This window comes from Gymnoscopelus braueri, assembly GCF_963280865.1.
Source record: "Gymnoscopelus braueri genome assembly, chromosome: 16".
NCBI lineage: Eukaryota > Metazoa > Chordata > Actinopteri > Myctophiformes > Myctophidae > Gymnoscopelus > Gymnoscopelus braueri.
Window position 1 is genome coordinate 38446993 of NC_137616.1, and position 144179 is coordinate 38591171.

Consider the following 144179-nt stretch of genomic DNA (forward strand, 5'->3'; position numbering starts at 1 on the left):
ATTAAATAAGCCTGGATTTAAGTGAAAGGAGAATTAAATAAGCCTGGATTTAAGTCAAATCCAGGTTTGACAAAGTCTGGTGCGTACAGCCTGGTTTATTCCGTTCCATGAACGCCAAGCCAGGCTGAAAAGGAGCGACTTTGTCGAGCTAGACCTTGTCAAGCCAGGCTGTGTCGAGCCAGGATGGTAAAGCCAGGCTTCACGTATTCCTATAAAAGACCATGAAAGTCGATCCTTGAACTTGACCAATCATGGAGCCCAAAACCAGAGCGGCGTTCTTCTGTGGCTGAACAGCAGCACTGCAGCAGCTCATGGAACAGTGGCGTTCCCAGGAACTACAAGCTCATAGCGTGGCACCGAGTGCCGCGCTATGAGCTTGTAGATCTGCTATTTTTGAAAAATCTTGAAAATGTGTGCATATCTTTGAAATATATATACATTTTTAAAGTGAACATTTTTAACTCAAATCTTTGCTTCTGGGGGTCCCTGGCACAAAACATTTTCAGATGGGGGTCCGCGGCCAAATGTATATCAATTTAGGGGTCCTTGGCATAAAAAGGTTGAAAACCACTGTTCTAAATGGCAGTGGTTCACAAACTTTTTTGCTCAAGAGTCTTGAGGCTTGGGTCCCGGCTCCCGGGGAGACATCAAATTTCTCTTTTGGGTCTTGAGTCCCAAGAATCAAGACGGCAGAAATTTGATGTCTCCCCGGGAGCCGGGGTCTTGACTCAAGACCCAAAAGATGGTTTGATGTCTCCCCGGAATCATACGAGGAAGTAAAATGTATAATAAGCAAGAAAGGAAACACGGCCGCAATAAATGGATCCAGGGAGAAAGTGTGGCAAAGTATTGCCGACAAATTAAATGCACAAGTCGTCCAAAAATATATACAATTTATATACAAGTCCATAAATATTTAATTCAGTTAGGCTTAAACATGAGGAGTGTATAGTGAATATTGGAATTATCGCCTACTAATCTACAATACAATAGCCTATTATATGCGCCATGCATCCAACCAATATGTCTGAGTCTGTGCTCAGGAATGTGTCAAAAACAAAAAAATCTCCATAAATTCAAGGCTTCATGGAGTGTGTAATTGATAGAAAATAAGTATTTTTCAAGTGAGCTATTCTTTGAGTGTCTTATTTGTCTTGTTTTGAGGACACTTTGAAACAATGCTGAGGCCTGGGATCGAACTTGGATAGTCTGGCTTGCAAGGCAGGCTCTTTAACCATTCAGCTATGGCCACATCATTAGCAGAGATTCTAAGGTAGTTGTATTCTGTAACAGTAAAGGGGTTTCAGGGGAAACCAGCAAAATGAGGAATAATATAATAAAAGACTGTCTTGCTAATAAAGAGTCATGTCTCTCATTTTTTACAATGTATTTGTTATTACCTTTATATTATTTAATAAATTATGCATTTCATCCTCTATATATTGTCCAGCAACCTTTATGATAAAGGCGAAAAAAGATAGTAGACCTGTGGAAGCCAGATTGCTCAGATGCCAAGGTTCCTGTGCTGGGATTCGATCCCATGATCTTGCAGTTTGAAGTCAAGAGCTCTTCCAACTGAGCTATGGATAGAGCAGCCACCTATCAAGCAGAAGTCACACTTTCAACTCCCAAAATGATTATGTCAACCATAGAGTTAAAAACATAAGGATGTCAACCAGGCATTAGCTGGTATTATTATTATTATTTTTTATATATAAATACATTTGACTACAAAAGGCAAAAAGTCACGTGACTATCAAGTATTTTGGTTTCATGTTGTTGCCGCGACACCTGCTGGCTGAAAAAAGTCAATGCAGGGCTTGGCACTGACAACATAATTATTCATAGCATATTTGTATTGTGTATATACATATATATGTAGATAAATTACTGATAGCATTCTTTCTGTGTTGGTGGGGAAATGTAAGGTTTGTGCGTGATGAATCTAAAACTTGCCTTACATTTATGGGAAGGGGGAAACAATAATTGACAATTATGAATTCCACTTAATAAACTTACAATATCACTGGTGTTCACCGTTCACTTAGGCTACGGGGTTGGGAAAAGCTATCTAAAACTTAAAATGCAATCAAAAAAACATAATTGAAGTTGCACAAAGACGTGTGTCTTTTCAACAAACGTCTCTACCCACTGGGCACACATACAACAACGCCCAAACGCCGTGCATACGCCGTCCATAAGCCGTCCGAGTCGACGTCGTTTCAAGGTATTTTTTGCAAAACAGCTGCTGACTGAGGTCTGACTCGGACGTCGTATGGACGGCGTATGCACGGCGTATGGGCGTTGTATTGTGTGTGCCCAGTGGGGTAAAGAGATATCTGTTGAAAAGACACGTCTTTTACAACGTCGATACGACGTCGTCGCAAAACGCTAATAGGATGGGTTACTGACCATGAATTACGAAATGGTAGAATCCCCCCCACCCCCTCTAAATTCAATAAATCTAAGATATGATTGCTATTAACTACCTGTGACATCATCAGCAGAGATTCTAAGGCAGTTCTACTCTGTAACAGTAAAGGGGTTTCAGGGGAAACCAGCAAAATGAGGAATAATATAATAAAAGACTGTCTTGCTAATAAAGCGTCATGTCTCTCATATTTTGTATATATGTGTATTTGATATCACCTTTATACTATTTAATAAATGATGCATTTCATCCTCTATATATTGTCCAGCAACCTTTCAGCAGGTGTCTTCTAGTGCTTTTGAGTTGTTCATTTGTATTTTAGCATGGAAAATGTCAAAGTAATCCAGCAATGAACTGTAGGAGGACTGGGATTCGAACATGGAACCTCTGCTATGAAAGTCTGATCTTCAGACCACTACAGTATCTCAATGTAGGTAACTCCTGGTGCTTTTACTTTGTTTTGTATTTTAACTTTGAAAAAGTACCACCCCAGATAGCAAAAGTTGTTAAATCAACGTCGATTTTTGGTTAAGGTTGAAGATTGATGGTGGATCAACCTTAAATGTTGAAAAGATGTCATTAAATCATTTCTACTTTGGTACTTGGTACTTTTCTTTGAAAAAAAACAAGACTCGCGCAACATAATTTGGCAAGACACACCATCTCTGGTTTACTTCCCGTATCTGCATAGTCGAACTCTCTCTCCTCCGTTCTGATACTCCTGGACCTGTCTGCAGCGTTCGACACGGTGAACCATCAGATCCTCCTCTCCACCCTCGAGGGGATGGGTGTCTCAGGCTCTGCACTCTCCCTGTTTGCATCCTACCTGACGGGTCGCTCATACCAGGTGATGCTGAGAGGGTCTGTGTCAGAACCACACAGGCTCACAACTGGGGTTCCCCAAGGCTCGGTTCTGGGTCCTCTTCTTTTCTCTCTCTACACTACATCTCTGGGTGCTGTCATCCACTCCCATGGCTTTTCCTACCACTGCTATGCCGATGACACCCAACTAATCCTCTCATTCCCCCCCTCTGATACCCAGGTGGAGACACGCATTGCTGCTTGTCTGGCTGACATCTCGGAGTGGATGTCGACAAACCACCTGAAGCTCAACCTGGACAAGACCGAGCTGATGTTCCTCCCGGGGAAGGGCTGTCCGCATCGAGACATGGCCATCACCATTGATAATGCTGTGGTGACCTCAACTCGGACTGCAAAGAATCTGGGTGTGACCCTGGACGATCAACTGACGTTCTCGGCAAACATCGCATCAGTGACGAGGTCCTGCAGATTCCTGCTCTACAACATCAGGAGGATTCGCCCCTTCCTCACGGAGAAGGCAGCCCAGGTGCTCATCCAGGCTCTCGTCATCTCCCGCCTGGACTACTGCAACTCCCTCCTTGCTGGTGCTCCGGCATCCGCCATCAAACCCCTGGAGCTTGTTCAGAAAGCTGCGGCTCGTCTGGTGTTCAACCGCCCCAAGTTCTCCCACACAACCATCCTTCTCCGCTCTCTACACTGGCTCCCCGTAGCGGCTCGCATCCAGTTCAAAACCCTGGTGCTAGCCTATAGGGCAGTGAAAGGAACAGCTCCTTCCTACCTCCGGGCTATGGTCGATGCCTACACCCCTGCCCGACCACTTCGGTCTGCCACCTCGGGGCGACTGATTGCCTCGTCACTCAAGGGTCCTTCTGGCCGATCCACACGGTCACGACTCTTTTCTGTTCTGGCCCCACAGTGGTGGAATGAACTTCCCACTGATGTTAGGACAGCAGAGTCACTGCCCATATTTCGCCGCAGACTGAAAACCCACCTCTTCAGGAAACACTACCCTTCCTCTCTGCCTGACCTACTTGTTGTTAACTAGTTGTACGAACGCTTGTTTTCTATTGCTGTATTGTTTATTGGATTATTGGATTGTTTATTGGATCTTGTTTAGTCGATACACTTATTTGTTTTAGCTCATGCTCATTTGATTTAGCTATTTTGTCTCATCTGTTTAAGGAAATAGGTAGCTGATATATTGCACTTTTACCTTAGCGCTAGGTATACTCTTGGTTGCTTGTTTTTGCAGAAAATGCACTAAAGACTTCTGGTGATTAGTAGTTTTCGTTCCCTACCTATGTTGAATACACTTATTGTAAGTCGCTTTGGATAAAAGCGTCTGCTAAATGACTGTAATGTAATGTAATGTCTTGCGTCTTCAATCTGTCGTCATACTGACATGATACTGTAATGATACTTACCATGATACTACTGACATAATACTTACTTGCATGTTATTGCATGGGGGAAATTCTGAAGGCTCTCTCTCGCTCTCCCCATCCCTCTCTCTCTTGCTGAATTATCTCTTGTCTGAGGTTGTGTTAACACCTGGCTAAGCAAGATGAACCACAAAGGCTTAGCACACTTTGTCTTCACGGTGGTAGGCAGGAACTTTACCCCTGTTCCAGCTGAATAAGTGAATAAGTTCTTATGACATTCATGGCTGTGGGTCACTCACTAACAAAGTTCCAGTCACTGAGTGTTCTATAAATGTGAAAAGAGACAGTATAATCCAGTTTCAAATTATCCATTTGTTACTCGGAGAGTGTGCAAATGCAACTCATGTTAAATTAACACTCAGGATTTTACAGTGTAGGATTAGGGGGGACCTATGAACTCGGGATCAGTCCCTTGGAGAACTCGTCAGGACTCCCATGAACATTTCAATAAAATGGAGAACTGTTACGAATATGAGCTCAGCATCTGTGTGGTTATGTATTTCTCTAACCCATTTGCCATGTTTTCAGAAAACTTTATTACAAATTTCACAAATTTCACACCCACAAAGGTTCAAATGTTCTTCATCTATCCACATATGCCACTAGAAAAAACTTAGGGCTAACGTTTTATCTACAAGTAAGGATACACTTTTGTAAAGAGGGACAAACTATTGACAAGTCTACATGAATTCAAGGGGCGAAAAACGCAGGCTATCTTATTTCATTTGTAAGGCAGGAGTTATTTTCCAAGACAGCCCTTGAATTAAAAAATGGTCAAGAAACCAGTCCAAACTTAAAATGCCGCTTTCCCTTCTGGCATGGATAAATACACATATTGGCCAACTGGAATCATATCAAGTGCAACGAAAACAGCCAATTAATAAAGATAACCTCAACAGACTCGACTCTTGTCATGATACCAGTGTGAAACATTAACTTGTGGAAGAATGTTTGCTCAATATTCCACGAACAGCTTTACTGTTGAAAGATTTGTGGAAAATAAATCTTTCAGTCAAATTCACTTTAAATGTATCACTTGCAGGTCGTTAACAAAGGCAAATAATTGCAGATGAGAAATATTTGAAACATACAATGTATTCTTTCCTAATGCCAACCTTCAGTGATGACATGGCAAAAGTCTTTTAGAAATACCCTGTTTAAGCCCCCCTGAGTGCTGGAATGTACAGATGATAAGAAAAGGCTCATCAAGTGTCCAAGGTTCTCAAAGCAGTTTTCCTTCATTCAGAGCACATTTAGAATCCTTTATACAGATTTTCATACAGTACTAGGAAAGACAATCCACAAGTGTAGTCTCTTGATAAGAGTTAAGTCAAATTTTTTCTTGGTCGGCTCAGTAGCATAGGTCCAACAACTGTAGTTGTAGTCATCTTCAAGTTCATATATCCATGTATCAACCTAGGGCAAAGGGTTCCCAAAAGAATCACAGTAAAATGATCTTTCTTCCGTTGTAAGACAAAGGGAGAAATATATGCTTGAATTATCTAAATCATTTTTGGACAAAGCCAAGTGCCTTTGTTTCAGTAAAGCTTGGGGGACGTTTTAAGGCGTCAAGACACGGGCAGTTCCATCGGTTTGGCTCGCTGTATATTAAGCCTCATGCTCTGCTAACCTTTGAACAAATTATAACATTCCCGGCAATGTTTCATCTCATAGCTCCTTATCTTGAAAAGATCTGTCAGGACGAGATAACTGTAAACAAATTTGCTGCAATTTTAGTTTGATCTACTTTTGTATATTACTTTGTATAGTAGAGTCAGTATGCGTTCACTTGAACCCATTTCCCTCTAGCTTATTATGGGGACATTCACATTCCTTAGCTCAGTCGTAAAACAGAGAAAAGGCTGTCGTTTCCACTAACTTATATTCATCCACCCAATCTCATTAGATTTACGTGGATGTGCCAAAGGGATGTCTCATTCCATCCCTGACATCACCTGTTCATTCTGTTCTTTGCTGACTGAGGCTTTTCTAGTTCTTCTCCACTTCAGGCCGTGGCACCATCTTCTTCAAGAACCCTGTGGATTCCGTTTCCAGGAACACTCTGAATGGTGTGGGCAGTGTTGCTAAGGTCTCTGATGCTGCTGTGACGCGATTGACTCTCCAGTCGCTGGGTGGAGCCGTGTCGTGATAGGCTGTCCAGGCGGTTGGTGCTGCAGTTTTTGGACAGTGATTGGTCGTTGAGGCGAGGCATGCTTCCATAGGGTAGCCGGTCTTCTGCAGCCCGGAAACTGCAGGCGGTGTATCTGTGAGGAAGAGGAGTACATGTTAGGGCATTCACAGAATAGTCGAATATTCGAATATTCGAATATCAAACCGACTATTCGACTATCAAACCACTATTCGAAAAAAAAAAAAAGAAAAAAAAAGTGGCTTTTCTAGAGCAGACACGCAGCTGTGAGCTCTGGTGTGACGTCAACTCGCATTCCTTGAGTCGAGTCATCAATGTAATTGAAAAAAAAAAAAAAAAAAAACTTTTTTTTATTTTTTTTATTTTTTTATTTTTTATAATCAAACCGAATAATCGACTATTCGAATACTTTTGGGTCGAATAATTCGAATACCATAAATCACTATTCGTTAATGCCCTAGTACATGTTACCCTTGATTTAACAACTAAGTATAAATCACCATTTAGAGTCCAATAGACGCAGATAGAGCCATCACAGATGTCACATTCTCAGCCATTTGACCTTTATTAGACACCTACCTCCACCCTCATAGCCAAATCCATGCAAACACATTGAGTATCCCCACCTGTCATCACATCCACCCCATGCATACACATTGTGTATCCCCACCTGTCATCAAATTGTCCTGAACTGTTGTCACATCCACCCCCGTGCACACACATAGGATTTTCCCACCTGTCATCACATCCACCTCCATGCAGACACATTGTGTATCCCCACCTGTCATTACTTCCACAATGCCATTCTACACTATGTCGTCCAATGTAAAAGCCGTAAAACAATGCCATTCTACACTATGTCGTCCAATGTTAAAACCATAACAAAAATGCCATGCTACACTATGTCCACCAATGTGAAAAAATATATTTTTTAAATGCTATGCTACACTATAGCCTCCTTTCCATATGCATGGACTTACCTAGGCCCACCCCACACCGACCACCACAGCAACGGTTTCCACTACAATGAAGTGGGTAGAGTGGTGTGTAAGTGGTACTAAACTGGTGCCCAATGTAAAAAAAACACCTCCAATGTAAAAAAAAAATGCCATGCTACACTATGCCGTCCAATGTAAAAAACATTAAAAAAAAATGCCATGCTACACTATGCCGTCCAATGTAAAAAACATTAAAAAAAAATGCCATGCTACACTATGCCGTCCAATGTAAAAAACATTAAAAAAAAATGCCATGCTACACTATGCCGTCCAATGTAAAAAACATTAAAAAAATATGCCATGCTACACTATGTCGTCCAATGTAAAAAACATTAAAAGAAATGCCATGCTACACGCTACAGTACACATCGTGTATCCCCACCCGTCATGACATCCACCCCCATGCATTCACGCTGCTCCCTACCTGCCGTCTCGGGAGCGGTGGAGGCTGCCGTGGTAGCTGCTCATCTTGGAGCGGGCGCTGCGGACAGAGCCGGCGCGGCTGGTGCTGCCGCTGGGCGGCTCGTCCAGCATGGCCAGGTGGGTGGAGGAGGCGAGGGTGGACGTCCCCTGGGTGGAGGTGCCCCGCGACTTCCTCACGATGGGCGCGTTGGGGTCCCGCAGCAGCAGCTGGGCGAAGTCGGGCTCCCGCAGCACCTGGCGGCTCTCGTTCACCATCCGGCTAACGGAGGGAGGGGCAGGAGGCGGAAAGGGGGAGGAGGTGCAGACGCATGAATCGGAGGAGGAGGAGGAGGAGAAGGGGAGCGGAGGGAGGGAGGGCAGGGAGAGACGCAGGAGGGTGGTGAGAGACAGGGGGAAGGTGGTGGGGCGCGGGGCGGCGTGGAAGAACAGGAAGGAGGAGCGGGTGGAGCAAGGGGCGGGAGAGGGAGTTAATGCTCTGAATACACGGAGGGTGGAGGTGGGAGTGAGTGCAGAGAGGGGTCTGCGGTCACTAGGACTACACAGAACCTGGAGCCATGTCAACCAGCCTCACAGCAGACGTCCCACAACGTTCACACCACCTTTTCATTTCAACACAGGAAGCAGTCACAACAGTATTTGTAAACCAGCATTTTAACCCATCAAGACCTGAGGCAGATTCTACAAATGCGTTCTAAATCAGTAGTTCTCACACTCAAAAATGTTCAAAAATAGCAGATATTCAAGCTCGCAGCGCGGCACGAAGTGACGTGCTGTAAGCTTGTATATCTGCTATTTTTGAATAGCCCACGCAAAAATCTAAAATGACACAGATGCTTACACGGATTTAATGGTTTAACCATTTTAATCAAAAACGAGCTTGTAGATCCGCTATTTTCGCTATTCGTCATACGACAAAGTATATAGGGCTTAGGTTAATCTGCTTGGAATACCAGACAGGCGGTAAAAATAAATTGCAATATCACAATGATAACTGAAATCTGCTACATGTTACGTTGCCGTGTGACATTTCTGACAACAATGTACAATAATAATAACCACAACGTCCATGCAGGATGGTTTTTAATACGTACTCTTTGCGGCGGCGCTTGCCATGGAAGAAGCTGGCCCATTCGAAGCAGGTCTTCTTGCTGCCGACCCAGAAGACAGAGGGGATGCCGGCGGTCAGCATCATGAGGTACTTGACCAGGAATAAGACCAGGTCGGGACGTTTGGTCCTCTCCACCTACAGGAACAACACACAGCATGAGACAGTGTTTCCCTAACTTAGGAAGCCATTTTGGGTCGCAGACTTATTTGTATGTCACAAATAAATGTCATTTTCTTTTTAAGGGGGGGGGGGGCTTGGGTCCCGGGGAGACATGTCTTTTGGGTCTCGTGCTGAAAAAGATTGGGAACCCCTGGGATAAGGGATTAAAAGACAGAACAATACCACTTTATTAATCCATCAGGGCAATTAGATTAAAGACCAGTCCACACCAATGCAACCACTTGCAATCATTATCAATTAGGAGTTGCATTGGTGTGGACTGGCCTTAAAACTGTTTTGCTGCAAGGAGTTGCGATATTGGTGCATTCTGGCCTTTAGGGCACCATAAAAACAGACAAGAAACAGGCATACAATATAGAGTCACAAACAAAGGAGCTACCTGAGACCATATTTACCAGTACAATTGATTGATAAAACTATGACAAATGTAGGTCAAATTAATTAGTAAGAAAATAGTCCACTAGTGCATGTGGCAAGCACTAACGCCATAATGTTTACTTGCAACATTTCGTAAAAATGTAATTTCCATCACAAAACAAATCAAGTGTCCCATGTCAAAGACATTATGTGCTTTCATTCAAAGGTGCGTCATTTGTTTCAGAAAAGTAGTCTTTCATGTTGGTTTCCAGAGCGTCAACTGTGCCTGAAAAGACTTGCTTGAGAGTTCCAGTGAGGGTGTGACTACCCTGTAAAATCCTGAGTTCTCATTTAACTCAGAGAGTGTACAAATGCAACCAAATGGACATTAAGGCTTTTTTGAGGCTTTTACTGTGGATGTGCGTACACAGTAAAACCCCTACGGGTCCATTTTCACACTCTCAGCGTTAAATTAATCCAGATTTTGCTGCGTATGCAGGGATGAATAGATTTAGTGTGTGTGTGTGTGTGTGTGTGTGTGTGTGTGTGTGTGTGTGTGTGTGTGTGTGTGTGTGTGTGTGTGTGTGTGTGTGTGTATATGTGTGTGTGTGTGTGTGTGTGTGTGTGTGTGTGTGTGTGTGTGTGTGTGTGTGTGTGTGTGTGTGTGTGTGTTGAATCTAAGCCCCAAATGCGCCTTACTAATGTTAAGCAATGACAGTGAAATAAAATGCAAGTAAAGATGTAACCCCTCCCTTCCTCCATTAATGCCTTAAGGAATTGGGTTAACGTTATAGAGCGGTTGTTTGGAGTCATGTGGAAGGGAGTAGAAGAGTAGACCGTATCGTGTGAGCTTGTCTGCAGGCAACTATGATAGCCGTGCACTTTACTGTTATTGAGTCATGCATGCACACTACAGTATGTACATGTCTGACGTAAGTTCACGCTTGTGGACATTATCACATCAGTGTGTGTGTGTGTGTGTGTGTGTGTGTGTGTGTGTGTGTGTGTGTGTGTGTGTGTGTGTGTGTGTGTGTGTGTGTGTGTGTGTGTGTGTGTGTGTGTGTGTGTGTGTGTTCACCCTCATCAGTGCAACTACCGAGCAAGCTTTACGCTGGAGGCATAAACACAGAGGCAGCTGACACAGTGCCATCCCTCTATCCCTCTCCAGTGGTGTACAGTAACTAAGTACATTTACTCATCACGACAATGCGTGGCGATGTGAGCTTGTAGATCTGCTATTTTCAAAAGATTTTTCATACATTTGAAAACTTGTGAAATGGGACATTCTGTATAATGAGTACTTTCTACTTTTGGCACTTTAAAAGTACATTTTGGTGCCAATACTTTTGTGCTTTTTACTCAAGTACATTTTTTATTTAACTTTAACAGAGTATTTCTACATTGCCGTATTGATACTTTTACTCAAGTAAGAAATGTGAGTACTCTTTCCACCACTGCTTCTCTACAATCCCAGCGTTCCTTGCAAAGGGAGCACCTGTGCCGTGCTCCTGTACAGATATCGTTGCTGTCGGGTGGAAACCTTGTATGTCCCAAAACCGTTCCCATTTTATTTCACTACTTTTGTGTGACACTCTTGCAGGATGAAGTAAGGGCATTCATTTACGGAAAAAAACATAAAAAGTTGAACATGGAGATTTTCTGAGGTTTTCTGCCCGACAGCGACGATATGCAAGCTCCGTGGCACAGTTTCCACTGTGCTCTTCTCAGCTGCTTAACCCATTAAGACCTGAGGCGATTCTTAAAAAAAATCTAAATCCTAACAGTTTTTTGAAAAAAATAAAAAATATATTTTTTCACGATTTTTCAAAAATAGCAGATCTACAAGCTCATAGCGCGGCACTCGGTGCCGCGCTATGAGCTTGTATATCTGCTATTTTTGAATAGCCTAAAGAAATCTAAAGTGACACAGATGCGTTCCCGGTCTTAATGGGTTAATGAAATGACAGACGTCAGGATCAGGTTATGGATGGGATATAACTGTGAGTAATCCCACCCATACGTCTATCTGACATAGTTAGCTGCTAGCTCCAGAAGCACTCTGCTCATTCTCTCGTATTGTCTCCATCAATCCTTCCCTCTATCGCTATCCTTTCAGTCTGTCTCTCTGTCTCTCTCTCATTATGGGTGGACCAGACAAACGCAGAGAGCCTAGCCCTAGTGGTCTACCACTGATGAGGCTCATTACTCAGGCTCAGATGGAGATAAGAAAAACAGATTCACTGTAGGGGTGCATCAGTAAATCAAACTAATCGATTAAATGGATTATAAAAAATATTAGTGAAGATACAGCAGCTGATCTACAAGCTCAAAAAGTGTAGGGCTCGAGAGACTCCTCAATCAGACTAATCAATTTAGTAGATTATAAAAAATCTATTCGTTTTTTTTTTCATTGATTCGTTGATCAATAGAAGAAAAAAAGACATGCTTCTCGATTATTCAACTAGTCAAAAAAAGTAGTAGCGTAATCGCTAAGAAAATAATTGATAGTTGCAGCACTAAATCACTGCAAAAAGAAAGTTCTTCTCAGATCTGTCATAGCGTCCCTTAAGGCATTCAACTCAATGAGTAATTTGACATACCCATTTAAACATCCAGAGTAGTAGCACAGTGAGCTGCAGTACTGGGTGCAACTCACCGTACATAAAGTGTGTTCCCATTACTGAGCCTGAACTCAGTCAGAAAATAGCTACATGAAACTGGGAACTCAGCCTAAGCCTCCGTTCTTTTGTCAAATCCCATCTGTTTCTAGCCAACCGCAGCTACAACAGTGTTGTACGGGAATGTGTGTGTAGGTCGGGGTAGCGAACTGTAGCAGTGAGTTGTGTGGTAAAGTGAGTAAAGGACACAGCCTGCAGGAGAAGCTTTTAAGATAAATATAGACAGGAACTGTAAGCCTTTGCAGCCTCCTGATGGACCTTTGCTTTGTGTGGGCATTTGCTTTTGTATGTGTGTGTGTGTATAGTGCGAGAGTGTGTGAGCATTAAAGTGTGTGTGTGTATTGATATAATGTATTATGCATCAAACTAACCTCTACACCTACACAGTAGCCAACATAGCACATTTCATCCACCACACTGACACACCCTGACAAACACACACAATCGCTACAAGGCTTTATCAGGATCATTTTCTAATACTCCATTTTGACATTGCACTTTCTCATCATTCACAATTTCCTTTCCAGCTGAGATGTTATTACATGTTGTACATATTGCATTTGATTGTTTTCTACTTTCTGCCCTTTGTTTTTCGTTTTTTTTGGTGAGATATTTAATAGGCCCCTTGTTGTTTTTATTTATTAATCTCACCAGTTTCTGCATTATTATAAATGCACAAGCAAATACAACTACAGAATATGGGGTGGGGGATTGAGAAGGCTGAGAATCCCTGCACTAAATAGTATACAGTATATTTAAATAATGTAGCTGACATCTCTGTGTTGTATGTCAGATGTAGTGTGGTTCAGCTTGACCCCAGTGCACCCATTCTATTCCAATAGAAACACACAAAGGATTACTACTGAATGCAACTGCATTGCTCTTATTACGCAGGATTTGCGTGACAGATTAACTGCAGGATTGAATGCATGTGAATGCATCTCCTCCTCCCAGCGTAAGACTCAACTGTTTGTTGAGAGCTGCATGTATGCACAGACAGATGCTCAGATACCCAACATGCAAATGTGAGTAAATGTACACACAAACACGAGATGACGCGCCCGAATATTCATGCACATGAGAACACACTTACAAATGTACACACAAACGCCCATCCCGTGTAAGCAATCTAATGCGTTGTTGTGTGACATGACATCATAAGCCATATTATCCCTGTTGGGGGGACAAACACACACACACACACACACACACACACACACACACACACACACACACACACACACACACACAGATGTTGTGGTGGGTCATCTATGGCCATGTCTCTGTTGGGGGTGGTGCTGCCAGATTTTGTGAGAGAAATAAGCAACCAGGTCTAAGAAAACAAGCCCAAACGAAGCTTCTAGGCCACATGAGCACTTTAAACATAATACTTTATAGACAAATCCACAGAAGCGCTGCCTGTAGGCTGCGGTGTCGCGGTGCGGACACCTATGCAGCTATGTCTGCCTACAGGCAGCGCGTCTGTGGATTCGTGTATACATCGGCTATTTGAAAATAGCCAACCTACAAGCCCACAACGCGTCGCATTGTGATCTTGTAGATCTGATATTTAAAAAAAATGAAAATGAAAATATTTGAGAACCACTGGTTCTGGTAAAGCCCAAATAAGCTACTATACTTTAGAAACAAGCCCCAAAAAACGCAACCACCAATATTTACAAACAACTTTATAGAAAAAGAAGCCCAAAGTCGCTTATAATAAGTGGACATGGCAACACTGGCTGGGGGTGGTACAGACAGATAAGGCACTGTGCCAAGCCTTCTAAACCTGAACCACAGGGGCCAGTAGGAAGCAACAGAGACCATTCTCATGATAATCTACAAGGTCACAACAATGGCCTAGTCTCTACGATGTCGCAACGTGTTGTTTAAGATGAAGGTTGTAGAGCTTCTATTTTCACTACTTTTACGCAACACTGTCATACGATGAAATATAAAATAAGACATTAATTCATGAAAAAACATATAAATAAAGATATGGAGATACAAGGTTTCTGCCAGACAGTGACCATATGCAAAGTATTGTATTTGCGTAACTTGATGTTGTGATGTATTATATTGTATTGCTTTTACTTTTCTTCGAGCATAGGGGGTAAGATTGTCTTTCACCTTGTACAAACTACATTGCTGGTTTCATTACATTTTGTCACATTACAATTCACCAAGACGAAACAATGTCTCTTTCTAGAAATAGGTATCGTGATTGGTTGCGTAAATTAAAAACTATGACTAAATTACTGATTCTAATGAATTATACTTTCATTAACAACAAACAAAAAACTGAAATAAAGGTCAAAGATACCCTTACGGGTCAGTTTGGTTTAATTTGTGCACTCTCAGAGTTAAATTAACACTGAGGATTTTACCGTGTAGATTGGGGTCCCATAGATCATATCAAATGGGGTCCGTGGCCTAATGATTATCAAACTGGGGGCCCTTGAAATAAAAAAGGTTGAGAATCAGTGCCCTACTCTCTCTCTACGTCGTCCTCAGACAAGCCCTCCATCCGCGTCTCCTGTCATCTGGCCTGCTAGTTTGTGCTTTCCGCACCAGCATTTTTCTTTCGCACATTCACGTACGGCATCAATCCCTTTCCCTGAAGACGAAGAACTTACAAGCTCACTCAACATTTGATGTTTGAACAGAAGGCAACGTGGTGGGCTGGTCCCATGAGTGGACATGAGACCTGCGTCCCACAATGCTAATTGACTTCACATGACAGAGTCATTCTTTCTTACTGCACTGTGCCCTGTCTTTAATGACTCAATAGACATTGTTTGGTCTCAGTGAGTGGTATTTTGATAATCACCACAAACAGAGGCAGGATGTGGCGGCAAAACGCCACACAGTAAAATGCAATGTTTTCATTTAACCACTTGAACCCTAGCGTCACTATTCTGGGCATGTCATAATAGACAAACAATTGATCTGATCTACAAGCTCACAGCACGTTGTGTAGTTGCGATGTGTTGTGCGCCTGTAGATCGTCTATTTTCGGTGAAGAGATTTGGTGTGACAGGAAGAAAAGTATATATGGTTTAAGTGGTTAACTCTGAAAGCGTAGCGTTCTGCTTATAACAGAATATCCACAACAGAATGAACGACCTGTGCCTTTATTTAGCAGCGCTGTGCGTACACAGCCTTCATCCTCGTCAAAAGACTTTTAACATCGTTATCAGTTTAGGAACTGGCTTGTTTCCTACTGGCCATACCCTTGTTTTTACTCAGAATAAAATTACCTACTGCATGACTGCGCATCAACAGACTCAATGGTCACATTAAAAAAACATGAAACTTGGCAACAACACAGTATATAAAAAAACAACAACAGAGAGCGAGAGACTGTGAGCAACATCTGGTGATACACCTGCACTCTCCTCTCCCCTACCGCCAAAAATAACAAAACAGAAAACGAAAGAACGAAGAAAGCGTACGCAGTGATGGCTCTTGTGCGGAGCGGTCGCTGGCAGAGTGAGACGTACAAAGAGGAAAGGAAAGCCGTTTGAATTATTCACAGCTCCTTCACGTGAGAGGTAGTGAGTGTGGTACAGCCAGAGGCCAACCGCAGCTCTCTGAATTGTTTCATCTATTTCAGACAAGCAACCTGAGAATTACCACACTGGGTTCTCTCTCTCCTTGCTGTGTGTGTATGTTTACATGTTTGTTTGCATGTTGGTGCATGTGTGTTTGCACTCATGCGTGTGAGAGAAACGTGAGAGAGACCTGAAGACAGTTACTGGGTGAGAAGGAGTAATGGTGTGTGTGTGTATATGTGTATATGTGTATATGTGTATATGTGTGTGTGTGTGTGTGTGCGCGCGTGCGTGTGTGTGTGTGCGTGCGTGATTATGTGTGTGTGCGTGCAAACACCTGTGTGCACACAGGTGTTTGTGAAAAGGCATCTGTTCTTGTACTGTATGTAAGCTGTTCCACTCTAGGTGGGTTGGGAATAGAAACAGGAAGAGCTTAGGGGCAGATAGACATGCCAAGTTATATTTTCTCCTTTTATTTCATGCTTGATGCCGTTCTGAAGTGCTGCACTCAACCTGAATATAGCACTTTGACCTGCTACACCTTGTGTGTGTTCTCTTACACAGTGCATCTGGAGATTATATGAATTGGAAAGTATATGCAATGGACTGATATTAGCTACTCACGCACAATCAAACATAGCACCCCTCACACACCTACTATACTATATATTTGACCCATTAAGACCTAAGGATTCTACAAATGCCCTCTAAATCAGTACTTCTCACACTTTCACGATTTTTCAATAATCTTCCAAAATAGCAGATGTACAAGCTCGCAGCGCGGCACGAAGTGACACGCTGTGAGTCCACAGATGCTTTCCCGGTTTTAATGGGTTAAACATACCTCACACGTACAGGCACCTGACAATTTTACGTACACAAATATATGTATGTAAATAGATGTTGTTTATTTTTGAGTGGTGCTAGCCACTCCAAGGAGTGACTTTGTCTGTGTGTGTGTGTGTCTGTCTGTCTGTCTGTGTGTATGAGCACGGCCTCTCTGTATGTTTGAGCACAGCCTCAACAGCTGCGGATGATTGCAACACAAAGATGCAACCAGTTACACTAATTATATACACACACACACACACACACACACACACACACTTTTGAGTAAAAATACTTAAAATGAGTAAAAATACTTAAATATTAGTAAAGATACTTTAAAGTTCCTAAACTGAGTAAAAATACTTAAAATGAGTAAAAATACTTAAAATGAGTAATAATACTTAAAAGATGTTAAAATGAGTAAAAACACGTAAAAATCAGTAAAAACATTTTAAAGTACTTAAAATGAGTAAAAATACTTTGAAGTCATCAAAGTCTGTAAAAAGTAACTAACGAAATGAACTCATGAAAGGCACCACTCTCTTCACACTGGGTGTGATTTTTTATTTTCTTTAAGATATTTGAAAAATTAAGAAATATATCTCTCTGTCGGACCAGGATTCCCCCCAAAAAATAGCAAGATAGCAGACCGACAAGCTCAAAACGTGTCGCGTGTCGCATTTCGAGCTTATTGATCTGCTTGTAGATCTGCTACTTTTGATGCTTTTGTGTGATGCTGTGGTGTGATCAAGTAGGGCATTCATTTATGAAAAAACACAAAAAGTTAGAGTACAGAGATAGGAGCTTTCTGCCCAACAGCAACTATATATATGATCGCCACAATACAAATATTGAGGTATTAGGTCAATAAGAGATGTCCCAGTCCTACGGAGACATAACAAATGTGTTGTGTGTGCCGAGTAGAGACGCGCTCACCTGGAAGGGACAGGGGATGTGGTATTCGCGGCACTTCTCCTGCACCCACGTGGTCTCCCAGACGCTGCGGTGGCCGTTCTCGTACAGGTGGCAGGCCAGCACGGTGAGCAGGGGCACCAGGTACAGCGCCGAGAAGACGCCGATGCGGATCATGAACTTGACCAGTTTCTCCTGGTTCTCCTTCTCCAGGGGGATCTCCATGCGCACGCGGTTCAGCGCCGCGATGCCGGCCAGCAACAGGGCCACGCCCACCTGAGAGGGAGGGAGGGAGGGAAGGGCCGGATTACAGCGCCCGTTGGGATTGCGGAGATGACTAGTGAGAAATGTTTTGATCATACAATTAATCTATGCGATTTATTGAGACCACAAAATGCAGGTAAAAATAAAAAGGAAATAAAGTACAAAATAATGGTAAATGCTGCTCAGAAGGTATCCGAACCTTAACGGACATCTAGAAACGGTTTAGCGTCCAAAACATTATATTTATGGAACAAAGACAAGCATTCACATTCTGGCAAAGTTGTAAATAGCACATTTGATTTGATTTGACTTTACTATCCCTTGGGGAAATTTGTCCTCTTCATTTAACCCACCCTAAAGAGGAGTAAGCAGACACCATGCCACCTTCTTGCTGTGAGCCAACGTTGCTAACCACTGCACCACTCATATTAGACATTTATTTATATAATATGTCACTAAAACAATTATTCCAAAAATGTCATTAGATTATTTTTCTGACAATGAACTGTACAGAATGCGTGGGTTGTACAGTTCTCATTTATTGTCCATATTTTTAAGAATTTCACCATTAAATAACCATCTTAATAAAGGCATGTTACATAAAGGCTTGTTTCGGTGTTAATTCATCCATTTGGAGTGTGCAAATGTAACCAAATGGACCTTTACGGGTCCCTTACGGGTCCATTTGCACACTCTCTGAGTTAAAGTAACACTGAGGACTTTAATCATGTCTCTTACCACCACGTTCAGGCCAAGCGGCGCCAGGAGGAACCAACGCAGCGCTGTCACGTCGTAGAGCCCCACGAAGCACACGCCGCTCACGCTGTCCCCCTCGATCTTGTTGAGGGCCAGCAGGGTGACGGTGAGGGCCCCCGGGAGCCCCCAGGCACACGCGTGGAAAAGCAGGGCCTTCTTCTCGATGGCCTCGCTGCCCCACTTGGGCACTGCGGCCAGGAACCAGGTGATGGTGAGGATGACCCACCACACGCTGCCCGCCATGGTGAAGAAGTAGAGAACCATGAAGAGGAGGGTACAAACCTGTTGGGTGAGGGGGAAGAGAGGGAGAGATGAGATGAGATGGAAGAGTAATAGAGGTTAGGTAAAAGCAGCCAAGAGGCCCCTCAGTAAGCAAATTCCACGATTGGGAACTATAATTTTCTGGAATATTGTGCAACTATTAAGTGAAAATAGTCCACTTTATTACTTTTCTGTGTGATTTTGTGGCATCTCAAATTTTCTGAGGAACAAAAGATTCTGCAATCACAAAATGATGTCTTTCTGGGGAAAATAATTAACATGGCCACAGTATGTTTAACCACTTAGTTGATCGGGGTCCTCCAGGGGTCTGTACTTAGTTGGCCTTTTTCCCCTCTACAACAAAACTCTTTGCCCTCTTTGTATTTTTGCAAAATGTTCTCCTATTTTCACAGAAAGTTCGCCTATTTTCACCGAATGTTCGCTTATGACATGGCCAGAATAGGGATGCTAGAGTTGAAGTGGTTAAAGAAGGCATCAAACTTCTCTTTGCCTTGAATTACAGAAAAAAACTAATTAATCAAGCAGCCAAACCGGTCTCTTTACCTTGTTATGGGAGCCCTGAGTCACAGTGGAGGCTCTGAACCGGCCTGGGCTTGCAGCATTGCAGGAAACCTTGTCCTCCAACAGGAAACCCAGGAAGAACACCAGGGACACCATCATGTAACACACGGCATAGAATATAATCGGCCGTTCTGGGTATCGGAACCGCGACACGTCGATGAGGAAGGTGAGGAAGGTGAAAAGGGTGGCAGAGAGGCAGACGATGGAAACCACGCCGATGAAGTAGCGAGCGAAGACCAGCTCCTCACGCTTGAAGTACATGTTGGGGCAAGGAGGGGAGCAGTCGCGGACGCCCATGAAGCTGTAGCCCAGGTCGGGGTCAATTTTGAGCTCACGAGGGCACCAGAAGCCGTAGTCCCGCTGGACGGAAATAGGAGATTCTGTGGTCTCGGCGATGGAGAGAAGGTCTACTGGGCGGGGGTAGGTCTCATCACAGTCTGGGAACCTGGAAAAGGCGGGAGACATTTCAAGATTGATAATCATGGATTCTTCTTTTAACCGCTTAAACCCTATACTTAGTTGAACTGGGTCCCCCAAGACTCCATATTGGTCCGCACTTTTATCCCTCAACACCAAATCTTTTTAACGAAAATACCTATATCTACATTCTAAAAGCTCTATTTTCGCAGAATGTTTGACCCAGAATAGGGACACTTGGGTTCATGTGGTTAATTTGCTGGCGAATGGCGTCAAGAAACTACTTGAACCAAGAGGCCTGTCATTGTCATTACTGTAAGAGCCAAAAACGAAATCAATCAATCTAAATTTTACAACAGGAAGCTCTTTATGCTACTGGAACTGTATCCAGGTGCATAAAATGTCCTAAAGTTAGCAGCACAAAGTAAACATCTTTATTCGAAACCTTCGGCCAGAGACGCGGCGTAAACAAGATTATATAACAAGATTAGATAGATTAAAATTATCTTCTTCGCCTCTCCATCATCCATCCAAATTAGTTGTGTGATGTCCATCTCCTCAGAGCCAAGTGATACCAAATGTGAGCCTTTAAAACCTTTGTGCTATAAAGGGATGGTTGATTACCGCTGTAGTTAATCCATGAGTGTACATATAAAATACAGACCTGTGACAGTCCATCTCATCAGGCCAGTTGACTCCAAACATTTCCATGAGTTTGTAGCAGTCGCTCTTGGCTTTCAGGCAGAGGCGACGGCAGGGTAGGGTCATGCGGCCGTACTCTGTGCATACAGGGGCGTACAGCGCGCACAGGAACCCCCTGAGCTCTGGAGAACACTGCAGGTTTACCATTGGATGGAATGGCTGCAGGGGAGAGAGACAGAGAGGGGAGAGACAGAGGAAGAGGAGAGAGAGAGACAAAGTTTACTGCTGTGCTTTATTGATGGGTTTGTGTGTTGTAGAGCATCAGTCGGGGAACCCATTCGGTGAAACAAATGGGAAAAGAAAAATAATAAATTGAGGGGTGCCCCGGTAGCCAAGTGGTTACCATATGCTCACAGACTACCCTGATCAGAGAGTCCCTGGTTAGATTCCCGGCCGGCTGGACCATTTGCTGTCTATCACTCCCCTGCTCGCTGTCCAAATATAACATGACCATTTTTTGATTGTTATTGAGAACAGATTGAAAAGCCAATGACAAACAGAGGACTTGAATACATAATATGACATATCATGGGCATTATAGTATGATATTACTTTGTTTTGATGACATATTGTGTTTTTGGACAAGCATACTATTGTGCCGAGGCTGAGGAAAGTATGACTTTCACAGCTAACATTGACCTTTTGGTGGCCGAAAAGTATGGGGTATTTTTGATGACATAGTACAGTGTGATTTGTTTTATGTTGTAAAGACATAGATAATATAAAATTTAACAAATCCATATAAAGTCTTTATTTAGATCATTGTGGGACAAATACTATGAATTATTTTTATTGGAACCAGTGATGGGGTGGGGATAATATTAACTGTACTCTTATTAGCGACTTAACTTTACCTAAGCATGAACTGGCTGCACTCAGCAGACAGTTCATGTTCAGTTCAGTAGCAGCAGGTTAAAGGAGGGATCCTCCAGAATAGAAAATGCTGCACTCTTTCTTTTGTTTGCATCATCTTGCGGTGCTTGCATTTTCAACACTCTCAGCCTTCATCCCTAGAGAACCTACAGTAGCTGCACATATTGCATTTTGCCATTAGTTTTGTTCATTTTAGTCATGTGCGCCCCCACACTTTTGAATGGGCAATTTTCCATGTTGACTAAACAAAGTGGGCACTCGTGTTTTAATACATCATCCTATTTTATAAATTGTTATTACATCACAACTTGCACACGGTTGTAGAACGGAGGGCAAGGACAGAAGAGAAAAGAGATGAGCCTCTGTGACTCATCCGTGTCATTCACCTCTAAGGAGTCCTTGAAGGGGAAAACGATTCGAGAAGGCGATTCATTAGACTCAGCTTAACGAATTTGTGTATTTTGTGAACTTGGAACCTGTTCAAACACAGAGCTGGCTGGCAGAACCCAACCCTTTCCCCCACCCCCTTCTCCTCTCCTCCACACTCTCTCCCCTCCTCTCTTCCCCTTGCTTCCTTTTCCTTCTCTAGCACTACAGAGATAGAGGAGGTGTAGAACATCATGCCAAGTGAAGTAACCCCCCACCCTAACACCACACACACACACACACACACACACACACACACACACACACACACACACACACACACACACACACACACACACACACACACACACACACACACACACACACACACACACACACACACACACACACACACACACACAGTGTGGGCGGGGCTTCCAGTCAGAGGGTCTTTGTGTCAGAGGGAGGACCACGCTGTGTGACTGACTGGTTGACACACGGATGTAGCGTCACACAAACACCCACACACACAAACACACACAAGAGGCTTTTATAGACATGTACTGGTGTATATTATTTACTCACATACACAATCACATCCAAGTATGAATGAACACACAAACACAGCCAACAGGCATCCTGAGCGTAGGGGGGCATGTCTTTAATATGTAAATCCTCAAGGGATGGGGACGTGTGTGTGTGTGTGTGTGTGTGTGTGTGTGTGTGTGTGTGTGTGTGTGTGTGTGTGTGTGTGTGTGTGTGTGTGTGTGTGTGTGTGTGTGTGTGTGTGTGTGTGTGTGTGTGTGTGTGTGTGTGAGTGCGTGCGTGTGTGAGAGAGCGAGAGAGGGGGAAATGTCTTGTATGTATTCCCCCACATACAACCGTATGCCTGCTACATTGCATGGCTGTGTGTTTTATGTGTGTAAAAACGAAAGGCTCAGCCACACCCAAGCAGGGCCGATTTCCAGCCAGACACATGTCCTTCTCCTGCTGGGGACAGAGACAGAGGCAGTGTGGGGGAGGGGTGGAGGTGGTTATTTGAGTGGGGGTACTGAAGGGGATTGCACTGCTGTGTTAAAATACAAATTAACAAATGTGTCCACTCCGCCATCTGTTAAGCAGAGATGTATGAGACCGTGACTGAATTTGCAGCAGCTTTTCTATAAACAAATAAATGAAGAAATAAATAAATAAAACTCATGAGCCAGATCTGATCTTTTCTTTGTTGGCTAAAAGTGAGAATAAAGAAAAAAGCTGCACACTCGTAGCCACGATGCAGGATTTATTTGGAAACCAACGTTTCGACCACGCAAGGTCTTCTTCAGGGAATGTTGGCTTTGTTGGCTAAAAGAAAATAAACGAACAAACAAAAACACACCTAATGTGACAATGTAATGAAATTGGAGACTGCTGTAAAAATAACATATATATAACATATATTTAGTAAGTAGTCAAACCAATAAAATAGCAATTTAATGAAACTATGACAATGACGTTGTATAATGCAGGATTTCACATCGGTCTCTCTTCTTTATGTTCGGCAGCATAATTGGAGCTGAATCCAAATAAAGCCTCACAATGTATCCCCACCCTAATGCCTGATTTATACTTGGCTGCACATATAAATCAGCTTTAAGTCATCATTACATGACACCTCTGCACTAGTCTCAACAGTGTGTTTGAGCTCAGCATGCCACCCACATGTCACCTCTGTATGCAAAAGGGATTAGAATGGCTGTTAGGCTTGGCCCCGCCAAGCACAAAACACGCACGAAACGCAGCCTTTGTTACATAGCTCCCACATTACTGACAGCAGGATTTTCAACCGTCTTGGGAAAGAGACAAGCAAGCATTGGAGAAAAGCATCAAGGTATTTAAGCGAGATAATTCACCTTGCGTATGAGGGGATCAGTCGTTTTCCTTGAGCGATGACAGGGAATGTGATGAATGGGATCTATGTTCAGAGTCCACAAATGGAGGGCTATCTGAATGCACACTATTCATGTTTAGTCTCTGGCACAAGGGAGGCCATTTAACCACTTAAAATCTATATACTTTGCTGACAGGGGTGTCCCAGGGGTCCGTCCTTGGCCCACTACTTTGTTCCTTCTACGCCAAACCTCTTAGCCGAAAATAGCAGATCTACAAGATCACAAGGCATCGCAAAACGTTGTGAGCTTGTAGATCAGATATTTTCTCCCAATGTTCACCTATTATGACATGCCCAGAATAGGGACGCTAGGGTTCAAGTGGTTAAAAGGTTAAAGGCCCTAACTTAAGCTGACCTGTATAGGAACTAACTGCGGCTCCGGTGACTGACGCCACTAGTTGTACTAGAACACACCCAACAGTGCACCGTTTTGCAGTTTTGCACCTGCATGAGAGAGAATAACTCTCCATACCAGGAGGTGGCCCAGAGGAAACAAACTACAACGGTTACTACGGTTTTGATCCCCCTTTAAATAAAAGGTAAAAGGTCAAAGATAGTAGGTAATGGTTTAAGTCTTTCGCCACTTTAGACAGTGCCAATCTAGCCGATCTAAGTATACAACGCGTTGCATCGTCGTTGCGATGTGCTGTGTGCTAGAAGATGGGCTATTTGGGCCGAAAAATAGGGATGCCAGGTTGAAAGTGGTTAACAGGCTATGTGATTATATTTTATCTTGTCAAAAATTAACCTTACTGCCCGCCTTTGCCAGGCCACGGTCCTGTGACATCTATTACCTCCTCAGTGGTGTGTTGTCAGTGTGAGTCAACCACTCGGACATGATCTAATGCAGCTAAAGTAAGTCTGTATCTGGGGCTTCCCACTGCATTTACCCTGCAGGCCACAGGACGCAATGTACCGTACAATATACTGTACTGTACTTTGATGTGATGTGCTATGCCCAGATAATGTACAGAGATACAAGTTATATATAGACACAGTGTGTGTGTGTGTGTGTGTGTGTGTGTGTGTGTGTGTGTGTGTGTGTGTGTGTGTGTGTGTGTGTGTGTGTGTGTGTGTGTGTGTGTGTGTGTGTGTGTGTGTGTGTGTGTGTGTGTGTGTGTATGAATGTATGCATGCGTATGCGCACATGTGTGTGTACAACAAAGGCCGGAAACGCTGGATAGTAAAAGAAGGAAATAACCCTCAGCATCCATTTTCCCTCTATTCATCGTGCTGTACTCCATCTCTGCCTTTTTCTTTCTTTCCGTTTTCTTCTTATCACACCTCAGCTCATCCATGCATCCATCCATTCAAATGCCTCTATCTTCCCAGCTCTCTGGTCCCTCCTTCCCTCCCTTCATCCTCTCCTCTCATCTCCTCCTTCCCTCCATTCACTAGTTGTACTACGATCCAGGCATCGGTCATAACCAGCACATCATTCTGTGCGTGGTGCATCTCTGGTGTTAAATAGAGCCTGACCGATATATCAGTAATCATTTGACTTTTCCGAAGCCATCGGTGTCAGCAGTTATGCAGTCGATGTGCTCCAATTTCTAAACACTTTCAACATGGTCTCGCTATTTTTGGTATGTCATTACAGGCATGTGCGATGCGTTGTGAGATAATAATAATAATAATAATGGATTTTATTTATAACGCACTTTACATTTACAAGAAATCTCAAAGTGCTAAAGCGAGCGAGCGACGGAGAAGCGGCGAACAGATAGCGCCAGCGTCCTCTCACGTCCTCTCAAAGGTTCAATTTGAAATTTTAGTTCTGCTTTTCTTTTTTATTCCATTTAGGACTTAAGTGGTTAAATAAAATTAAGTTCACTTCATGTGTATTTTAGGTTTACTTGTTTGTGGTATAAATAAAGTTAAATGTTCTTTTCAGATAAAACATCAATAATCGGTTGTCTAGGACTCTCCAAACATCTGGCATTGGTCAGGCTCCACTGTTAAATGGAAAATACGGTCTAGTGATGTCTTCATCCACCCAGCAATACTAACATGGCGAGACCAACGTCTTAAGGCCATTATATATGTATGTATGTATGCATACATACATACACACACACACACACACATCCTAGTAGGATTAAACCCTATATCCATCCACACAGCAAACAGCTGGTGAGCCTCCAGTTGGTCGGTCGGTGACTTGATGATGTCGCCCCAGAGCCGCCTGCCCATGTACGGAGAATCAAGCGTGTAATACAGAATTCTGTGGAGTGCTGTAGGCCTAGGGGAGGCTATGCTAATGTAATTTCGCTTTGCAACGCGCTTGCCAACGTCGTTACGTATTCATGGGAGTTAGTTATGGGATTTTTTGATCTTCGTATGGAATATAATACGCCACAGTGGAAACGGCAGCCTCACACGCAGTCAGACACATTAATTAAAAGACATAAAGCCGAGTGCGTGTAGCGTGTGCGTACGTGTGTCTGTGTACTGTAAACGCACGTGCGTCTGCGAGCGTCTCCTCCGTGATGCTAACGTAATTAGAGTTTGATGAGAAGCTGCTTTGCAGAGCGTCGACGCCGGTCGCTGCAGTCCGTGATGGATGAATCATCGACAATGAAGCCCATCACAACCAACTGGTCTCCAGTGATCTACTCTTCTATAAATGCATCTGAGTCACCTCGCTTCTCTTCGTCTATCCCCTCCCTCCCTCCATCCATCCCTTACTTTATTTTGCCCCCCCCCCCCTCTCTCTCGCGGTTCTCCAATTCTCTGCATTCTCCACCTCTGCACCATAGCGACGGGTGATGCATCATGCAGGGAGGAGGGGTGGGGAGGTGGGGGAGCAAGGGTTCGAGGAGGTCAGGATGCGGGGCGGAGGAGGGACCACCTCCCGGCAGCCAAGAAAGCCCCTGCCTCCCTTTGTTAGCAGTACAATTGGGAGCGTTTCCTGGGCAACCGGTGTGCCCCCGCGTATGGGGGGAGGGCAAGGACAAAAGAGAGAGAGAGAGAAATAGAGAGAGAGAGGGAAAGATAGAAGAGAGAGGGAGGGATGGGCCTTAGCGACTCATCCGTGTCATTCACCGCTAAGGAGTGTTTGAAAGCCAAGCGCACTGATTGTGTGTAACAAACGCACACGGCTGGCCGGACACACACACGACACACACACACACACACACACACACACACACACACACACACACACACACACACACACACACACACACACACACACACACACACACACACACACACACAAACACACACACACACACACACACACACACAAACTAGAATAGTTGTTGTGCAGAAAAAGGACTCACTGTCTGGATGTGCTTCTCATTGACTTGGAGGCCAATAAACATGGTGTTGGACATTAAATAAAACAAGAGGTTGCTTTATGCCACGGGTCACGCTGAGCAGGGTTTATCAGACCATAATATGTATGTGCGTGTGCGTGTGTGTGTGTGTGTGTGTTTATATATGTGAGACTAGTCTACCTACTTGCTAGCTCTTAAACTAAGTGTAATGACCAGTGAGTTTTGCCCACTGCACTGAGCATCCAACAGCCAACAGGGAGCCAAGTCAGCATTTTAAACACACACACCTTGCCTCTTTAGAAATCCATTCACACTGCATGGGTGGGGTAACTAGGTTATCCTATACAACAGCTGTAACAGAACACGGTTTATCTGCAGTCGCTGTAAACCTGAGACAAGCAGCTAATAAGATGACCCCAAACCACAAGGAAACGGGTGTAAATGGCTGTTTAGAGACCATGGACTAAACCTTTGTCCTGTCCTGTGTATATCCTCTGCTCTGACTACGAGACATGATGAACATTAACCACTTAAGCCCTATTTACACTTTGTTGTACAACAAAGAGCGAAAATAGACGTTCTACAAGCTCAGAACACACCGCATCGTGACTCATTGAAAGCTTGTAGATCTGCCATTTTCGCAATTATTGAAAAGATCTGAAAACTGTGCGGTGAACCGATAGCCGAGTGGTACCACATGGGATCCGATGCCTGACAGCGAGTCAGTGATCAGTCAGTGATTCCTGGCCGGATCATTTACGGCTGTTATTCCCCCACTCTGTCTCCGTGCTAACTGCCTCTATCAAATAAAAACATTTGGAAACTTTTCGCCTGTAAAGACATACCCAAAAGAGGGAAGGCAGGTATAACGTGGTTAAGTGAAGGATCATAGAGCAGCGCATGGCAGTTGGGGTGTTGTCCATTATTCAGTGTGGTGCCCTGGCTGTAGGGCTGTAGGGCTGTAGGCCATATGCCATGTGCACACTGAGCTGACAACAAAGGCAATCCACTTGCTGGAGAATACCACTGTAAATAACCAGAGTATCTCATTGCACCGTGGTGTGTTTGTCAAATCTATTCATAATGTGAGCGTGTTTACTTGCACTAATGCACATAAATAAGTGTACTTGATGTACATGCATATACCTTACATTGCCGTGCAGTCTCCATTTTCCTCCCCCCTAATTCTGCACATTCCCTAATGCTGCTAAGAGGTTTTTTAAAGAGGGCTAAAATTAATTAGAATTGCAGATCAATACTATATCAATATATCAATATTCACAAGCTACTCATTTGGCATCGATTGATTAAAGAAAATATTATTATTTCTTTTTTAAATTCAGCTTCGCATTTATAATGCGGAATCCTTAATCCTTTTAAGATGATTCCCAAAGAAACAGAGTCATCACAGTGAGCCTAAGGATGATGGTTGTTGCTGACTAGTAGCCTATTTCAATGGAAGATCCAGGTTTCTGTCATTTTATGAAGGTTGATCCCCAATAAAAAAAACTCCCTGGAAGGAGGTCCTTGATGTTAAGGGAAATTCCAAAGCTCCGATGAAGTCAAAACACCACTGACAGACTCTATAGCATATGAAAGCAGTGTGGTTTTAACAAGTGGTATGGACATCAAGAACTGAACAGTTAAATAGATAATTGGTTGGTGTTGCTGCTGTGTAGCACTTTATTGTTGCAACGTTACTGTCATGAGTAGAAAAAGGTGTAAAAAGTCATGACCAATTTAAGATATGGTAATATATCCTGACAAAACTGGCTCATTCTCATGTTTCCATGCATTCCATACATTGGTATAGACTTAGCATGGTCTCCAAAGTGAAACATAAAAAAACATAGAAACAATGTTTTCTGCAAGATAGAGGTGAATCATTTTGTAGAGAACAACCTCTAGGCTATACATCATACGTGGTCACAATCCCCACTGCGATCTGATTACAAGTAAGCACAGTTATGACTGGCAATGTCATTTATTATGGTGATCATAAACTACGCCATAATACTGCTTCACAGTCTTGTACCATAACCCATAAGACGCTAATGCTATATTTGCTGGCTGGATGAAAGCTCATACCTACCACTAAACACAGTCAAATCCACAGTGTTACAGTAATTTAACCACATTAACCCTCGCGTTCCTATTTTGGCCATGATGTCGTTATAGGCAAAGTTTTTCAAAAATGTTCACATTCCAACCTACAAACTCACAATATATTTAGATGCAGCGCATTGTGAGCTTGTAGATCGGCTATTTATAGAAACTATAAGATACACACACACACACACACACACACACACACACACACACACACACACACACACACACACACACACACACACACACACACACACACACACACACACACACACACACACACACACACACACACACACACACACACACACACTTACTATGTACTGCCATGACAACTGAATTTCCCTCATCGGATCAATTAAGGTCTATCCCTCTATAATCCTTAGTTTTAATTTAACTGCGAGGTACACCCTTGCAGTTAAATTAACACAGGATTTTACTGTGCATGCTGGTAAGAAACATGGGGCTTTATTCTCTATTCTCCTGTCCCCCACATCAGTCAATTCAAGACCAACACCTATAAAAGGGAGGTTCTATCCTCCTATTTTCCTTCCCCCCATGTGCCACTCAAACCAGCACTTATTACAAAAGAAGAATAAACGGGGGGTGGGGTGAAGTTGATGCTCCATTTCCCTGTGTCCCCGTGTACCACTCAAATCCGCAAACAGAAATAGCAGATTCCCATCCCCACTGTCCCCGAGGCCACTGTCCCACTTCAGCTGGGAGGTCATTCAACGGTCAGAGATGACAGACCAGGCGTGGATTTACACAACAGAAAATCCCGCTTTTCGTAAATGAATCGTTCACTGTGTGGCTTCTCCATGTTCAGACAGCCATGAGAAGAGGAGATCTGTGCAACAAAAGGCAAAAAAAAATCTCCTGTGCCAGTGTTTAAATCAAGCCTGTTAGTGAATTTCCATGCATGCTCATCATGTTGCCATTTGTCGATATGTCGTGCCAAAGCGCTAGATGAAACAAATAATCATTTGGATGGCACCATTCAGACAATCAGTACGCTTTCAATTTCCCTAGAAGATACTTGGGTGTTTAAATGGACAAATTATCCCAGGCTCATCAAAAGCCTTCTTGAAAACCAATAGACTTGGAAAAAAATAACACATTCAAGAGAGACACCACTTCAGGGGGTTTTGACAAGAACTGTGTAAGAATGGCAGGCGTTGGGTCTCGTCCAAGCCCTGGTCTCTCCATGGTGCGAGGCATTCATCATCATTATCATGGCTATTCAGCAGACTTAATTCCCTTTAAAATCGGCTGTCAATTCTCATTTGGCTGCATTCTCCCTCTCAAGGGCTTTGAATTCTCTCATGGACTTAGTCTAGAGAGAGAGCTGTTGGTGACACAACGCCGGGAGAGAGAGAGACAGAGAGAGGCGTAGTGTCTGTGATTTGGAATCTATTTGTTTTTTTTTTCTGGTTTCCTAACCCAATGAGCGTTTCTCAGCATTAAAAGAGTCTTAATTGTGTGTCCATGACCAATCAAAGTGAACAGCGTCTAAAACCAGAGGCGCCTCTCTACGTTTAGCGTGTCCACAATTTTTAATCAGGCATAAAAAGCTAACCTGGTTGGAAAACACAAGATTGGGTTATTACATGTCTCAGGCACGTAGGGCCAACAATGTGAACAAGACTAAGAGTCGAAAAGCCACACTAGAACCCCCTTGGTGGTTTGAACCAACCGACAAAAAAAGCTGAATTTACTATTACTATTTGGGACTGAGAGATTATTACCAGATTAGATTATGAGATATCTCGTGTTTAGCCTGGCGGTGGCATTAGAGGCAAGGTCATGAGGTCACTCAAATAGCTAGAGTTCATCCTAAAGGTGGCTCTCCACCAAACAGACTAACGGGAGAATGACCGCCATTGCCATCCTTATTGCTTATTTACAGCTTTGAAAATTAGTCACAAACTTTATTCACCAATGTCCCAATACCACTGGATATAATAATAATAATAATAAAATAAGTTAATAAAACAACCGCCAGTGTCACAGTGTGTCAAGTACCTGTTCACCACCGCAGAGTCTAGAGATTAAAATGCACCGCAGTGCATCCGGGTAAGCAGAGCGTCTATCTATATGAACACGATTGGCCCGTGTTCAGAGGAAGAAAGCCGGGTGGGGACGGTGATCTTTGTCGCTGCACATATTCTAGGCTAGGCTGACACTTATCAGCGGGGGTTGTTGAACGGGAGGAGTGGGATGGAGGTGCTACGTCCTCCCGGTGGGGGCTCCTCACTGGCAGGTGAGCCAATAGGATAAACAGAAGTAGCAACACAGAAATGTAAGGGGATGATTAATTGGCTAAATGACTTAATTGTAAATTGGGATATAAAAAAGGGTAAAAAATGAACACACACACTACTCAAAAAAAAAACTTTCACCCTGGCGTCCTTATTTAAAACATTATTTTTCTTTTTTTTTCAACACGTCCCATTGCTTGTAGGGTGGCTATTTTTATTTTCTTTGCACACTCATTCTTGGAACACTCAGGATTGTACAGTGCACTCTGAATAAAAGCCTGTGCTCGGCTCTGCCAGGCTCAGTGAGTACAGATGCGGTGTGGTGTAATGTGATGCGATGCACGCTCACAGGGGTTACATAACCCCTGGATTTTTAATGGCACAAAACTCCTCCTCCCTCCATCACTCTATCTCTCCTCCCTGTGTATCTGGAGTACAGTTGAGCGCAGAGCCAGGCACAGATGGTCGGGCAGACATACCATCTATGTGTGGCAGAGGCAGGGAGAGGTCAGAGGGGAGAGCTGGGAGAGGAAGGCAGCATACAATATGGATGAATACACTAAAAGGACGGATAGAGGACGGATGGGTGAATAGAAATTAATACGAGGACATAACGGATGGATAAATCAGTTCGGATGAATAGTTTAGACAAATAAGATGAGGAAAACATGGATGGGTAAACAAATAAATATTTGGAATTACGGATGAATAGTCCCAAACAGAGACAGGTGGATACAAAAGCCTGAGTTATACTTGGTTTGCTCGCGGGTGTCGTAGACGATCTACAAGCTCACAAAGTGCAGCAGTGTGAGGCACCGTGCGTAGATTGAGCTTGTACATCTGCTATTTTCAGTGCACAACTAAGTATAAATCAGGCTAGACAAAGAGTGTGAAAGATCTACAGACAGAGTCAGACAGAAAGAGAGATGGACAGAGAGACAGAGAAAAAGACAAAGACAAGACGTGAAACGTGTGTCATGTCGACCAGTAACTGCTGGATAGACTGAGGGTCCGTGGGATCTGCATACTGTACATGAAAGATGGGATTAATCTAATGAGGTGATGCATCTGCTCCGTGATTGAGTTCAAATGCCTACATCGACGGATAGAGGATAGACGAAAAGAGGATAACACTAAACTACAACAATCAAATACTATGAGCCGTAAATCTATAGATAATCTATGAGAAGCAATAAAACGTGGGATAATTTCAGGAATCCAGGCTTAACTCCATCAGAAGCAAAGAGAAACTAAAACAATGCCTTGTCTTGTTGGCAGTGCCGTGTGTTTACTTGGAAAGATTGGAAAGAAACCCACGTTAAGTCCACCACAGACTTCTACAAAGCCTGTCATGTAAAAGGTTTTAGACAAGAGACATTGATTTTAACAGCCTCTAGATGTTGTAAATCATCGCACCCATCACTGCAACAAAGCTCGCCGGGATTGGATACCATTTTGGAATAAGATGCTGCCTTATATAGCACAACAGTGTTTTATTAATAATGCACCATAACTGAAACCGCCATGCCCCCTACCCCACACAAATACCTCCAGGAGAAATCTTAATTTCTACTTAATGATTTGGAAATATGCTCACAGTCCCTGAGGCCAGATGAGCAATACGAAAAGTAGGCTAGCACTTTGGTATTATCAACAATTAGCAGCTAACTATGGTGTGAAGTTAAGTTATCTAGGCTGCTAAGGTGCTACCAGGATGTCCATGGGGCAGAATGCACAGCAGAAAACCACACTTGACCTTTAACTCGATCATTTCACAAACCCACAATAAACGTGTGTGTGTGTGTGTGTGTGTGTGTGTGTGTGTGTGTGTGTGTGTGTGTGTGTGTGTGTGTGTGTGTGTGTGTGTGTGTGTGGGAGAAAAAGAATAGGCCAGTCTCCCAGATACAGATACAAAACAAAATGTGTGCGACGACAAATGTCACGTTCCTTCAGTTCTTACATAAAATAAAATGTGAGCGACCCAGAAGAAGATAGGGGTGCCTGGAAAAGGTCAGAGAGAGAAAAAAGTTTTTTTTAAAAAGTAAAAGAAAAAGGGGAACAGCAAAAGGTCACAGAATGCAAAACAAATTTAAAGGCACTATTTTCAGAAAACCCTGTATGTTTAAGATAAAACAGCAATATTTTTAGATGTACGGTTGGTCTTTGTTTAGCAGCACACATTGTGTTGCGTTTCAGGGCTCAAGTCACATGTCTATGACTCAAATCATAAAGGAATATTAAGCTTCTTAACCTACTTCTGCTTGGACCCAAATACAAAAAAAACTCTCTCTCAATGAGACCCAAGCTCATTAAAACGTTAGTTGTGCATATGCAGAGGGCCATCCGATCCAAGGCCATGGGGACCTATTTGGGTCACTGACTCATAGTTTTAAACAACTTAAACCCTATATACTTCATTGACTGAGGTCCCCCCCTAGTTGTACACTTAAGTTGGTCCCCCTTACACCAAATCTCTTCACTGAAAATAGCATACTCACAACAGTTCAAAACACATCGCTTTGTGGATCAGCTATTTTTGCAGAAAGTCCACATATTATGACATTCCCAGATTAGGGATGCCAATGCTTGTATATACTTGTAGATCTGTAATATTTGCCAAATGTTCACCTGTATGCCCAGAATAGGGATGAGGTAGGTCAGTGTAGACTAGAGAGACAGGAAACCCAGGCAGAGAGAGAGGAAAGCAATCTGATACGAACCTGCGAGTCCTCCTCACGCTCACAAGGCACATATGGTATAATAATATACAGACCATTATGGTCTGTATACTATTACTGACTGAGTCACCAGAATCTTGGCTTTATATGAAAAAAAATCAACAAACATCAAAACTAGTGTCACATGGTTTCCCTATGTGAGCATTCAGAACCTTACCTCCATGGCGAGAGCTGCAGTCTGCTGGTCATAGTGGTTCAGAATGTTGGGCATGAAGGTGCCGTTGTATGGGAGCCCCTGGCACATGCGCAGGGTGATGGGCTCGCAGGTGAACGTGCTGTGGCTGCCCGCCGCTGCGTCCATGGGTATCGCCACGCACGCCGCGAGCATGGACACCGACAGCACCCACAGGAGACCCATGGTGTGGGTCAGCACAGCACAGGGTACAGACCAGAACACCAGACACCCAGGGTGGGGATTAGGGAGACGGTTGGACAGCACCAAGGTACAGCATCAGCTTGGTTCAGCAGCAATCGCTGCAAAGGGTGGGCCAAAGAGCTCAGTGATGGTGACGGGACACAAGGTTTACGGGCCGTCTGTAACAGCGAGTCTGTGACTGCTCCTTCTCTTTGACTCAGAAAGAAACAGTCCACATCGTCGGTAGGCAAAATCCAAGATGGCCATGGCTGAGGGTGTTCACATCCATCACCAGCAGACTTTCAGTCACCAATTTAGAGAATTCCATTTGTCATAATCCTCCATCAACTGAGAATTATAAAGGTCCCTTGTAGTTGTAATCTATGTAGATTAGACTTTTCTGCCAGAAGACCATGGAGGAAGAGAATTGAAGACAGATGCAGAGTGAGATGATATTTGGTCAGGGATCTGAAAAATACATACACAGTACATGTCAAATACATCTTTTAATTTATTCAACATAGGCTATAGCCTATATGGTGTATTTTGTACTTGGCCTGAAAATGACCCCAATTTCATAATGATTGGGCTAATTAGATAAAGCAACCCACAATGGGCTGCTGTTTAAAGAAGGTTAGTAATTGCTTTCACGGTCTGTAGGGTGGGTGGTGATATGGATTAATGAATAAACATCATTAATTCATATACTATTCAGCTCACCACTTAAAAATCCTACATGGTTAATTGCGTGAATAATTGCAAGTTATTACATTTACAGTAGCCCACAGTAGCCTACGCACCCATGGTAAAAATAAAACCCATAAAGCCAAATATAAAATGTAATTTGATTGATTGATTGAATACTTTATTAACAGTTTGCAAAAAAAAGCAGAGGTACAGTTTCATACAAAAGGATGCTAAAAGGATAAACTCAAGAAAGCACTATGGCATGTTTCCATTGGGGTCCTGTGTATTCAATTCATCGAAACATTTAAAGACAAACAATAATTTACAATAATGCAAAAAAAAAAAAAAAATCATATTAAACGAGTAGGCTACTCAAAAAGAAAGAATAATTAGAATACTTCGAAGTTTGTGGCAACAAAACCTCAAACTGATAAGCAAAGCACTTAATTGATCAGCCATTTGATGATTGAATGTATGCTTAGGCCTAATATGCACTCTATAATAATGTATATAAATATATATCCTGGACCTATATACTGCTATTCAGTGCGCCCATTACCTGTGCGTAATGCCATGGGCGTGCTGGTTGATTCCTGTTCACGGACCACCGCTGCTGCCGGTCCATTCACCAATTAACGTGTAACTAACTATGAATGCATCGTCAGTATAAAGTATAAATGTGTCCTATCTATCGGTAATCATCTGTCGGCTCATCATCATCTGCTCGGTCAAATAACGCGTAACAGAGATAAACATTGAGGCCCTGATAGCCTCAAATAATGTCATGCAACGCAGCGGAACAAAAGATGACGGTTACTTCGTGCGTGTGTGTGTGTGTGTCTCGATAGTAACCGTATGGAAGCTCGCCTATCCACCAATGTTGCCAGATTTTGTGAGAGAAATAAGCAACCAGGCCTATGAAAACAAGCCCAAAAGAAGCGACTAGGCCACATGAGCACTCGACGCGTTGTGACTTGTGAGCTTGTAGATCTGCTCTTTTTTTTTAAAAACATCTTGAAATAAAATCAATGTGGAATATTTGGAAACGTTCTGAAACATTCTAACAGCACAAATAGGCTACATATTAATAATTTGGGTGGTCCATGATGAGAATCACTGGTTTAAGCAAGTACACTTTAGAAACAAGCCCCAAAAAAACGCAACCCGCAACTAACAAATATTTACAAGCAACTTTACAGAAAAATAAGCCAAAAGTCACTTATAACAAGCGGACATGGCAACACTCTCCTGTATCCACGTTAAAGCGCTGCCTCCGACCGGCGGCTCCACTGCTTTCATCTCTTCACCATTCATTCCACAGAGTGTGTGGCGATGGCGACACAGTTACACATAAAAAATGTTCGCTTTGTGGAAATGCGTTAATTTCTAACTATTTTATAAGAACTTTACCTTGATATTGTGTAGAAGATTCACGTGTGTGTGGCTGCGGGGGTCTTCGCTGCTCCTCGGGTTGCAGTAACAAACAATGAGTGAATGACCCACCACCACCTCCTCCTCCTCCTTCTCCTCCTCCTCCTCCTCCTCCTCTCTTCAGTTCTCACAGCAGGTTTACGACGTCCCCGTCAGTGTTGCCATGTCCGCTTATTATAAGCGACATTGTCTGTGAAGTTGCATGTAAATATTGGTGGTTGCGTTTTTTTGGGCTTGTTTCTAAAGTGCAGTTGCTTATTTGGGCTTATTTCCTAATGTTGTTTAAACCAGTGGTTCTCAAACATTTTCATTTCAAGGACCCACCATCTGAAAATATTTGATGCTAGTTTTGTGTTGTTAAAATGTTTCAAAATATCCCAATTTTTATAGTGCTCATGTGACTTCTTTAGGGCTTTTTTCATAGACCATGGTTGCTTATTTCTCTCGCAGAATCTGGCAGACTGGTTCCGCGCGACTACGTATCGTGGACGAGCATGGCTATTGAAAGTAAAAACGTTAATCTATGGACTGGAGAAAGAAAGTAGTAGTAGCCTATAATATAGTGTGTTGTCTTTCTGTCTGTCTGTCTGTCTGTCTGTCTGTCTGTCTGTCTGTCTATCTGTCTATCTGTCTGTCTGAGTGACTACACAGTTCAATTCTAAAATGAAATGAACATTTTAGGCCGGCATTAAAAAATATATATATGGCTATTTACTACAGTATTAGTAGTAGTGTAAAGTAACTAGTAGCTACATGTACTGAAGTACTGTACTTAAAGGAGCACTTCACCCCTGGAAGAAGTTTTCGGTCTTTTAATGAAGTTTAGGAGTCAAGAAACAAGATCCTGGGTTTTTTTTTTAAATAATCTGTGTTTTTAGATATCTAGTAATCTTCGCAATATTCGTGACGTTATTTGCATCATGAGAGATTGGTCTCATTCCTTTCCGCACTACATGTCTCGGCGTGTCTCAGTCAGACCATCTCAAAAGACAGCCCCAATGGGGTGTCCGTAACACTTTGTTCAACCTTCTTTCGCCACTCGGCCACTCCCATTAGCTGCGGCCAGCGGCCCTTGTAGAGTGAGGCATTACTTTACCTGAGTTATCTTCTGATAGTTGTACTTGAATGTTGACATGAAATAATAATCCTGTGTAGTGTTTCATAAGCGCAAGCTTGAAAAAAAAAATACAGCGTGGAGTAGCAGCGCTGGTAAACAAACACCGTCACGAAAGGCTAGGATCATAATACCAAGGATGTGACAGTGATGTCAATACTATGCGACACGGAAGTGAAACTGCATGAAGATACTTATATGTCCCAGTGATATGACATCACTAACGAATCCTTGGACATAATATGTAACTAGATGAACGTTTGCGAGGACAGCCAGTGTTGCCAGATATTGTGAGAGAAATAAGCAGCCAGGTCTATGAAAACAAGCCCAAAAGAAAAATAACTATGCCAAGAGCACTTTACCTAGACATGGGATATTATATATTTGAAAATTGCTGATCTACAAGCTCACAACGCTTCGCAACCCATTGTGAGCTTGTAGATCTGCTATTTACAAAAAAATCTTGAGGGGGAAAAAGTCCAAAATGTGGATTTTTTGCAAAATATTTTTATTTGCTTTTCAAAATGTGGAATATTTTTTACACATATTTGTTAGGGGCTCCCTGCCACAAATTATAATTTCAGATGGGGGTCTGTGGAAAAATACATGAACATGTTTGAGAACCACTGGTTTAAACAGCAATCAAAACATTTGGAAACAAGCCCAAATATCAACTACATTTTAGAAAGAAGCCGCTTATAATAAGCAGACATGGCGACACTGGCATGCTGTTTGGATGTTAGGGATGTTATTGTTGGAGATCACACCCACATGGAACCTCCCCTGCCACAAGGCACCAAAGCATTCTGGGAGTTGAAGTTATAGGCAGTGATACGCTGTGGTCCCCCTGTGGTCCCCCCTGTGGTCACCCCTGGAACTTCTTCCAGGGGTGAAGTGCTCCTTTAAGTTTAAATTTTGAGATGTTTTTACTTTACTGGAGTATTTCCCAATTTTCAGTACTTTTACTTCTACTCCACTACATCTCAGAGGCAAAAATTTACTTATATACTCCACTACAATTATCTGAAAACTTTACTAGTTAGACTCTGTAGATTTTGATTATTATTACAAAACATACATTAACCACTTCAGCCATATACATTTCGGCTATTTTCAAAAGATGTTTATACATTTTATTCATTTGAAAACTTGTGAAACGGGACCTTACTTTCATACTTTTAGTAGTAAATTTTTTTGAATTGTAACAGAGTATTTATACATTGCAGACAGTATTGACACTTTGGGGGAAAAATGCACTTTTTCCACCACTGATTTACTATTAGGCCTACTCCCATTCCACACACAAATAGGCCTAAAAAAGTGGCAATGTAGGCTACTGTCTTCTTACATTTTCAAAAAAATGGTGTCCGTAGGCTACAGTAGTCTACAAAGCACTTTATATCTGGGCAGAAGAACAATGTTACAACCTAACAGCCTGTCGACAACACATGTTACTGCCTATCACTGTGTTGTTATCAGTAACAACAACAGTTGTCGGCATTCACACATGCTGTAGTAGTAGTAATCTACACCAGTGGTTCCCAAACGTTTTGCTCGAGACCCAAAAGAGACATTAGACGTTTGCCCCGTAACCCCGTTATCAAAGGGGGGCAAACCGTCATGGTTTAATTGCCCGGGACCCAAACTAGTGAAAATAGCAGATCTACATGCTCACAACAGCGAGCTTGTGGATCTGCTATTTTCACTATAGGCGTACTTTAAAAAAAAATCATCTTTTTAATGATTACATTTTTTGATTTTATTTATGAAATAGCCTACTTTTGAAAAATGTTGGAATTGTTTTTAATTGATGAAAAGTTTTGACTTAGTTTTTTGCTTAAACCTTTGAAATATTTTGAAATAAGATACATATATATTTTTTTAATATAGGAAACGAAAGAAAGGGGATATTTACTCGCGACCCACAAAGATTGGTCTGTTTGGGAAACACTGGTCCACAGTTGTTTCTTAACGTCCGTTGGATCCGGGGAGTCGGGGACCAAATGGACCCGGGCCCATTTGGTTCCATTTGCACACTCTCAGAGTTAAATCAACACTTTATCTCCCAGAAATAAAAGAAGAGAAATATAGGGGGGGGGGGGAGTATAAATGGGTTTATATTTACTAGCCTGCTACTGTAGTTAGTAGAGGCTGTATACAGCCTATAATGTGGGTTATACTGCAGCGCCTCCCTGTGTGAGCAGCCGGGTATTTATCTCAGCAGGCGGTTGTCGCTCAAGGCAGTGTTGTCAGCAGTGTTGCCATGGCGGCTTATAATAAGCGACTTTGGGCTTGTTTTTCTGTAAAGTTTCTTGTAAATATTGGTAGTTGCGGGTTGCGTTTGGGCTTGTTTCTAAAGTGTAGTTATTTGGGCTTGTTTCATAATTTGTGACGTGTTGTGAGCTTGTAGATCAGCCATTTTCAATGTATACAGTATGTAGGTTTAAACTAAGTGCTCATAATGGCCTAGTGCCCTAGTTGCTTCTTTTGGGCTTGTTTTCCTAGACCTGGTTGCTTATTTCTCTCACAAAATCTGGCAACACTGCCAGTTACTATGAGAAGAAGAGGGAGGGCAGTCAATGGTGCAAGCCAAGCACTCAACGTTGCTATAGTAACAACATGTAAACTGTTTTAGTAGTAAAGTGGGAAGAGAGGAGGCCCCAGAAACAGTTCTTGCACAGTGCTTCTTACCCAAGAGGATCATGAAGACTATGAGGGGCGATATATATGCCCACCATGTAGATAAGAACTGATGGTGAGTTGAATGACTGGATAGAGAGAACTATTTGCTTTCAGCAATGTGCACAACATAATTGTATTGTGTGTTGTATGTCTAATATTCTTTACTTCAATCATAACAAAGATGAGTGGAAACACACAAAACATGTTCATAAAGAATGGTGCATTCATTGTTTTAAAACCTTTCAGTTTGTTTATTCATTTTAATGCATTCTTATGTACGTGTTTAGGGAAAACACTACACTGTGATCTACCTCAATCACGTCATTACAATAGCAGTAGAACAGAAGTATGCCACTCGCACCCAGAACATCGCTGAGCTCTGCTAAGATGCAGACCAAGATGAGTGCCTGGACTCCTCTCAACCACCAGCTGTCCAACAACAATGTAAGTCATGGGCATTTTTCACCCTTTGCTATGATCCACTTAAGTCCTGTATACTTCATATTATATTATAACGAATAGCGAAATTAGCCAATCTACAAGCTCACACTATCTAAATGTTTTAGCAATTTTAGAAAATGTTAGTAGCCTAACACTTTCAACAGGTTGAAAGTGTTGAAAGTGTGTTTAAGTAGTTGTGTGGGCCACTGCAGCCTCTGTGGGACCATCAGGTAGCATATGGTGTCATACAGGTTTATTTATTATTTGTTAGTCCATGCAGCATACGGTCAGAGAGATTTTTGGCAAAGAGTGAAGAATCCCAAACAAGGTAAATGGCACAAAAGGGAAAAGACCAAAGCACTCTTGTGCATGGACAAATTAAAAGGCTTTATTTGAATGGCTAATGCATGGCAACAATAAAAAAGACACCCATGTGTTGCGACTGAGTGTGGTTTATCAGTCACCCTGATGAGGGCCTTGCGCCACAGTGTGTGGGTGTCTTTTTTTATTATTGCCATGCATTAGCCATTAAATTAAAGGCTTTTAAATGTTTCCCTTAATATCTCCCTTTTTTGCCATTTAAGCTTGATTCGGATCAAAGCATTCACAATATAATACCTCCCTATCATCATTGTTTATTATAACGATCTTGATATGATATTGTACTTGTGATTACTTTAACAACACTTCTTCCTCAGGTATTCATGGAGAGACGAAACCTTTTGGGAAAGTGGGTAAGTCAAAAGCACATATTCAGAAATAGCATCTGTCAAGTAAAGGTTTTTACTTGATGTCTTAAGCTCACCGAAAAAAGAAATTGTTGTACGGCATAGTATGAAATCTATGAATGAATTCACTTGAAGATGCAAAAGTGGTGCAGGTGAAATAATTCTATTCTATTCTTTTCTACTCTGTGCTATGTGGTTCATTCTGTCTTCCTACACCTCAGTTTGACAAGTGGTCTGACAGCCAGAGGAAGGCCATGTTGGAGGACTTCCTGTCCAGGTGTTCTGTGGGCCAGCTCAGGTACCTGGACCACAGTGTGAGCAGCAGACTGCCCCAGGAGGCCGCTGACTTCACCTGCCTGCTTCCCAGAGTCCTCTCCCTCTACCTGTTCTCCTTCCTGGACCCCCGGAGCCTCTGCCGCTGTGCCCAGGTACTGATCTGCTTCAAAGGTGGAGGGTCTGTGTATGGTTGTACTTTTACTGGTGATGGGTATCAATGTTTTTGTAAACTGTAATCAATAAGAGAAGAATAGGAAAGAATTTATGTGTGAGAAATGAATCAGCTGTTTTGGTGTGTGTGTGTGTGTGTGTGTGTGTGTGTGTGTGTGTGTGTGTGTGTGTGTGTGTGTGTGTGTGTGTGTGTATGTGCACGTGTGTGTGCGTGTGTGTGCGTACGTACGCGTGCAGGTGAGTTGGCACTGGAAGGCTATAGTGGAGTTGGACCAGCTGTGGATGTCCAAGTGTCTGAGGCTGGGCTGGTGCATCAGCTTCTCCCCAACGCCATTTGAGCAGGGCGTCTGGAAGAGACATTACATAGAGATGGTGCAGGAACTGTGGATCAACAAACCTCAGGTTTGGAGACGAAACTACTGTAGTAGGGCTGTAACTATCGATTATCTTCTTAGCTATACTTCTGATTACTTTTTTGTTCGATTAATATGCTTTTATAATAGACAAAATAGATGAGTCTGATTAACGACATCATACAACGGTGTCACGCTAAAATAGCTAGTTTACAAGCGATGCATTGTGAGCTTGTAGATCTGCTATTTGTGCTGTATTTGAAAATCGATGATTTTATAAAAATCCAGTATATTTGCATGTGAGTGAGTCTCTTTGTGGGGTTTGAATTTTTCAGACCCCTTCTGCCCAGCAGCAGTTTGTGGTTCCAGAGGTGACAGCCATCAGCAGTACTCGGCCAGAAACGGCTGAACCAGTCGCCACCAGTGAGGTGCGTTTAGCGCCCTCCACCCAGCGAGGCAGGAGCACCCCTGGGAGGGGCTTAGGGGCAGGGACAGGGAAGCCTCCCACTGGACTGCCACCCTGGAGAGATGCCGACAGACACCCCAAAGACACCCTGCGCTTCAACTACCTGGCCAACATGGACCCCATCGAACAAGCACAGTAAGACCACTTCCCTCAGGTCTGATAATCTCCCCTAACAGCTGATGGTTACATTTGCTTTTATAGTCGTTTTGTTTTATAGCACTTTGAACACACAGTAAAGTGTCCTCAGTCTTAATTGGAGAGTATATTGTCTATTCAAGAGTGTGGGAATGGCAGTGTGAAGGGAAATGAGAAGTTATTGGTTTAGTTGTTACCTTTAGGAAATTGTCCCCATTAACTGCCTGCAAAGCAAAAGCAAAACTGTTATCTCACTTGATTTGAAGAATGTATTGGGTTGATACTCTGTCCAAAGCACACTTACCTCTTACTTCACCTCTGATGGTAAAAAATACAGCAACAGTTTTCAAGTTTTAATTGTGCAGCCATTACTGTACCTCCAGAGTTTGATTTGCTGTGGGGGATCGGTCATCCATTTTTATGGCCGGTGGAGATATGTTTTATCCGTGCTTCTTTTCAGACTAAATACATGCATTTCCTTGGGAAATGTATACTCTCTGATATGTTTGATATTTACATTTGATGTTTTCCTAAATGTTTGTGTTCAAAATTGTTCAAAACATAACATTTTAAGGTCTTTCTTAAATAGTGAAAATAACAAATCTGCAAGCTCACAAGATGTCGCTTGTAGATTGGCTATTTTCACATTTGTTGTACGACTAAGTACAGTATATAGGGCTTAAGTGGATCTCCCCTGTTTTTTGTTTAGTTTTTTCCCTCCACAAATCGAACCCTGCCTACCTCATTAGTGCTTTATTGCTGCATATAATGAGAATTGTTTCCCCTGGTTGCACGTGACCACCACTCACCAGCTCTAAATCTCTCCTCAGGCAAATGAGAAGCAGATATGCGGCCCCCACCACCACCACCACCACTAACAGGGCCGACCCAGACAACGCACAGAAAAAAACCTTGTCTGAGGCCAATTATAAACTACGCAAAGCCAAGTCAATGGTAAACCAGCACTCTCACATCCATTATGGTGATAACCTGACTGTAACAGAGAGACCCCCATTACCTGACTCTGCAGGGGAACTCTCCAGAGACACCACCACCCTGCATAATGCACTGTGCATTATGGTCGAGCCATTACAGGGAAAATTCATGTTAATTACGAGTTCCACACAGAATGGAGGATGATGGAAGACAAAGATAATAATGCTGATGATGGTGGAGAGAGGGGGGGGGGGTTGAAAGAAAGGGCACATTGAATATGGAATAAACACTTCAGTCTCTGTTGAAATGCTCTGCGGAGAGGATAGAATAAAAGTAGAATTCTGTTCCATATTATTATGCTTTAGGCTCTACTTTTATTTAAATTTTAAGATATATCTTGGACATTTCATGCTTTATTCAGATACTGTTGGACAGTGAACAGAATGACATAAAAGGTAGAGGGAGGGTGACATGCAGTAAAGCGCCTCAGGTCGGATTCAAACTGGGGTCAGCTGTGAGAAGGACTATACCCTTATGTGGTATGTGCTCTTACTAAAAAGAAAAAAAAACTATATTGAATTGTGCAGTCACTAACATTTTCAACGTATCTTGTAGTGCTTAATGCCCATCAACTGTTACTTATGAAGTGTAAACAGTACTTTTACTGGGTGGGTTTTTAAGGGAGTAGGAGTGTTTTTCATTCACTTACCTCTACATTCCAAATTGCCTTTAATAGTTAATATATTGTTCTGATGAATGCAAATTCATCTATCTATCTATAGTACAATATACACACATATATATATAACATCCATGTCATTCATCTTATTTTTTCCTTTCTCTCAGATGACTCTGTCCCTTGACCTCAGCTCCATCTTGAGCCCCCTACCACCCTCCCATCCTCCTCCTCATCATCATCATTATCATCAACATTATCACAACCAGAGCAGACCTGACTGGGCCACTCGCAGCCTGGACTATCCCATGATGACCAAGGACACGGCAAGGAGCTTGGTGCGCTCAGCCCAGTGGAATGCTGGGATACGCCCGGGGCCAGTGAGGTCAGCGGTGCCTCGGCTGAGTCTGGAGGGACTGAGTGCATCACTGCGCTCGCACCGCACCGCTCCCAGTAAGACTACACACAGACAGTGGGGGGCAATGCTCTTCGTACTTGTATATTGAAAGAAGGGCTGCAACTATAGATGATTTTCTGAGAGATTAATCAGTCATTTTATCCTTATTTTTTATGTATCAACAAATCAATGCAAAGATTTGAGTTAAAAAAAATCACATTAAAAAAAATATATATATTCCAGGATCTTTAAAAAAAAAAGCAAATCTACAAGCTATGAGCATGTATATCTGCTATGTTTGAATAGCCAACCAATGTGCTATATATTATAGCAAAAATCTAAAATGACCCAGACTGCTTTCCCACTTTTAATAGGTTAAATGTTCTTGTAATTATTTGCTAATTACCTGAGTATCTCCCTCTGTCTCAGGTACTCCACTATTTGAAGGTCAGCCATGGACCACATTGACACATTGACTGCCTCTTCTAACTAAGGCACAGATGAGGAGTGAGTCACATTGCCCCCCTCAGGAGGATTTCAGAACTACAACACACCTACTGTAGGACTATGTACATGAGAATTTTCAACCATGGCAGTATTCTGAATGAAGAGTGATTAATTAGGTTAATTATCTTGAACTTCAGTATACTACTCATAAGGAATCCAAATAATGGATAGGCTACTTGATGCATAAATTCCAAAATGAATTATCCACTATTTGGAACAAAACAGTCATTACAGTAAAGGTAGGGTGGTATTTTTGGTTTAAAGCTCTATATTCGAATAGTTATCATTGCTAGTGTGTGTTCAGTAACAGGGGTTTCCCTGTCAGTCCATTTCTTGAATAAAGAAAGATTTTGTTGGGTTGCCACTTTCAGCCAATCAAGAAAGGGTAGACTAGCATTTTCCGCTTAAACCTTTTAGTGTTCCATTTCCAATTTTGTCTTGTTTGTACTGTATCCTGTATGAGTTCTCTCTCCTGATTGTATGAAACTGGTATCCTGACCTGAAAATGCAGTTTCTGTTTATTAAAGAGATAGAGAGACAGGGAGACCCTTTTGATGTTCTCCTAAAATGGAGCATTACGGAAAGACTTGCTTACTATAAAGTAAAACCAAAAGAACCTTGTCCATGTAAGAAATGTACCACTTTTATTTGTCAGTCCACACATCCCATCCAATATGCAATACAAAGCCAATGCAATTCTTGAACATCGAATCATCAGACCTAAAAAAAACAAACATTTCAACCACAATAACGCTCATTTAAAGACAAAAAGAGATTTTGTCTCAGTATGCAACACAGCTGCTTGCATGCTGTACATCACACAGTAGCATATAGCATGATTTATACTTTGTCGTACGGTGGCGTCACGCACATAAAATAGCCGATCTACAAGCTCACAACGCATCACGGATGGGACACGTTGTGCACTTGTAGATAAGCTATTTGTGGTGCACAACACTGACGCACAACAGAGCATACATTTTTCCTCACTAATCACAACTCTGGAAATCACTTCAGTCAGTGGATGTACACTATCAATATCATACGTACACTCTCTTTACATCTCACATAGTCCATGTGTACAGTATTCATTCATTGCATATAAAAACAATTGCATCCAAAAAAAAAAAAATCTCACACAATATATTACTAAATACCGGGATGATAAAAAAATTAACAATCAACATATCTAAAATGAACGGTAGATAACTGATGCATTAGTAGCAAATGTGAGTAGGGTACAAGGCAGGAGTGTGTTCCATATATGGCTTATGGGGCGAAATACAATAAAGCTCAATTGAAGAAGCAGAAGTAATTATTCAACAAGAAACTGAGATACCGATATATACCCATGTTACACATTTAGTAGGTTAGTAGTTCCATTATTTGCCGGTTTACAATAATGCTTAATTTATTTTAACGACGAAATCAGACTTTAGATTTAAGGCAGTTGGTAGTATGTAGTTCCTACACCAGTGATTAGAAGCAATTGGTTCAAATGTAGCCTGTAGGTAGATGATACGGTCTATTGTTGATTGGCCACGCAAGTTCATTCTAGACAAGCAATATGATTGGTCCAAAAAGTACATATTCCAGCTGTGGTGTGAATTTATAAAGAAAATAAACAGTTAGCTGTTATTGCATTGCCTTTTTGGCTGCCATGCCTACCAGCTAATCTTGGAGCTGGTTGGTGACCTTTCTTATGTCGTCCCGACTCCCCGTTTTAATAGATTTTAAAGGAATACTACATCCATCTCCAATTCGGTGAACTTTGGAGCCCAGTGATCCAATTACAATTGATCTCCAGTGATGGATGAGCGGGGAAGCTGCCTTCACCCATCTCTGCAATATATACCAATAAAGGCTGTACTGAATGATTTGTGCCAACAAGAGAGCCTTTCTATCCCTCTGCCTCAAATAACCACCCTGGTTGAGAGACGCTGAGTGAACATGTTGAGTGTTATTCTAATTCTAATAGAATGCACAGTCAGTCATACTCACTTAATACAAAATGGCTTCAGTTGTTTGATTTGTTGTCGTTGCTGCCAGACGCTTCTTTGAATACAAATGAGTTCCTGTCTTTTGTCTCTGCATTTGCCCTTCATTAACAATATGAGACTTACAAAAGCAACATTGAAGCACAATATGCTGATGAATGTAAAGTACAACAGTCAATAATAATGAGATAGTCTGATTCTGAGAAATTTAGTTACGGTCATTATTTATTCATGGGCCACTCCATTAGAGCAACCTTGAGTTGTAATGAAGGGCGTATATATATATACAGTATATATATCCTTTATTTACCCTGAGTGAGTGGAGTGAAAAGAACCAAGAGGGTGATAACCTTGCCCTGGTTGGTCAGCTGCCTTATCTTCCCTAGGGGTTATATGGCACCTGATCAATCAGGGCAAGCTTAAGTGCCACTGTGCGCTGAACTGGCACTGTGAGCGACCTCTCACCATGTAAAATTTGGACAAAACTCGACTGCCAAACATGGTTGCTGTGGATGGTTTGGTAGAATTCACAGCCGAGTCGACACTGTATGTCATCCACTCACAAGAAACCAAAACACAGCAGAAAACAGCGACTTATGGTTCTATCTGGTGCAGAAACAACAACAATGGTACCAGAGACAATAGACAGAATAACAACAGATCATTGAACAGATCATATAAAAGCTGAATGACAAGACTCAAAAGGTATTTTGGGGGTATAAAATAAAGTGACATAATAATAGGTATGCCCTGATTGGCCATTTTGGCCCCTGCTTTGGAAACGAGGAATTACTTATTTCCCCTTCCTGAAAGTTTAAAAGGCTTCAATGGGGCCTTTAACCACCTAAACCCCAGCATCCATTCTGGGGGGAACATGAGCCAAAAATAGCCGATCTAGAGATTTGGTGTAGAGGGGATAAAAAGAGCGGACCAAGTACAAAGGCAACTCAGGTCCAGTTTACTAAGTATAGAGGGTTTAAGTGGTAAAAAAAAAAAAAACACATTATGGAACACCATTCATCACAATTACAAATCCCTACCTGAGCAGAGTTCACAAAACATGTTTTTCTTTTTTGCTCATACAAAAGAGGAATTTATTCAGAATTAAAGCTTGTGTGTTTTGGAAAAAACAGTTTTTTTTTTGTTAGATACAAAAGCCACACAGACGATGAAGAGAGGAAGAATACGCACAAACAAAACACCTAAATGCATCACTCTGAGCTTTGCCATACAACAAATGAAAACTTTTGGTTGGTAGATTTATTTCTCGTGGCGCACATATTATACAGTAGGCTACCACCTCTTCCGTCATCACAGCCTACCCAATACATCACAACAAACTGACATCAACTGATTGGTAACATTTGATTTGCATACTAGCAATGACATAACCTTTATCACATCATAATAGCGGTAGGTATGTTTGATTGTTTTGAACAGGTGAGCTGGATGGCAGGGGGCTTGCTCTAAAAAGTCGAACCTAACAGCTGGAAAGAGTGCAACATGCCGTTGACACAAACGCGGCAGACAATAAATCCAACATGAATTTTCTTGAGAAAAGAAGTGTCATGTTGTTAACAAGCCAATTCGCTGAACTTGTTTCAAGATAACTCTGTCAGTCACCATTTAATCGCTAAATCGCTCTTAAAATCAGAACTATAGTAAATTCTCTCACTCCATGCCATTCCCCCCACAATCATTTTAAGCAGAATGTGTTATGCTATATATTATCTTTACTTAAGTTAAATTTGATGGTTAAGTTAAACAAGATGGACATGTTTCATCACACTCATCTCCTCATACATAGAATTGGCGGGCAAGTTGTGGAATATAAGGCTGAGGGTAAGTTAGGTATCTGTGCTTCAGTAAACAGTTTTTGTTTTGCTATGGAAATGGTACATGTTCTGTGGGTTTCAGTGACTTGGAGGGAATGACTATGTAAATACACACAAGTATTAACATCGAGTCTTTCGTTTTCTTTAAATAATGTAAACATATACATCTTTCTGAGGTCAGTAAATCGATCCTCTTCATGTTTATTAATATATATATATAAAAAAAAGGAAAAGGTTACATTTGGAGCATTGTTCGAATGTTCTTCGGAGTGGACTCGTCGTTCAGGTGTTTTGTGGTGAATCTAAATGCAAAGAAAAACAATGTTCAGATCAGAACAAAACCAAACTCCTCGCAGCACCTGCAACATCCACATAGTTTGAGGGGACGCGCCGCTACAGGCGCAAGCGCTTCAGAAATGCCGGCTGTGTCAGGCTGTGTCTACAGAAAGTGGTTTTGTTTTGGCTGCCAGCACTACCGATGTACTTGGTACTCTTGGTTATCCACATGAATCCTAGCGTCCCTATTCTGGGGTGAACATTCAGCAAAAATAGCACATCTACAACCTCACAACGTGTAGGAACGTGACATGTTGTGATCTTATAGATCGTCTATTTTAGGTGAAGAGATTTGATGTAAAGGGTGGGGGGGGGGGAATGCAGACCAAACAGAGCTCTGGGGGACCCAGCTCAACTAAGTATATATAGGGTTTGTTTAAAAGCACTGTGACGAATGGTGCTACTCCTTTCACCTCGCGCTGAAAAGTTGTTTATATTTTAACTTTTATGAGCCTCTTAAAAAAACTGTAGAAAAAAGAGACGAGTGCATGCCAGTACCATAGAAAAACATTGGTTTTGTTGGCAACGTGTTTCTAGTGACACCCTGGTCCTAACCTGGCAAAACACAAAATAGCAAAAAGAACATCTACAACCTCACAATGTGCCACATTAAAACACTCGTAAATCGGCTATTTTCACTATTCGTTATACGATAAAGTATATAGGGCTGAAACAATTCAAAAGGAAGGTAGAAGGACCTACTTGAGGGCGTTTAGAAGGCCTTCTACGTTGTCTGCTGGCTGCTCCTTCAACACCTTGATGCAGCCTTTCATCTGACGACAAAGATGAAACGCATCAATTAATGCTCTTCAACAAAGTGAACAGAGCTGTGGCAAAAGTTTGGCAATTACTTTTTTGGTAAATATTGTTTTTCTTCCATAATACAGGTTTGGCTTAATCACATTCATGTAACAGCAGAAGCAATATCTATGTTTTTCAAGTGTGTGCGTGTGTGTGTGTGTGTGTTAGGGTGCATCAAAAAATACAAATTTAACCTGCTGATCTGTTAATGTGATAAAAGTGTTCCAATGCATGTTACAACACATGCAAAATATTTTTGCAATACGAGGTGATTTAGAGGTGCAACGGCCATCATCTTTTATGGCAAAAGGGGGTAACCAGCATACTATGAATGTTTCTACCTTTTGTTTATTTATTACAAAAACAAATCTAATTTAATATTACTGCCATCACCAACACATTGTGCATAATGCACTCTAGCTACAACTTTCATTTCAACATTCAACATAATGTTTATTTGGTAGCCACGCTAACCTGAGACAATCGAGGACAATTCTAATGCTAACGAAGCACAATGCTGTGAGGCAAAAAGACTCCACCCTTTACCTGAAGACAATTGAGGTAATCTACTCTCCATTCTTTGTGTTGATGTACTTTTATTAAGGATATTTTCATATAATTTGAACTGTTTTGGGAGCTGCCCGGCAGGCACGCTTTACCAAGGAGCAGCAGGAAATGACGTGTGAAGTCCAGAATGGCGATGTTGGAGAGCGAAAGTGATGAGCATAGCGATACAGAAGACTGGCACCACAGCCTGCATTCCACCCTACATCCTCAGCCGGCCGAGTCTCGTGTCACTGGCTACACTGTTGAAGATCACACGATGCAGCAGGCTGCCTTCGCACGCAAGTTCAGAGTTGTTAAGAGCGGTAATTGTGCAAATATTTCAGCATCCTACGCGACAGCAGATCGATCACGCCGCCAAGTGCTGGAGGCTGTCAATAAAGAACCACCACAAGCAGTGGACACCATATCCTATGTGCACCCTGCAAGGTTATTATAGTTAACTAAAACGAAATTTAAAGGTGAAAAAACATTTCAGTTAACTAAAGAAAAAAGAAAAACGATAACTAACTGAAACTATATTGTGTGTTTACAAAACTAACTAAAACTAACTGAAATTATAGTCAAAATGCCCTTCGTTTTAGTTTTTCTCAATATTTATAAGCCTTTTAGATTCAAATTAATTCGATTCATATTTCCCCTGAGCAGTTCTACGTCAGTTGCAGTCACCGTTGGTCCGCTGACGTAGTCGCCCCAAAACAACTCAGGGCAAATCCGGCGGTATTAGAATCACTGGTACACGAAAGAATTGGGGGCGAGCGTGTTTTGGGGCGAGTTACTCCGGTTGTTTTCAATGTGCATCGTAGCACGTGAGCAGCACTGACTGACTGACTGACTGCACGGCACTGCACGTTACTTTATAATGGCGACGGAGAAACAAGTTGGGAGAAATATGGTCCTATATGGGATTTATTTGAATACAACAGCAAGAAAGACAATAACAATTGCCTTGTAGTGCAAACGGGTGATACAATGTGGAGCAATTATCAAGGGGAAAAACTAACAAAAAAAACTAACACTAAAACTAATAAAAACTAAACTAAAACTAAGCGTTGTCACAAAAATAGAAACTAAATAAAAACTAGCAAACCCGCTCTAAAAACTAACTAAAACTAACTGAATTAGATTTTTTGGGGTCAAAACTAACTAAAACTAACTGAATTAGAAAAAAAAAATTCAAAACTAACTAAAACTAAACTATAATAAAAAATCCAAAACTATTAAAACCTTGGCACCCTGCACTGGGAGAGCAAGTTGACACTGATGTTCAGCAATGTGTGCCAGTTGGAGGAGCGTTTGACAGTGGTGGTTGGAGATGCGGAGCAGCTCAAACTGCTTGGTGTGCCAGCATATACAAAGAGGAAAGACGAGGCGTGCAGAGAGATCATCGCCCGGCTGACATACAAGCTACTGCAGGACTGGTGCTGTGACGACCAGGTTATCAACATGGTATTTGACACCACTGACTATTATTTTTTAATAATAACCATGTCCCACATAATTCTCTACAACAGCACTTCTTTATGTCTGAGTCATAGTGTAGGGAACTTTGTCAGAGCACCCGTTGTACTCGTCTGGCTCTGTGTCCCTTTGTGCCCATATATGGAGATCTCCGTTTCTGTCTGTATACGCTTAGTCTAAGGTTTTTCTCTAGTGTGGATATGCTGGTGTCTTCAGGCTACCTAACTGACTGAAACTCTTGTCACACAGTTTACAGTGGAAAGGTTTATCTCCAGTGTGGATACGCTGGTGTGTCTTCAGGTTACCTAACTGACTGAAACTCTTGTCACACAGTTTACAGTGGAAAGGTTTTTCTCCAGTGTGGATACGCTGGTGTGTCTTCAGGCTACCTAACTCAGTGAAACTGTTGTTACATTGTTTACAGTGGAAAGGTTTTTCTCCAGTGTGGATAAGCTGGTGTGTCTTCAGGCTACCTAACTGACTGAAACTCTTGTCACACAGTTTACAGTGGAAAGGTTTATCTCCAGTGTGGATACGCTGGTGTGTCTTCAGGTTACCTAACTGAATGAAACTCTTGTCACACAGTTTACAGTGGAAAGGTTTATCTCCAGTGTGGATATGCTGGTGTGTCTTCAGGCTACTTAACTGACTGAAACTCTTGTCACACAGTTTACAGTGAAAAGGTTTATCTCCAGTGTGGATACGCTGGTGTGTCTTCAGGCTACCTAACTGACTGAAACTCTTGTCACACTGTTTACAGATGTGAGTTTTCTTTACTGTGTCAGTCAGATAATGTCTCTTTACTTCCGATTGCGTTAAAGTCTTGGTAGACTGTTGACTACTGTAAGGTCTTTCTTCTTCTGAGTTTCCTTGCTGCTGGCTTGTTGTCAGGAACAGTGGGTTCATCGTTAAAGCTGCTGCTATGCATGGGCTGCAATGGTCCAAGAATGTAACTAATGATGTGTGACCTTACTATCCAGGATTTGTTACAGGGTAATTACCAGCTGAATATCAAGCGTATGGATCTCCGCTAATAGCGCCTCTTGTAGGTGCTGAAGGCTTCCTCTAGGTCTCTCTCCATGTGTGTCATACACACTGTGCAGTCTGGTTTTAAGCTGAGCTGATTCAAAGCTCATGTCATCATTATGTTGTCACTATGATGTCAGCCATGCCCAAATATGGAGTCATTTACTGAGATAGTTTCAGCCCAGTCAAACCTAAATTGTCTTTCAGTATGTATTCTAGTATTCTAACATGAAAAAAATGACAGTCATAATTTATACCAGCTCGTGCCAAGCTAAACAATAAAAACTGCAGTATTAAATAACATAATTATGCAACTCCTTTAAACACTGTTTAAGAGACATCGCACATTTCATTGTTATTAATGAATTTGTTTTAACTTTAAAATCTGTAGTTCGTTTATTTGGCCACTGGATGGCGGCCTGGGCTTTTTTAGCGTTGTTTAAAGCCACACCCCTTTTGCCGGGTAGGCTGTATATAAGAAATGAAGGGCACGCCGCCATTTTGAAGGAAATGCACAATCCTTAGCCTGTTCCTTGAACAGCTCTCTAGCGAGCTGGTAAAAAAATTTGAAAAGATAAACTAGACTAGAGAGCAGTCACGGGTTGCCAACCAAGGGGGTGCAAACGTCAGAAGGCAGAGTCAATTAGAATGGAATCTGAGTGATACATCTTGATCAAATGACCCCAGATAGGCGCTCGGGTGGCACAGTAGTAAAGTTTCTGCACACCAATGCGGAGGTTATGGGTTCGAATCCACCGTGGTGCAGCCGGCTTTGTCGAGTGTCACAATATTGGCCTGTGTTTGGGGGAGGGAAGCCGGGCACGGAGGGTGATATTTGTCAATGCCCGTACTCCTATCGGCTGGTGTGGCAACTGCCAGCAGGGAGTGTTGGGCGGGGTTGAGTAGGACGAAGGACGTCAAGTGCTGTGACGACCAGGTTATCAACATGGTATTTGACACCACTGCTCTGGTCCGGGTGCCGGCATCACATTGGTGAGGTGCTCCTCAGCCACATTTTCACTGATCTCAAGGTGGAGACGTTACGCTCACCAGGGGTTACTTTGTTTAGGCGTCTGCAGGACAACTGGAACTTGCTGCCGGCCTGCCGCACAATTACAGTGGCCCATTGTCCCGCTACATTACTGCCAATGCCGAACAACAGTTACTGGGCAAGTTACGTGCTGAACTTGCTGTGTGTACTGCAGCAGTGATAGACTACAAGCGAGGCGACTACCACAAGTTTGTGCAGCTGTGTCTTGTCTATCGGGTGCAGATGATGCAGCACAGAATGCAGTATACTTTCAACGGTAGGGAGCTCTGCACAAGGCGTGCTGGATGGCCAAGCTCCTCTACACTCTCAAGCTGGCTTTGATGGAGCAGCATATCGCCTTGCTTCCCCAGGGCACCATCACCACATGGCAGTAGGTGCTGAAGATTCGGGTGTTTGCCAACTTCATAACGCACATCTACGCAACATGGTGGCTGACCTGTGACATAGCCGTAGATGCCGCATAGAATGACCTCAAACTCTACCACAACCTACAAGTCTGTTGACGAGGGCATTGCAACATCAGCCATGAAAGCGCTGAAGAGGCATCTCAGGTACCTGACCGGTGAGATGCTGCCCCTGGCACTCTTCAGCACCAAGGTGCCAGCTGCGTCGTGCACTTGTGGATGCCATCTTGGAGCACAAGCTAAATGATATTCCCATGCAAGCCCCAAAGCAGCGCTTTGGCACTGGTTTTGGCAAGCCAAAGCTTCCAGTCCTCTCGCCGACCACCAGGTTGGCCGACCTCGCCAATCCAGACTGCTGGTTCGGTATGCACCAGCTGCACATCGATCCAGAATTTCTCTCACTCAATGTAGAGGATTGGGCTACCAGTGCATCATTCCAGGCAGGTGTGGTGAATGTGCGTGCCATCAACATTGTGAATGACTGTGCCGAGCGTGGAGTCAAACTCCACAGACTTTGTGGCAGCAGCCAAGAGTGAGCAACATCTGCAGAATCTGCAGGCAGTTGAGCATGACCACTGTGAACACCCCAATCTTCGCTGCTGCAAGCGCAAGCTGAACACAGTGTTTTTTTTGTTTTTGTTAGAATGTTTTTCAGTGATATTCAATGAAAATGTCAATGTTTCTTCTTAAATAAACACATTTTGCTCTTTTCAAAAACATCTTCTCAAAAACTATTTGTTGTATTTTTGAGAACTTGCCATGTTATGTTATCAAGAAATGAGAGTTCAAAAAGCACCCAAAATGGCACTTTTTGGCAAAATTTGACATGCTGCGTTGCACCTCTAAATCTGAATGAATTTCCCCCAAACGTTGCACAAATCATTTGTATAGACATTGGAACAAAATGCAACACCTAACAGTTTGATATTTTGAGATAAAAAATGTTGCATCGCATTTTGATGCACCCTAGTGTGTGTGTGCGCGTGCGTGCGTGCGCATGCGTGTGTATGAATCTTAGGCCATATCCACACGGAGACGTTTTAAAAAATGTCACAGAGTCGTTTTCAAAAAGTTTACCGTACACACGGAATCGTCTCAAGAAATGTGTGTGTCCACACGAAACCACTGAAAACGCCACAAACTGAAAACGCTGTAGTATATATGCCTGGCCTGTGGGTGGTGCTGTGGAGGAAAGTTACTAAGTACATTTACTCAAGTACTGTACTTAAGTACAATTGAGGTATTTTTCACTTTACTCGAGTATTTCCAAATTCCAATACTTTTACTTCTACTCCACTACATCTCAGAGGAAAATATTGTACTTTTACTCCACTACAATTATTTGAACGCTTTAGTTAATACTAGTGACTTTGCAGATATAATCATGACATTATAAAACATTTATATTTATTTATTTGCCCTATTTTACATAGACTATTTAAAAATAGCCGATCTACAAGCTCACAACGCGCATCGCGGCGCATTGTGAGCTTGTAGATCAGCTATTTTCAAACATTTCAGTACTTTAAGTATATTTTGATGCCAATACTTTTGTACTTTTACTTTGATTGAACTCAAGTAACATTTTGAGCACAGGCCTTTTACTTGTAACAGAGTATTTTTATATTGTGGTATTGCTACTTTTACTTGCTTTTACTTTTACTTTACTAACATTGACAGCTACTCACAACGTCTCCTGAACGCACAGTCTGTGTAAAGTCTACAACACATACACACACAATGCCTGACAGAGACATACCATACAGAGAGAAGCTGAACGCGGATGCAAAGGCACGCTACCTGGAAAAAAATTCATTACATCTACAGTATGCCCCAGATCATGTAATGACAGTGTGCCCAGTCAGAGTCACAATCATTCATTTCATAGACTGGTTCACCTGAACCGAAAATAAAATAGTCAACTTGAGTACTGATTATTTATATATTATTATTTATATTATTAGCGAAGTATTATTATTATTATTATTATTATTATTATTATACTGTTCATTCATTAATCATTGAGCTAGTAAGTGAACGGAACGGAACCTGTGTTGCCAGATTTTGCGAGAAAAATAAGCAACCAGGTCTATGAAAACAAGCCCAGAAGAAGTGGCTTAGTGACATCAGCTACTTGAATGAAAATAGCCGATCTACAAGCTCACGTGAGCTTGTACATAGGCTATTTAAAAAAAACTCTTGCAATAAAATAAAGAATACTTGTTTTTGTTTTTTTTAACATTCTAACAACACTAATGCTCTGGCACAGAACATTTTCATGAAAATATTTGAAAACCACTGGTTTAAAAAAAAAAAAAAAAGATTGGAAGCAAGCCTAAATAAGCAAGAACACATAAGCAAGAACACTTTATAAATAAGCCACACAAAAAACGCAACCCGCAACTACCAATTTTACAAGCAACTTTACAGAAAAAGCCAGAAAAAGTTCTGCCCAAAGTCGCTTATAATAAGCCGACATGGCAACGCTGATTCTCATCCAGACTCGGTCTCATCAATCAACACAACATGTTTATATTTTTATTGTGTGCTGTCATGCTTGTTTGAGCACAGGTAGAGAGCCTAAATGTGTTTGTTTCATTGTATTTAAGATATTCGATATAAATTCTTTTTTTTTAAATGCCAGATTTAGCTAATACGGCCGTAAACGTCCCATTCAAACTGCTAGCTTAGCCACTAGCGTTTGTACTTTCTCTATTTACAACCCGTACATCTACATAAACGTTCAGATCTCAAATATAAAGTGCTTAACTCATGGCCATGGATGTTAAAATTCACTTCAAGTGGGTATAAGTACCCGTATCTTCCGTATTGTTCAATAAAAAGCATTTTAATAAGATCGGCAGCCATTTTCTCATAGTTATAATGTATTAGAGTGCAATACTCCTCCCAACCGGTAGGGTCGCGTAAATGAAAGTCAATGGAGAAAATTCGAAGTCAATGGCCACCAATCGGATTAAAATGATTTTTATTGAACAATACGGAAGATAGGTGTACTTATGCGGGCCAATACATAAGTGTAACATCCGTGGCCATGGGGTCAGCACTTTATATTAGAAATATGAACGTTTATGTAGATGAACGGGTTATAAATGGAGAAAGTGCAATCACCAGGTTGAAGTTCATCCATGATCGTCGTAACAGACGACCGTCATGTGATCCATGGTCAACAGCAAGACGTTTGTTTTCATTCTTATAAGACCGCATGGCTCATTTGTATGCACGTGAATATACTGTACATTAAAAAGTAACTAAGCGGAAAGTAACTAAGTACATTTACTCCATGTCCACTTGTGGCTGTAAAAGCCCTATTGCGTTAAGTAGTACGAACGCAACGCTGACGGGGTCGGGGTGTTTGTTGTTGGGGGGGGGGGCGGGTGGCGGCGCATGCAGGGTCGGGGGGGGGGGGGGGTCGGGGGGGGGGTTCGGGGGGCACGCATGCAGGGGGGGGGGGGGTGTTCGGCGCATGCGGGTTAAGCGAGAGGTGGAGCTATAGCGTCATCGTTTCAGGAAAGAAGCGTATTTGGTTGTACACACGGAGACGCAAGGGTGGCGTCTTCGGGGGGTGGGGGAACGGGGGGGTGGGGGAACGGGGGGGTGGGGGAACGGGGGTGTGGGGGAACGGGGGGGGTGGGGGGGGCGGGTTTAAGCGAGAGGTGGAGCTATAGCGTCATCGGTTCAGGAAAGATGCGTATTGCCGTATTTGGTTGTACACACGGAGACGCAAGGGTGGCGTTTTCAGATTAATTCACTCTGGGACCCGTTTTCAAAAATAAGCGTATTGCAGACCTAAAACGCCGGCTCCGTGTGGCCAAAACGTGCAAACGATTAAAAACTTATGCGGTTTCACCTAAAATCGTATCCGTGTGGATGTGGCCTTACATCTATCTTAGACGACTTGTTGAAGGCTCCGTTAGGATGGACATGGTCATAAAGTATGATGACTCCAACCATGACCCTCATACAGAACAGCAAGGTGTCCTCACTGTTGAACCGACTCGTATAGTCCCTAGAGAGACAGAGAGAGAGAGAGAGAGAGAGAGACTGAGCCTATACAGTGAACACAGATCACCTACCTGTCATTATTGAATCACTTTCAACCTGACATCCCTATTTAGATCGCCATAGGCGGAAATCTTATTTATTTAAAAAAAAATAGCACATCTATAAGCTCACAACACCATGACGATGTGAGCTTGTAGATGTGCTATTTTCAACAACACTGTTCATACGATTAAGTATAGAATAGGCCTTAAGTTGTTAACAATATGATAAGTGGTGTAAGTACAACAATACGATAAGTGGTGTAAGTATGTTAATACTGTATGTGTATGTGTCCATATGGGGCATGTGAGTAACAGAACCATGTGTAGTTAGAAGTTGACTCACGGTGTCTCCAGCATGACTTTACACACACTGGCCATGGTGCTGAGGACGTCTGTTGTGTTCTCCAGAGGAAGAGTCTTATTCTGCACACAGACCACCAGACATGTTATTAACACATAAGTGTACCTGGGCATGTCATAATAAGTAGTCAATAGTAATAATAATAATAATAATAATAATGCATTTGATTTATAACGCACTTTACATTCTTGCGAATCTCAAAGTGCTACAGGTTTCTCCCAATTTAGTTATGCCAATTGACTGTAGACGCTCGACAAAGCCAGAAGTAGCACTTTACCACTGCGCCACCTGAGCGCCATCTTCTAACTTTTCTAAACTTAACTAAATGTTCTCCAAGTGCAAAAGTCAATGATGTGGCCTGCAAAAAAATATTACACAAGGACCAGCACCTGTAAAATTTGATTACACACGCAGTTCTATCAGTATGCAGTTATACCACAACTTTTATATGAGGCGTCGTAAGTTAAAGTTCTTAAATTAGCTTTTGATGTTCTGGGAGATCATCCAATGGCTTAGAAAACATTGGCCCGAGGCCAAACTTACTTAAAGGCCGCTGGTATAGACAGCTGTAGAGTCCTGTACTAAATATAATCCAACGACAAAAATCTTCTTTTATGGGAGTCCTTGGCACAGAACCTTTCAAATAGGGGTCCACGGCTTAATACATAATCACCCCTATTATGAGACCACTGCCATATAGCATTAAGTCTAATGTCTTTGTACTGTACAGTTTTATCACTCGCTAATAGGAAAATGTTATACAAGGTGACGATAATAGCATCACTCTCACCTCTGTCACAAAGTTTGTGGTTGCGTTGCTGAGTGTTTTCAGCATGGGCGTGGCCTCGGCGTAGAACAGGGACATCCTATTGGCCATCTCGTTGTTGACCTCACTCTCAATGTCCAACTACAGATACAGCAGAACACAATGTTACTCGAAAAGCAGACAACTTTTAATTAATTTGACAACTGCTTTATTGGCAAACTGACATTTTCACCTTGAACACTGAGTGAAAGTACTTAGAAAACTATTGTCACGTAGCCAGACGATCAGTGCCCTCCGCCTACTAATACGCCTGGGAAAAGATAAAACTTAATTTACAACTCACGTTCATGTTGTTTATGCGGTTTCGACTGATTGTTCTTCTGTAGTAGCTGAAGTCGTTCTGGATGGCAGGAATTCTCATCTGAAGTGAGATGAGAAAATGATTACAGCTGCTTCATAATATTTCCCCTTGTTTATCGGGGGGCATTTTAAAGCATTGTTGATACTCTATCTCTGTTCAAATGATTTGACTGTGGGGGAGTGTGTGTGTGTGTGTGTGTGTGTGTGTGTGTGTGTGTGTGTGTGTGTGTGTGTGCTAGCAATTAAGAGAATGAGTGAGAATCAGAATACTTGTGATTGAGTGAATACAAGTGCAAATGTGTGTGTGTCGATGTACTGCATGTCTAACTATGCTGTCCCGCAGCATGTCCAGCAGACCTTGAGCTCGTCGAAGCGCAGCGTGAAGTGGAGGATCTCCGCAAACTGTTTGGCGAGCGCCTGCTCCTTCTCCAGGTGCTGAGTGGGCGTGTAGGGCGCACATGTCAGGCATTCCAGCAAGCTCTGCAGGGCCTCCTCTACAGATCGGAGGATGGGGAGACAAAAAGGCAAAGTAGTTAGAAATGCATATCGTTGCTGTCGGGTAGTTTTTTTGCCCCCCCGAGAGTTTCGTGCACACGTGGTTGCGCTTCGATTTGTGCTGCTGACGCAGGAGTGCTGCGGTTTGGGGACCCAGCATCTCAACTATTCGCCTGCTTGTCACTGGAAATGCAGAGGCTTTAACCACTAAAACACTCTATCCTTAGGAAAATAATACTTAGTTGAACAGGGTCGGCTCTGTACTCTGGTCCGCTCTTTTTCCCCCTTTACACTCTTCGCCAAAAATAGCTGATCTGAAAGCTCAACACGAGCTGGTAGATCTGCTATTTTCTCCGACTGTTTCCACAGAATAGGGATGCTAGGGTTTAAGTGGTTAAGTGGATAGAGTTCCATGGTTATGGTGCAGTTGGTTAACACGGTACCTAATCGCTGTGAGAAGCTGTAGAACTTCTTGAGTCTGATGACCAGCGGGCAGACAGCGTTCCAGGCCCTCTCCTGCAGCAGCAGGTCACTGGGATTCTGTATAGCCTGGATGGACAGACAGACATCACAATCACAATTCAACATCTTTTCATTAACCACTTAAACACTGTCTAGTCTCAGTGAAACAGACTTGAGTTACAACTGTACCAGCTTTTCTCATGCTAATGTTAATTTGTATAAATATGACACCATGCCTCAAAACATTTACAAAACGAAAATGCCCCAATGCCCATCCCTATAGTGAATCAGTGATTATCCGTTTGCATGTTAAGTTTCCTCTGTATATTTAGGTGTAGTATCTTTGTATCTGAATATGCGTCTGCCGTCTTATCTGTCTGTGAGGTTGTCCGCAAGTGGGAGGGTGTGTGTGTGTGTGTGTGTGTGTGTGTGTGTGTGTGTGTGTGTGTGTGTGTGTGTGTGTGTGTGTGTGTGTGTGTGTGTGTGTGTGTGTGTGTGTGTGTGTGTGTGTGTGTGTGTGTTCTCCTTACATCTCTGATCTCCTGCCCTGCTCCCTTGTATGCCTGCAGGGCTTGCAGGATGTTCTCAGAGTCCTGAAGGACTGAGTGAACCTGGTTCCACACCTCACGTTCACCCTCTGTCGGCTGGGCATCTAACACACGCACACAAACACACAACTGTCAGCCAATCTAAAAAAGTCAAGAAGGAATAATATAAACTCATTGTACACCACTGCATGGCATTTTATTCAAGCCTTTTCACATTAGGAAGCGATGCCAGTGGGCGTCAAAGCAGAGATTCAATTTTCGTTTTAATTCAACCGTCACATTTTCAGACGCAACACATCTGGACCGCTCTAATGTGAAATGGCTTTTATTTTGTTTTTGATGATTAAAGTTGGCTTGAACAAAACTCTGCAAACATGTGCGGCGGGATGCATGTGATGTCTCCCACACAAAATGTGTCAACAATCACATTATTCATACAATTCTAACAACATGTTTAGCTTTACAATATGGAAGCATGTGACACATGCACCCAAAAACATTCAGTGCAAGCAAGGACAGATATTTTCCCATAGAATGTTCAAAGGTAATGTTCAAAGGTACAATGAATATATTATCATAGCATACTACGTCAGCAGGTTTTGGATGGTCACAGAGCTACTTTAAAAACTAGCTTAACTGGGCAAAATTAAACCAAATGTATTGTCATTCTGTGAAGGCATCATAATGCTTAATTTATACTTCATTGCATGCCGATGTCACGTGCCAAAAATAACCCAAAGGCATTGTGACAGAAATCTGACTTTAAACAGGGCTGCTGGACACTGACAAATACAATATTGTATACTGTCATAGGCGATGGCCAATAACATATTCTAAGACAAGCTTTTATAACTGAACTAGTATGCATATAGAACATCATCTGATATTAAAATACTGTGTCTGCAGTCTGTTTAGCAATTCAAAACCATTCCAATCCGATTGCTTCCTCCATGCGGAGTAAACACATCTTGTGCTTGGCAGCATTTGTGAGAGAAGTTAAAAATGCCACTGAAGGAAGTGGAAGCACTTTTTTTCCCTGTAGAAAGTATTTTGAAAAAAGGCCAAAGTAGATTTTGATGTTAAAAGTTTGGTTGATTTTGTCTAGGCCTGCATAAGGACAATATTACAGCAAGTAATGTTATAATTAACAAAAAAATTGCATTCATTTAGTCACAATGGATGTACACTAGAGTATGGCAAAGGGCATGCAACAGGGGTCATATTTTTACAGTTTTGCAATGTAATACGGCTGAATGTTTTTTCTGTAACTATGTTAGTTGGACGTATGGAATACTACTACCATATATATGCAGCACTACTACCAAGGAAAATAGGTAAAAGCAAGTCATTTAGATCCTGTGGTCAGGCTGAACCACTGCTGGTTGACAAGGAGGTATTGTACAAAGATCAAAGAGTAACACATCCTCTGCCCAAACTATGCTTTTTGTCTTAGGTCAACAGTTTGGCACTCGAGGAGGGCAGGGGGTGGGGGTATTTGGGGGTCCAGGGTAGAACATAGAAGTTACAGATTGTAACTTCAAATTAAAACTGGGGATGTTACTGTGCTTTGACCTCTAGCGTGAATTATAATAACAGCTGTGAGAGCCAGTATGACAAATTTTAAGATGGAAGGTTGGCTGAATAGAGTGACCATTGACCCCGGGATATAAAGTCATTCTAAAAAGAGATTTTTAAATAAAAAGGGGCGGGGGATTGTTGGAAAGAAGAAAGCAGAGAAGCAGAAAGCAGAGAAGCCAGGCTGGAGGGGCATGCATAAGCTGTGCTCACTTTCAAAGTCAAGGAAAAAGTTTGGCCCCTGTTCAAGTTCTGTGCAAGTGAGCACTTTTAACAGATTCCCCATTTGGTTTCTGTAACAAAGAAAAAAGGGGAGAGAGAAAAGAGAGAAATAATATGTGGTGTTAAAAACAGTGATCCAAAAGTTTTCAGTACAGGACAGGAAGGAACGCCAAATCTGACAGCCAAAGGAGCAGGAAGTCACGAGAGAGAGAGAGAGAGAGAGAGAGAGAGAGAGGGGAGGGGGGAGAGAGAGAGAGAGAAAGGGAATGAAGGAACGGGAGGAATAGAGGAGAGGAAGCAGAACCCCAATCACAGCTTCGACGTCCAGAGTGCTCGGTCTGCAAACACAAAACCACCTGCTGATTTAGAAAGGGGAAAAAAATAGTAGTAATAATAGAGGGGAAAGCTGAGAGAGCCTTCCTCCTTCTCCACCTCTCTCTCTCTTTCCATCCTTCTCTTTTCCTCCTTTGCTCGGCTGCCAGACTTACTTTCAAAGTCCAGGAAAAAGTGTGGATAGTTCTCTATTTCCCTTGTTAGGACCTTTAGCAGGTTACCCATTCCAGCAAACCTAATGAGCAAAATACAATAGTACAAGAAAACAGGCATGAATGCATTATTATCATTATTTCTTTCTTTCTTACCAGTAAAACAAGGCAAGATGTTAATGGTCTATACCACTGGTTCTCAACCTTTTTTAATGTCAAGGACGCCAATTTTGATATGCAATAGGCCATTGACCCCCATCTGATATGATTTATTTAATGATATATAAATAAATAAATAAATAAATACATCAAAGAAATTCCATAAATTAGAAAACAATGTTTAAGTAGTGAAAATAGCCGATCTACAAGATGCGACTGGATCTGCTATTTTCACTCGTTTGGGTCCTGGGGAGACATCACATTTCTCTTTTGGGTCTCGAGCGAAAAGGTTTGGGAACCAGTTGGTCTATCTATCACAAACCCTATCTATCACAAACCCATCACACAGGGAGTACATTTGCAATCTCATCAGCACTTTCCCAGCAGAGGTTGTTTCAATTACTGTAGTTACTACTGGCGTCATCTTTTCTTTTTCTTTCTTTTTCTTCACATAAGAGTCCAGAGATGATACGGATCATAACTCAGATTCAACCCCAAAACGTTGCTAGTACAGTAGGTCTCTTGCCTACTACATTCTGGGGGGGAAAAAATGAAGAAATAGTAGGGGAGTGACATGCAACAAATGGTCCGGCTGGGTTGCCCTCCAGAAGCTTTTTTCGATTCCCATTTTCTAGCCATCTCCTCTCCTCTGTAGCAATCCGGCGAATACAGTTCTAAATAAACTCAGTGCCTCTCAGATCCAGGCCTTGTTAAACGCGAAGAAAGGGGTAATTAAGTCCTAAACGCCAGTTAAGACTCTCCATAAAGATTTCATGGGGAGGCAACAGGCTGGAGGTAAGTAGCAGTTTCCAGGGGAAAGCCAAGCTCCTGATGCATGGAGGGTGGTCAGCTAGGACTCCGTAATAACAGCAGGAGTTCCAACATTACGTGATCACAGGCCGTGGTTTACAGTAGAGGACTTACCTCATTCTTCTATGTCACAGAGCTACTACTGGGCCAGGGCCTAGCCCAGCTACTTTAAAAAAAAAGATTTATCGAGTCATGGGAACGGCGCGGAACCAATGTGGATCTCGGACTTCATGTGGCCAGCCTGTGTAGTCAGTCATCTACAGTATGACTTATCTACAACTCCAAATTTGGGCAAGGTTTCAGCCCAATCAGAGCTCCATTGACTTAAAAAAGGTAAAAAAAAGTAAAAAGTATACCCCAGTATAGTGACCCCAGTTCATATTCATGGAGAATAACAAAAACATGATTTTACATGCAATTAAATTTTTATTTGTAACTTTTTTCTTAGTTTAATTAACTATGATCCCCTGCAGTGTGCACAAGAAATCTGGCACTGATCCGTCGAGCGGTTTGTGAGATAAACTCCGGACACACACACACGCCATAAAAAAAAGTTTCATTTCAAATACTTTGGGGGTGAGACAATGATATCTGTACGTCATTTAGCCCACTTTAATCCATGTTGCGAGACACAGACTACTTGAACTGCTGCTACTACTACATTTCATTAAATGAAAAGGGCCATGAAATGTGCCATCCTCGTCCTGATAAAACCAATGTTTCTGTAGTTTATCAAAACATGAAAAACCAAAACTCCTCCACACTCTATTAGCCACTTGAACCCTTTTCTGGTTATGTCATACTAGGCTTACATTTGGCAACAATAGCAGGCCTACAAGCTCATAACAGGTTGCAATGCGATGCATTGTGAGCTAGTAGATCTGCTATTTTCAGTGTTTTCAGATTTGGTATATAGGGTTTAATCACTGAAACCCTCTGGTCTAGACTTAGGGAAATGGACCCGAGTTGGCTCTGTACTTCGACCGCTTTTTTCAGTCTATATCAAATCTCTTCACTAAAAACAAGCTTGTAGATCGGCTATTTTTATGTAATGTTCACCCCAGAATGGATGCTGGGGTTCACGTAGTTAAGTGGTTGGGAGCTTTATAGAGTAAAAGAGCATGCCTGATACCGACCCACCCACACATACACAGGCCCGCACCTACAGCGAACCTCTCTCCTACTAACTTTAGTCAGGCTCTGAAGTCACAACAAAAGAGAGACTGTGTTCTGTGTACACATGATGATCACCCCATGATCACTGCCACTTCTGAACCCTAATCATCAGGTTTTATCACGCCCTTATCATCAAAGGTGGTCTTATTATGCCAAATTTATGGTCCGTTGTACGACGAAAATTGCTGATATACAAGCTCACAACACGTCACCGACCCAAAAATACACACCCATTTATAACCATTCATCATCTTTCTGTCGAAGTATTTTATTTGACCACAAGGGGGTAGTGTTATACCACAGGCCGTTCACACAGTCCACAACCAATACCAAGGCAGTTACACAGGCACCAGTGTGGCCGTGTTGGGGCATGTGCTGTGCAGACGACTACAAGCTCAATTATTGTTAAACATAACACCCACGGCTAGGAATAAATATACAGTAGGCCAGTGTTTCTCTACAATCGTGTTTCAATCTAATTTGTCTTGGGCACCTGCCAAGCTAAGTTGTTGTTACTTTCAGGTACCATTTGAGATTAAAAACTGCAATATAGCTAGTGGCTACCTCTATAGAAGCAGATAACTATGCACATGTTAACACTAACTCCTCCACACCCCTAGTGTGGTCTTCGTAAGGCAAAAAATAAGTGAGCATCAAGACTGAGCATTAAGATCAAGTGACACATCTACTGTATTGAAACAGATACTAATGAAATCAAACTAGACTGTGCCGACCTCCCCACCCCTCCCCGCCTGCTGAGTAAGATAAGATAAAACTTATATTGATCTCCGGGCGGAAATTAGGCCATTACAGGAGCCGAGAGATGGGACAGAGATGAAGGTACAAAGGAAAATAAACGATGACTCTGCATCTCTACAGAATGTAGAATGTACTGTATGCATTATGCAACAGTAGACAGTCCTCAGTTATAATTTATCCATTTGAAACTCTGAGAGTGTAGAAAGTTAACCACATTTGTTTGTCAACCTTAACCACATTTGTACACTACAATGTAACCAGATGTGTTTGTCAACCATTAGTTTGTCAACCAAATACAAATGTAACCACATTTGTACACTCAGGAGTTCAATTAAAGCTGCAATCCGTAAGATTTATTAAGTCCCGTACGGGATTAGAACCTGGGTCTCCCGCACAAGCTAAAAAAAATTTACTGGGCAAACTCAGACAAAAAGCCTGTTAGGGCAGGGGAGATATTACGCATTGAGTTTCATGCAATAACTTCTGTCTGTCAACCAGTAAGTGGTCCTACCCGACCACAGGATGAAACACTGAGGATTTCTGCAGCAGCTGGTCCAAGACAAAAACCACACAACAATGCTCGATTCAAACTGATGTAACAGGGGTCAAACATTCAGGGATGCTCCTGGACGGGGAAAACAAAGAGTTTGACAGAGTTGTGGTACAATACGATTATTATCTACAATCAGTCTGATCTAGGGCTGCAACAATTAAACAGTATTGTTACCCTTTTTTCTCCCCAATCTAGTTGTTATGCCAATTGATTCCTCCCCACACAGATGTGTGTGTTGTCACTGTTGTTGTATCCTACTAGCCTCAGTATCCTACTGACTCACTTGCCAGTGAGGAGCCCCTACCGAGAGAACGTAGAGCCTTCGTCCCGCTCCTCACTGCAGTGATATCACCCTTTCCCTCCCCCAAACACGGGCCAATTGTGTTCGTATAGACGCTCGACAAAGCCGGATGCACCGCGGTGGATTCGAACCCACAACCTCCGCGGCGGAGGTTGTGGGCCACCCGAGCACCTCATTATTTCACTTTTTTGATAAAAAAAAATCCAATCGATTTGTTTTTACAATTGACTAAACTGATGAACATGATTAATCACGTAAAACTCTATTTTATACTTCAGCATACAACCAATAGCGGATCAACAAGCTCCCAACGCATAGCGACGTGTTGTGAGCTTGCTGATCTGCTATTTCCTGTATTTTTGCGATTGTATTTAACCAATTAAACCCTCAAATTTTTTTCAGTCTATACCAAATCTCTTTGCCATAAATATAGCCGATCTACAAGCTCAAAGCGCGTTCCCCCCAGAATAGGCATGCTGGCCTGGGTTATACTGTAAGTGATTAAAAAAAGAAAAGAAAAATATTTTTAAAATATTTTTTAATGGATTACATTTACTGTATTAGTTTGATTAACTTGCGATTAAACCCATGTCTAATCTGAGCTTGTTTCATTCCGAGCAGTGCATGAAACACAACCAATGCGTACGATCCGTACGCAAAGTTCAAGCTTCTGGAGACAAAATCCAGTGATGTCACAGTCCACTCCTTGTTTTTGGGGGGTCAGCTTGAGCTTACGTTACTATTTCCTGTCTCTCGTGAAGCCGAGACGGAGATAAAAAAAGAGAGAGTGAGTGAGAGAGGAAAAAAAACACGCTTTCCCAGGCGGGCCTCCAAACCAAACAAGCTACAAGTACATAATATGCATTATATTCAGGGGAACGCGAAAACCAGGAGCGGATGTAGTGTATACCAGGATCAGGAAGTGGGAATGAGGAGTGGACGGTGATGTCATAAGGTTCAGAAGTATGGGGGACAGATTTGTAAGTAGGAAGAGTTTCTAACAATCCAGGCATTGTTTTCCCATACTACTTGGATAAAACATGCCACTGTGAATGCATCATAATCAAAGGTCTGTATTCCTCTCACACGCCATGATAATAAGGTCCACTACTGCTGATTTCAGGCCTGCTGTATGTCACAATTCACATAACAACCAACTTGTGGTTTTAATCACTTTCAACGCTATTTTGGGCATGCTATTATAGGCGAACAATTTCAAACATTTTCGAAAATAGCTGATCTACAAGCTCACAGTGCATTGTAACGTGTTGTGAGCTTATAGATCACCTATTTTCACTATTCATCATACAAACTATATAGGGCATAAGTGGTTCATCATTTAAACCCTCTACTCTTGGAAAGAAGCGGTCCAAGTACATTTGTAACTCAAGTCAGTTTCTCTGTCTACACCAAATATCATGGCCAAAAATAGCGGATCCACAAGCTCACAATGTGTCTCGTTGCGACGCGTTGTGAGCTTGTAGATCGGCTATTTTTGGCTAATGTTCACCCCAGATTATGGAGACTGGAGTTCAAGTGGTTAAAGTTGGGCTAAACAAAAAGCTTTCATATTGACCCAGGTGTTGTTTTGAAACCTGCTGTAGAAGCCTCAAGTCCCTGCAGGATCCCTAAACGCTCTGAAATCCAAGCTCGCTGTCTCCATGCACCTGTGCTTCTGACTGGACATGCCGGCACCCCCCCCTGCCGTGTGACCTACCCCGGACCTAGACTGACCTCTGCTCTGCTCAGCCCTGCCTTGTCCTCAGTTTACCTCCATTTGAAATGGCTTCCTCCGTCCTTCCTCCGTCTTGCAGGAAAACAGTGCCTGAGAGACAGAGCTACCATCGCGAGCCCCGTGTGCTTTGTAATTAAAGCGAGTGCCGTGCAATTATAACTGCAAATCAGCAGAGTTGCTTGAACAGCTTTTTTTCCTGGCGTCCGGGGAAGTTTAAAACAACCTCTGTTGGGACTCGAGCGGTGGCAAACGGGCCAAATGAGATTTTGATTGAATGGTGGAATTCAGTGGGTGCATATTTCATACAGCTGAGAGAAGGCATGTATCTCCAAACGTCCTCGTCATAACATGCAGAAAATTTGCATTCAATATATTAGCATTATGTTGCCTACTATTCAAAAGACAAATGCAGAAATCAAAAACTGGCCTGTCGACTGGCAGCCACAGTGTGGCAATTTCAATCGTGGTTATTTGCCTGGCTGTTGATTTAACAGCCAAATTGTGAACAGAATATTTTATTGGAGAACTAATATTTGATACTCCAGAGTTGCTCTGGAGAAAAAAAAAGAAAAGAAAAAGAAAAAATAGGTACACAGTGAAATCTTGAATGTACCCAAATGGAACTGTAATGGTCCATTTGTTTACATTTGTACACGTTACAAATGGATACATTATTGTTTTTATGGTGTACAATAGTTGATCAGTTGTGAGCAAAAAGTTTAATCATTGCTCCATTATAAAAAAAGATATATATTTTAATCAAAAAATAAAAGCAGGCATTATGCACACCTTTGTAGAGTGTCATCGTATTAAAAGGTGTGAATGCTGGGAGGGAGATTGTGGTGAAAGTTGATCTAAGCCAGCTAAGGTCATTACAGTAATTACAGTAACAGTATGAAGGTGGTGCTCTTAAAGGTATCATGACATTCATTTTCACTTTTTTTATTTTCAATGTTTTATTTGGGGTTTTATGACCTCAATTACACCCAAAAAACCTGAACTTAGAACATTCAGTGGATTTTCTGTGGTCTGGGGTTTTCTGAATAATTAGGCTGAAAAGTAATCTGAGCTTGGCCCTTCGACAGTGAGGTCACAGTCGATTAATCCCCCCCACTCTCCTCCTCGCCCCTCCCCTCCCCTATCCTTTCCTTTGGGGGGGGGCGGAGCAGAGGCGATGATTGACAGGCAAAATCCCTCACCAGCGACACCCGCAGGCAAAGATTTATTTTTTCATTGCAGTTGAAAAGGCTTTAGAAATGTGAGAGAAAAACACCTGCCATGGATCACTGGAATGGAATTTTCACTTAAAACTTTTTGTACACTTTTGAAGGACCAGGACAAAGACTTTGAATGTGGTGTAAAAGTGAATGTCATTAAACCTTTAATGTCTACACCATCAATGAGCACCAGACTGACACTTTTGCTCAATATTTTCTACAGAGCAGCTCCTTCCGGTACCACTAACGTCTGCCATGTTCGGTGCGCAAATAACTATAAAATCAGACTTAACCCATTCAATCCGAGAACACATCTGACCGTGTCATTTTAGATGTTAGCTATAGCAATTATTTCATACTTTGGCTATACCAAAAATAGCAGATGTACAAGCTCATAGCGCGGCACCGAGTGCCGCGCTATGAGTTTGTAGATCTGCTATTTTTTTAAAAATCTTGAATATTTGTGCAAATCTTTGAATAATTTTTTTTTAAAGCGAACATTTGTAACTCAAATCTTTGCTTCTGGGGGTCCCTGGAACTAAATATTTTGAGATGGGGGTCCCCGACCAAATACATATAATTTTGGGGGTCTTTGACATGAAAAAGTTTGAGAACCACCGATAGCAAGATAAGTGTTTCGGAAAACTGTTATGATTTAGAAGACATTTGTAGATGCGTTACCGGATTGAATGGGTTAAACAACATGTCAGGCCTTAGGAAGACAGATGTGTTCACAAATACTGTCTGGCCTCTCCTCCTTCTCCACATCGCAGGGGTCAAGTTTGCATTACAATTTTCAATTTAAAATGCCATTCCTCCTTAATAGTCACCATCACTCACTCCTCGTAGCCACAGAGAGTGAAAGTGTGGGGTTTTAAAATAAGTGCAGGCTAATCCCAGCCTGTAATCATTTATACCGCAGCACTGTTGCCGTTCTGTTCTGTTCTGCACAATAGAGTGTGGCTTTGCTCAGGCGTCTGACTGAACTTGCTCTAATGCAGTGGTTCTCAACCTGTGGTCCAGGTAATGAACAAAATTCTAAGATTTAAATGATAATATAACATTTATATAAAACATATATAAATTATGTTAAGTATTTTTTTCTATAAAAACCTTGAAAAATTTGTTTTCATAGTGATACCAATAGATAAGAACTTAAAACATACCGTATTTTCCGCACTATAAGGCGCACCGTCAGTGCGTCTTATAGTGCGGATGCGCCTTATAATCCGATGCGCCTTATATATGTATCAATATTGGTTCCCTTGGTTTCCGCACTATAAGCGGCACCGTCAGTGCGCCTTATAGTGCGGATGCGCCTTATAATGCGGTGCGCCCTATATATGAAAATAATACATTTATTGAAGGTGCGCCTTATACTCAGATGCGCCTTATAGTGCGGAAAATACGGTACTTTGTTGGTTCCATCGATCCAAGCCAGAACATAACCGATTGATTGACCAAATAAACATGGTCTGAAAATGCACGTGGCCCACCCACCGTGTGTGTGTGTGTGTGTGTGTGTGTGTGTGTGTGTGTGTGTGTGTGTGTTGCATCATGTACCTTCTCTGGTGGAGGAGCCTGGGCTGCTGTCTATATCATCCGCTTGCTTTGTTTCTGAAAAATAAAAGAGAGATGGGCATCGTGAAAAAGTGAAAGAGAGACGGTAAGAACGAGTGAAGGAGAAGCAAGAGACACTTTATTTACATTGCTATGTCATGAATGTCACGGATACCAAAACAGAACAAAACCGTGCACACGCCACGGTTGTTTTCAAAACACACAAATGTAAGCCTGGTCTGGCCTACATACTTAACCACTTAAGCCCTAGGCAAAAAACTAAAATAACAGATCTGCAATATCACAATGCGGGGGAAGGGGGGGTGTTGAAGATCCTTGATATATGTAATTTTTGAAAGTGTGACCTATAAGGACATGCCCAAAATAGGGATGCCACCAATGTTAACACAGTTTTAACCAAGCACGCACCTTACTCTGTGTGTGTGTGTGTGTGTGTGTGTGTGTGTGTGTGTGTGTGTGTGTGTGTGTGTGTGTGTGTGTGTGTGTGTGTGTGTGTGTGTGTGTGTGTGTGTGTGTGTGTGTGTGTGTGTGTGTGTGTGTGTGTGGGTGTGGGGGTGTGTGTGTGTGTGTTAGGTCTGGGTATTGCCTATAACCTCACGATACGATACGTATCACAATACAGAGGCCACAGTACGATACGTATCGCGACACACCTTGCTTTTGAATAATGACCTTGTCCTACTGAATTTACTACAAAAGCTCTTCTTTATTATTCTCCATAACAGCAAAGTCAAAGCTTCACGTATTGCACAAATTAAAATACTTACACCTCAGGCCCACAGAGATCTTAGAATTAAAATAAAATATATATATATCTATATATATCGTTTTTTTTCTTCTTTTATTGCAACTCAACTTTTATAGCTTCCGTATGGATACGCCTATCAGCAATGAATACGATATATTGCCGTATCGATTTAGCTTCCCCTTTCTCTTCAGTTGCACACATACACTCAACCCACCTGCTGTCAAACATAAACAGGCAAACACAAAAAGACACACGTACGTGTCTTACACACACACGCACACACACACACACACACACACACACACACACTGATGAATTATTGAACTGTGAAACTTGCTTCCTGGTCTGTTGTATTCCAGGTCTACTTGCTGATTAAGCTGCTCATCTGCCTGTTTAGCTGAGTATTAAATGTCATGTGACACATTACACCTGCCAACCATCACTAGGATGCACTCTCATTTTCTACAGCAGGAGAAATAAATATGGATTATGCGTTTCAGACAAATTCATCGTCATGGACATTTCCCCGTACTGTATTTCACACACAGGGAATATTTCACTTTGGTAAACAAAAGTTGAGGTACAGGCAAAATACTTTAGAAAAGATAAGTATTGGACTGCCTTGTCTATGTTAACCCATTAAGACCGGGAATTTAAGCATCTGTCATTTTTTGTTTTCCTTTTTGCTCAGCGCGGCTATTCAAAAAATTGCCGCACTATGAGCTTGTAGATCTGCAATTTTTAAATCGTGAACATTTTTGCAAATGTTTGAATATATATTTTTCAAAGCGCTATATTTTGTTCCAGGGACCTTCAAAGGCAAAGATTTCAGTTACAAATGCTCGCTTTAAAAAAATAATATATACCGTATATATATTCAAAGATGTGCACAAATGTTTTTTTTTCTTCACAAATAGCAGATCTACAAGCTCGTAGGACGGCACAGAAATAAATAAATAAAAATGACACGGATGCGTTCCCGATCTTAATGGGTTAAAAGGGACTAGATTGGATAATGAAAGTAAATGACTGCAGGTCCTCAGAGCAGGCAAAACCCGTAGGCAGACTGTAAATGAGCTCTTTTTGTGGTGTTTCAAAGCCTGTTTTCAGGATGCAAAAGTGGGTCACAAGATCATTTGCGGAAAATCCCCAAACAAAGGATTTCATGCCGCTTTATATTAGATCCTTACTAAAAATGGTCGAAAATGGTAAGACACAGACACATGGTTGGAGTTGAAGTGGTAGCTACACCCACATGTGCATGTACGCATGCAGAAAATGCATGCTCACTCACGCTATGGTAAGCATTCCTAATCCTCACTGTACCTTGTTGCACACACGCGGCAATTTGTAATGTCAAGCTCAACACATACTGAACAAAAACTGTACTGGACCAGTGGACCCCACACACACACAGCTCTATTAGTGTACACACACACACAAACACACACATGAAAAGTACTCACTGTGTGATGTTTCAGTGTAGCCACATCAGTTAGTTATAGTACATTAAGACTAGCAACAGCTTGCTTTTGCTCTCCCTCCACGTGCTACCATCACACACACACACACACACACACACACCCCCACACACACACACACACACACACCTATCACGTGAGAGAAAACAGACACACACACACACACACACACAGCTGCCTGCTACTACTACTGCCTTGCCCCCCATCTGTCACAGTGAATAGTCTTCACCCCTCCTCCCGGCAACCTGCATGGTAACAGATCAAGTGAACGAAGTGGGATGGATGGATGATGAACGGATGGATGGATGGATAGAGGACTTGGAGGGATAGGCTGGGTTGAAGCAGACATCCTTATAAGGGCATGGTGGTGGTGGTGTGTGTGGCATTTCCCCCAACGGGCCGACACAGTGGACCTCTCCTCCACCTCACACACACACACACACACACACACCTCCTGTGTCCTTCTGAGCTCCATTAGACACAGCCGATAGTGAGAGTGCTGCACGCACACGCATGCACGTGCCAAAACACCATGTGTAGAGCACAGACCATTGTCTGATGATAACTGACACCTCATCCTAACACACACTGCACCAGCCAAACCGCCAACTTGTCTCTCTCCCTCTCCCTCTTTACCCCTTCTTTACTCTGGTCTTTCATCTCTCCATTTTCACTCCCTCTCTTGTTTCTCCTGCCTCTCTCAGAGGAATGTTGATGGATTTTCGATGTTAGTAAGTCAGTCAGTCAGTCGGTCAGAAACCATGAAGCAGCCAGCGTGGCAAATAAGTAAATAGCTGTTCAAGTAATTCAATTAGCCAGGCGGCAGCCAATCAGCCAAGCAGAAAACCAGCCAGGCAAACAAATGGCCATTAGCAAAGCCAACAATCACTCTCGCACAGTAAAATCCTGAATGTTAATTTAACACAGAGTGTAAAAAAAAAACCTGGCCCTGTGATGGTACATTTTGACACTACTGTAAAAGCCAGCAATTAGCCAGACTAACCAAAACCAAAACCAAAACCAAAACCAGCTAGTTGGTGAAACGAGGTAAGGTAGTTGGCCAAACAGTCAGCCAGTCAGTAAATCATTCAGTCGGGCCCAGCAGGTAGTGGAACCAGGAAGGGAGATGTGTGTATAATCTGAGAAAATAAACATGTTTTTTTTTCAGGAGCCTCCTCCAAACCCAGTGCCAGTGGAATTTTCCAGTGACCCCCCTCCGCGACAACACACAATAATATGGGTATTTTATGTTCAGCGGTGACTTGTTTTGCCGAGTAGGCTAAATTGCTGTCAGCACTTAACCCGTTCAATCCAGGAACGCATCTCTGTCGTTTTAGATTTCTTTGGTTATTTTTGAAAAATCTTGAAAATTTGAGCAAATCTTTGAATACCTATACATTTTTTTAAAGCGAACATTTGTGAAATATTTTGTTCCAGGGACCCACAGAAGCAAAGATTTGAGTTACAAATGTTCGCTTTAAAAATATATAAATTCAAAGATTCACAAATTTTCAAAAATAGCAGATCTACAAGCTCATAGCGCTGCACTCGGTGCTGCGCTATGTTGAGCTTGTCGATGCCAATCGACAAGCTCACAAAGCTTGTTGTGAGCTTGTCAATCTGCTATTTTCTGCAAAAGCTTTCTCCACAATACGGATGATGGGGTTTAAGTGGTAAAAAAAAAATCTAAAAATCTAGTTCTGTTATTAATGCATATCGTTCTTCTAACTAAGCTTCAAAACACCCCATGCATTTTTGTGAAGACCAACTCCGCAACTTCAACTTTAAGTTTATTGTGACAAGTAAGAGAGTGAGTGAATTTCCCACAAACTGCAATTACAAAATTGATAATCATAAAAGGAAAAGAAGTACAATAACAAACCAAATAATATCAAATATACATACAGAAATAAGGCGGAGTACATCAATCTCTTGTGCAAGTAAGAGACATCGTTTAGCAGCAGATATAAATATGTACTGTATGAAATGTGTGGGAATGGACAATGGATTGGTCCATATATCAGAATATGAATGTCTTGTCACTGTTATTGCATGTTTAACCCTGTCTATAGGTCCATATACTGTATACTCTGACAACAGCTGACAATTTTCTGTTTCTTGACCTTGCCTTTCCATCATGGTAATAACAATTTCCTTCCTCTGAGTCTCTGCAAACATCATTCCATCAGAAGCAGACATTTACAACAAATTTTACAGTAGTTATTGGTAGTGTCATGCACAGTATATTAAAAAAAGAGGAAACAAGATACACCAGAAAAAGCAGAAGGCTTAGGCATGGTTCCTTATCTTCACACATGTCAAACAAAACTACTGATAACTTAAAGACAAACATAACCGTGCAACGATTACAAGCTGATAACGCTGCACTGGAGCCCGCTTTCATTTCCGTGCAAATAATTCAAAATAGGAACTCGGGAATCAATTACAAGCCAGAGTACTGATACAGTCTCCCTGTCTGTCTCTCCGCTGTCTGTACTATCATGCTAAATAAAGCAGAACACTGGCTATTAGTTGGCTGTTCTGTGTAAAACTGTCACCATGACCTTTTGACTCCAACGGTGAGCTCCTTGTGGTCATGAATTATAGACAGAAGGCCACAGAGCAGAGACAACATTCTGGGGCATCAGTTCACACACACACACACACACACACACACACACACACACACACACACACACACACACACACACACACACACACACACACACACACACACACTAACAGACAGATGCACACACCATATGCAGCAGGCAGACAGAAAATCTCACAGCAACATATGGGCACACACACACACACACACACGCCTGCAGGCGGCTCCCGTCTGGGCGCTAACTGTTGCCATGGTGACAGCCGGCGTGGCCGTTAAAAGACAGGGAAACCGCATGCAGCTGACAAGAGTGGAAACGCAGAGGACACACACACACACACACACACACACACACACACACACACAGTGATTGTCCAGAAGAGTGAAAGGTGTGTGATGGACTGCTGTCAGTCACTGCAGTCTGACATCAGGGGAAAACAACATATTGACTGGATAGAAGCTGAGGAGTTGCTGACAGCTCTCAGGGCTGTGAACAGCAGCAAACACTATGCTATATGCCATGGAAAAAACAAAACAAAAGCACAACTAAGGGAGGTCTCTCTCCATCAGGAACAAATGAAAGTTGATATCATAAAAATGGAATCTACAGTGACTCAGTACATTACAGTTGGGAAGAAAACAGCACTGAATATCACTTCCACTTCATGTTGTCACGCTGAAGCTTTAGTATGTGACTCATATGTAATCTGAGAACAAAGCATTTCACTGACTGACATGACTGATGAATGTGTGTGTGTGTGTGTGTGTGTGTGTAGGGGTGTGTGTGTGTGTGTGTGTGTGTGTGTGTGTGTGTGTGTGTGTGTGTGGTGAAGTTCGGGTGGTTTTCTTCCACCACATGGATATGATAATTTATGAGCGTATGTCATGTGTAATATATTTATGAATTCTGCCAAATGTACTGTATTTATTAGAACATAATATATGTTATGTATAGCCTCTATGTACTTACATCATATACTGTAGCCTGCTATATACAGTACACATTACGTAGGCATATATGCATAAACATATAATTTTACATTGAAATAGGAACTTGCACAACAAATTGCAAAGGGCTGTGATGCCTCTTTCTCTCTCTCGTAGACACGCACTCTCGTTGGTTTGCAAACTTTTGAGGACATTCCATATCCCCTTACCATAACCCTAACCCCAACCCAATGAAACATCAGTAAAATCTAAATGGGGACAGTAATTTTGTCCCCAATTTGACATGCCGACATCAGTTCCCAAATGTGGCTTATGTCAGGAACACACAGACACGCACAGACATACACATCAACTAATGTTGACAGGGGCCAGAAAATCGCCCCGCTCAATGGTCTGTATCCAGAGTTTACACAGGAACACAAAAGACTCCAAATCCCAGAGTTCACTCTGTTAAATGGACTGGAAGACTGCACATTGTAGAGGTTCTCTCATCTGGTCCCTCATCGTGAGTTTACCTGCAGTGTAAGCAGCATTCCCTTCACATTCAACTGTTTTCACAGTTGGCACAGGTTGAAACACATGTGTTCAACCAAGCTGATGATGTTACCGGTAAACAGAAGTCCTCGTCTCTCCCCCGAATCACATATCCTACTCACACACATCTTCCTCCACGACCTGCTTTTAATATGTCTTTATCTTATAATTAATAATAATAAAATTAAAATAATTGACATAAATTGTCAAAAATAGCGTAAATAGCAGTTCCTACAGGCTCATTACATGTTGTGATGGGACTTAATGTGAGCTTGTAGATTGGCTATTTACCTTATTATTATTGAATTACCTTATTATTTCTTGTACCAAGGGTGGGAGTATTTGCTATAATTTATATGCTCCTTTATCTTATTGCCAGACCCAAGGGGTCGGGCTTACATGAGGCTTTGTATCTGTTTCGTCCATACATGGGCAGGGGTCATTTGTCCTCCGGCCCCAGCCAAAAAAAGGTTTGTGACGTCCCCTTTCGTCACGAACTATTCATGACATCATGAACTTCAGTTATAAAGTGGTTTGTAGGTGTGTTACATACTAGGACTTCATTTTGGGTCTGGCAGAACCAGGTCTCCTGGTCTTGTTTTAATTGCATCTATTGTATTCTCTATTTAAGTGCACTTTTGTACTCTGATTGTATTTGTTTTTATTCTGTAAAGCACTTTGAGTTGCCTTGGTGTATGAAAGGTGCTGTATAAATAAAGTTGCCTTGCCGCCTATTAGTCGCACGATGAAGTATATAGGGTTCAAGTGGTTAAAGACTATTCTTCTTTTATTTAAATAGGACAACGTAACGAGAACACCCTGAAGGTTGTGGTTTACATGGTCAGTAAGCGTTGTAGGATCCTGTAGGATCAGAGTCTCAGACATTCCACTGCTGGGCTTCGTAAAACCTGGATAGCGTGACAGATATCATACGTATCCTCATGGACATCCAGGGATTCAACCGGCAAATCAATTATTTACATCAACAAGCATTTCCACGTTGGAAGAAAGAAAAAAAAAGCACTCTTGACAGCGAACTCCAGGTCACGCGAGGGGAGTTGGTGGGTATCCATGTGATGCTAACTTTGACACAGGGTTCCTGGATAGTGTGTGTTTGTACAGAACAGAACAGTGCAGTGCATAATAAGTGGACCAAACTGTTTGCCTGAGCAAAAATAAAGGACAGTTTGTGTCCATGTGCGAGTAAAGCCTGATTTATATACTTGGTTGTGCAGCGTGTCACACACCGAAAATAGAAGATCTACAAGCTCACAACACGTTGCGATGTGACACGTTGTAAGTTTGTAGATTGGCTTTTGTCGTGCAGGACACATGGCGTGCAACTACAGTAAATTTAAAACAGGCTTAAGGTGCAGATTAAACGTGTAATGTATACATGCAAAGAAGAAAGTAAAGCAATCTGGGAACCCATCGGCAGAGCTCTGAATCTGTCTTGACTCTTGAGAGATTACAGGTAAAGTGACAGGCAGCCACATCAACATGCACTGTCTGTCTTTAGCCGACACCCTCTGAGGGGTCACTCCGAGGTTTAGTCCCTGATGGAGGGTCAACAGGCCGTTGGGGGGGGGGGGGGGTTGAGAGAGAGAGAGAGAATCTTAACTCCAGCAACATCGTTTCCTGTTCTAGTTTGCATGGCAACAGTGAATGGATGAATGGATGATGGATTCATAACACGCCAATGAACAGAGGGGGAGGGTGGGACTGGGATGGTGTGTGTGTGCGGGGGGGGGGGGGGGACTCAGTCCATTTAGATTCAGTTCATTCATAATGTCTAGTGAAAACAGGAAAGTGCAATGGGCAAAGGTTCCCAATTATTTTTTCCCCCCTGTTATTCTATTCCAATGAATAAAATATAAAAACGAGTGTGTGTGTGTTTAAAAAGTTGACCTTGCTTCATTGTCCCCACTTTGACCCAGATAAAAAAAGCCCCACACACACACACACACACACACACACACACACACACACACACACACACACACACACACACACACACACACACACACACACACACACACACACACACACACACACACACACACACACACACACACACACAAAACTGTAGTGGTACCTGACTATTTGAGTTTCTCTTCAAAGTGTAGTGGTACCTAACTGAACAACACAGCAAAAACAAAAGAAAAACGACTATCATGAGCCATCCAAAGAAAAACACTCATTTCCTGTCTCATCTCTCACTATACGAATGCCTCAGACAAGAGACCTCAATTTTAACCAGCCGTAGCAATAATAGCAGACCGACAAACTCATGATGTCAAATCGCGATGCGTTGCGTGACTTTGTTGTAGAACAGCTAGTTTGCCGCGCGACAATGCTGTATGACGAAGTCTAACTAGGGCATACTGTAAGTGGTTAACTGTCATGCTTCGTACTGTATATGAGGAAGGGTTGTTGTGCTGTGAGAGAGACAGGGTTAAAGTATGAGGAAGGGTTGTTGTGCTGTGAGAGAGACAGGGTTAAAGGCCTGACTGACGTCAGTTCAACTTTTAAATGAAAATGCGCAGACAGAGACTTTGCAACGAAAATCAAAAGGCATTCATCAGTGTTGTTAAAAGATCAATTATTTTCTCATAACTCTTAAAGTAGCCAGGAATTTAGTTGTGGGGTTTGTTTGTTGTGCTTTGGTCATACTGGACTTCATTCGATGTGAAACAATTGTAGCATTCAACTGAATTGTGATGATTTGTCTATTTGTGCTATAAAAAAAGGCTGACACTGCAATCGATTTGGTCTGACTTCTGAGATCAAGAATTACCGTCATTTCCAGTATTAGATGAAGCCGTAATGACTTCACGATGGTTTCGTTTTCAAACACAGCTTGTTCGTACATTGGAAACCTATCCATAAGGCTGACGTGTTCAGCCATTCTCTCATAATCCCCAAGACTCTTCCCTCATTCATTTATCGACAAGAATAGCCTATATTTTTCTTTTTCACTCTCTCTATTCTTCTCTCCTTTTCCTTTCTCCACCCACCCCATACCAACCCCCCTCTGCCCCCCTTCGGTTGGTTCAATTAATTGTACCGTTGTTGTTGTAGTTGCTGCTGTTAAATGGGTGTAACGTTTTTACTTGAGTGGCAAACTGCCATTCACAAGTGACAAAACTCGAACGCTGACATGCGAGGAAAACAGGAAAGAATGGCCCTGAGCCCTGATCCAGAGTCTGTCTGGAGACACTACATTCCACAGCTGCTTTATAGACAGACCAGGCTATGTCATGCTTGTTGTGTTATGGCTGTCATCATTGTCCCAGTTTAAGTGCAGTCTTTCGGTTTCATGTAGGATGGAACATCCTACATGAAACTGGTATAACTGGTATAAAAGAAAAACACCAGATCAGTGGAAATAGTGGCACTCCAAAAATACAAACAAGACCTTGGCTTGGATTTTAATTGTTTTCTTTTGTTAGATCAGGCTGCTTATGCATTTCAGCATAGAGCCTTCGTCAGAGCATCATATGATTATGATGCAAACGCGTTGAAAAGAAAATGGCTTTAGTCCTGCTTTTATCTTATGGAGTGCTGCTATTTCCAGTCATCTGGTGTTACTGTTTACACATAAGTATTAGGGCTGCAACTAGTATCGATTATTTTCTTAGAGATTATTAAATTTTTTCATTAGATTTGAATTGCATGTTTTTATGCATTTTATATTTTTTTAATATATTAATGCATCAACGTGAAAGAAATAACTAAGTATAATCAACCAAATCGATTAGTCTGATAAGCCCTTAACACACAGCCATGGAGGCAACCAGAGGAAGCACACATTTATTTCATTTTTTGCTTAGAGTAGCCAATTATTTTTCCTGATGCTCATTCCTCCCCACACACAGTGTGTTGTTGTTGCCGTTGTACCCTAATAGCCCCCACCGGGAGGAGTCACCAGCTCCCTCCTGCTCCTCCCGACCAACACTCCCTGCTGACAGGTGCCGCCCCAGCCTGTAAGGATTATGTGCAGAGACAAATATCACCCTTAAATGATGTTGTATTTGTGACCAAATGTGTGTATCTGGGCCGTTTGAAAACTCCAGATCAAGCAATTATGATGGTGCTGATCAAAATATGGACCAGAAATGTAATAGATTTCTGCTCACACCTGTACAAGCCCCTTTGACAATAGAACTGCCTCTAAAAACACACACTGTGCTGACCTCAAGAGCTCTGAAGACTTCAGTTAACCCATTTCCACTGAGACAGAGACAGACAGAGTCAGAAAGAAAGACTTTGTTTAAACCACAAGGCCCAAAATCAACACCAAAATGACCCAAAATAACTTCTGTTTGAGAGTCTCAAGGAAAGTGGCCCTGTGAGTGCAAACAAATCGTTCACCACAACTACCACCAGCCAGGCCTTAGCTGTGTGGTGGGTCTCAGGAAAGTGTATGGAGTATGGCCGCTGAGTGCCCAAACCCAAACTAAATTACGGTCCACCGTCAAAGGATTTCATTCTTTTGTATTGTTAATGGTTCCTTACAGTCTGGTGTTTTCCCCCCATTTCTCTTAAGCATGCTTTTATTACACCCTCACTAACAACTACAGTGACAACCAACTTCAGACCAAACCAAATCAAACCAAAGGATCAGAGGCACAAGACCAGATCATTGTGATTTGGTTTCACCCAGTGAGCCAGTCAAAAACCTGTGTGTTCAGCGTTCTTAAAGATGCAGATCTTAATTTCCAAAAATTCTAAAATTAAAGCTATTCTTTTCATTCATTTTTTTTAACAACTCTATACATTTTGAATTCTCTTTTAATGAGAAGTGCATTGACTTTATTTTGTATGAGGTTACTTTGTATGACATTTACTACATAAATTTGCTCTGGGTAATTCAATTTGTTACACATTGAACCATTTGCACAAAAACTACAACAGCAAATATTATGGTGAAATTGCATTCGGCCTTTGTATCTTTTAGAGCCACAATCTAAATAAGTAAATGGGGAAACAGTGGCTGCAACTTGGGGCTCTTTTCAAAGCTTAAAACATCTGCGAAGGGAGGGGAAGGGTATGTGACAGTAACTGGCATAGACAGATTGTTGGCCTCAGCAATGAAGAGAGTCCCACACAGACATGACCTCCATGCCAGGCTGTTAACAGGATTTTTTTTAAAGCTAGGCTAATAAAAAAACAATGCATAAGCCTACGAGTAGTCAGCATGAGTTAACAGCATGTGCAGTGAGACGGTGGTCATTAAGGCCACCATGTGAAATACACAAACAACCACAACACAGCTCAAGCCAAGCCTATATTATCCCAAGTCAAACCCTTAACAATGCACCCTCATTAACAAGATGCCAGCAGTTCCACCACAACAGAAACAACACGAGAGAGAGAGGGCAAGAGAGATAGCGAGAAAAAGAGGTAGAGAGAGAGAGAGAGAGAATGATCGAGGCAAAAAGCGAGAATGAGAAAGTGAAATGGAGTTTCTGACTGGCCCCAGAAGCAGGCCTTTAAACTGGGTTAGGGGAGCTGCGTCTCCCCCAGGCTCACTTTACTGGAGCAAAAGTGACATTGGGTGGGGGCGAGAAGGGCTTGAGGGAGGTTGTGGTGGAGTTATGCCCTAATATGGGCAGAGGGTGGAAGAGGAGGGGGTTGCCCAGTGCCACCACAATGGCAGCCCGCTTGACTCCACTGAATCGACTTGCATACACGCACACACGCTGCACACACTATTAGTCTCTCCTGAGACCCTGTCTGAATACAGTCTGTCCAAAGGGACTTTGTTGTCATGAAACAGATGCACACACACAACCACACTTCCCACTGTGGTCTACGCGCCTTTCACTAGAACACACCCACGCTGGAGCCTTGTTTCCATGGCAAGTATCTGTGTATGTATGTATAATTCATACTTACACAGAAAATCTATCCATTCTTACACTTTCAAAGTGAAACAAACACTGTGTACTGTACACATCATGCACACACTCAAACACACGCAGTGTTCTCAACTCTGATCAGATGGCGTTTCAGTCCTCTGCTTGAGCCAGCTGGGCTGGGCCCCCACTACAAAATCACTACTATCCCCTTCTGCACATCTGGCCTCATCAACACAGACACCCAAACACCGGCTCCTCCGGGTCAGCGGAACGGACTTAAAGAGGACTCTTTCTACTGAGACATGATGAGGGGGATGCAGAGACAGGGGGAAGAGACAGAGGGAGGGGCCCCGGCACACAGTAGTAAACAACTCTGAAAGAAGTGTGTGAATGGCGAGTGTGTTTCTGAGTGTGTTAGTTGTACGTGTGAAAGAAAGAGGGAGAATGTGTGAGAGTGCTAGAGTGTCAGAGAGAGGGAGCCATTGCTTATAGCTTTTAAAAAGATCGCGAAAGAACCACGCACACTGAAAAGAAGCCCAGAACTTCTGTAAGAAAGAAAGCGAGAGAGAAAGAGTGAGGGAGTGTGGAATTCAGAGGACAGAGGGGGAGGAGGAGTGGCCGTTTGGGCTACTACTAGCCGTTATGGCGTAGCGTGGGACTCCAGGCGTAGAATTCCTCCTGCAATGCTCCGTCAATGCCACTTCTGTTCTGCAGAGCCCTGCCATGTCAAAAGCACTGCAGATACAGAGGGGACCATGTCTGTCTGAGTGAACAACTTGTGTGTGTGTGTGTGTGTGTGTGTGTGTGTGTGTGTGTGTGTGTGTGTGTGTGTGTGTGTGTGTGTGTGTGTGTGTGTGTGTGTGTGTGTGTGTGTGTGTGTGTGTGTGTGTGTGAGAGAGAGAGACAAATGTATGCGAGTAAAATCACTCCCTCTGCGTGTGCGTGTGTGCAATGTGCATGCATGTAAATCTCCACACTACCACAGGCTTCTCCCCTCGTGGGTGTAGGCTGCTATGCTAAGCTCACTGATGCTAACAATGATCTGACAGCAAGTGGTGAAAAAGCATCCACCGCTACCCAAACACGCAAACTACACACAACTAGTAGGCTATATAAATATAAAACGTGTAGGCTAAACACGTGTAGGCTAAACACAAGCATCTAGTTTTTAGATTTAAGTTCTAAACCAACAAGGTTTATGAGTAAATTCCTACAGCTTGCAGAATTGACCCTTGTAGAGCACACATAATGCAGGAACTATGAACAATTTGCAAAAGATACTGTAACTCGCTGAGAGCAAATAGTAGGATATGTTCAGAAGTCCCATATGAATCGCCACAAAGCCTCCTGTGTGCCCAATGCCGAGGGCTCTGCGGGGTGTGCCACATACAGAGCCAGGGCACCCTGGGAAAAAAAAGTCTGCCTTTCTGCTAAATCTGCGGTAATATCTGATGATGCTCATACCAAGGGCGACAATGAGCCAAGGGCCAAACATCTTTTACAGCTGCAATGATACTGTGTATAGTATACACATGTTTTCTTGCACAGATTATACAAATGCATCTTCTACATTTTTCATATCAGAATGAGTCACCAATCTTCTCCTGTGTATGGATTGTGCTCAGAGCAGCTATGCTCAGTGGTGGAAAAAGTATTTTTTAAGTAAAAGTATCAATACTGCAATGTACACTGCTACACAAACAGTGGTTACTACAAAATACATTAAAAGAAACGTTTGATGGGGGGCCCCCATCAATTGACAGTGTCAATGATTCAAGGAACAAGTTCTCTTCGTTTTACGTTTGTGTTTCATAGTTACGAAGTATTCAATTATCTAACTAAGAGCTACACAGCTCCAATGTCACACGTAGGTGATAATAAATTGAATCAAGGGGGTTTCCTAGAGGGTGGACTGACTTTATCAATTTTGTCATGCCCTCTTATTAGTTCTGCACCTGAGCCTGTTTGGAAGTGCCTTTTTTTGCATACCAAGATGATCATTCTCAACCACAGTCACAGTGAGCATTCCAAATTAAGCTAAATGCCTTAACCACATGAACCCTTAGCATCCCTATTCTGGGCATGTCATAATAGGCTAACATCCGGCGCAACAATAGGCAAAATTAACAGAAAATAGCAGATCTACAACCTCACAATGAGTGAGCTTGTAGATCGGCTATTTTCGGCAAAGAGATTTGATGTTGAGTGAGAAAATGAGCGGACCATGGACCTCAGTCAGTGAAGTATAGGGTTTAGGTTGTTAATATAGCAGGCCTTTTATATATTGTTGGCCTGTTATATAATGGGTGTTTACCATTATCCTAACAGGTATAGTATGTTTCCTGTCTATCATCAGTGCAGACAATTGAATACCTGACCTTTAAAGACAATACGAGGACAGGTGTTAACCCTGCTATTAAATCAGCATGCCTTGCATGACCGAGCTCCACATAAACACATGCAATATAATGCTTGGAGGCTACTGGTTTCTTTCCTACTGTTCTATAACTACTTACTATTTACCTGAAACCTAGTAGCTACTGGGCTGATGCTCTCTTACCACATGAACCCTAGGCGTCCTTATTTTGGGCAGGGGTTAACAATTGGCAAAAAATAGCAGATCTACAAGCTCACAATGCGTCACAAAGTGATGCGTTGCTTATAGATCAGCTATTTTCTGCAAAGAGAACTAAGGGAAAAAGGGATGGGGCCTAGTACAGACCACTGGGGACACTGGTCAATGAAGTACATAGGGTATGGGTCTTCAACATTTTCAGGCCAAGGACCCCTTAGCTGAGAGAAAGATGAAGCAGGGACCCCCACTACATATTGCATAAAATGGTGTTGTAGGTCCCGGACCCTCTCTTGAAGACCCCTGACATAGGTTTTAAGTGGTTAACATGTGTGAAGTTGAACGGGTAGGGGACAGGGCCCACCATCTCCTGCTCAAGAGCACTCTGGACAAGTTCTGGAGAATGAACCTTTTGTATTACGTAAGAGTCTGTCAGTTCATTGACTGTCAGTTCATTACTAAAACACAAGCAGAAGGAAAACAAGGAACTGAGCATACGTATATTCCTTCTAAAAAAGATAGGGCGGGTTGGTTTCAGGAACTCTAGACCGCAATCTGTTACAGTCATACACATACACAGCCCAACTGTAAATCAGTTTCAACATTGTTACTGCGCGGCTTTGAAAAAGCTGTTGATGTTATGGGTCCTTCACTGGTTCCTGGATTGTTACACTCTTCATTCGAGTGTGACGGCTCTCCCTTTTAAATCGCTCGGATATTCTCCACTTCACAGACTGTTAGCTTGTCATGGACCCCAAAAAACGACAACGCCCATAAATCCTGCACCTGCTAAAATCAATGAGTTTGCTGCTGAGTCGTAAACAATCAGTCAAGCCAAGCAGCCAGTGGCTCAAGGACAGGTTGGCTCTGAGACGACTCTACCAGCTGTGAAATGTAGAGCAACAGGCAGGGTAGCATAGAGCAGCTAATTGGCTCATATCCACTAATATATATATATATATATATATATATATATATATATATATATATATATATATATATATATATATATATATATATATATATATATATATATATACACACACACACACACACACATATATATGTCTCTCGCCCCCATTTCCTGTCAGTCTACTATCTCCTGTCAGTCTCCTATCAATAAAGGCAGAAAAATCCCCCAAAAATATCTCAAAATAAACAAAAGAACGCTCTGTTTTGTGTTGAAATTTGAATGAAATGAAATTTTTACTTGAAATGCATATCGGCTCTTAATATCGGATATCGGCCTCTTTGATCACCAATATATCCATATGATATCGGCCATGAAAAAGTCATGTCGGTCGATCCTAACTGATCCAAACTTCCTCCTTCAGAACCTTTTGCTTCTGCATCATGACCTTGGCAACTTAGCAGTCTGGCAGGTGACGAGGAAAGAATGTCGGGCAAGGATCCCAAAAGAAAAAGAAACGGTATCGTTGCGTTTGTGTAGTGTGGCCCATTTTCCAAGGCTTTCCTGTGGCCTACAAAAGAACTCCGCTTCAGGCAATTGTACAGAAATAGACTATACCAAGAGAGATCTGTTGTTCAGAGGAGTCTGCATGGCCATCAGAAGAACTAATCGATAAGGACATATGGTGTACATGTTTCTCAGGAACGCAAGCTGTCATACACCAAACTCAGGTTTCAATACAACCACTTATCTAGATCTTTAAGTGCTTGTGCACTATTAAGTTAGAATGACCTTGAATTAAGTTGTGAGTTAAAAATACAGTTATTGTACCGTTATTGTCTAGTGTAATTTTTGGCATATTTGGGAACTCAAACTATCAAATGACACAAAACTCATGGCAACATATTCAGCTCTGACATTGCAGCATGCTACCTGGCTGTGTGTATGAAAGAACAGGCAGTGATGCTGTCAACTTGAAAAACCTCAAGTTCATACTGAAGACCAATTTTCTCATGCAGGCGGCAGTTGTGCGGGCTGAAATCTCCGCTGCGCACAAAACTCAGAGAGCTGATGTCTTCGCTGACAGGATGCAAGTATAAAAGTGAAACGTGAGCAGGAAGTGTGTATGGGCCATAAAGCAGCACGGTGTGAGCACACGCACTCATTCTCACAAGCAGAAAGACAAACAGAGAGAAAGACAGACAGGGGTTTGAAACAGGAAGTTAAAGCAGCCAGTGTGATTTGCATAGAGTTTCACTGTAGCTCAATAGTGGCTTGCCATATACAAAAATAACACATTTCCTCATGGGAAAATGTTGATGGGGGGGGCCTGGAAGGTCAGCTGTGAAGTGAACAAACAAAAATAGTTAAATATTATTATGGTGCGTGAAGCCTGGTGTGCATTGGACACTAGTGTCTTTTGTGGTGAAGAAATAAATAAAAATAAGCCGTTATGGATTAAGCTTACGATTAAAATTGTTCTAATTAGGCTAAAGTGGACAAAGATTTACTACCACCTACCAATGAGCCAAAAAGGCTACCGTTTGTGAGTGTCCGGGCAAGTGAAAGAGCTAGCATCATGCTAGTCAAAACAATGCCATGCTACGCTGCAGGCCTGCAGCATACTATGGTAGGGTCACACTCACACATATTCAACATTGTATGTATTTGTAAGCTCAACATTGTGGATTCAGAGCTGATCTCGTCTCATCTCCTGTGGCTTCCTATTCTATAGTGTCCTAATAATGTGTCTAAAGAATGCATAAATAAATATCTGTTTGTTCTGTTACAACACACCCACACTCTAAGTCTGTTGGACTCAGTCTAAACCTAACACCTTGCATTTGTGTTCCAGCCCAGATGGTGGTGACTGAGTCAGCTGTGTACGATGGACCATTGTTAACTGAATGATTAGTGGCAGGAGATAAGAGGAGGATGAGAGATAGAGGCTGAGGAGCTAAACCTTCTTATACTTTAGCAATGCTGGCTGGATGACTTAATGAGCTAAATTAGACTTAAAGATGGAGCTGGGATACTCTTAATAGGGATGTGTGCACAATATAATTAAATCACTGTAAATGTTTCAATGCACCATATGCCAACATACTACTACAATAAGTAACTGGGAAATAGCTAATTGAGAAGTCCCACTGTACAGTGGTTGGCATTGCATTAATATAGTGACTATAGTGATACAGCACATTGAGCTGAGCCGAGATGTGCACAATTTATTCTGTAGCTGCCACAACCTAAACCTTTAATATTCTGTATCTGAGAGTGACTTGTGATAGCCCTAGCCCAGCTAAAGAGAAGGATGCATGGGAACATCAGCTTATGGAAGGAATTACTACAAAGTCCACTAATTTATTAAGAATGTGCAAAGTTGTCTTGTGACTCACAGCATAGTGCTGAATGACCATCAAACACCAGGATCCGTAAATGAATGCAGTGAAAGAGTTTTGTCCATGTAACTGGCTGCATGTTCAGCTAATACTCCAGTCAGATATTTGGGCTAGGCATCTGTACAGTACAATCTGCAGCGCAGGAAGGAAATCTTGTGGGATTTCTCATTTTGTGTCACAAAGCAGCTTGTGATATAGCTGTGCTCTCTGGCTACCAAATGAAAATCACTGTTGCAAGTAGATTCATTTGGAGTTCTGCAACTGCTATATACTGAATATCAAATTACCCCACCTAGCCTGGTTGAGTCTTGAATCAGCAGTGAGCACTTTTTGTTTGATGGACACTAGGAGATACCATGGAAATCGGTCTTCTGTGAAAGATACCACACTGGATACCAAATATCTCTGAGGGCCCCAGTAAGCCCAGGACACCTGGAAATATCCTATCATTTCACCCTTGCCCTGTTAGTTACTGGATGCTTAATTGTAATAATGCTGATGTAATAACATTTCACATACTACGAGGTGGAAGTGCCTACGAATGGAGTGTAAAGCCTTATTCATACTTACATGTACAGTAGTTGTGCACTCAAAATAGCAGATCTACAAGCTTACAACATGTCGCAGGTGTGCGACACAATGCACAACTAAGTATAAATTGTCCATAAGTAGGATAACAACATACATTCCAGTTTCACCAAACAGTCCCATATGTAATAGCCGTTTATCATTCTAGGCAGTTCTACGTTTTTTAGAAGCGCTATTACAATTCAGTGGCAATTCCCCAGCATCACTTTGTATGAGTCAAAGTTTATTTTCATTTCCCATCAATCTGTTTGCTTCCCAGTTTTGTTTAGCGTGCACAGCTAACGTTATCTAAATTGGACACTTTATCATTACATAAACAACACTCAGCAACGGCTGTCACCTGTTTGCACATTGGTAGGAATTCGAAGTTAAATTTGTAGCATTTTTGTAATATCATATTTGCTTTAAAGCGGCAGGCTGGCCTGGCACTGGTAAATATGTATAGCTCTCTCTCACCCTCCTGTCCCTGCCAAGCTGCACAACAGCAGCAGGTTAAGCCATTATGACCGGGAACGCATTTGTGTCATTTTAGATTTGAGCTACAACCATTATTTGATACTTTGGCTATTCAAAAATAGCAGATATATATAAGCTTGTGAGCTTGTAGATCTGCTATTTTTGAAAAATCTTGACACATTTGTGCAAATCTTTGAATATATATATTTTTTAAAGCGAACATTTGTTACTCACATCTTTGCTTCTGGAGGTCCCTGGAACAAGATATTTTACAAATGTTAGCTTTAAAAATATATATATTGAAAGATTTGCACAAGCACAAATTTTCACGATTTAAAAAAATAGCAGATCTACACCGCGCTGAGCTTGTATATCTGCCATTTTTGAATAGCCAAAGAAAAAAAATCAAAAAATGACATAGATGCTCATAGATGCTTTCCCGGTCCTAATGGATTAAAACTGCACACATGCATGCAGCCACGCAAACATACTGTACACACACACACACACACACACACACAAAAACAAACGACTGTTCATAGAAGAACGCAAGCTAGCATATCCTGTTTTCCAGTCATGGGCAAGTGAAAACTGAGCTGAGAGTGAATCAAGCAAGCTACGCCTACGATGCTTAAAATTGTGAATGTTATGGACAGAGCGATGAGCAGACTTCCAGGGATGACACACACAAAAACACACTGTAGCCCGACTGTCTCCTGGCAAGGCATGAATGATCTGTGTGCACGTTAACTATGTGTTGAAGGCTGACCAATGTCGGTCTGGCCGATATATCTCCCATTATTTGACTTTTCTAACGACATCGGTATCCGCAATTATACAGCTGAGCTGATGTGCACTGAATCCCGATTTTTAACCAATATCAACCTCACCTGTCGTCCCCATTTTGGGCATGTCATTATAGGCGAAGATTTCCCAAAATAATTTTGAATAGTGGTCTGACCCAAAAACCTGGCATTGGTCGGGCTCTAACACACACACACACACACACACACACACACACACACACACACACACGCACACACACACACTTCAGACCCTTCCAAGAGACATTTGTAAACGTGTACATGTCTTTGCTCTCTTCAATGGTTTCCCCATTGGTTGCACCACATCACATCAGCATGGCATCTTGCAGCCTTTTAAATGTTCAACAAAAGCCCACACAAAACACAACACGAATTGATTAGTCACTGTAAAACCGATTAGTGCTGCTGGCAGCACGACGTGAACAAAGGCTCTGGGAAGGACATCGTTATTAGTCAGCTACTACGGCTGATTATGTTGTCAGGTAACCAAATGTTATCAGTACAGCTTCATCAAACACTACTTCTGGCCAGAGCTAACAATGGTGACGATAAGGTCAGCAAACTAGTAGAGGCACAAGATAACGTGTTTCTCAAACCACGGTCCAGGTCCCAGATATGGCCCATGGAATGTTGCTGCTGAGTGTTCCCAGGAGTCTGCATTTTAGAAATAAACGGGTAGTTTGTGAAGAAGACTATGAGAACATGAACTGCAAGTGCTGACGTCTTTCCTTACTGGTCCTCAAGAAATAATATATATATTTTAATACAACACAATACATTTTTGGCTGATTGTGAGATACCAACGGAGTAATACTATTCACATAAACACTACACACACACTAGTTAAGCAGACAGCATGTTCTATAGTTAGGCTAGGCTATGCACACCACATGCAAAGCATCTTCCAACCGAGATAATCAGATCATGCACAACAGCCATTGTCTCGTCTTAGATTTGTGAAATTCGTCCAGCATGCCAGAAATGCTGCTATAAGATCCTTACATTCTCTCCCTCCCTCACACACACACACACACACACGTCGAAAACTGCAGCTGTCACTGTATGTCCTGCACAACAGCAGCAGGCAGCATTTTAATGGATCATGAGCTTCAATATATCAGATTCCTCTAGACTAGGGGTTCTTCAAAACCACTCCAGCCCCGAGACAACTTTGAGAAATTTCAATCTCACTCTTGAACACAAATCTGAGGAACCCGGCTTCACCGTGGGACACAGTCTAACAAAAACATATGAATAATTCACTTGTCAAATGGGTACATGCAAGAAACAATCCCCTGGACAATTTTGGGTCCCAACACAACATTAGGAACCACTGATCTCGACTGGTTGGTATTTCTGTGTCAGAGAATTCACTGAAGTCATTTGCCAAAGGGAATCACCAGTAGGGTTAGGTACTACCTGAACACCCCCACACCAATAAATACTTGGAGGGAGTGCCCTAAACGTAAAGCAAACTGGCAGTCATGAGTAATCATACCACCTAATTTCTGACACTGCCTTTACATATTAACTGTTCTTTTTAGAATGTACCGGTATTTATGTATTTTGATGTATCGCATTGTATTGTGTAGTACTTGTACACTGTATTGATTTGATAAGTCACCAATTGTAATAACCTGCCCAAGGTCTACAGATGAAAATGAGCTCATTTGGCAAACTCTTGCACATTTACATCGGCATGGAAACAGAACATGTGCATTGTCCATGGTAAATAAGAAATATTATACAAAGATAACGATAAAGAACACTGACCATGACTTTTGCTCCTACCCTTAATGTAGAACCTGGTGAGAAGTTGAACTATTGATCTAAAGTCATTCAACACCATACCCCATGGGAGAGAGAATAGATCATACATTAGCAGCCCATGCCAAGGCAAGACATCGAAACAGCTGCTGTGTCTGACATTTGTGACAGCAACCCGAGACCAAAAACATTAGAAGAGTCAGGGTGCAAGGAGGAATCCTCTACCGGTCTGACAAGTCGTGAAGACAATTCTACTATGAAGTGCAACTCCATTCCATTGTGAAGCGTTCACCGTTCACAATGGGAGAGGAGGGGTCGTTTGGATTTTATCCTGAGGCCTGACGTAATGATTGATGCTTTAGTCTGCAAAAGTTTTGCAGACTATTTTTGCTGCAAAACTGAGTGCATGATGGTCTCTCTGGCAACTTTTGAGCAACAATAATTGGGGAGATTTCAAAGTGCAAATTAAGCAGTAATAAAAGTAAGACCACCCTAAAAGGAATGTATTTAAGAAACAACTAACGTTAACAGCCATGTGTTGCCAAAAGATTCTCAAAAATCAGTTTGCACTACAGGATCCAGTAATAATCCAGCATTACTGTCAGATCAACACAGCTTCCTTAAACCTTGCAATGGCAGCAAATTACAGCATGAGTCTGGGCGCGCGCGCACACACACACACACACACACACACACACACACACACACACACACACACACACACACACACACACACACACACACACACACACACACACACACACACACACACACACACACACACACACACACACACACACACACACACACACACACACACACACACACACACACACACACCGCGGCTAATGCTAACTAGTAGCCTCTCTCTCTCTCCATGTGAACTCGTTTGACAGTCACTGATTTCTCCAAGTAGCCCAACTCTCCAGCCAGCGTTTAAATCAAAATACTCCACTAAAAAGACGTCTCGAGGTTGACGAAAACGCTCCAACTCACCTTGTGTTTCTCCTGGAACTGTATGCTTTTGTTTTAGGACGGAGGAAAGGAAAGGAAAATGAGAACTATCTGGACAAGAGAGCGTTACTTTTCTCTGACCAGCCCAGCTCCTCGGTCCCCCAGCGGCTGCAGACAGAGACAACAACGGTTTCTGTTTTCTGCATGCCCCTCCCCCTTGCTCCCACTAGCCCCGCCCCCTCCCCTCCCACCAGTGGTGGGAAAAAGTACTCACATATTTTACTTAGTAAAAGTATCAATACTGCTGCAATGTAGAAAAAGTCCGGAATTCAAAATTTGTACTTAAAGTACAAAGTACTCATTATGTAGAATGTCCCATTTCAAAAGTTTTCAAATGTATAAAATGTACTAAAATATTTTTGAAAATAGCTTGTAGATTGGCTATTTTCAAATGGCCAAAATGTACATAGGGCTGAGGTGGCTAATGTATGTTCTGTTAAAAATCTACAAAGTAACTAGTAACTACATTTTTCTAATAATTGTAGTGGAGTAAAAGTACAATATTTGCCTAGGCTATGAGATGTAGTGGAGTAGAAGTAAAGGTACTGAAAATTGGAAATATTCCAGTAAAGTAAAAAATATCTCAAAATTGTACTTAAGTACAGACTAGTACTTGAGTACATGTACTTAGTTACTTTACACCACTGCCAATAACAAACGCCTCTGCGCAGAGTGTCCGCCCATGTGCATTTTTAATTGGCTCATATTGGGTATTGGCCTTCTTCTTTGTCCAATAGTGGAACTGGAAGCCTGTTTTGGGCGGGAGTTCCTTGCTGAGTGCAACCCCTGGCCCCTGGCATTAAAACATTCAGTAGACCTACACTTCGTCATACAAAGTGTTGCGCAAAATAGCAGATCTACAAGATGCGACACACTGTGGGCTTGTTGTAGATCTATTTTTCACTGAAGATTATCGAAAATGTCTGAAAATGCCCAAAATTGGGACACCAGGTTGAAAATTAAGATGAATTTGATTTATAATATAGGTTGTGTAAGGATTCAGATGCAAAATCATGCAAATAAGTACATTAAAGTAAAGGGATAAGGGATATTTCACTTTCAAATAAAATAAACATTACAAAAATATATAAAAAATAAATGAAAAAAGCCCAGGATTACTTTTTTCATCTATTTTTTATATATTTTTTAGGGTTAGCCTTGGATCAAGACGGTCATCGGATATGACAGTCTTGTATCAAGGCTAGTTTAGGGTATGGAGTCTAGTAACTTGATATGGCACATATATAATAGCCAGTAGGCTATGATGACACATATAATAACCAGTCTATGATGACATAATATCTGTACTGTAGGCTACATGCCATGCTATTTAACCTCTATTCTGAAGAACTCCAAAGGCCCCTTTGTGCCCCTTGGCAATGTCTCAAGAAGATTAAAGTATTTTATTAGTATTACGCAAATGTGGTCAAGCTCTCTGGAATATGAATGTCACTTTGAACAATTAAAATAAAATAAAATATATCCGCAAATAAATTACATCAGCAACTTCACTGTTGCTTTCTTGGTATTGCCACGTGTCAATTATTACAACATAAGACTTCTATAAACTGGCAGTTTCCCTTGAGGGACAATTAAAAAAACTGCTCAACAATATGCTCTCCAGCATTAGTTGTCCCAATACAGTTGTGTGCTATAAATGAGTAAATGTTTATTTTATTGTCAGTGTTGTTGTTGTTCATAATAAGAAGGTCAGCATTTTTGATATCCCAGTGGAATGCACCACATGGGACATCCTGCTTGGCTTGCAGTGGCTGCCCTATCAGTAAGACAGTGGAGAGATTGATGGACGGATTTCAAAGGCATGTTGCAACATGCCAGGATTTGGGCATGCATGTATGGCACTTGGGTCTACAATGTAATGAAATGAGAATGCACGCACGAACACACACATGCGCGCGCGCGCACACACACACACACACACACACACACACACACACACACACACACACACACACACACACACACACACACACACACACACACACACACACACACACAAGACATGAAGAGTATTTAAAAAATGTCAAGCCTTTCCAAACAAAACATGGAGCCATTTTAGTGCAAGGCCACCTATAGCCTGCACATGCCTTTCCTATGGTGTGTTATGCAAGTGACATGTTGAAGACATGCAGCTTTGAGGATGAGAAATGGATATTGTAGGGACAACAGGGCGTGGCGGTGGCGGAGGAAAGGGGGCAGCCCAGGAGGTCCCCAAGACAATTCAATCACCGGTAGTAAATCTGTCCAAAGTCCCCCTCACCCCCTCCCAAACCTCAGTTCTAAGCAAAGGCCTCTCATTTTCAGTGACTAATAAAGTCAATGCTTTCAACTTAAAGGTGGACACATATAAGTTCATGAGACAACTCCATTTGAAACATTTCTTTTCTCCCCACCATAAGAGTGCACCATATTCCACTGAACAGATATCACCAATTGAGGAGACTGAAACGGGTGCAAAAAATCTCTCTCCGTTTTATCCAAAGTCATCATTTTGCCCCTCAATTAACTTAAGTCCTGTAATTGTGACATTCAACAAACTTGTCGAACATGACCTTGAAGAAATGTTAAAGAAGGATAAAGGCCCCAAGTATGCAAACTTAACCTATGAGGAGCGCTGTGCACTAAAGGAGTTGGAGAAGAATACAGAGATCATTGTTCGTTCTGCTGACAAAGGAGGTGCAGTTGTTGTCTTAGATACTGAATATTATAATCAGAAAATGCTTGAAAACCTTAACAGCCCCACCTACAGGCAGCTTGTGAGAAATCCTCTGAATGAGTACAAATCTGAAATTGACAATCTATTGAAAGCTGCTTTTGAATCAGACTGGATCACAAAAAAAGAGCATGCCTACCTGACTAATCAGAATCCTGTCACTCCCATCATCTACAGCCTTCCAAAAATCCACAAACATCCCACAGAACCCCCTCTCAGACCAATTGTCTCAGGAAGAGGCTCCCTCACTGAACCATTATCAAAATATGTTGATTTCTTTTTGAAAGACTTTGTGAAGGATCTGCCCGCCTACCTTGGAGACACAAAAGATGTGATTAACTGTCTGAGTAATTGCACTTTGAATCAGAACACAATATTGGTCTCTCTTGATGTTGAAAATGTATATGGTTGCATTCCTCATGAAGATGCCTTGAATGCGGCTGCCTATTACTTGTCTAAGAGAGAAATAACACAAAACCCCCCAAATAAGTTTCTATTAGAACTGTTGCACCTTGTTCTGAGTCGCAATTACATGCAATATGGATCCAACTGGTACCTCCAACAATCTGGGACTGCAATGGGGACAGCAACAGCGCCTTCTGTGGCTGGATTGGTTGTGGGACAATGGGAAGAAAAAGTTGTACATGACTCCAATAATAACCCCTATCATTCAAAGATAAGATTATATAAACGGTACATTGATGATATCCTGTTATTTTGGGAGGGAACACAGACTGAACTAATGGACTTTGTGATATATCTCAACAACTCAAGTTTCCTGAAATTCACTTGTGAGCAGAGCATTGACAAGATTAATTATTTGGATTTAACTATATCCAAGGATGAAACTGGAATGATTCACACATCTATTTTCAGAAAAGACATGGAACACAATACGATTTTGCATGCTACCAGTAACCATCCTGGACACCTAAAGGACAACATCCCAGTAGGTAAATTTTTGAGGCTTAAACGTAACTGTTCAGATCTTGATGACTTTCACTCCAAACAAACCATTATGAGTACTCGGTTTAAGGACAGGGGCTATTCTTCCAATTCTATTCAGAAAGCCATACAATATGCCAATAACACCTCCCACTCTGATCTCTTATCTAATGCACCAAAAACAAAAAATCCAAGTCGGGCTTGTTTTTGTACTGAATATAACCACTGTGCTTCACAAATCAAAAAGATACTCAACAGACACTGGCATGTGCTCCAAACAGAGCCATCTGTGAAAGACCTCTGCAAATCCCCACCCCTTGTTGCATTTAGGAGAGCACCCACAATCAAAGGTACAGTCATGTACAAAAATATGGTTCAAAAGAAGACCACATGGCTGACAACAACTGGAATGTATAGATGTGGTAACTGTGCCTGTTGCAACAACACAACAGACAAGAAATCATTCAATCATCCCCACACTGGAAGGAAGATTCCTATTCATGAATTTATCAACTGCAAATCGACACATGTGATTTACATGCTGTTATGTCCCTGTGGTCTAGCATACGTAGGACAAACTAAACGACCCCTCAAACAAAGAATATCAGAACACAAAACTGCAATCCGTACAGGAAATATGGATTATGCAATTGCAAAACATTATGCTGAAGCAAATCATGGTTCACCCTCTTCATTAAAATTCTGTGGGATTGAGAAAATTGTGATGCCTATCAGAGGAGGTGATATTCTAAAGAAACTGGCCCAGAGAGAAATGCAGTGGATATACACACTCAACACTATGACACCCAATGGACTTAATGACGATTATAGCTTAAAATGCTTTTTGGGTTAAGACTATCTTTGATACCCCTTCACTGTGTATTGGATGTGTTAATTTGTTACTTTATGATATATGCCTCAAATTACCTGTAATTGTCTGTGTTCTTGCATACTAGTGATTGGACCTTGGTGATTGACTTGAGATTTCAGCTGTTGGTGAACTCTGACCCTTTGTATAAAGTGAGTTGAATTGATGTGATATGAATGCTCTGAGGAAGGCTCATAGCGGAAAAAGTGGAAATGTGAGTAATTTGTCCTCCATTTAATTGAATTTTTTTGGATGTGCTACCTTTTTGGAATTTTTTTAATTCCTTTTTTTATATCAGAATATAGTACTTTAACCTTTTTAACAAAAATGTACTTGTTTAACCTGTATCCTAGTTCTCGATCATGATTGGATGAAATTCAATCAATCAATCAATCAATCAATCAATCAAACTTTATTTATGGAGCAAAATCAAAGAGCAAAAAACACATAATCATGTATAAAACACATAACATGTATGCATATAGGAGACACAGACACAGAGCGAGATTGTACACCTATGTACACAGAAGGTAGGAAATGTTGGTTAAGAGTTAAAACAGGAAAATGTAAGATTGGATGTTGTTAAAAGCCAGAGAGAAAAGTTTAAGTAAGGACTTAAAAATCTCAATGGACTGAGCAACCTGAAGGGGGGGAGGGGGTGATTGGTATCCTGACCTGAAAATAAATGTTCTGTTTAATAAGGAGCTGGACAGACATGGAGAGTCCTGTTACTGAACAAACACTATACAGCAATGAGTAGCGTACTATCCGAATATAGAGATATTTAACACTTATTTTAACCAAAGAATATTTGCCCTACCTTCAATTAACAAATTGGAGTACTTCCACTGATACCAACAGATAGGTATCTTGTTTAGCTTGTTTAGTCTGCCTCCAACTCTTGATTTTCGACTTCATTGAAATAGTTCCATGTTGGGATGGGACTAGCCGTTTTAGAATACACGTTTTATAAACATTTAATGATACTCAAACTCGTGATTAATAAGGTAGTTACTAGTCGTTAGTTTGATTGATTGATTGAATATTTTATTAGGCAAAAAAATGTAAAACAGCACAGTTAGATTTAAAATACTTTGTCTAAAAGGTCCTGTTCATGAAAGTTTGGTTGGCATAGTGGCACCACAGTTCAAATATCAATACAAAAAAAACTGAAAAAGATAACACTATGTACAAACAAAAAATAAAATGGAGGAAAGAATAAAATAAAAAAAGCTATATACAAGAGCAGCGGGGGGGGGGGGTCCTCTCGTCTGTCTAACGGGAAAATAGTACTACCTCCTTTTTTGGCCTCCTGAAAGGTGAATTTTCATTTGTGGGTGTGTGTGTGTGCAGGGCCGGACTTACCGTTGGGCTAGGGTGGGCTGCAGCCCACGGGCCTCCAACTGGGGGGGCCTCCGATTTTTTTGGTAAAAAAAAATAAATTAATATATATATATATATATTCTTTTTATGCCAAAAACCAAAAACTGAAAAAAAACGAACCCAATCCGCCCAGAACCGCGAAAAAAACGAACCCAATCCGCCCAGAACCGCAAAAAAAAAATCCGGCACTGTGTGTGTGTGTGTGTGTGTGTGTGTGTGTGTGTGTGGGGGGGGGGGGGGGGGGGCGGGAATTCTCGTGCCAAGTCGTGCGTCGGTTTGGGTGGGGGTTCATTATGCGTGGTTTCAAACGGGCAGCTTCTCCTTTGAGATAAGATTTTGTTGGGCTGCGTTCCTGTGGGTTGAGCAATCACGCCAGTCCCAGTTAAGTATTTTGTATGATTTGAATGCTTAATAGTGTCTAGTTATTATAAAGTGTTACCAGATATGGCTGTATTATTATTTTTTTAAAGCAAGCTCTCTCTCTCGACCATGAAACCGGTCCTTTTCGTTCAATTTGCACCCTTTCAGAATGACAAAAAAAAACACCCAAAATGCCTTTAAGAACCAAACCCTATGAAAAGATAAAAACTTAAAATTCCTGCTAAGCTCGTTACGTATATTGTTTATGTTTCTTCAGTAAAAGTAGCAATACCACAATGTTGAAATAAAAGTAGATGTAGAAATACTCTGTTAGGTCTGTATTCAAAATGTTACTCCCAGTCCCGTAAAAGTAACAAAGTATTGGCATCAAAATATAGGCTACTTATACTGTACCAAAGTATGAGTACGAAAACATGTGATACGTTTTAGAAAATACACACACACACGCATGCACGTGTGTGTGTGTGTGTGTGTGTGTGTGTGTGTGTGTGTGTGTGTGTGTGTGTGTGTGTGTGTGTGTGTGTGTGTGTGTGTGTGTGTGTGTGTGTGTGTGTGTGTGTGTGTGTGTGTGTGTGTGTGTGTGTGTGTGTGTGTGTGTGTGTGTGGGGGGGTATGCTCGTGCCAAGCCATGCGTCGATTTATGCGGGTTTTGAAACGGGCAGCTTCTCCTTTTAGTCCGTGAGCCAGGGGGGTTGGTCATTACCATCTGAGGGGAATAATGCTCATAGTGATTTTTGTCAAGGTATGCATGTCTAGAGTTAGAAAATATGTGATAGCCTTGCACCAATGGTAGCTTTATGGGTGCTATCATGCATTTTATGTTATAACACTAGGCGAAAATTACATGGGTCAATATATGAAAACATACTATTAACCCCCCCCAAAAAAAATATACAAAAGGTTTTTCAATTGGTTCTGGTACGTCTAGGCATGCTTAAGAACATACAAAAACATCTAGGAAATTATATTTCTCGTAAAGCCATCATTTTCAAGATGGCGTCCAATATGACTGCCAGGAGCTTAAATGGCTTTATGATACTGTTCAACCTAGAAAGGTGGTTTTGGTGTCTAAAACTAGGTCTTAGGGTTCAAGAAATATGGCTGAATCAGTGAAATTACCATCAGTTAATTTTTTATTGCCAAATCAAAGATGGTGTCCATCCCATGGTGATGTTCCATTGTACTAAATTATGTTAAAAACAACAAAATATTGCAGTTGTGTGAGGGAATCTGTGAACTTCGTGAACGTGATTCATATGGGGACCTGGGGGGGGGGGGGGCATTCATAGGTGTAGAATCTATTTCTAATGTTATATTTTGACTTGCTGGTCAGTCTTTGGCCTATGTGCTAAAGGTCAGGTCAAGGTCTCTCTCGCACCTTATCGTCCAACCAGGTGTCCAAGCAGGCAGCAGATATGGTCACTGGTTGACATGTACAGCAGGCCCTATTCACCTCACAATTGACATGGAGCCGTTTGTTGACACCTTGCAGGTATATAAGCTCTATAATGTAATTGTGCATCCCGGTGGGATGCATGTTATACATTCATTCTTCAGCTGCATTGCAAAACTGATGCAAGGTTCAGCACTGGAAGTGGAAATGCATGTGGTTGCAGAACATGACAGGCAAGTTCAGTGGTCAGTCCTTAGTGTATCAGCAGCACTCTGAAGTGGTTTCTATCAACTTGGCCAAAGACATTTGAACAGATACAGCAGTAGCCTACCTGGACACTGCACATCTCCATCCTACTGGCTGACAGTGGGTAGACAACTTCTTCCTACACTTCACATCCACCAGTTTGAATGCGCAGGGAGACACATTGACATTAACTTCACCTTTTCTCTCATGAAGCACATGACTGAAGCACTTCTTCCATGCTGGCCATGTGCAGTGTGCTTGATATCTAACCCAGTGCCTGCTGAAGATGCATGTGCTCCATGCCACAGCATAGAGGCTAAGCTAGACCTTGTCTGTCGGCACCATGATGGATTCTGGATCACTGTCTCTGCTGACCAGTCTGGGGAGCAGACTGCCATAACGATCAGGAAAGATGCTGTCATGATGCATGTGAGTGGAGTGGACTGAAGCCTTCCCCAAAATGTGCAGAAACAGAGGGAGAGTTGAAGCACTGGTGTGTCTTGGTCATAAAATATTGGGGTGTAGGATTCCTCACACACAGAAAGATCATCTCTTCAATCCCATCCTTGGCTAATTTGCCCCCATGCTGTTGTGAATAGTAATGTCCTTTACCCACATGAGATGTCATCATGAAGAGTAAGAACATTAAGCAGAAGCCGTTGAGCATGTTGTACACCTTCAGTGCTGACGATAGATACTGCATTTAGTCATGATGAGGCAGACATCACCATGAGTTCCTATATCCCTGATGCAGCCATCTCTGGAAAGGGTGTGATACACATGCTCAGTGATTACACTGATGTTCTTGTCCTGTTGTATGCTGTGTATTGGGGTGTATCAGGTGGACCTACAGTGTAAAGTATAGATGGAGCATTGGGATGGGACAGTCTTATATGTATGACAAAGGCAAGATCAGAGCACACTACACTTTGCTGGCAGGGAACTTCCCAGGCTACCCTGATGTGCTGGGTGAGGTGGGTGCCACAAGTCAATGGCCCTTCCTCCAACACCGACCAACCTGTTGCACCACATGTGGGCTCATTTATTTACAAGTGATGTTGTGGAAAGTGGCAGACCACCAAGCCCCACCTGACAAGTCGTTTGATGTCACAAAATTTGGATAGGAGATCTAGGATATTCTTGTTCCTGTCATTGCTAAGGGTGACCCCACCGTCAGAGCTATGTGACATGGTGCAATATCAATTTAGGGCACAGAGAGTGAGAAGTACATCAATATATGAAAACATACTATTGTACGTACTGTAACTGCTCTGGTGAAGATGGTTACTGATGATATGTTCAAGCTACAGATGAGGAGTGATGTTAATAAGGAGGATACTTGTAAGGATGAGGTAGAACAGGATGTGGGTTGGAGAATACAGATGTAGTTGCAAAAGATACATATTTGACATTAGATTATATCATTTTACATTCATGTTATTATGAATACCAGTTCTTGTGACATGTTAATGACACTTTTCACAAAACAAAATCATGAATAGTGAACCATGAATGTTCATCAAGTTGTTTCCATTTGTTGTTCTCCCAGAGGTCAATTTTAACCTTGACCTGACCTTTGACATGATTGACCTGATATTAATATCAGGAATGGATTCTACATATGAAAACCCTAAAAAATAGGTATTAAACAGAGGTATTCTAAGACAAGCGGATTAAAAGTAAAAAATTGCCAGCCGTGTGTTTAGTGGCCATTTTGGATATTTTCTTACCCATTGCACTATATTCTGTTTATTGAATTTCATAATACATTTCCTTAGAATCTAACATGGTTTTAAATCTATAGGTAATTTACAAAGGAACCCTTTGTGTTCCATCTTTCATTAAAACCAAAGTACATCTTATGTCACATATAGTCACTATGTTGTCACTGCCTGTAATAGAAAAATATTCTAGATATGCTAATTTTAACAACCTTTCTGGACAATATATAGTCTGAGCTTTATCCCAACCATTTTTCAGAGAGAGAGGGTCAATAATAAGAGAGAACCATCAGTTTGAAGTAGAATGCTTCATTCGGATTTTGAAAACTGTGTTTTGGCTTGTGGTTATAAAAGGAGTGATAACACACAGATAGCTACCACCGATGCAAGGAAGGCTATCACATTTTTCCTAGCTCTAGGGGTGTATACCTACCCAAAAATCACTATGAGAATTATTCCCCCCAGATGGTAATGATGACCCCATTTTTGGGGTCCTGGTTCACGGACTATTTGAGATAAGATTTTTTGGGGCTGCGTGGCTGTGGGTTGGCGCGCACGCACACACACACACACACACACACGCACGCACGCGCACACACACACACACACACACACACACACACACACACACACACACACACACACACACACACACACACACACACACACACACACACACACACACACACACACACACACACACACACACACACACACACACATTACTCGACCCCCGTACATACTCCTGGTCAAATTTACTCCACTACAAGTAAAAGTAGCTCAGTCAAAATGTTACTCAAGTGAGAGTAAAAAAGTAATTGCTTTTAAATATAGGCTATACTTAAGTATTCAAAAGTACATGCTTTGATGAATACTTAAAGTACAAGTAAAAGTAGAAGTAGGCCTACATTTCTTAATTTTTATATCAATGAATTGCTGTAATGTTTTCACAATGAATTTATAGGACCTTGTAACTCTTGTTTCATAGAAGTACTGTAACTCTCTGAAACCACCTGCACTGCATGCACTTATATGCTTGCTTGTAGAATCACTATGTAACACTGACTGATCTGATGTAACACCAGGCTACAACACTGATGATAACGTCCCACTTACATTTACTCCGTTACTGTACACCAGTGTGTGTGTGTGTATATATATAGCCTCTCTCTCTCTCTCTCTCTCTCTCTCTCGACAATGTATAACTCAGGCTTGATCTCTTCTCTCACAGAGTATCCGTGCTGAATCTGATCTTTGACGAGACCTCACACTGTTCATCCTGGTCAAGCAGTTCCACCCAGGTATCTAATCTACTTCTGTTCCAAGAGAACAGCCTATTTTTAAACCTCAGCACCACAAACTGCAATTTGCTCATCTTTTTCCTATTCTCCTTTCATTTATGTATTCCTTGAGAGAACGGGTGATTAGACTATTGCTACATCTGGTGGCAGAAGAGGGAACTTCATCTCATGAGGCTGGGTTCTAGGGCCTTCAATGCACTTGATAGTGTGGCACAAAAGTGGTGTAAAGGCAGTGGTGGAAAAAGTATTACATTTCTTTGCTTAAGTAAAAGTATCAATACTGCAATGTAGAAACACTAGAAAAAACAAGTAAAAGTCCGGTAATGAAAATGTTACTTGAGTAAAAGTACAAAAGTATTGGCATCAAAATATACTTAATGTACCAAAAGTAAAAGTATATGCAGAATGTCCCATTTCACAAGGTATCATTATGTATAAAATGTGTTAAAATATTTTGAAAATAGCAGATCTACAAGCTCACAAGTGGCAATGTGATGCGCTGTGAGCTTGTAGATCTACTATTTTCAAATAGCCAAAGTTTAAATAGGGCGGAAGTGGTTAATGTATGTTTTGTAATAATAATACAATTTCAAAGTTTTCAAATAGTTGTAGTGGAGTAAAAAGTACAATACTTGCCTTTGAGATGTAGCTTAGTGGAGTAGAAGTAAAAGTATTGAAAATTGGAAATACTCCAGCACAGTAGAAGTAGGCCTACCTCAAAATTGTACTTACGTACAGTACTGGAGTAAATGTACTTAGTTACTTTCCACCACTGTGTAAAGGTGTAGGTCTCCATGAATCAATCATTGTAAAATATGTGTCCAAATTCGAATGAGGCCAACCTCTTTTAACTTACTTATGACTATTGTTTGTCTCTTTCTTTTTATCTAGTTATCAACTGTCCGCAACATGGCGCATAAGTAAGTATATTGACATAACTAACAATGCAAAACTCCACTGTAGCTATTTGAAGTGAAAGCAAACATAAATTGAACTGCACATTTGTGTTCCTGCTGTATACAGTGGTATCCAGCTGGTAACGTCGCCATTTTCAACATTTTCTAACAGGTTGAGTGATGCTCAGGGACAACTATCAAGAGCAAAAAAAGCTGTTGCAAAACTAACCCTCACTGGACCAAGAACCCAGCATCATGTACAGAAATTTCTGAAATGTCTGGATGCTGATAAAGAAGAGGATTCGAAACTCAGGAGGGTTACCACTGGAGAGAAAGATCCAAATATGCCAAATAAAACTATCCTACTAGTTGGAGAAACAGGAGCAGGGAAGTCTACTTTAATTGATGTCATGCTGAACCACTTAAAGGGCACAAAATATGAAGACAACATAAGGTGTAAGATTGTAGAGGAAGAGGGGAGAAGCCAAGCAGAAAGCCAAACTACAGCCATCACAGTTTATGAGTTATTTGGACTTGATAATGGAAAATTCCCCTACTCTCTGACCATCATTGACACACCTGGGTTCGGAGACACCAGAGGCATTGATCACGATCCAAAGGTTTTTCAAACTTTACATGGTCTGTTCATAAAGGAAGTCGGAGAAATCGATGCCGTGGCCTTGGTGATGAAAAACAGTACAAATCGTCTCACTGACAGACAGAGCTACATCTTTAACTCAGTGGTGTCTCTTTTTGGCAAAGACATAGAGAATAACATGGTAGCTCTGATTACTCATTCTGGTGGGCATCATCCTAAAAATGCTCTGCAAGCTCTTGAAAGTGCTCAAATCAGAATCGCTAGAAACGGGAAAAATAAACCAATCTACTTCTTATTCGACAACTGCCAACTCAAGGGGGAAGGGGAGGAGGGAGAGGAAGAAGAGGAAGAGGGAGAGGAACTGTCAATGAAACATGCTTGGGATACGTCCGAGTGCAATATGAAGAAACTGTTTGATTTCCTGACTGAAGTAAAGCCTCAAAACTTGAAGCAGACAGCAGAGGTCCTGACCAAACGCATCCAGATAGAGGCAAAGGTTAACACACTGAAGCAACAGATCCATGTCAGCACCTTAAAGGAAGAAATCGGCAGGAAAACTATGGAAGATGTGAAGAAATTCCAACACGAGGCCGACAAAGCAAAAAAGACAACCACATATGATGAGGAGTACAAGGAGCTAGAAACAATTGGTGACTGGTGGGACTACAAGGCCACCCGCTGTACCATCTGTGAGGAAAATTGTCATTTCCCAGGATGCACATGGGCCTTGGATGCTTCCTGGTGTTTGATGTTGGAAAATGGGAGATGCACCATATGTCCAGGGAAATGCGAGGCCTCCAGTCATGTCCGAGATAATTCCAGATATGTTATCAAGACTAGGGTGGTCACCAAAACAGTGGACGACTTGCAGAAGGTTGCAAGGCTGGAGGCAATTCAGAAAGACGTGGACAAAATCTTGAGAGAGAAAGAAAAACAGATCGAGGAAATCTACCAGTGCATTATCAAACTGGACGAGATCGCTTGGAAGAGAGACTCGCTCTCCATCTACCCCCATCTGGAATTTCTGATCGAAAAATTCAAGGAGACAGGAAACGATGAGAGAGTTGAAGAAGTGATGGTCTTGAAGAATCGCATAGAAGCCGAGGCACCGGGAGGACTCAATTATATCCTTGCAAGCAAAAGATCAAATGAATCATAAAGGTGACTAAGGCAGGTACACATTGCAGGACCTTAAAGTGCTCGGGGGGTTATCTGATCGTTAAGCATTACACACTGCAGGAGTTTATTTCTTGAAATCGGCTGTCATAATATCGTTGTGGTCTTCACAACAGGATTGATCCCCGACAAGGGCTGACACACTGTAGGATAGTTCACTAGGATGCTATCTCCAGAGTCAGACCCAATACATACATTTGAGTTTATTCCAATTCATTTTAATCGACGTATCCCGTGATATGCCTCTCTCCCTCTCCCTCCTCTCTCGCTCTTTCTCTCTCTCTCTCTCTCCCTCTCCCTCTCTCTCCCTCTCTCGCAGTCAAGTGCGCAGAAGCCGTCAGTGACAGCGTTGCCATGTCCGCTTATTATAAGCGACTTTGGGCTTGTTTTTCTGTAGAGTTGCTTGTAAATATTGGTTGTTGCGGGGTGCATTTTTTGGGCTTATTTGTGTAGTTGCTTATTTGGCCTTGTTTCCTAATGTTGTTTAAACCAGTGGTTTAAACAACACATAATATGTATTTGTCCGCAGACCCCCCTTCTGTAAATATGTTGTGCCATCACTGACCCCCATACAAGATTTGTGTGGATTTGGAAAATATTCCACAATTTTCTCAAGATTTTTATTTGAAAATAGCTGCGACGCGTTGTGAGCTTGTAGATCGGCTATTTTCAAATATCCAATGTATTTGTAAATAGGTTTAAAGTGCTCAAGTGGCCTTTTCTTGGGCTTGTTTTCATAGACCTGGTTGCTTATTTCTCTCGCAACATCTGGCAACGCTGTTCATAACAGAGAGCACATGCTGCGCACTCACACACACACACACACACAGAGCTCGCTCTTGCTCTGTCTCTCTCTCTCTGTACAATTCCTCTAAAATAAACAGCCCACCACCAGGCTCGCTCACTCTCTCATTTTGTTTTATAATGTTAACTTAATACAGGACTGGACGGTAATATTGCGGTAGGGACTGTTTGTTGTGGTCAGATCCAGCGACGCTCCCCTGGCCACGGTGGCTGTAATGTGCTCTCATTGGCTGTAGCGTGGATCTCCTCGCAGACCCTTTCATAATGTATGATACTGTCCGATCTCCTGTCTGGGACAGAGCTGAATATCTAACATGGTAGTTATCTGAAAACGGTCGGAAAGCCGTCGCAGAGCGGATAATCGCGGCCACATCGTCTCGCGGAACCTTTCACACAGAGCGAGCATTATCTCGCAGATCAAAGGCCGATCTGCGTCAGATCGGGAGGTTTTGTCGGCGAGCGCCAAAAAATGTCGGCGACAGCAATCTCGGACCCAATCTCCTGCAGTGTGTACGGGCCTAGGTGTAGCTAGTAACAGTCACATATCGTTGCTGTTGGGTGGAAACCTTGTATGTTCAAAACCTTTTTTATTATTTCAAAAGACGATTTAAAATAGTGAAAATAGCCGATCTACAAGTGAGGCGTTGTGTGCTTGTAGATCAGATATTTTCAATACTTTTGTGTGACACTCCTGTATGGTGAAGTAGAGCTTTAATTTACGAAAAAACAAACATTTGAAACTTGGAGATACAATGTTTCTGCCTGACAGCAACGATATGTAGCCTAGGATATATTGTTAGCATGAGACTGTCATTGATCAATGCCTAACAAACCCAAAACATTGGAGACATTATCAACATCATCAACAATAACAACAAGAACAACAAACTTCCAGCGCTCCTCTCCCTGGTTCACTGATGATCTGCCAGCTGGAGAGGCTGTTGAAGAAGGATGCTCTCACTGTCCATGTACTGGCATGTACAGAGAACACTGTTTGCGCTATACTGCCCTAAAAGCTGCCCGTTCATCTTACTGCTCTACAATAAATTGACAACGGCAAAGGCTATCCTAGAACCCTGTTCTCTAACATCAACCGCCATTTCAATGGCACCAATTCAGCTTATCTGGACTGGAAACTTTCATCCAACTGTTATGCCAATGTCGAACCTCCCGTTCCTTGCCAAAGTTCTTGAAAAGGTTGTAGCCTGACAGCTCCAGTCACATTTTTCAGTAAATGAATTTTATTAAGTCCTCCAATGCAGTTTCCAGCCGGCACCGAAAGGGTGGTTCCCACATGGATGTATCTTCAAAAAGGAAAACAATCCCACCATCATCATCTCGAAATACCTGCCTTGAGGATATGCACTCCTGTATGCAAGACAGAGGCAATCCTGATTGGCACCGCCAAACAACTTGCTGGCAGCATTGATCCCTCCCTCGATGGAAAACTCATTTCCCTCTCCTCTGTTGTCATTATCCTTGGTCTTAAGTTTGACTCTACACTCTCATTCAAAGCCCATATCAAAAACATCAGCAAAATGTCCTTTTTTCTCCTTATAATTATAACCTGACTCAAGCCATCACTCTCGAAAGACGACTCCAAAAAACGGGTCAGTGCGTTCATCTTTCCCCAAGTTGATTATGGCAGTGCACTTCTGTTTCCTACACAAATCTATCAGCTGTCGACAACTAATCCAGAACAGTGCCACCAGAATCCATAAAAAAGTCATCCCAAATAACCCTGATACTCGCTCTACATCAGCTGCATCAGTGACCTCATTATCCCTCAAACCCTTGTGTTCCCTCCGCCGTAGCCATTCCCTTCTGCTGCACATCTCCACATCCCCCCTACACATCTCCACATACCTCCATGTCTCCTCATCCCCCCTACACATATGGATGTTTTCTCCACGCCTCTGGAACAGCCTACTGGACTGTCCCTTGCCTTGAGGATTCTAGAACAGGCGTTAAAAGGACTTCCTTTTAATCCCCTTTTTTTTTTTACTTCATATCAATTTACTTTATTGAATTATTATTAGTATTTGTATTTTTACTTTTGTTTTCTTCTCTTTTTTTTAACCTTTTACCAGCAAGCCTTTCCAAAAATGAAAATGTAAATGTAAAGTATACCGGCCCACCCTTGTTTAGCTATTCTGCCCCTACAGATGTAGTTGCCAGATTAATTTGTTTAACCAGCACCACCCTGTAGTTTTCTATGTACAAGGCTGTTAATTATTGCACAGCATAGTCAGCAGTCATCCTCAGTCTGCATAGTGTTGTTTATTACCTGCTAGCTAAAGCAACCTTACATCGCTACTAAGTAGGGTTACGTTTATTTAGGTTGAATCATACATTTTACTGCAGCTAAATTGCTATGTAGTAAGCTAAGTTAGCTCTGTATTTCTGTGCTATGTGTGTGGTACACAATAACACAATAACAATTATTTTGAAAATAAACAACCTACAAACTGTGTACGTGATCTTTTCAATTACTGTATGTGTGTTTACCTATAATGAATGACATGCCCAAATTTGACAGGGGTTTATAAAACGAAGGGTTTAGAGTTCAAATATGCTAAGGAACATTTTCGCACTCCATTTAAACTCTAAAAGGTCATCTAAAATTTGAAAGGTTAAGTATTTGGTTATCACATGGATCTTCCATGCCTGCGTGGCACAGACGACATGGCATGAGTTTGTAAAACATAGGTTCAGTGTTCGAAACCTCTAAGGAATATTTTAGCTAAAAGCTCTAAAAGATCATCTGAACTCTAAAAGATCAACTAAATTATTTAGTTCTCACTTGCATCTTCCATGCCAGCGTGGCTCAACAAATAAGGTCAAGGGTTTATAAATCGAAGGTTCTAGGTTCAAATTTCAGGAATAACTCCAATACACAACTACAACAACTATGAAATCAAACTGGTGTGACTGATTCAAATGCTCCAATAAAACATCCATCAAATCAAACTAATGATAGGCTATGAAACAATGGGAGAAAAATAACTATTAAATTATTAGGAAATCAAATACATTGATTGGTAATCATTAAAATGCTTGAAAGGGAAATCACAAAAACTATACATATCAAAAATCTAAAAATAAAATGCTTAAAAAACTAACAGGAAATAATGCAATGCTTTAAAAAGAAATACTTTGTGTAATATGTACATTTATTAATCCCCTCCCTCTGGAGGTGGGTTCCCTCCATGCTCCTCCCTCTCCTACCAGAGCTGAAAGAGAGTGGGAGGATGCTTCTCACCTTACAAAGACCAAAAACAAAGATTCACAGGGACCTGATTCAAACTCCCAACCTCCGGATTGTGAAACCTCACCTTTATTCATATGCCATCAGGCCTTTCACACTAAAACATTTTTGGAAGTTATATTTAACGTTGAAGGGAAAGGTGGCAGGTCAAAAGATGAAAAACACCTCTCCCCCTGACAGAATGACTGAATCTACAGATACATCCACTGATGATCAGGGTTCATAACGACACAAGTGACATTTAGGTTATTGTTTAAAACAATCTTTTGGAACATTTCTAAACTTCACCCACATTTACTTTTTCATTAGAGAAGATTTGTTTTAGCCTTAGTACTGTCATTAGAATGCATACCCAATCAACTCCTCCAAGGAACAGGCCATGTGATGATGTAGTTGGCAGGAGTTTACTGAAGAAAAGGTGAAAACAGACAATTAGATAAATAAGCATACATTTAATTAATAATAATCACAATCATGATCAATCGTAATCTTTACCAGAAACAAGAAAATTATACCTAATTATTTATTGTTACACTAATAGTAATATAATATAATAATAGACTAAATAGTTCTAAGATCATGCCCAGCTAGTTGATAGCGTGTTTTATTGAGAATTTCACCTTTTTAAACAAGTTGAAATATTTGGTACACAGTATTCTGGTTACACCAATTTCAATATTTGCCATTCCTCCAAATATCCTATTAATAATTAATTAAACCAGCAATGTTTGACTACTACTAGGTCCTCAAATAGAATAAAGTATGCAAGTAAACTTGTTTATTTTCAAATGTTATCACTTTTAAATTTAACTAAACCATATGGACACAAATGTATTGACCCACGTATAAAATTCTCTAGTTTTTGCTTTTTTGATGACATAAATTTATTTTTCTAAAGAATGGAAATTGTTTTGGTGTCTTTGGAAACAGATATGTGCGTACATTTTACCAGATCCATAACGAGAATTCTGATACGACTCCCATTGTAAGAATGGAATGCGGAAGTGCTCTGTCTATCTCAATGAGATAGTTCCAATGTTTGGAACTATAGCCCATTGGAGCCCGCTTTGCGGCGAGATCAAAGCGTGTCGTTACTCTCTTTTCTACACTCTGCATTTTACCACAGTGAAATTCAGTTCCACCAGAGGGCAGTGTTGTTCAGACAACGTATTATTGAGAAAATGGCATTAACTACAATATCTAGGGTACATTCTGTTGTCAATTAGCTACATTTTGACGAACTTCATCAAATAAAATAAATGTAAAATTTAAATTAAAAAAGTAATTCAGCTTATTTTAGTTCATTTCCTACATTAACATGGGAATAGTAGTTAAAGTCAAACCATATCATGTCAGGAAAAATTAAGTCATACAATACTGTAGTAAACAAAGAAATGTCATATAGTATTGTTGTTAATAAAGAGTCATACATTATGTCATAGGCTGATACTTTGTTCCTGTTAGCCTAAATTGTGATCTGTTTTTGTAATTAATTAATTAATTGATTGATCTTCATTGCTACATAAAATGGAAGTGGTTGGATTCAGTTTACTTAATTTATCCGAGTCACTAGAATAGCACAAAACAAATATTGCAATTTACAAGTATGGGGCTCTGCCTGTTGCATCCCATGAGCGTACAGTGGTATTTTTCTCAAACTTAAATCAGCTAATCAAAGAGGAACTGTGGTCATAATTGGTTCAATTGTCCTACTAAATAACCACCATGTAGTTCATAGTTCTTAGTGGGAAGGGGACTTATTATCCTCTTCAGTTTTTTTATTTCATTTATACCTGTGATACTATAAACTGTAATCCTCTAGTACTTGTATTTATATACTTCCACTGATTGCATTTCTGCATTTATCTCTTGTGATACTCTGAACTGTACTTGTACATTGTTGCTATTTGTGTACTGACTTTGTGTATTGTTCTGTCTGTTTTAAAAAAGCGTTATGTACTATTGCACTTTTGCCCAAGACAAATTTCCCCTTGTGGGACAATAAAGTATATCTCATCATCTCATCTCATCTCATAATACAACACCGTTTGAGAAACTAGTTGGAAACTTCATAGCCACCAATTATTTTAATCTATCGATCCAAAGTGACAATAACAGCCAGTGTACTTGATGACAACAAAGCTTATAGTGTTTGTTATGAACTCACATGGAAAGAATCTATATGTTCCATATATGCAACTATATGTAACCTATATGCTACATATAAGGATCATATATGCGCATATATGTGCATATATACCACATATATGCCTGGTATAAGCTCCATATAGGCTGCATATATCTCACATATAGGTCAAAATCTGGTGCATATATGTGCATATACAGGGTATATAGGTCTCCTATATAGCTTGTTTATACCCTCATATAGGTCATATATGTTAATACAAGCCATATAGGTCTCCTAGCTTCTTTACTTCCAGTGGTGGGAAATATAATTATATACTTCATTAAGATAAAGCATATTAAACTTATGAACTCAAAATGATTTCACTTGTGGGTCAGCAGTGAATTCTAATTTGTAGGTGATTATCAGTTATTACTTTTTTATTATTACAACTGCAGGTCACAGTTTATGAAAACCTGCAGATCCTGTCAGTCAGTTCGGTCCATTCCGTAACAAATCTAACATTACATTGCGGACCGTACTCTATATCTGACCAAGAAAGCATATTCTGACTATATCATATGATGTCATCAATATTAAGCCGATATTTGGCAATGTCCATATATGGCCAAGATAGAATTAATTTACAAATCAAGATCATCACCTGGAAATCCATTCATGAATATAACAACACTGTCCTCATCAAACCCTGCATATCCACACGTGGAGGCCACTGAATCATCACCTCCCAGATAGCAAAAGATATTAATTCAATGTTGGATTTTGGTCAGATTGGTTATTTTTGGTTGAGGTTGAAAAAGCTATGTTGATTCAATGTTTAAATACAGATACGATTTCAACATTTAAAAAAATGTCATTGAATCAATTTAGTATAGATGATGGTTTTTCAATGTTGAAATGCCCAACAATGAATTGACATTGTTTCAACGTGTAGTGCTGATATTGCACACCCCCCCTCCCCTCCCCTCCTCCCCCTCCCCTCGCACCCCCTCCCCTGCGAGAGGGTAGTCGTCACAACTCGCGAGACCAGCTAAATCTCAGGAAACATTGGCGCGAATTGAGGCTTGTTGACAATTCACAATAGAGCACCGAAGTCCTGACGTGACTCGTTCATCCCCAGGTTTGCGGAAGTAATTTCTCTATGGAGAATAACATTGGGTCATCTTAGAATCGTCTCATATAAGAATTGTGGTCCAAAAATAAACACCGCGTGTCGGCGTTATTGTCAGGGAGGAGGTTCTCTATCGTTTATGATAGTCAGTCACTTATATTTGATACAGTCTGTTTCTGGCGAAAATGTAACTAATTCGGCGGAAGTAACATTAGCGTTTTCTCACCGTCAGTTGATGCTTCATATCCATAAGAGTCAACACGCCGGGGTCATGTGTTTATTTTTGTAACACAGTTCTTATTTGACGCGATATTAAATACGTCTATGGGATTCAGAACGGGGGTGGAAAACTGCGAACCAGGTAGACAAACAAAGGATGTGTAAATGACGTCAGACTTCGGCGTTCTATACTACTATAGTAAGACTAACTGGTAAGTCCTTTACAATATAATGTATTATGCAATTCATATACCATCATCTGGCTGTCATCGTTTGACTAAATGTTAACTTGTGAATTATTACCGTGGCAACTACAGTGCAGACCTGAGCTTGTTAGCTAGCATGCTAGCTAATAATAGTTGACTGGTAGTGAGTTCTTATGGGAATAGAATGTACTATCCCGTTCAGATACCGTCACCCGACTCTCATCGTTTGACTAAATGTTATCTTTATGCTGTCCGGGGTTTGTAGCTTGTGTTAGTAAATAGCAATGCATGTTATTAAAGCAGCTAGCATGCTAGCTAACGTTAGCCCGCCGTTTTGTTAGCATGTTTCGTGATTAAAATGTACTTTCATTTGTTTATCTGTGTTTATACAATAACAGATTATTAGCGTTTTTAACAGTTGTATAATCATTGTTGTAACCAGCACTACTGTGAAGCAGTTCGTTCATTTAATACTGGTGAACTAACAAGGCAGAATGTATGGTGCTAACTCACTAGCTACTAGTGTTAAACCAACGGGTACCAATTCACTTTGCCGGAAGCACTTCCGGTCTAGACCGGATACGGAAACTACATCCGTGGTTGCATGTGTGTATGTGAAAATTTACCGGATATAGGAGGCGGGATCTAGAGCATAATAGAAACCAGGTTAGCTCATGGAAAAGGCTTAATACTTCGGGTAATATTTTTGCCTTTTTAATGAAGGCACAGTTAAGCTTTTACTACACTAAAGCAATTTAGCCTGGGGATAAATGTGGAGAAACAGCTGTGGTGGAAGAAGTAATCAGATATTTTACTTAAGTAAAAGTAGCAATACCATAATATAAAAATACTCTGTTAAAAGTAAAAGGCATTGTGTTCAAAATGTTACTCGAGTTAAAGTACAAAAGTATTGGCATCAAAATATACTTAAAGTACCAAAAGTAAAATGTTTGAAAATAGCAGATCTACAAGCTCACAACGCGTCACGATGCAACATGTGGTGAGCTTGTAGATCTGCTATTTTCAAATGTCCTATGTATAAAATAGGGCTAAAGTGGTTAATGTAAGTTTTATAATAATTTATATATATATATATATATATACATGTGTGTGTGTGTAAAATATTTTGGAAGGACCTGATAAATTAATAATTTGGCTGATATATATATATTGTTTTGTGCATATATTTATTGAATTATTTGTTTCCCTCTAAATTTTCAGGGTTGTGCTACAAGAGGACTGGAGAGGATTCACTGCAATACACAAGGCCTGGCCAAGTATAATAATTATAGCAGCACGGGCACCACCTCTTTTCTATTTAGACCTGTTGTAACCTATACGTTGTTATGCCATTCAATCCGGGAGCCACCTCTGTGTCTCATTAGTTGTTGCTATATGTATGGCAACATAATGTTTTATTAATTTTTTTTAGTAAAAATTTGAACGTTTTCAGAAAACTTAGGTTAGGTTTTAGGAGGTGTTTTTAGAATTGGCCTAAGTCAGATGAGCCAGAAAACAGCAGTGTGAAGCGATTTTTTTTTCAAGCCACCTAATTTTCCAGGTACAGTGGTGACACTGTCAGTTATGACACTAAAAAACACTGGCAAAACCAAATGTAATTGCATGAAAGCTTTACAAGCATTTAGTTCAGGTTATGTGTTCAAAGGTTACAGCGTCCACTATTCATGTCTTGTGTTCCCTTCTTTTAGCCTCTGGAGGAAGCTGCTCGGAGGATAACCAGCCTAATAATGGTAAGTGAACCACTTCACACTACTACCTCAGGGTGGACAGATTGTAAATGTGCTTTAGATAGAATTCATAGTTCATGTTTTGTGTTCTCTCATTTTAGGCTTTGGTGGAAGCTTCTTGGCAGAGTTGGAGTCAATGGACCCCTGCAATCATGGTAAGTAGACTAATAGGCTAGATGATTCTCTCAGCCACTCTTGGAGACCATACACTGACTGGAAATGTTAGTTAAATGGGTGGTAATGTAAAGTTGAGTGCATATATGAATTCAGTGTCTCACTATTTTGCAAGGATCTGTTAATGTTGGCACGATATTATATGAGAACTTGTATTTTACAGTGACTAATTAGGGCTATTTTAATCCATTTCAGGAGGGAACCACACTGGACAAGTAAGGAATGGTATGTCTGTTGTTCCTGTGTCAACAAGAGCCTTTTTATACATTTGTGATTATTTTATTAGCCATTACTAAACAGTTGCTGTGCCTTGGCTATTGTGCCATGACATACTGTAACTTATTAAAGACTGACATATTTGAACTTATAGCTCCTGCTACTCTAAACATTAAAACATACAGTCTTGATAAATTGCATACAAGCTTTTTTTAATATTTTAATTGTCCTCTTTTTAGACTTCGCTGGCAATCATCACCCCCAAGGCTATAAAGGTGAGTTAACTAACACATTCTCAAATCACTTTTTTTTTTTACCACCAGACATGCACTAGGTACACTTGCTAGTGTATATGGTGCTCATTGATAACTACTTTGATGGTGCTTATTTGCCTTATTTTGTTCTGTCTGTCTTTCTCTAGGAATGCCAATGTATAACTCCAGCCCCTACCACACTGTGCCATCAGAGAAAACAAGGAATAAGAAGAGGGCCTTCAAGGACACGCTGATGCAGGACTGCATGTTTGGTGAGTCAATCTGCACCTCAAAATACTAGGTTTACTACAGTGGATTTGGCAATTTTTATGATGGATATTTAATTTAATTAAGTATTTTAACTTTTATCTCAAGTAAATAAGAACAGATGCATTTTCCTCACCATGGAATGAGCCTGATGGAAAATGCATCAACTCTTAAAGAAGCACTTCACCCATTTCCAACCTTAACTTCATATAAGTGGTCCTCTGTAATGCTCACAATAAGATGGCACCATTTCTGTTTCAGAGGTGGTCTTTGCCTGTGGACAGTTCAGAAACCTGCCTACCAGTGACATCATTTCAAGCTAATGGACATTGAAAATGATGACCTGTCATGTCACTGGTAGGCAGGTTTCTGAGCTGTCCACTGCCCTCCTCTGAACAGAGTAGACATGAATGGTGGCATGTTTTACGAGCATTTGTGTGGATCAATTATATGACTATGGGGTTGAAAATGGGTGAAGTGCTCCTAAGGCCACCTGCCAGCTTTCTTATTTATCTTTATAACGTTTTTTTTTTACTTTTTTCCCCAGCGGCTGCGAAAGGGCCTTTCTGTGTGGAGTTTGCATGTTCTCCCCGTGTCTCCTAGGGTAGGTACCCTCACAAAAACATGCCGTAATCCTGGTCACTATACTGCCTCCCCCTGGCCAGCCGATTTTGTAACCCTATTTTTTACACCCAGTGCCAATTGTCTATGTAATCCTGGGCACTACCTTCCCTCTGCCAACCTAGGGAGGCTAGGGCCGAGCTCATGCCTCCTTCAATGCATGAGAGCCAACTGACCTTCTTGTCACCTGACAGGGGGGAGTTTCACTGGTTGGACGTAGCGCGTGGAAGGAACACGTTATTCCAACCAGTTCCCTTCCCCTCCATCAGGCGCCCCGGCTGGCCAGGGGGAGGCAGTATAGTGACCAGGATTACTGCATGTTTTTGTGAGGGTATTAACTACCCTAGGAGACACGGGGAGAACATGCAAACTCCACACAGAAAGGCCCTTTCGCCAACCCCACCTAGGGTATGGGCACTGATGACGCGGAGGAGAGAACACACCCCCAGCGTCCCCTGCGGGAATCGAACCCAGGACCTTCTAGCTGTGAGGCGACAGCACTACCGACTGTGCCACCGTGCCCCCCTACTAATATTTCCTATAACTAATTAATTAAAGTCTAACACATCAATCTTCTTCTTCTTCTTGCGTATGTCATCAGATCCTCAGCTCCGTTGCAGCAAGCCAGTCCAGCGTCTCGTCATCCAGGTTCATCAGGCCTAGGTCGCCATGTGGTGGGCGGTGTTTCGGGCAGCTGGTCATGATGTGTTCCACAGTCTGTAGGGGGTCTCCAGGTTCACAGTGGGCACTGTCCGAGAGGCCCCACTGTTGCATTGCTGCCTCGACGGTCATGGCACGATGACCTGTGCCACGGCCTGCTGTTCTGATGGCTCCCACCATTCATCTGAACGGAGCTGGCGATCACGTATCCGCGTGCACCCCATCCCCTGCACTCCTCCACAGTCACCCAACACAAACACCAAGCATGACGAATGTCCACTACCATGGAGAGGGTCGTTCGATGGCGACAGACATCCTAGCGGTCAGCGAGCCCCGACCTGACCTGAAGGCAAGATGGGAGGAGGCCCAGAGCACCTCCCCATCGTTCGACGAACTGATGGACCAAGCGGACGTGCTGATGCACTACGGTATATTAATCACAACATGAACATTAGTATTCACTCTCAACAATATTCGGTGTCCGGAGCGCTCTGCTTGCTGCTGAAACATTGGTAATTCATATTGGTCTTATAACTTCTGTTATTGGTTAGGGATTCACATTTAATTGTAACTAAGATTAGGGATTCATTAATAAAACATCAATGATGAATAACTTCTGTCTGTCTATTCTCTTGGGTCTGTGTCCTTCCTGAGCAATCCAAACGATCACGTTCAGAGGTTTTGCTACCAGATAACCAGCAGGTAACTTAGGATGTGGCCTCCAACAGCTCCCACCTGTGGGGGAATGATGCTCTATTCATATACTGTAGGTGGCCCAGCCATAACAGAAGTCATGTTGAAATTGTACAGGTATAATTACAAACTGGAGTAATTTAATTTAACCTGGTGGTCAAACTGGATGTCCATGTACTTCCCAAAGCGACTTGAGTTGTCATTCTTCAGGGTTTTGGCATTTCCAAAAGCCTGGCAGGGGAAAAGGAGTGTCCCGGAGCTTAATTTAATTTAATTTTATATCTTTTTTTTTTATCCAGCTGTTTGACACTTTAAAAGCCATAATGTTTCATGTTTTCATATTATAACTTGTTTAAATAAAGTGTTAAAGTTCTACATTGGGGTTTCTATTGGATTTGATTAATGTGTACAAACTTATCACCTATTTCACCTATTTTATAGGTGATATAGGTATCATATAATTATGTTTCATTGCATATATGTAGATATAGGTACATACAGGTCATATATGTACCTATATGTTACATACAGGTCATATGTACCTATATGTTACATACATAAAATTGGCACCTTTCCTATATGTATATGCACATATATGTACATATATGTACATATATGTATATGCACATATATGTACATATATGCATATATGTGCACATATATGTACATATACATATAGGAAAGGTGCCAATTGTATGTATGCGAACATATATGCGGTCCTATATTACAAACATATATGACGCATATAGGTTCTTTCCATGTTAACACAATGGACATGTTGTGAGCTTGTACATCACTTGTTTCTTTCCCTCAAGATGGCGTTTTGCTGGTGCAACACTCCATTGTCGGCCGGCATACTCTCCCTCGACCAGCTCCTGTCTTTGTTTGCGCCTGGTTTAAGCATACATACATATATGATGCAGACTAAACTAAACTACACAAACGGCTTGGGGAAATCTAAAGGGTCATTAACACTGTCCTTAAATACTTAGTTACATGTCTATTCTGATCTAATCAAAACCATTATTGTTTATGTGTATATATTATATTATATTTGTACCAGTATGTACCAATATCATTGTCTGTGTGTATTGTGGTACCAAGTGATGTTATCATTGTCTGTGTGTGTATTGTATGTTGTACCAGGTGAGGTTCAGATCTCTAGGCATGCTGGTCTCTGCTTCTATCCAGCTGAGTCCCTCCAGTCCCATGTTCCTACAGGAGGACCGGACACTTAGACAGGTATCACACCGCATCACACAATGATAACACACAACAAAATACATCGACACACAAATGCAATACAGTAGGCCTACAATACAAGATAATGTATAACTGCTCTAGTTGTGGAAAAACTGTCTCCCTCTCAGCTTTGCTTCCGTCTGTCTCTCCTACACTGTCTCAGTTTTGCTACTGTTTGTCTGTCCTACACTGTCTCCCTATCAGCTTTACTACTGTCAAAATAAAGAAAATGCTTTAACAAGGAATGCAATAACTCTCCATTGACGAGTACAGACCACGCCTTCAAACCAAACATACTTTAACATTCTTTATTTAGAAAAGAAGGAGATGGACCTGTCAGGAAGGAATTGGTTATGCATGGCTTAGGAGATGGAGGGAAGGAGGGTGGGAAGGAAGGGAGGCTTTAGGGGTGGGGATGTAGGAGTGGAGATGGAGGAGGAGATGATGTGTAGACAGGGAGGTGATGAGGAAGGGGGGTGAGGATGAGGGAGTGAAGACAAGGGGTACGATTTATCTAGTGAGGAGGGTAAGTGAAGGATGTAAGGTGTGAGGATGGTGAGAGGATGGCTAGGGTGAGGTGAGCTGGAGGGAGTGAGAACAGAGGAAGGGGAGGTGGGGATGAAGGGGCATGTGAAGCCTGGATAAGGGGCGCAAATGGGAGTGTGGGACGGAGGGCGTCGTAGCCCTGGGGAGGGATGAAGGACGGGGCCCAGTGGGGGCGCGGCCCTGGGGGAGGGAAGGGCGAAGCCCTGGTGGGGGAGGAAGAGCGTAGCCCTGATGAGGGGTGGAAGGGCGCGTGAAGCCCAGAGAGGGGGGAGGCATAACCATGAGGCTCCAGGGGGATGGAGACCTGAGTATTTGGCTTAGGGTCTGAGGAGATAGGCGTCCGTCTTGGCAGTAATTTGTGGACGCACCATCACTCGAGACCCCAAAAGAGAAAGCATAATTAGTCAGACATTAATTAGAACATTTACTGGACCATGGATGTGTGGGCGTTCCTGAGGTCTTGTACGTTGGTTCTAATGTAAGTGTGGTATGCTTGGGAAGTCCAACGCCCTAGGAGTTGGACGGTGTGGTCGGTGATGCCTCTTCTAGATGCAGAAGAAGCAGCACCGATTCGGAACGAATGGCCGGAGAAGTTACCTGCGGGATATCCGGCCTTGGTCAGAACTTGCCGGAGGTGGTAGAGGAACCAGTGGCGGGTCGCGACTGAACCGGTATCAGTGGTAAATAACGGGTCGGAAGGAGAGGCGTGGGAGGAGTGCCTGGTATGGAGGTGATGGACCAAGGGTTCGTAAGGGCTGAGGTAGGAGTTGAGTTTAAACATGTAAATTGGCGTTGTTCTGCCGAATTGGTCTGTTTTGCTATGTTTTAGCAAGAATACTAGTGTGGAGGAATCTGGAAAGGTCAGATCGGATATACAGGGATGGTAGTGAGGAATGAATGTAGAATTAGAGGTAGTGAATTCTGAACATCTTAGAAACCCAAAGAAAGCTAAGAGAAACATTGCTTCCAGTGTGGAGTCTACAGATGGGTTTGTATAGCCAGAGCGGAGTATGTTGATGCATCCTGCGAGAACATCAGAGGTAATAGGTTGGCGGCGTGGAGGATTACGTGGCTCGTTCCTTCTCAGGCTCTTAAGGAGCAGGGTGACGTGTGAGTGCTGGGCAAAGGGGTGAGGTGCTCCTGTTAGGAGCTTAGTAATAAAATTTATACCTGATAGATAGACGCGGATGGTTGATGGATGCATGGCCCGAGAAGAATGGCTGTAGCTGATGTAGGAGGTGAGTGTAATGAGGTCCAGAGACGGAAATGGCAGGCTGTAGGTAGAGTGAAAGGATTGGAAATTTTTCCATGCTGTCCAGTAGGAGGAGAGTGTGGAGGGAGCTATACCTTGCAGGATGTGATTTCGGGAGATGGATACCAGGTTATGGAGAGAATGGTTTATGGGAAGGTCATCTCGGAAAATGGAGGAACTGGAGTCGGGTGGAGGTCTGCGGATGGTGCCAAGGCTCTGAATCTCTGGAAGGAGAAACGTGACAGTGAATCAGCTACCGTGTTGTGGTAACCTGGGACATGGGCTGCTCGGATAATGAAGTTATTGGTGACTGAGAGCCATGTTAGGCGCCTGAGAAGAGCCATGATGGGTAGTAATGCTGACCGACCTTTATTGATGATGTGGACTGTGGACTGGTTATCAGAATGTATGAGAACAGAGCGGCTGGTCCATTCATGGCCCCAAAGAGAGGCCGCGACAATAATTGGATATAATTCGAACAAAGCTGAAGAGTGGGCGGTGTCGAACGGGGGGGAAACAAAATCTAAGGGCCAAGTATCTGCAAACCATCTCCCTCTGTAGTAACCCCCAAAACCTACAGAGGGCGCTGCATCGGTGTATAACTGCAGATCCTCTGGTGAGGAGTGGAAATCATTGTAGAAAAAGGAGATGCCATTCCAGTTGGATAACAGGAGGTGCCAGAGCCTAAGCTCTGAGCGGCATTCTAGGTCTAACATGATATGATGGTGGAGGGATGGCACGGATGCAGCGAGGTGGAGGAGGTGGGAAATAAATGAACGGCCTTGTGGGATGATTCTAGTGGCGAAATTGAGGTGACCTAGTAACTGAAGTAGTTGCTGCTTGGTGCAGGATGTGATTTGTAGAAAATTGGAAATGAGTAGTGTAATACGGTCTAGTTTCTCTGTGGGGAGTGAGGCTTGGAATGAGATGGAGTCCAAATTAATTCCTAAGAATTCAATTTTTTGAAATGGACCTACTGTTTTTTCCTCGGCCAGAGGAACTCCGAGTGCAGCAAAAGCGGTCTTGAGGCACGTGATACTGCGTGCGGGGGGGGCTGATGGGGGGTCGACTGTGAGGAAGTCATCCAGGAGATGGACTAGGTGCGGTATGCGGTAGTTGTTGCTTAAAATCCAGCAAAGGAGCTCTGACAGATTGTCGAAAAGTTTTGGGCTACTTTTACAGCCAAATGTTAGTCTTACAGCAAAATAAAATTTTGACTGCCAGCAGACACCAAAAAGGTGCCATGAGTCTGGGTGGAGTGGGAGAACTTTGAAGGCAGACGTGATGTCGGCTTTTGATAGCCAGGCACCACGTCCAGCGAGCCGGATCAGGGCAATGGCATGATCAACGGTTGAATAATGAAGTGTGAAGTCTGCACTGGGGATGAGGCTATTAATACTGGGGATGGATGAACCGTGTGGGGAAGATAGATCGATAATAACTTTTCTTCCCTGAATACTTCCTAGTGGCCACTCCTATTGGGCTGATGCGGTGAATGGGGAATGGGGGGGAATCGAACGGACCGATCATGAACCCTTGCTTGACTTTTTTCTCAAGCAGGGTGGTGACGATTTCTGGTTCTGTTAGTGCAGACTGGAGGTTATTGCAAGAGTGGGAATGATCGGGAAGTGTGATGAGGCCGGGTGAAAAACCATGATTGAGACCGTCAATGAAAAAATTAACGAATGTGGGGTCTGGGTGGAATGCGAGCTCCTTGGCCAGGGCGGGGATGTTAATGGGGGTGGCCAGATAGTGCGACAGTCAACTTTTGGAAGGTTTGGTTGGGTTGTGGGGGCATGTGTGGCGGGCATGAGGATGTGGTGGGGGCGATCGTAATAATGAACTGGGGCTGCTGGCTCTCTTCTAGGTTGGGCTACGGGTACAGGCTGGTGTGCGGTGAGCACGCAGTCGGTGGTGGGGTGGGAGGGGCAGCCGCAGATGTTACATGCTCTGGCGGCGCTGCCTGTAAACAGCCGGCTGTAGAGTTCTACGTCCAGCGCTCCCCAGTAGGTAGCGAGGTTCCATTGTTGTATGCGGGCAGCCGCCCTCGCTGCGAACTGCCGGTGGTATTCATAAAATAATGAGCCACCAAACCGCACTGCCATGTCCATAATTATGGAAAGGTAGTCGTCTAACTCTTGCCTTCTGTGGGGGAATAGGGAGCAGATGACATTCCTGAAAATTGAGAAGGCTAGGGTGAATTCGGTGGCAGTGAGGGTGTTGTGGGGTGGGGCAGTGGATGAAAGATCTCGGAGGGTGATCGAGATGCCTCCGCAGTCGACTGTCCGGGGTTGGAAGGTGTGGGTGGATGGTTTTATTATTGCGGAGAGGTCGATGTCCATACCCTGGATGATTTGTTGACGGAGGTGGTTGGATATGGGTTGTGGGTTGAGGGCCAGCGCGTTCAGTGGCACCTGGGCTGCGACTGCGGAGGAGAGAGAAAAGGGGGGGGTTGGAAACACAAGGGCGGGGGAGGGAGGGAAAGAAGAGAGAGGTAAGTTGCTCAGGATGCCCATAGCTGTTTGGGGGGGCACCTGAGTGGGGGGTGAAGGTGCTAGCCGGCCCTGTGCGATAGCCATCTGGGTGTTGGGCTGGCGGCCTCGGGGACGGAAACAGAAAAAGCGACAGCAGTGTGAGGGAAGTTGGATGATTGTGCAGGGGGGTGGGATGACAGTGAAGCCTGCATTGACGGGGGTGAAAACCTTTGCCGAGGGTTTTGGTAAGAGGGGGAAGGGCTGGGGGGAAAGAGGATTAAAGGTAGGGAAGGAGGGGGGGGGGGGGGGGGGGAGCAGGCACAGGGGGTGGAGGGAGATGCATGGGGGTAGTGGGAACGAGCCTGGTCTGCTCTGCTTGCGTTGGGGGTCCGAGGCGGCTCAGCAGAGTGCGACCTGTAGGTGGAGATGGATTTGATTGGCGAATATCTTGAGTAATTATGGAAAATGCTGGTGGATGGTTTACATTAATAGGAACCAACACCTGAGGCTCACCTGATATTTCGAGCGGGCGTTGTAGTGTCCGCTCTGCTGCCGTCGTGTCTGCTGGTAGATGGACCCCGTGCCGGCTGGCTGACGTCATCATGGCGCGCCTGTGAAGGTCCCGCTGGAGAAGAAGAAACTCTGGCTGCTGTGGTGTAAAGATTGAAAAGTTGTCCTTTGTTTGCTGTGCTGGGAAAAACGACGCTCTTCTCTCTTAGCGCTTTCTTGAGTGAAATCACCGTCCAATCGCGGATTGGCACGATGACCGTTCTGGACGGGGCCTGGGAAGGAGGCGGTCTTAATGACGCCCGCCGTGGAGGAGGAAGAGGGGGGAGGGGAGGGTGCTGAGCGATGGTATGCTCGACGCGTCTTCCTGGGGACCTCCCCCGCCGAGACCGGGCTGGGGAGGGAGAAGCGACCTGGTGTCGGGGGGTGGAATGGTGGCGTGGAGGAGGAAGACGAGGAGGAGGAAGATCGCGGCCCGATCCGTGATGTTGGGGTGGAACGGGAGGAGCGCGGCCCGACCCGTGATGGTGGGGCGACCGGGACCGCTGGCTGGTCCGGGAGCGCTGGCTGGTCCGGGAGCGCTGGCTGTGGGCAGGAGAGGCGGAGGGTTGCCTGGGTGTGTCCCTTGGACCACGGTAGAATTCCACCGGTGTCTCACTGACGTCGGTTGCCCGATGCCTCTCACCTACCGACCTGAACCTTCGAGACAGCGGTGTGTCGGATACGGCGGTGGAGGCATTAGAAGCAAAATCCTCCTCGTCGGAGGCTTGAAGGGAGATAGAATCATCCATTTGAGGTAAGTTTAAGGAGTGCTACTTTTATGTTTGCGATGTGCTGTGTTACGAAGAACAATGCACGAATGGCAGGTGGACCTGGCAGGTTTAAATAACCTCACATATTGGTAGAAGGGGTGGAGTTCAGGGCGGAGAGCGATTAGTTACCATGGCATCGGTGCCACTGTGAGTGGCAAGGGTGGAGCTGTGATCGGTTACCATGGCGGATAATAGAGGGCGGAGTTGACTCGGTTACCATGGTGATCGATCAAGCTTGTAACCTAGAGAGTGAGCTAGGAATGGAAATAGATCATGGGAGTAGAGTGAGGGGCAAGGTTAGTAACAATCTTATTGCTTGAAGGCGTAGTCTTCCTCCTGAACATACATTGTACCAACTCCATTTAATAGCCTATTTTCTGTTGTATACAGTGAGTGACAGTGGAGAGGTAGGTACGTCAACAATGCTGCCATCTGCAGTCCAAAATGTGTCTACACAATAATCTCAATGTATACATACTACCATATTATATGTAATCTATGTACATTCCATTATTTTATAATGGATTAGACATAGTTTAAATGTAATAGAGGATTATAGTTTTGGACTCTGTATCCTAAACTCTAACTTATTGAGGTGTGTGTGTGTGTGTGTGTGTGTGTGTGTGTGTGTGTGTGTGTGTGTGTGTGTGTGTGTGTGTGTGTGTGTGTGTGTGTGTCATGTGTGTGCGTGTGTGTGTGTGTGTGTGTGTGTGTGTGTGTGTGTGTGTGTGTGTGTGTTGGAGGTGCGTAGAGAGGAGGAAGTGACTATTCCTTTCTGGGTCATACTGGGCAGCTCACGGGGAGGCGTACTGCTATTGGCCTTACTGGTTCTAGCTCTCTGGAAGGTAGTCTCACACACGCTCATGCACGCACACATGCACGCACAGTTTTTGGCTTTGTAGGGCAAAGCTTATTATGTCTCCCTTCATCTTCAATAGGCTACAACCTACAACCAACAGATACAGAACTGTTATATTACTGGACAGAGTAGATAGATAGATAGATAGATAGATAGATAGATAGATAGATAGATAGATAGATAGATAGATAGATATACTTTATTAATCCAGAAGGAAATTTGCTTTGCTCAACAGCTCCAGTGCAATACATTCATACAGATGTCAATAAAAAAGAAGCATGGTGGACATTTAAAAAACATTACACCAATGGGAATAAATGCAATAATAAAAAACTGTCAGTTGTAAGCAGTTAAAAACCTAGGTAAAAAATGTTAAAAAGAGAACACAGCTAAAACAAATAGATAGATTAGCTGGTCAACCCCCTCCCCCTCCCTCCTCTCTCCCCTAGAGCATCATTATACAGCCTAAAGGCCCTTGGGATGAAAAAGTTCCCGAATCTGTCTGTGCTACACTGCAGTGATCGGAGCCTATTACTAAAATTGCTCTTCTGTGCATAAAGTGCTGTGTGCAGTGGGTGGCTGGCATTATCCAGAATGGACAATGCCTTGGCCAGGGTCCTCCTCTCTGCCATAGCCACCACTGACTCAAGCTCAGTCCCAGTCCCTATGACCTTGCCGGCCCGCCTAATCAGTCTGTCCAGTCTGACTGTATCTCTGGCATTACCTCTGGCATTACCTCTGGCATTACCTCCCCAACACACCACAGCGTAGAAGACGACGCTGGAAACTACTGACTGATAGAACATCTGCAGGAGCAGATCATAAAATAGCGGAGTATGCTTCCTTCCAGCAGCAAATCAACTGTTGATAAGAGCTGCAGACTACAGAATTAAGGTTAAGGTTTGTTTATTCATGCTCAAAATAGTTTACAAAACTGAATATTTGCAGTGTCCATGAATAAAATGAAAAGAGAGGATAAAAACACACTGAATCTCTACACTGTGTGAGAAAACTTAAAGCAGAACTAAAAATGCCTCCTATCTCACCAGAGAATTTGTACAGGAGAAGTATTGTCGTGTATTAGTATTCAAGACTGATGAATATGAAGTTAATATGCTATTGATACATTATGAACACAAATTGTCAAGAAGTTCCATGTTAGAGTGAGACCAAAACAAGGAGGCCAGAGGGTTGTGAGTGGGGGAGAACAGCTTTAGTGATCTAACTAAGGTAAACAGTCTAGCTATCCTGTCTATTGTCTTAGGTGCTAACCTAAAAGACCACACCCAGCCGAGTTCTTTGTTCCTAAAAAGGCATTGTAATTATGCGATCTATTCACACATGTTGCCATCTCTCTCTCTCTCTCTCTACAGCCAGCCAGTAAAGAAATAGACTTAAACTGAATTATTGTAAATTATAACTAGCTCACAGTAAAAGCTTATTCTATAGTAAGTACACAAATGTGAACAAATGTGGTTGGGGAGAAGCCAGTTAGTTGCATGTAGACTTTTCTTCTTGAATCTAAGGAAAACGCCAAGTCCCCTTTTAAATCATCTCTTTCTGTCTAAATCATTCATACAAAGTTGAATACAAATGTGTGTGGTCTTATTTTGAAGGTAATAAGGTGTTAAACAAAGATTGCATAATATGAGCTTGTGTAAAGGTACAGTTTTATAGATAAGGGTTAAAGTAAATTGTCACATGTTTAAACCAAGTGAGATGCTAATTCCTTGTGCCGATTGAGAAGGCCTGCCCAAGAAGGTCTATTGTTCTATAAAATCTGTGTTGTGAGTGGTCAGAAGGAGGAATATCTGGTTGCTTATAACATGGTGCTATTGGGAAAAACAGGACTCTCTGTGTTTTTGGGCTACACACAGATGTCGCGTCCAACAGGATAAAATGGATCTATGGACTATGCACTGTACGTCGAATTGACTTGTATGTATGGGATGCTGAGAACTCTGACAATAAAATGGAATTGTTGGAAATGACTACCTCGGACTTTAAAGTATTGTGATTTATTACCGCCCAGAGAAACATGTCTGCTTCCGTCTTCCAAAATGGGCTCAGTTTACCACACAAATTATTGGCGAGACAGCTAGGCCCCTTGCTGCTGGAACACGGGACATTTCTACAAAGTTTTCGTTGAAGGTATGTGTGAATTGTACCTCTAATGTTAAAACTTTGTCCGTGTTTATGGCGGTTGGAAAAAAACAAACCTTGTATGGGCCATTTTGGCTCCGGCGGAAATGGATGATGCCTCTGAGTGGTTTTAAGTTGCGTGCTTAAAGGCCGCTTGGTGCCTGTGGAGTGTATGTTTTCATGCACGCATTGGTGAGACACTAACACGGGAAGCGTAGAATTGTGTGTTTCACCGTTTCCGTGTACCACAGAAAAATGTTCGATCTCTTCACGGGGGTTCAAGCCGTGTCTGGGTTAAACTGCATTTCGGATAGTATAAATGGACTTTTGATTTGTCGTGGTACATTAAGCGTATAATTTCTTTCTAGGGGTTCAAGCTAGACATCAATTATATGTAGGATCTGATCAGAAAGTGTAAAAAACACATCTGGTTTAAGAGGGCTCTTGTGATAAAATAGAGCCTTGTAAGTCTAGACTCTCACTATTGGTGTTTAATTTTGCTAGTTATAATATACGTGAGCGCCCCGGATATTTCCACATGGTTATGAAAGGAAGTGAAGGTATGAAAGTGCTGGATAGGGTGTTCTGAGTTGTTTTATATTTTAAGCTTGTTTTATCGGGGAATAACTTCCAGTATTGCCGTTATCGTCAGACGAGCGCCATGTGATCCATGGCTACGCAGTGATTTAAGCCAACACGTTTCTAAATACCGATATTTTAAGCTTATTTTGTGAAACAGTTTGCAACATTGTATCCCAGCGTTTAAGGTTGACAGAGAGGCCTGTGGAAAATATTCGGTTCGGTAAGAATGTCTATAAGTATGTAATGTAAGGGCAGCCCACTGATGGCACTTAAAGTTGGTTCCTGGTACTCATTGTGCGTGTTTGCATATGTTGTTTCCAAGCGTCGCGGTGGCTTTTTGCTTGTAGCGTTTGTGACCTGTTTGTTAATGGGTCTCGGGTAGGGCTACGGCTCTCTCTCTCTTTTTCTCTCTCTCTTTCTCACTCTTTCTCTCTTTTTCTCTCTCTCTTTCTCTCTCTCTCTTTCTCTATCTATTGTGTTGCTTTTTAGCGTCGGATGGTTTTGTATTGTTTGTATGCTGCAAAGTGACTGTGGACTTGAGCTGCTGGTGCACGCAGCAGTTTGAGTTCATTTCCAAATTTTTTTACGTGAATGGATTTTGTTGAGTTGAAACAAGGACATTCGGTATACTATACATATTTCTTTACAGGACTTTGTATTGTTGTTCGTTAGTTTTTTCTCAAAACATTGTTAATAGGTATAATGTTTTGAAGAGGGGAGTGGAGTATGATAAGCTTTTAAAACTTTTGTTTGGACTTAGGGTTCAGCTTGTATTATTGTAAGAGATGGACAGAACTATATGGTTGAAATTTGAGGCTTTTTTTTATGTTGGTTGAGAGGAGTGATTTTTTTATTTTGGCCTATTGTGTCGAGTGGAAATTTGTGTAAATATGAAGCTGGATTAGATTTTTGGAAACCTACGAAGGCGAATGGAACGGTTATGTTTTGGTTAGGAGCCAGTTTAGAATGTGGCTGTTTATAGGATTAAAGAAGCGTCTTGCTTCTTGACTTTGTGAACAGGTGAAGAAAGGAGGTTTAAATTTAGAGCAGCGTAGGCCTGCTGTTTCGTGTTGTTGTTTATTCTAGAGGGGAAGGTATTTTTTGCATAGCTCATTCTTTGTTCTTCAGTGTGAGAGCTTTCACTCGAGCTTGAAGCGCAATTTGTAGTTTTTTGGTCCGGAAATGTAGTTTTTCTACGCGTCTTGACTTCCGCGTTTCTACGTCATATCCGGAGAGACGCAGTTTGGAGTTTTAACTTTTAAAAACTTAAAAGCTACTTTCTTATGTATATTACATTCGTAATATCTCCTTATCTCAACGCTTGTACGAGATTCCTTTTGTTTTGATGGAATAAGATCTTTAAAGGGAGTAAAGTATTAATTTTTTATTTTTACATTTAGAATAATTGTACGTTATACCCTGTAGTTGTACAAGGACACACGTTCTCTCGTGTGTGGGAAAGGCTTATTTTAACTGTGTTTAAGCACAAGATGGCGTTTAGTTTTTCACACTGTTTTGTTTATGAAGCTTTTCTAGCTTTCTTTTTTTAATAGGAACACTTGTTTTTTTTAAGAAACTACGGATCAGGTTTCTGTTGTTTTGAAGGTTCTCTGTAATGGTGTTATTTGTCTGTTTTGACACGTGAGTGTGGAGCAGTGCCTTAATTTTCGTTGAGATGTTTTACTGTTGTTTTTCTTTAAATAGTCGTTAAGCGGTCGGGTGGGAACGTGGTGTTTGTTTCATGTGAACTATATGGTAGGAGTGCTTATTGAATGATTGTTTCTCGGTTCTTGAAGGTGGAGTGAGGTTGGGATGATGGGTGTATTGCTTATTGTGAGGAATGAATTGAATTGGCGAAAGTAGCTGTTGATGTTCAAATTAGGGTAGTTAAGGTATTGTGTCTAAGTATGTTTAATGGTTTGTTATTGGCCTGTTCTGCGTGCTTTATCCACGCCCGTATTCATTAATGGTCTGGTCGTTAACCTATGTGCTATGGAGAACATTGTCTTTATGTTAAAATATGGTCTTTTTTAGTGCACACACAGTAACCTTGGGGTACGCGTCCCCATGGGTCCCTCATTCTGGCTGGTTCCAGAGGAAAGGATTCTGTTGTGTGTCTTTGGAGGCACCAGGGTTTGATTATGTCGGCCATATCCTCTGTAGTAATATGTTTAAACTTGGTCATGGTTACTTTGTAGGTTGGGCTAAGGTGTTTTACATCTGTGTGGTTCAATTCACTGATGTATTGCATTTTGGCTCACTGGGCTGTGGGAAGAAGTGATTATGCGTCGAATTTAAAACGAATTGTTTGATTATAACTAAATAGTAAATGCTAGGATAAATTTGATAAAAACGAGTGCCTGCTTAAATACCCACAATGAGATATTTTTCCCATAATATCTGAAAGGTGTTTAAGAGTGGTGCTATAAGTGGCTTTAAAACCCTACTAGAGGTATAAATTAAAATTGTTTATTATGCGTGATTATTTGATGGGGCACAACCATTCGAGACTATTCCTGTCCTTTTAAACTGATGGACATTGCCAACGGGTAGATGAGAGGAATTATCACACCGTTTAGTAACCTATTTAGATCGATATGTTAAAGGAAAGTAGATATTCTTAAATAGATTAAACCCGAATTTGAATGACAATTTATGAACAGTTAACCAGTCTATGTTACTATTTTTAATGACACGAATGTGTAGGATTTGAAGCTGCAAACGTGTAATTATACTCGATTTTTGTGACGTACCACTGGTGGCTAAGAATAAGTTGAAATACGTTTTTTGGTTAAAGTATTGTAAAGAGAAATTAGGAGTTCACCCTACTGGAAGCACGGACCGTCACGTGATCATTACGTGATGACGTGTTGCCTGTGGGAGTGATCTATTTGACGGCATGATAGTGTATTTTACCTCTGAGGGGGCTGAGCTGACATTGTCAGATTGGCTCCCCCTGGTGGTCAAAGTATGAAGCCTGTCCATTAATGACAGTTGATTAGGTCTTTTTGACATTATTTTCATGATGACAGAGTTGCTTCCTTTTAACAGTTCTTAGTTTTAACGAGGTTACCTTAGTAGTATTTTTTAGGTCTAGTGTGTTAAGAATGCTTGAATTAACATTGTTTGTCTGTTGTGTTAACGATTAATCCTTTATTTCATAGATGGCCTATACAAGTGAGGCTTAATGATTGTCAGTATGGCTTGAGTGTCTTGTGCCAGCTTAATAAAGACAGCTCCTGTCTGGAAGAAGTAATGTATCGACCAGACTTTTAAAATTATTAGACGCTCAGAATGTTTGATTTGTATTTGATTCAGATTTAGAAGTAACTAGAGGGGCTTAGTGTAGTCCCAGAGTGTCTTAATTCTAGAAAAATGACCTTTATTATTGTTTTCTAAAACAGAGTATTTTTAAATTGAGCTTCAAAAATTCCTATCCTTGGCGATATAGCCTAATACCTTTTGTTTACATTTGCTACAGCTTCTAAACAGAAATCACGATAATACATGTATTAGTGCATGTACATAGATGTACATGTGTTGACCAAATTCACACCCATTTTCTATATTGTATTGACAGTGCTTAAAAGTTTATATGTAATACTGGTTGTAGAATATTGTGTGTTGTGTAGAATGACACATTTTTCATACAATATTACATTAGTATTAGTTTCCTTTTGAACAAACTGCTCTGACGTAACCAACATAATGGTACCCATCGTTTGTGTTTTATTTTCAAGGAAGGGAAGTACAGTGTAAAACATACTTTCAGTAGTCAGAATAATAAGAGGAGAATTTAACATTTTTGTGAAAACAGCTGTATGCCTAGAAAATGAAATAGAATGACAAATGTTTGTGACTGAAACGATTTGAACAAATACTAATTAATGTGGCCTGAGGGGAGCATATTTGATCCAAAGTAATTGGGAAAAGAAGGAAAGCGGTCGTATTATTTTTCAAAAAAGGGAACGAGGTAACCAAAAAGCTCACACAAAAAAATCCCACACTAAAACTGACAACCGTATGGTGGTCCAGTGATGTCTTGCAAGAATTCCATGTGTCCCAACAAGTTTGATCCAGTAATACAGGAGACCGCAGTCACAGCAGAAGGAAGGTGCGACCGTTTCGATGACGGTATGCTGATACATGCCTGCTGTATGTGGTACACCAAAGGTTTCGTCAAAACTCCAACTGACGGACACAAGCAGGACAACAGGTTTTGCCAACACACAGGTGCAGCTCGACGGACGTGGTTGATCATCAGGATTGTTTCATGCATGAAAGTCACATCATCTTGCATAATCCTGTCCACGGCCTCTCGACAAACCTTCGGCTCAACGTCTCATATCATGGTGTCCCTGAGGGGGCCCAGCGATTTCGCGAAGGAACCGGTGATCCATTGTAATGGTTCACCGGAGAGGGGAGGAGTCCAGTGGGCATGAGGTAAGCCTGAAGACATCGATTGCAAGAATTCAAAGTTATTACAGAAAAAGACATTTGAAGGACACTTGAAATGTACAGAGACATTACTTTAGGTGTTGGTGAATATTGGAAATACTGGAAAATACCAGAAGAAGCATCACCGTACAAGGAAAGAAAAACAGTAGTCATCTTTTGAACTTGACACAAGGACTTGACACAGCACAGATTATAGTTTGGTGTGGGAGTTTAAAAAAAAAAAAGAGCTAAATAATTTGCTTCCATGCCTATTTTGAAACTTGATAACAAAACTCTTTCCCTAAAACTAATGTTAGATTTAGCAAAATATGCTTTCAAGAGTCTACTAAATTGTAACAAAATTATAGAGTATGCAGGTTGCAGATATTGTCAGTTTATTTTGGAAAAATGCTCATTTAAAGAAAATATAGTTCTGTGGTTGTCCTTTAGACTTCACAGTTTTGGAATATTCTCATAATTATCAAATCATGGCAAAACACATTTTGGAACATGCTTAAAAAACGAAAACAAATAGTAAGTTAACCAGGACTCTAAGAGAATCACAGTAAATTAAGAGATTTGTCCTTAAATAAATTACAAACTTTGGAAATAATTGTCAGAAAAATTGGAGCAAAATAAGATGCAGTAAAAAATTTAAAATAAGAGATTTATTATTAGGAAAATACAAGAGTCATATATGGAAAAAGGAGAAAGCTGTGGTAAATGAATAAACGAAATGGAACGATTGATTGACAAAATACAACAGGAATTAGAAGAGTAAAATATGGATAAGGCGGGAAAGATCACTTTAATATTGGAATTTAGTTAGTACAATGTAAGAAGGAGCGAATGGACCAGCAGGAAAATGTACTGTCTGAAAGAATCAGATAGCAGTCAACAATTTGATGATAGGTTCTCTAAATTTAACAGCATGAGTTAAACTGTGCGTCTATGAGTGACTAATCCCTGAATGTATGAGTATTAAAGCAGTTAGGCATCTGTTTAGCTTCTGTGGAGCAGGTATAGGTGGACTTTTGTTTTTGTGCTAGGAGAAATAAAGCAGGTGCTGAGATTGGAGCCATCCATCTGGACCAGGATGACAATGCAGAAGGGAACAGCTGACCCGGAACAAACAGAGGTCACCTGGACTTCTACCTCCAGGGAACCACAGCTACCCTATCTTCACATCTCTCCACCTACCAGTGACCATCACAGACCATGGTCGAGAGGGGAGTCGTGGGGGTACAGCCTGCATGAGATTCAACCGGCCACACCGGAGGAGAGAGTTCCAGACCTGACAGCCGTTTCATCTCCGCGTCATAGATCCAGCAGGAAGTGGCGACCACCAGCTATCTGTCAACTCATCATCATCGGCCCTACAAAAACACCTTGCCAAGGCCAGGGTGCAACACCTCTGTCGTCACAGATCTACAATAGTTTCTGACAAACCAGCAGCGGTTGGAAGTTCCAGGTACCTATAGGAGTTACCCGTGACACATCAAGTTGCATCTGCAAATTGAAAGACATGACACTTTCTTTCGATCATATGAAAAGAGGGGCACCCGTACGGATCAGGTATGGATAAGAGAATCCTGATTGTCAATATCAAGTCAAGTACTGAAATAGCTGTGATTCGGTTCAGAAGCAACACCCTTAGGATGACAATTCTTGTGTGATTCCCAAATTCGGACAGAAAGGATATGGGCGGGTTTTTTGGGCTATGGTGGTGTGCAAATCTGCAGATTGCATATTCCATCATGTCCAGAGAATTCGTACTTATGCCTCATGTCAAATTGTGCAAAATGGACGGTCAAAAGAATGAATTGCGTTCGTTAGAATAGAAAAAATAAGAGCAGAGCTGTGTCTCTGTGTTTGCGCGTTGTCTACACAATGTAACTGCCAACTTGTAATAATGATGTTTGTATTAACTTGACTTTTTCTTAGGTTTTGTGAAAAGAAGTCCAGCTGAGAGTACAGTGATATTAGTTCTGTGTGTTTGATGTACAATGTTTGTTGATGAGTCATTTTTATAATTCAACAGTCTTGAGGGGTTACGGATTGACCATTTTAATAGAATAAGTTGTCTTTTGGTTAAAACAGATTCTAGTTGATACCTACACAAGTGACATCAGTCTTGAATATCCTTTTGTGGAGATGTATTAATATATCTCCATGAGGGGAATATGTCGTGTATTAGTATTCAAGACTGATGAATATGAAGTTAATATGCTATTGATACATTATGAACACAAATTGTCAAGAAGTTCCATGTTAGAGTGAGACCAAAACAAGGAGGCCAGAGGGTTGTGAGTGGGGGAGAACAGCTTTAGTGATCTAACTAAGGTAAACAGTCTAGCTATCCTGTCTATTGTCTTAGGTGCTAACCTAAAAGACCACACCCAGCCGAGTTCTTTGTTCCTAAAAAGGCATTGTAATTATGCGATCTATTCACACATGTTGCCATCTCTCTCTCTCTCTCTCTACAGCCAGCCAGTAAAGAAATAGACTTAAACTGAATTATTGTAAATTATAACTAGCTCACAGTAAAAGCTTATTCTATAGTAAGTACACAAATGTGAACAAATGTGGTTGGGGAGAAGCCAGTTAGTTGCATGTAGACTTTTCTTCTTGAATCTAAGGAAAACGCCAAGTCCCCTTTTAAATCATCTCTTTCTGTCTAAATCATTCATACAAAGTTGAATACAAATGTGTGTGGTCTTATTTTGAAGGTAATAAGGTGTTAAACAAAGATTGCATAATATGAGCTTGTGTAAAGGTACAGTTTTATAGATAAGGGTTAAAGTAAATTGTCACATGTTTAAACCAAGTGAGATGCTAATTCCTTGTGCCGATTGAGAAGGCCTGCCCAAGAAGGTCTATTGTTCTATAAAATCTGTGTTGTGAGTGGTCAGAAGGAGGAATATCTGGTTGCTTATAACATGGTGCTATTGGGAAAAACAGGACTCTCTGTGTTTTTGGGCTACACACAGATGTCGCGTCCAACAGGATAAAATGGATCTATGGACTATGCACTGTACGTCGAATTGACTTGTATGTATGGGATGCTGAGAACTCTGACAATAAAATGGAATTGTTGGAAATGACTACCTCGGACTTTAAAGTATTGTGATTTATTACCGCCCAGAGAAACATGTCTGCTTCCGTCTTCCAAAATGGGCTCAGTTTACCACAGTATCATTCATAGTCGGACGTAAGAATACGTAACGAGCGCCAGCGCTCCTTGCGTTGCCGTTTTTGTCTCCCCCTCCGTCACTTACGGCTCCAGGATTTCCGTCCGTGCAGTCGACATTCACCGTCAGGCTGACGTGCACGTTAACTGTAGTACCACTGTAGTACCACTGCTGCCCGTTGGCAGTATAAGGGAAAAAGTTTTCCTCTACCCCTCTTTCTCCAAAAAAAAGACCCACGTTGGTGCATGACATCACTTCCACCTACAGGAAGTGACGTCTCAAAGTGTATTAAAGCAACAGTGTCTGTGTCATGTTCAGAACGCCAAGATGTCGACAGCAAAATCATCATTCGAGGAGCAACTTTGCTTACTAGTGCGGGACTACCCATGGCTCTACGACTGTTCAAGCCCAGAGCACAAGAACAAAAACACAGTCCAGGGCAGCTGGGGGCAGATTGCCGAGGTATTAAATTCAGACGCTATAACCGTAGAAAAAAAATGGAGAAACGTCCGAGACCGTTTCACGAGAAAGTTAAAGAAATATAACTTGTCGAAGCGAAGTGGTGCTGGCGCTTCCCTCGCCGATGTCCCACAAATCCTCACGGATCTGGCATGGCTAAAGACCTACATTTCGCACCGAGATACATCTACAAACTTCCCGGTCAGCGGCGACACGGTAAGCAGCAAAACAAACATTCCGGTCATCTTTTCTACTTGGCAGACGTCGTCTTTCTTTAAGTCTTTACAACAACAACAAAAAGTAATCGAGCCTATTGATTGACTGAATACTTTAATAGACATACATGTAGGCTGCCAAGCATTGTTTTTGTCTAAACCTAATTGAAAATAGCAGATCTACAAGCTCACACTGCGACGTGTTATGAGCTTGTAGATCTGCTATTTAAAAATAATCTTGAAATGAAATGTGGAATATTTAGAAAAATTCTAACACAAATCTGACTCATCTGACACCAAACATTTAAAGATGGGGGATTAGGGACAAATACATATTCATTTGGGGGTCCATGACATGAAAATGTTTGAGAAGCACCAAATAAGCAACTACACTTTAGAAACAAGCCCCAAAAAAAACATTCATTAGTTTTTGTGGTGCAATTTATCAATCCAAAACACAATTGAAAAGTAAACACAGTGAGATACAGTTGAAATTAACATTCTCCACTATCTGACTTCTTTATAGGCACACTCTGATGAGGAGGACAGTAGCAGCTTGGGAGCATCTGAGAGCCTCAGCCAGTCTCTCATTTCGCAACCTGGAACTCCAACTGCCTCCAGCAGCCCAACACGCTCCAGCCAACAAACCCCTGCACGACCATATCCTTCTGGCCAGCACAGGGCTTCTCGACCTGGAACTCCAGCACTAGCAGCCTCCCGCAGCCTAACATATTCCAGGCTAGAAACCCTGGCTCAGCCCAGGGCCACCCCAAGCCAAGAAGAGCCTCTCCCCTGTCCGTCTGGCATACAAACCTCAGCTTCCAGTTCCCAAAGCACTCCCAAGCAGAAGAGGAAGAAGAAGAGGCCATGCCTAGAGGAAGAGGAAGATTCTGCCCTTTTAGAAAGACTTGTGAACATAGCCGAGGAGAGAGAGAAGAGAGAGAGACAGAGCGCAGACAGACAGGAGAGAGAGGAATGCCAGCACATGCAACGAGGCCTTATGGTTTGTCTCGGTGAGTTCTTCTGTAGTGTTGGGCCAGAAGAGGCAGAAAAATTTGCGCGGTCGATCCACCGACTGATGGCTTCTTATTGGCAGCAAGAACCACCGCAGTACTAGTCGGAAACTAGCCGTTGTACTAGCCGTTGTACTTGTTGTATTGTCAGAGTAGCCGTTGTACCCATCAGTACACTGACATTTGGCAGACACTGACATTTTGTGCACCCCTGTAAAAAAGAATTAAGTTCTATTCGGTTTTTTTGCATGCTTGTTTTAATTTGTTTGCATTTAATAGTTTTCATGTGCTCTTAATTTTGTATTTTGTCTTGTGTTTTCTAAACATTTGTTTGCATTTAATCTATTTTTAAATATTTTTTATTTGTGCTCTTATGTGTTTTATCACTTTGCTGCTGGGACACTTGGGAGTCTCTTCTGTATTAAAAAAAAGTACACTTGCAACTCAGGTCTGTTTCACTACAAAGAGGGTTTATTTCCACTCATGTTGAGATCTACAATACGTGGAAAATACACAGCAGATGGACATCACAGCAAAACAGCTTAGCATCAAAATCAGTTTAACCCCTGAAACCTATTTTATACATCAGCATAGAACAATGGACAGCAGGTATCTTGTCTTGATGAGAGCACCTGTTGGATCTTGGAATAAATTCCTTACCAAAAAAAATCTTCACCAATGTGTTTGTAAAGGTGTCTAGTAACACATCGCACAAAGACTGAAATTCAGTCCCCCTAGGAGAATTTTTGACAGCTGCTGAAAGTTGGGGTACCCACCATTTCCCTGCATTTCCATGCAGGGCAAAAAAAATCTAATTTTAATTCTGTTTTAAGTAGCATGTGAGGGGTCAAACTAGGGTGTTTTTATGATTCTGAATCCATTGCAAGCATTTGTTTTGCACCAAAACCATTCCTTGGGCTAAAAACAGCCCAATCTCATGGGCTTTTTACACAAAGTATACCTGGACAAGGATGGCTATGGCTGTTTTTAGCCCAAGGAGTGGTTTTGGTGCAAAACAAATGCTTGCAATGGATTCAGAATCATAAAAACACCCTAGTTTGACCCCAAACACATGGGTGAAGGTTTTTTTTGGTAAGGAATTTATTCCAAGATTGGAAATCTTTCTGCTAATATCCCCTGACTATGAACAGTCTGGATAATAATCCATGATGATGAGACTTGCGATTATATTCTGATTTGAGTAATGAGGTGTCAAAGTGGAGTAAAAGAAACATGTTCTGGTTTTAAATGTATTGAAGTTAAAGTTGTGATGAATAGGCTCCAAGTAAAGTATAGAAGTATTGTAACAACTGGGAACACGGCAAATGTGACCAGATGGACACTGATAATACTTTTGGATAAATCAAAGTGACTATGCCACTCTCTTAACCCTCGTAGGGTCCTCGGGTCCTTTTAACCCGGTTTAACATTTTCAACATGAATTAAAAGTATGTAAAAAAAAAAAGTTCTCTATGAAACTTCTTCTATTTGCCTTTATTTACTGTACTAAACATGTGATATGATATGAGGGTTAAGGGGAGAGACCCTGAACAAACTATGCATTTACTCCCGACACAAGTTGGACAAGACGGACAGAGGCTTTCGTGTGTACAATCATGACCACTTTATTTAAATAGATAGCAGCATAAGAACATTTTCAGAATACACTGCACACTGCAGTGTTATTTTATCAGTGTGCACTGCACACTGATAAAATAACACTGCACACTAAAAGTGGGGAAGGACAAGAACGGTCATCAATGAGAAGATACAATAACTGAGGACTCTTATAAAATCTGAAGCAACAGTGAGGCACTTGAGTAGCAACTATAAACGATAAAACTAAAATAGAGGACATTTTTAAAAAAGAGTTGCATTGTGGTTATTTAGTCACACTCCAGTATAGACCACTTTCCAGTTAGCGGCGGTTAAGTCTGCCTTGCTGGAGGACATTATCCTGCCATGCAACTCTACCTGCTGGCGTCTGGAAGTAATCTTTAAAAGCGTTCCGAACGGCCAACCCATCTTTCGTTGCTCGAGCTGCAGTGTTGCGTGCTAGACCAAGGAGGTTGTTATCAACCCTAACAATATCTCTCCATTCTCCATCAGCACTGGCACTGTCCACCAGTGCGTTGTCCACATAGCGTGGCCCTACAGCTGTGTCACTGTCAGTGACTGTCAGGTAATTGTGTAGCGCCACACAAGCCTTGGTTATGTCTTCAGCTTTTTCAATGCTACACTCCATGGGACCCCCGAAGATCCTCCACCTTGCCCTAAGAATACCGAAGGCATTCTCGATCACCCGCCGTGCTCTCGAAAGCCTGTAGTTGTAGATGCGCTCATCACCTGTCAGATTCCTCCCTGTAAAAGAAAGAAATCATAACATAAGACTATATATATAGGAGCTGATATATTGTCATTACAAATAGCCTAGGTATAAAATAGGGCTAAAGTGGTTAATGTATGTTTTAAATAGTACAATATTTGCCTCTGAGATGTAGTGGAGTAGAAGTATAAGTATAGACAATTGGAAATACTTCAGTAAAGTAAAAGTACCTCAAAACTGTGTACTAGGGTAAATGTATTTAGTTACTTTAAACCACTGGCAATAGATGCAATGCAGTCTCACCTCCATAAGGTCTCATCAGGTTCACTTTTGTGGGAAAGGCCTCGTCAGCGACGAAAACATGCGGCGCGATGACCTCACTTCCTGGCAGCAACGATGGACGTGGAAGAGGGAGCTGTCCATCGATTAGCTGTGATCCGAAGACGCTCCTTGAGAAGACACCAGCGTCACTGTCTCGTCCATACGCACCGATGTC

At 41.9% G+C, this 144179-nt stretch overlaps 5 protein-coding genes across 6 annotated transcripts in view; 2 read left to right on the plus strand and 3 right to left on the minus strand.

Annotated features, from left to right (window-relative positions):
• Positions 1–5259: 5259 nt before the first annotated feature.
• Positions 5260–36264, minus strand: LOC308103279 (frizzled-3-like). The gene is made up of 9 exons (XM_080453197.1): positions 36024–36264; positions 34580–35245; positions 20827–21023; positions 19728–20190; positions 18885–19184; positions 17907–18158; positions 9357–9508; positions 8267–8524; positions 5260–6959 (listed from the first exon to the last, which is right to left on the minus strand). Exons 2-9 carry the CDS (start codon positions 34778–34780, stop codon positions 6701–6703), a joined length of 2082 nt encoding a protein of 693 aa, XP_080309323.1. The 5' UTR covers positions 34781–35245; positions 36024–36264; the 3' UTR covers positions 5260–6700.
• On the plus strand, positions 20064–45781 carry LOC308102961 (F-box only protein 16-like; the record flags this gene model as incomplete). Its single annotated transcript, XM_080452813.1, has 9 exons — positions 20064–20165; positions 40979–41135; positions 41831–41866; positions 42082–42288; positions 42545–42709; positions 42996–43261; positions 44092–44215; positions 45044–45326; positions 45771–45781. Exons 2-9 carry the CDS (start codon positions 41040–41042, stop codon positions 45779–45781), a joined length of 1188 nt encoding a protein of 395 aa, XP_080308939.1. The 5' UTR covers positions 20064–20165; positions 40979–41039.
• Positions 45782–48716: 2935 nt separating this feature from the next.
• LOC308102658 (CYFIP-related Rac1 interactor A) lies at positions 48717–95703 on the minus strand. Of its 2 annotated transcripts, XM_080452482.1 has the most exons (12): positions 95580–95703; positions 72864–72917; positions 64594–64673; positions 62291–62412; positions 61742–61847; positions 61161–61297; positions 60787–60864; positions 60468–60584; positions 59660–59739; positions 59153–59279; positions 50648–50718; positions 48717–49911 (listed from the first exon to the last, which is right to left on the minus strand). In XM_080452482.1, exons 3-12 carry the CDS (start codon positions 64661–64663, stop codon positions 49845–49847), a joined length of 975 nt encoding a protein of 324 aa, XP_080308608.1. In that variant the 5' UTR covers positions 64664–64673; positions 72864–72917; positions 95580–95703; the 3' UTR covers positions 48717–49844. The 2 variants fall into 2 exon arrangements, with proteins under 2 accessions (XP_080308608.1, XP_080308607.1); XM_080452481.1 differs by lacking the exons at positions 64594–64673; positions 72864–72917; positions 95580–95703 and adding an exon at positions 64097–64200.
• A 22909-nt stretch (positions 95704–118612) lies between these two features.
• LOC308103304 (uncharacterized protein) lies at positions 118613–121510 on the plus strand. The gene is made up of 6 exons (XM_080453229.1): positions 118613–118744; positions 118843–118896; positions 119111–119140; positions 119371–119406; positions 119553–119657; positions 120875–121510. Exons 1-6 carry the CDS (start codon positions 118648–118650, stop codon positions 120934–120936), a joined length of 384 nt encoding a protein of 127 aa, XP_080309355.1. The 5' UTR covers positions 118613–118647; the 3' UTR covers positions 120937–121510.
• Positions 121511–143171: 21661 nt separating this feature from the next.
• Positions 143172–144179, minus strand: part of LOC308103483 (uncharacterized protein) — a 2456-nt gene continuing 1448 nt past the window's right edge. The window contains exons 2-3 of the mRNA XM_080453458.1: positions 143987–144179; positions 143172–143718 (exon numbers count right to left, since the gene is read on the minus strand). The exon at positions 143987–144179 is cut by the window's right edge and continues 59 nt beyond it. Of these exons, the coding sequence (XP_080309584.1) occupies positions 143276–143718; positions 143987–144179 (636 nt within the window). The 3' untranslated portion in view covers positions 143172–143275. The remainder of the gene's footprint in view (positions 143719–143986) is intronic.

Bases quoted from the DNA above. Each gene is read 5' to 3' on its own strand.
- LOC308103279 (XM_080453197.1), bottom strand. From the start codon at position 34,780: ATGGGTCTCCTGTGGGTGCTGTCGGTGTCCATGCTCGCGGCGTGCGTG. The intron at 20,191-20,826 runs GTCTGTATTTTA...CGCCTTTTCCAG, and splicing joins GATGAGATGGACTGTCACAG to GTTCCCAGACTGTGATGAGA. The intron at 6,960-8,266 runs GTAGGGAGCAGC...TCTTCCTCACAG, and splicing joins CACCGCTCCCGAGACGGCAG to ATACACCGCCTGCAGTTTCC.
- LOC308102658 (XM_080452481.1), bottom strand. From the start codon at position 64,169: ATGGGGAATCTGTTAAAAGTGCTCACTTGCACAGAACTTGAACAGGGG. The intron at 60,865-61,160 runs GTCTGCTGGACA...ATCTCACTTCAG, and splicing joins TGCGCTTCGACGAGCTCAAG to ATGAGAATTCCTGCCATCCA. The intron at 49,912-50,647 runs GTAGGTCCTTCT...CTTTGCATTTAG, and splicing joins GGCCTTCTAAACGCCCTCAA to ATTCACCACAAAACACCTGA.
- LOC308103304 (XM_080453229.1), top strand. From the start codon at position 118,648: ATGTGTTCAAAGGTTACAGCGTCCACTATTCATGTCTTGTGTTCCCTT. The intron at 118,745-118,842 runs GTAAGTGAACCA...CTCTCATTTTAG, and splicing joins GGATAACCAGCCTAATAATG to GCTTTGGTGGAAGCTTCTTG. The intron at 119,141-119,370 runs GTATGTCTGTTG...TCCTCTTTTTAG, and splicing joins CACTGGACAAGTAAGGAATG to ACTTCGCTGGCAATCATCAC.